Source organism: Apostichopus japonicus, chromosome 17 (genome assembly GCF_037975245.1).
Source record: "Apostichopus japonicus isolate 1M-3 chromosome 17, ASM3797524v1, whole genome shotgun sequence".
Taxonomy (NCBI): domain Eukaryota; kingdom Metazoa; phylum Echinodermata; class Holothuroidea; order Aspidochirotida; family Stichopodidae; genus Apostichopus; species Apostichopus japonicus.
In genome coordinates this window covers 31091651-31232287 of record NC_092577.1, presented here as the reverse complement: position 1 = coordinate 31232287, position 140637 = coordinate 31091651, and the positions used below count along the sequence as shown (strand labels likewise).

Below are 140637 nucleotides of genomic sequence, written 5' to 3'. Positions count from 1 at the left end.
GTTAGAGGGAAAAAAACTGGCGATATATGCCTTAATGAGAAAACCACTGACAGAACAACTTTTAAAAAAAAAAGGCATTAACAAAATGAGTGATAGCAATTTTGTAAAGCTGATATTAACCAAAGTTAATCCTGTTTTCATGCTTCGGTAATTTGACTATACAAATCATACCATGCATCAATGCAAACTCGATGTTTATTAGTCAAAAGACAGTGATGTGGACATCAAACTAGATATTTATATCAAGTTGTTAATGCATGGACGACAACACTATCCCATGCAACAGTAGTATCAACATGAAATGGGTTCAGAGTATGCCTCAACTTAGACTTTAATGTCCCAACCAAACCACGCACCGTTTTGGATTCTTCAAGCGGGGCGTTATACTTTCGACTAATTACATAATATAAGAAGGACAACAATTAGGGTTGCGGCTATACAGTCACGGTCGGAGACGACCAGATGTCCCTTTGTAAAAAAATAATTGTCAGCCAAAATCCGACATTATTTGATTCATAAAAATGACTAAAAGTTACAACAGTTTTTTGCTGTTATTCAATTGAAGGGTTACACCACTTTAGTATATGTGTTATTATAGGAAACGTGGGTTTCTGACATTTTGAAAGCTTTGCGCTGAATCATTATCCAAATTTACAATAATAAGGCTGGCGAGAGTCAATACTCAACAATTTCTTGTTTCCTGGTGGGGTTTATTTATAAAGGTATTAATAGAATATTTAATTTAAGAATGTAATATATATACCATATATATATATACCGTGTATATATATATATATATATATATATATATATATATATCTATATATCTATATCTATATATCTATATGTATATATATATATATATCTATATATCTATATCTATATATCTATATGTATATATATCTATATCTATATATCTCTCTCTCTCTATCTATATATATATCTCTCTCTCTATCTATATATATCTCTCTCTCTCTATATATATATATCTATATATATATCTGTCTATATTTATATATATATAATATATTATAGATAGATAGATAGATAGATAGATCTATATAGATCTATATAGATAGATCTATATGTATATATATCTATATCTATATATCTCTCTCTCTCTATCTATATATATATCTCTCTCTCTATCTATATATATCTCTCTCTCTCTATATATATATATCTATATATATATCTGTCTATATTTATATATATATAATATATTATAGATAGATAGATAGATAGATAGATAGATAGATAGATAGATAGATAGATAGATAGATAGATAGATAGATAGATAGATAGATAGATAGATAGATAGATAGATAGATAGATAGATAGATAGATAGATAGATAGATAGATAGATAGATAGATAGATAGATAGATAGATAGATAGATAGATAGATAGATAGATAGATAGATAGATAGATAGATAGATAGATAGATAGATAGATAGATAGATAGATAGATAGATAGATAGATAGATAGATAGATAGATAGATAGATAGATAGATAGATAGATAGATAGATAGATAGATAGATAGATAGATAGATAGATAGATAGATAGATAGATAGATAGATAGATAGATAGATAGATAGATAGATAGATAGATAGATAGATAGATAGATAGATAGATAGATAGATAGATAGATAGATAGATAGATAGATAGATAGATAGATAGATAGATAGATAGATAGATAGATAGATAGATAGATAGATAGATAGATAGATAGATAGATAGATAGATAGATAGATAGATAGATAGATAGATAGATAGATAGATAGATAGATAGATAGATAGATAGATAGATAGATAGATAGATAGATAGATAGATAGATAGATAGATAGATAGATAGATAGATAGATAGATAGATAGATAGATAGATAGATAGATAGATAGATAGATAGATAGATAGATAGATAGATAGATAGATAGATAGATAGATAGATAGATAGATAGATAGATAGATAGATAGATAGATAGATAGATAGATAGATAGATAGATAGATAGATAGATAGATAGATAGATAGATAGATAGATAGATAGATAGATAGATAGATAGATAGATAGATAGATAGATAGATAGATAGATAGATAGATAGATAGATAGATAGATAGATAGATAGATAGATAGATAGATAGATAGATAGATAGATAGATAGATAGATAGATAGATAGATAGATAGATAGATAGATAGATAGATAGATAGATAGATAGATAGATAGATAGATAGATAGATAGATAGATAGATAGATAGATAGATAGATAGATAGATAGATAGATAGATAGATAGATAGATAGATAGATAGATAGATAGATAGATAGATAGATAGATAGATAGATAGATAGATAGATAGATAGATAGATAGATAGATAGATAGATAGATAGATAGATAGATAGATAGATAGATAGATAGATAGATAGATAGATAGATAGATAGATATTATGTTAATGAAATGTCCAGAGGTTCGAAATCGGTAAGGAAGGTCGTAATTTCACTGTAGGCGTTTGACACCTGTATCGAACAATACTAGTTCTGTTTTTGGTGACATATTTTGCCTTACTCTAGATATCAAACATGATGCTAACCAACTCGAAAATCATTTGTGATTCCTAAAGCCGGACATCGAAATAGATACTTTGAACAGACTTTATGTTAATGAAATGGAGGTAAACGACAAAGGCAAATGTGTCTTTGCAATTACTGATGACCTTAAAAATCGACCTAGATAACTAAATAATTTCTCGCGATACGAGTACTTCGACTGGTATTCAAGAAAAGTTGAAACCCTCCAAACCTTCAACTTGATTAGCTTAGCTCACTAACAATATCCTGTTTGATTATGAACCTTTACAAGTTCTGCGACAACCGTTACCGGTAATGATGGACCGTAACAATAACCAACGATACATCAACGAAATTGGATTATTGTGATAAGCCTGATCAAACTGATACGATTCTTGAACGAAATAAAGATTACGGATTCTAATATCTGACTATATTTGACAATTCTGATGAATTATATCATTCAGCATGAAATGTTAACGTTTGATCAGTAAATTGGAACAGAAAAGAAATCGTTCTTTGCAAGAAAGATCAGACTTTAAGAAGAGGAAGAAAAAGCCGGAAACTAAATCAAATTATCCATCATCTTGTTGTTCAATTTATTAGTTTTGTTTTTTGTTAACATACACCTCCAGTTTCTTTTCTTGTCACTTTTTATCTTTTGGTTTAATTAAGCTGGGGAAGGGATTATTATAAAAACGTGACAAAAAGAGGGAAATTTTTTTTACAACTGGTTATGATTCCGGTATGATTCTCCATTCATATTTTCCTATATACATCCCTATATATCTCGTTAGAAACGACATTAAATCCAAATAAACATCGTAATCGTCCCTGAGTTCATGTTTTCATCCTTCAGTTACTGTTCATTATCTGCATTACGAGAAGAGACAAACCATGAGATGAAAAACATAGTTTCGGTCGCCATCTTAGAAAAATGGTAAAGCAGTTTCACGAAAAGAATAGCCAAGTCAACTGAATACCCGCGCGCATACGCGCAAGTTGGCTTCATCATTAACTGTATACGAACGCGCTGCAAGAAATCATATTGTCAAAAATGTACGTCTGAAGAAGCGCGTATGGAACGCCATGTTAACATTTATTCAATAATTAGAGATATCTTCAATTAATTTTAGATATCTCGAATTAAATTAAAGAAATATCTAATTATTGAAGATACCTTGAATTCAATTTGAGATATCAGAAATTTTCATTTTCGATATATTGAATTTTATTTAAGATATCTTAAATTGAATTTAAAGATATCAAGAAATAAATTAAAGATATCAAAAAAAGGAAACATTATTTAAGATATCTCGAATTGAATTTAGAGATATTCAAAATTGCATTCGAGATATCCAAAATTGAATTCAAGATATCAAGAAAAGAATTCGAGATATCCAAAATTGAATTCAAGATATCAAGAATTCGAATTAGAGATATCTAAATTGAATTAGAGATATCAAGAATTCGAATTAGAGATATCTGGAATACAATAAGAGATATCTGGAATGCAATTAGAGATATCCAAACTTCAAATAGAGATATCAAGACTTCGAATTAGAGATATCCAAAATTGAATTAGAGATATCTAGAAAATGGAATTCCATTATCTTGAATTGAAATATAGAGATATCTGGTAATGAATTGGAGATATCTGGAAATGACTAAGAGATATCTGAAAATGAATTAGAGATATCTGGAAATGAATTAGAGATATCTGTAATTATTGAATAAATGTTAAAATGGCGTTCCATATTCGAATTCGAATTTTTTATATCTCTAATTCATTTTGGATATCTCTTAATGTATTCCAGATATCTCTAATTCAATTTTGGATATCTATGATCGAATTCTCGATATCTCGAATTCAATTTCTGATATCTCAAATATGTTTCAATTAGAGATATCTGGAAATGAATTAGAGATATCTGGAAATGAATTAAAGATATCTGTAATTATTGAATAAATGCAAAAATGGCGTTCCATACGCGCGCATGTTTTAGCTTCACGTACGTTTGCACGTGTAAGACGTATAGGAGTCATCCATGTACCGCCTTTAGCGCTTTACAAATCTTTGGCTTAGGTCAAAGTTACCAAATATTTGTCTCAAACTATGTTTTAAGAAGACAACATCTTAAAAAGACAAGACAAGCCTGTTATCGTTGGAAAAAAAAGTCAGTTCAAAGCTTCACTTCACTTCGAGAAGTTTTACCTCCTGAAAATAATCCCCCATAAATAAGGAAGGAAGGTCACAAGTTGACAATGTAATTAACTTTTTAACTGAAAATATTCTGACATTAAAAAGAAGAAAGTTTGGTTATGGGTGAGCAGGCTTGGTCTTTAGCGGTACCGTATATAAGGGCGGAAGTATATATCTAAAACGTGACTGACATTTCACAGTTTACTTACGAATTTTTCGACTTACGACTTTTTCTCGGTAAAGGTTAGTTTCCGTGGCAACAGCAACGCACACACACATGCGCCCACGCGCGCAAGCAGCACAAATGACTATACATCTGGATAGTTTTCCATAATGTTTAGATATAATAATACATAGTAACGTTAATATTAATCTATTCTTTTTGGAAGAAGGTAAACGGTTTACGCTTCTGTAGCCTGGAGGTTGTAACGAAGGCTGAGTAAAAATCTTCTTTAGAGCGGAAACTATGAGAAGGTTGTAATACCGAAAAGGAGCTAATTCTATGACACATTTCTTGGTTGTGCTATTAATTAGTTTTTCTTCAAGATAGAAATCAACAGAGTTGTTCTGTGCTTTTCTTTGCTTTTCTTTTCTTTATTGTCCCGAAAGTTGTTGCTCCACCTTCGACTATTTTAGATATTGTCCTTCTCCATCCTCTTCCCCTTTTTCTGAACTCCCACTACCATATTCTCCCTCTTCTCGTCCCTGTCCCTCTCGACTGGTCACGCCACGTGGGGGGGGGGGAGGGTAAGGGTGACCAAAATGAGCCCAAATATATAAAGCTTCCTGCGATGAAACGGGGCTGGCAGAATGTTGGTAGAAAAAAGATATCACCAATGATACATTCTACTCGATATGGTTATAGATGTTTTCATACCACAATGTGATCAGATTCTCATTATTTGATAGATGGTGTAATATGGTGACTCGATCCGACGGTGCCAGATAACCAAATCTAGGCTGAAGAGGATATCTAGAAAGTCTCTGCTACCGATATGATTTTCATAGTTAAGAAGATTAATATTAAAGTCACCGCATAAGTACACATCACTTCATTTGTGTCTGTATAAATTTTCAGGCGTATTGGTGAAAACATCTATAGAGGAACCAGGCTGTCTGTATAAAGACAACTATAATGATAATATTATTCTTCATTTCTAAAAAAAAATTCAACTGAAATTCATTCGAGAACATCATTAATTGTAATACATATTTTATCTAGCATTTTGTACTGACTATTTTTGAGAACATTAAGAGCAACTCCATGCCCCTCTTCTTTTGTCACTTCTATCAATATGACAAAATATCATATCCATCAATTTTAATAAAGTGCTAAATTTGAGAAAGAATTTAACCAGGTCTCACTTATTGCTATAACATCGAAATCACTATTTCAAATCCCTCAAATAACTCTCTAGGTGGGAAAAAATTAGCATGAATATACTTGTACAATTAAAATGGATAATGGAAAGTGCTTTTTGAGTTACAATTTTACTTTTAAATCGGTCGTCTGTGTAATAATGACACAATTGAAATGGAGCTATATCCTTTTCATTTTCTTCAACAAACTGATAGTCTGTATACTGGAAAGTCTTAAAGTTAAAGTTGCAAATTTCCCTTTATAAATTGGACAAGTTACCTGTTAAAGTCAAAAATCGGACTTCAATACAAAAAAAAAATCTTCATTAGGGTATATTTGAAAATGGAAATATATCACCCTTTGTAAAAGTGTTTTGATGTCACTGAAAAAAAGAGTATATTCATCAGTTGTGAGTAATGTGTCCAAAAAACTATATGATACCCAATTAGTATATACAATGAAATCTCATAGTTAAAGCAAAATTTCCATGACGGTACAAGTAATGTCTCACAATACAAAACAAAACCAAGCATGACCCAGGCTGAACTACGAGTGGCATTGAAATAACAAATATTTTGAAATAAATACCATTGCTATATTTTCATGAGATCAGAAACAGAGTTGATGGTTATAATTACTTTAATTTCTTGTTGGTCGGCCGTCTTTACCAACACTGTAACTCGTCCATCCAGAGTCCAGCAGTTGATGACTATTGCGTGTCTATGGGTTTGGCATAAAACACCGTGGTTTGCCCAGGTGTGGTCCTCCTTTAATCACAATACCTGTTGACTTCAAATTTCGTCTAGCCTGTATCAACTGTTGTTTTTGTCGTTACGATATGAATTTGACGATGATAGGGCGGCTGGCACCAGGATACGTTTTACCAACACGGTGGCAACGATCTTTATCGCTCTGCTGCAGTTGTAAGGCTAATATTTCTTTTGCCTGCATGTTTAGGATGATGTCAGTGGCATTCTCCCCAATATTTTCTTTTATTCCAAACACCCGAACTTTGTTCCTTCTGGAGTATTGTTTCATACCATTTAGTGATCTCTGGGTCTACTGCTGAGCCTCCTCTATCTTTGTGGTTTGTTGGGTTTAGTTCCAAATTCTCTTTTATGTGACTCATCAAGTTAAGTTTCTAAATCAAAACATCTGGATTCCAGTTTATCAATGAGCTCGCTGATACCTTCAATTGTTTCCTCAATAGCTCACAGCACACATTGTTCAATGGCTCTCAGCACACACTGTTCAATTGTAGATTGGAATTCTTTGCCTGACAAAAATTCAGTGGAGACCATTGAAGCGACTTCTGTCATTGTTTGCTGATTCTGTTCCTGAGATATTGTAGGCATTCTTGAAATACAACTAGAGCAATAGCTATACTATAGGTTGGGTAAGAATAACAGTGGAGGTCTAAATTCTGGTAGGATAGGCTTCAGCATACATAGTAAAATGTGTGTTAGGTTACAAACTGACTCAAGGGTTGAAACTCCAAGAAAGATATGTTCTTATTTCCTCTAACAAAGTAAAGTCTTCATGGCAAATGGAATTTAAATTATGTCTCTGGTGATTGCACACCATCCTTATTAAGTCTCTACAATTCAAACCAAGTGCTGTAAAATGACATTTTCAGAGAAAAAGTTTGTTTTTGCTTCCATTTCGATATCACCAAATGTATATGAAATTTCATTCTGATCAGAAATCAACCGTTATATAGAGCACATTTCATATCCATTTTTTAGATCTGCTGCCAGTTTTCTACACATTTATTACTTACTCCAGTTCGGAATGGGCTTTTCTTATGCCAATCAACTGGAAATGAAGAACTGAACATAATTGTGTGCATAATTAGGCCTAGATCTATCTCACCGAATCTTTATTCCTACTTGTTTTTAATTTGGATTGTTATTTTTTTTATCTCAAATGATGAAAACTGTTGCAAACAAATTATAACGTGAGTAAACTTCGTCCTCCATCTCATACAAATGGATAAAGGGCAGAACGACATATCATCGTTATAGGCACGTACAGTCTACATTCATGACTAAACTTATTTCTCCGAAATAGGATTCTCATCATATCAACTTAAACTAAACAAGAATAATTTCTTTAACGCCAAATATTAGTTTCATTTCTCTGTCAATATTCCTCTTGTAGGAACGTGTTTCGTATAACACGCCATGAATTTCATAAAAATAAAACTTTCAATCTTAAATTCGATTGGTGAAATTGTGCTCTAAGGTGACATCACAGAGTCGAAGTGCCTGATTGATTGGCAATATAAGCAACATTAATTTTGTTGGTGAAACATAATGTATGGGTCACATTCCATACAAAATCAACCAGTGGATTTGGCTCATATTGCATCGTTCGGTAGATATACGTGTGTTAGTTAGGAAATTCTGCATACTTTGAGCGTCCTCAGCTTTCTACGTTTTGACTTACAGCAGTTCAAAGTTGAGTTGCCACGCCCACTTTTGCGCGACAGCGCCTGCCCGTAATCCAAAGTAACTAGAAGGGGTAGAACAAACTGTTCATATCAGTATTCATATTCTTGATAAAATATTCTGCAGTCATGCGCCAAGCTCTGCCGCGCAAAAAGTGGGCGTGGCACCAGTCAGCTTTGAACAGCTGTAACTCAAAAACAGTAGCCTACAACGCCGAGGACGTTCAAAGTTTGCCGACCTTCCTAACTCATTAATATCTATAATAATCAGTAGCAGTTCTATCGAGTGAACCAAATTCAAGAGGTGACCTGCCAAGATGTTCCGAAATTTGTTTGATTTTGTATGGAATGTGACCCTTATGTTAACGTTATTCGTAAATTGATAACAAAAGTCAACTTATTGGTGAATTGGTACTGGATATACAAACTGTTAACTTTCTTCGTGAATTGGTGAGATCTATAACAGTATAGTTTAAGCTCGTCGGTGAAACATGACGCAACGTTCAACTTAGTCGGTGAACTGATGTGCAACGCAATGGAAGTTTAATTTATTTGTAAATTAGTGAGAAACATAACAACGGAAGATTAAGTTTGAGGGTGAATTGGGGTAGAACAGAAAGTAAATCGAGGTTACCGATAACTTGGTGAGGAACCTTTTTCTATGCTAACGTTATCTGTGAATTGATAAAATCAATTATTGGTAAATTTGTATAGTATATAATGTAAGTAAACTACATTGGTGAACGGAAGTTAAACTTCGTTGGGTTATTGGTGAGAAATATAACGCAATTGGACAAACTTTGTTAGTGAATTGGTGAGAAACATAGCGTAAGTTAAACTTTGTTAGGTTGGAATGTGATAGCTATGAGATTATGACATGAGTTCTTGTAGAATAGGCCTAACACATTCAAGGAGCACTATAAGAGTTGAGTGCTACATGGGAGCACGTCACATGACCCTCCACGGTTGCTACGTGTCATTGCGCGTCTCCACGTTGACATATAGTCTGCACTGTCTGCCTAGAAAACTTGTGTCGCTAAGGAACAACGAATCCTGTCGTCTGCTTCTCATGTCTATATACATTTGTGTACAGTCCTGATAAGCTGCGTGCGTTCCAGCTGCAGTTCGGGATTGTTTGAAAGAAAATACTCTAAATGACAAGTTTTGAATTGAAAATTGTGGTAAACATTGGGAAAATGTACCACTTAGCTAGATTAAAATTGTGACATGACATAAGTTGTAGAATACACATTCAAGGAGTCAGTGGCGTAGGAAGGTACTTTTGAGTGGGGGGGGGGGCTGAAGACTGATGGCCGGCCTGGGGGAGGGGTCTAAGGGGAGGGGGTTCCCCTTTTTTTGCATTTTTTTTGCATTTTGCATTTTTTGCATTTCCAGGTGGCCTCAGATGCAATTTGGTGCAATATAGCACACTTCAACACCCACTCCAATTTGTAGACTTAATTTTGTATTTTCACCTGGCCTTAGATGCAATTTGGTGCTCCAAATGAGATTTTTTTTTCTCATTTTAAAATGAAAAAGGGGTTTTCTGACTTGCGAACCGGGGGGGGCGGAATGATACTTCCGCCCCTCCACATTTTTCACTGGGGGGCTGGCGCCCCCAGCCCCCGGTTCCTACGCCCTTGCAAGGAGTACTATGAGAGTTGAGTATTACAAGGGAGCACGTCACATGACCCCGTACGTATTTTCCCCGCGTCTCCTCGTTGATATATAGGGGTCCAGATTAATGTAAACTCCGATTATAGAGGGGGTTAGTTTGGGCGCAGTACAAGAATGTTACCAGTTCTTAAGCCAGGGTATAGGGGAGGGTAGACAGATAAGTGAGGAGGGATGTAAATATAACGAATATTAAAAAAAAATGATGAATTAGTGGGAAACAAAACGGATGTTAAAATTTGCTCGGGAATTGGTTAAAAACATAAAATAAGTTAAGCTTTATATGTAAATTGGTAAGAAAACAGAAGGGTGAATAAGTGAAAACAACGAAAATTTAAGTTGCAACCGACATGAATATGCAGTGGGTATAAGGAGCTTTATTACCCATCATTTATTTATTTTGATGGGGGTGTGGGTGAAGTACAGGCTTTTTAACAGTAAGTGTCACCGTGTGACTGTAATACCAACTAGATGTTGAATTATGTCGGTGAGATATATAAAAATACACCAAAAGAGCTTAAATACATTACTGTGCTCAATTTGCTGGATAAATCAATATTACTTCAGCTGTATATATTTTACTTTCAGAAATAAAAACTCTATCTTATAATAAAAGATTATCATCTTATATAATGTAGTTTTAACTACAAAGTTAAATTAAACATTAAAAGTGTCCGTTCCGGCTTTCGTTCGATAGTTTCATGTATACGTCGTATCCGTTTGCTCATATCGCTCGAGAACGATTCGCACCTGGAGAAGAAACAAAGATAAGGAGAAAAAAAAAACAAGATGAGAAAAAGAAACAAAGATAAGAAAAAACAAAGATGAGAAAGAAACAAAGATGAGAAAAACCAAAGATGAGAAAAAACAAAGATGAGAAAAAACAAAGAGGAGAAAAAACAAAGATAAAAGATAAGAAGACGAGAAGAAAACAAAAGATAAGGAAAAACAAAGATGAGAAAAGACAAAGACAAGAAAAAGACAAAGACAAAGATGAGAAAGAAACAAAGATCAGAAAATCAAAGAAGAGCAAAAACAAAGATGAGAAAAACAAAGATAAAAGAAACAAAGATGAGAAAAAAACAAAAGATAAGGAAAAACAAAGATGAGAAAATTCAAAGATGAGAAAAAACAAAGATCAGAAAAAACAAAGATGGGAAAAAACAAAGATAAGAAAAAAACAAAGATGAGAAACAAAGATAAGAAAAAAACAAAGATAAAAGAAACAAAGATGAGAAGAAAACAAAAGATAAGGAAAAACAAAGATGAGAATAAACGAAGATGAGAAAAAACAAAGATGGGAAAAAAGAAAGATGGGAAAAAACAAAGATGAGAAAAAAACAAAGATGAGAAAAAACAAAGATGAGAAAAAAACAAAGATGACAAGAAACAAAGATGAGAAAAAAACAAAGAGAAAAAAAAACAAAGATGAGAAAAAAAAACAGAGATGAGAAAAAAACAAAGATGAGAAAAAACAAAGATAAGAAATAAAACAAAGATGAGAAAAAAACAAAGAGGAGAAAAAAAAACAAAGAAGAGAAAAAACAAAGATTGAAAAAAAAACAAAGATGAGAAAAAACAAAGATGAGAAAAAAACAAAGATAAGAAAAAACAAAGATTGGAAAAAACAAAGATAAGAATAAAACAAAGATGAGAAAAAACAAAGATGAGACAAAATGAAGATGGCAAATAAAAACAAAGATAAGAAAATACAAAGATGAGAAAAAAAAAGATAAGAAAAAACAAAGATTGGAAAAAACAAAGATGAGAATAAAACAAAGATCAGAAAAACAAAGATGAGAATAAAAACAAAGAGGAGAAAAAACAAAGATAGAAAAAACAGAGATAAGAAAAACAAAGATGAGAATAAAAACAAAGAGGAGAAAAAACAAAGATAGAAAAAACAGAGATAAGAAAATTCAAAGATGAGAACAAAACAAAGAAGAGAAGAAACAAAGATGAGAAAATCAAAGATGAGAAAAAACAAAGATCAAAGAAACAAAGATGAGAAGAAAACAAAAGATAAGGAAAAACAAAGATGAGAAAAAAAAGATGAGAAAAAACAAAGATGAGAAAGAAACAAAGATAAGAAAAAACAAAGATGAGAAGAAACAAAGATAAATGAAACAAAGATGAGAAGAAAACAAAAGATAAAAGAAACAAAGATGAGAAGAAAACAAAAGATAAGGAAAAACAAAGATGAGAAAAACAAAGATGAGAAAAGACAAAGATAAAATAAAACAAAGATGAGAAGAAAACAAAAGACAAGGAAAAACAAAGATGAGAAAAAAACAAAGATAAGAAGAAAAACAAGGAAGAAGAGGAAGGAAAAGATGTTTTTGTTAATTCATATCAATTAAAATTCCTTCTAATCAATAAAACTTCATATTACCCGTTTATGCCTTGACCATTTTTGGCTAAATTGTTGTGATAATGACAAATCGATGACTAGATTGACAATTATATGAACACTCATACTCGATGAAATATACGTCGTTGTTAAATTTTTGTATGTGGTCATATTGCTATTTCAAATATTCATTCCAAGTCATTTTATAAACAATGAATAGGTTGGATTAATTTGTTGGTTTTGACGTCATGTAATGCAAAGCAACGTGTTGGCCAACCTTAAGAATACGCAAAAAGCTGTTCTCAGAATGACTGGTCTTATTCATTGGCGTGAACAAGATTTTCACCGTTGGGGTGGGGTAGTGGGGTGGGGGGCTGGGAGGTCAAATTGTAAATTTCCGCCGACTGATTTAGCTATAGGCGCAATCAATCTTTATGGAAGGGCCAACGATGAAACAGGGTTTTCTATAATGGTTTTCTTTTACTTAGCCTGGGCCGTTGAAGTCGACTCCCATGCATGTACGGTGTTTTCCCGGAACAACAAAACCGGAGAAGTGGTGATAATATTGCCGGAATTGATTGTAACAATTCCAAGATTTAATCATCTGCAGGACAGACGACAGAGGAGATAGCATGAACCCCTACCCCAGACCCACCCCACCCCACCCTCCCCATTTCTTTTAAGGAATGCCAGTAAACAATTACGTGTTGTAACATGTTCAGAAGCGTACTGAAAGTAGACCGTGCTACGACGAAGTCGTGACATAACCAGCGGGGGCGGGGTCAGGGGCGGGGTCAGGAGAAAGGGGCGGGCCTATAGCACTCCATGAGTTGGAAGTCTTCTCCAGCTCGCGCTTATTTCTCCTTCCACATAATTGTTTGGGAAATCCAGAAAAGGATGAAAAATGGGGTTTGTGTGCGTCTGTGTGTGTGTGTTCAAATAACTGAATTGACATATGTCCAGAGTATAGCACAGAGAACAATTTAAATCAAACCAAACTCGTTAATAATTCAACAGTTAAATACTTCAATAATGATTTAAATAGTTTTCCTTTTAAATGGGATAGTCAATTTATTATTTTGGATTGGCTAAAGAGAAACACATTCCTATATTATACTATTAAAACGGAAAACTCCTCAGTATATCCTAGAATGTGGTTTCATATTCATGCATTTAAGGTTTAAAGTTAACTTTGGACTATTTCTTCAAAATAAGAAAAGTTTTGAAAAAAAAAGCAATTAAGAAAACGTGTATAACGAACCTTTTTTCTGACAAACTGGACAGCATTCAGTTTCCACAACAACATAATCCTTGCAGTCCAGAGGAGGACAGCTACGGATTACGCAGTGACTGGTCCCGCCATTACAAATACAGTCGGTGCAGGGATTAAGGGTGAATTTATCTCCATCGTGGTAGGTTTTCCCCCGCCAGAAACAGAAATCCTTTTCGGTAGGTTCTGAGCATTCAAAATTAAAAAAAATTGAAAAAAAACTATAAAAACAGAATTATACATCCGGGTAACTTATAAATATGTAATAAGTAATGAATAATTTACTTGGTATATTAATAATAATATGAATTAAACGTGATTCTATCAAATGTACGCAAAACTCATGTGCGCGCGATTCATTCAAGTGTTAAGAAAACTGAGCACTCAGAAATGATATTGCTTTTATACTGTCGCTTATATATGCTGGTGTAATATAATGTAATATATAGGATGGTATATACCGATTAAACTATGACTCCATGGTGCTAAGAGCACGCATAGTGTTCCATTAACGGAATTGTGATCTCTCTGATTTGCTCTGTGATTTAGGTTATATTTTTCCCCATAGTTTTATCCTCCAACTGTAGTGCATGATTACGTCGATGATTTGATGATCAGATCTCGCCAGAAGTGAGTCAAAAACCTCGAATCCAAGAAAATTCCCAGTCACCGCGCATGCGTTGAAGCAAGTTACTGTATAATTCCGGTATGTAACTTGGGTGAAATTATTCATGAAAATACCTCCCCCCCCCAAAAAAAAGCGATGTTTCCTTTCTTTATACTGAAGCAGTTTTAAACACTCTCCTGTAGGCACTTTTAGATTAAATTTGCGTTTGATAAAGTGGTTACAACTTGACTTCCAACTTATATACTGCAAATTTTACAGCGTTGATCAGTGCGGCTGTAGGCCTACATACACTCAGCCCCATAATTAATGCAGAACGCGCGGTTGAGAAACACGTGGTGTTAACGTACACCACCGTACTGCAGGAGTCAGAACTCTCCAAGCACTGCATGTCATTAACATTATTAAATTATAGGCTTGGCTGAGAGACAGGTGGGAGGAGGAGGATAGGGGGGGGGGGTCTAATAACTTTTACGTACAGAATGGATAAGTACTTACCAACAGGTTTACCGTCACATGTACCACAACACTGATTGCCTTTGGGTGCGGCGTTAGCCTTGCCCTTGCAAATCGGACACGTCTTGAGGGAACAATGACTGCTTCCATTGTTACATTCACAGTTTGCACAAGGTACCGGATCCCACTCTTCTCCGTGAAGGAATAATTCACCCATAAAGACACACGGAAGTCTCTCGAAGATATCGATGGAATAAGAACTATAACTGTAACTAGAACTTTGGGAATCTGCATGGACATATAAAAAGAAAACGACTTATACAAAACATAATTCAACCTGAAAGTAAATCATAGCGGAGTACAACAAGCCGGCAAATACCAAGAAATTGCAAGGTTAAAATGTCTCGCAAGGGGAGGAGGGGGTGTCCCCTTCCCCCTTTGAAAAAAAATGTTGCTTATGGAAGAGGTCCGAGATACAAAATGGTGCTATCATTTCCATCTATTCCAAGTATGTTCATGTTCTATGTTTTCTTTATCTTAAAAAACAAAAACAAGACAAAAAGGTGCGTCACGAATTCTTTGCCATATGTCTTTATAACTCAATTTCGTCAAATGACAGATCCGAATCAAGTCATGTCTTGTAACAAAAACTGTTATAAGTATTCATTTTTTTGCCACGCACGGCTATCGACTGGAACATTTACAGCATAAAATTATACATCTATAAGATCCAATCAGCTTTAAATCTGCTGTACTTAACCAACTTCATCGAGACTATATAGTTTACGCCGCCTGTGCACAGCCATTCCTGTACGCTTGGCTCCAACTTGGGAGCGTTGTATAGTATCCCGAACAGATACAGAACATATTATATGGTGTTCTAGTTATTTATAAAGAAAAACCTTCATTTAGATGTTTCCCTTCATACATTGCCCAATTTGAGGAGAAATGAGACTTAGAGACTTGGCCGGCTTGCTGATCTTTCAAAACACGTTTCCGTCATATTGCTATAAATTATTATATATTTATAAAGAGTAAAAACAACTTTTGGGCTCCAGCAAAACGTGTTCTCGTGCAAACAATAGAATTATCGAACGGGCGGCCAAAGGGGGGGGGGCGCCTGTTGCCGCACACCCCCTGAATCCGCCACTGTAATTGCGAAGTTAAGACCGTTATGCTTTAAAAGCCTACCGTTGTGCATAGGCGTAGGAGCCCAATTTGATTCTTTTTTTGGGGGGTGGGGGGGGGGCTGTAACGACTTGCCCGAAAAATATATATATATAGGCATGCATCGGTTATTACATCGCATGCCAATAACATACAATCATTTGCCGTGTCATTACACATCCATATTGGTTATAACTTTTGTGGGGAAGTCGTTACAATAACAATGATAATAATAATAATAATATAAGTTTAACCATTGAAAACACATTGCAATTTATATTTCTTACATAGGTGCCCGAAAACTTGGTATTGGTTCTTTTGTACAGTGCTCTTGAGCATGTTTTATTTCATGATAACAGCACTTTAATATATGGTATTTTTATTATTATTATTTATTATGTTCATAGTTACCCTGAAGCGTACCGAACGAAGGCCGTGTTACGACGAAGACGTGACGTAACCAGCGGGGGCGGGGTCAGGGGGAAAGGGACGGGGTCAGGAGAAAGGGGCGGCCTAGCACTCCATGAGTTGGAAGTCTTCTCCAGCTCGGGCTTACTTCTCCTTCCACATAATTGTTTGGGAAATCCACAAAAGTATGAAAAATGGGGTTTGTGTGCGTCTGTGTGTGTGTGTGTGTGTTCAAATAACTGAATCGACATATGTCCAGAGTATAGCACAGAGAACAATTTAAATCAAACCAAACTCGTTAATAATTCAACAGTTAAATACTTCAATAATGATTTAAATGGTTTTCCTTTTAAAGGGGATAGTCAATTTATTTATTTTGGATTGGCTATAAAGAGAAACATATTCCTATATTATACTATTAAAACGGAAAACTTCTCAGTATATCCTAGAATATAGTTTCACATTCATACATTTAAGAACAAAGTTAACTTTGGACTATCTAATAAGAAAAGTTAAAAAAAACGCAAAGAAGAACACGTTTAGCCTATAACGAACCTTTTTTCTGACAAACTGGACAGCATTCAGTTTCCACAACAACATAATCCTCGCAGTCCAGAGGAGGACAGCTACGGATTACGCAGTGACTGATTCCGCCATTACAAATACAGTCGGTGCAGGGATTAAGGGTAAATTTATCTCCATCGTGGTAGGTCTTCCCCCGCCAGGAACAGAAATCCTTTTCGGTAGGTGCTGAGCATTCAAAAAATAAAATAAAAAATAAAAATAAAAACAGAATTATACATCCGGGTAACTTATAAATATGTAATAAGTAATGAATAATTTAGTTGGTATATTAATAATAATATGAATTAAACGTGATTCTATAAAATGTACGCAAAACTCATGTGCGCGCGATTCATTCAAGTGTTAAGAAAACTGAGCACTCAGAAATGATAATGCTTTTATACTTTCGCTTATATATGCTGGTGTATTATAATGTAATATATAGGATAGTATATACCGATTAAACTATGACTCCATGGTGCTAAGAGCACGCATAGTGTTCCATTAACGGAATGGTGATCTCTCTGATTTGCTCTGTGATTTAGGTTATTTTTTTCCCATAGTTTTATCCTCCAACTGTTGTGCATGATTACGTCGATGATTTGATGATCAGATCTCGCCAGAAGTGAGTCAAAAACCTCGAATCCAAGAAAATTCCCAGTCACCGCGCATGCGTTGAAGCAAGTTACTGTATAATTCCGGTATGTAACTTGGGTGAAATTATTCATGAAAATACCTCCCCCCCCCCCAAAAAAGCGCGATGTTTCCTTTCTTTATACTAAAGCAGTTTTAAACACTCTCCTGCAGGCACTTTTAGATTAAATTTGCGTTTGATAAAGTGGTTACAATTTGACTTCCAACTTATATACTGCAAATTTTACAGCGTTGATCAGTGCGGCTGTAGGCCTACATACACTCAGCCCCATAATTAACGCAGAACGCGCTGTTGGGAAACACATGGTGTTAACGTACACCACCGTACTGCAGGAGTCAGAACTCTCCAAGCACTGCATGTCATTAACATTATTAAATTAGGCTTGGCTGAGAGACAGGTGGGAGGAGGAGGATAGGGGGGGGGGGTCTAATAACTTTTACGTACAGAATGGATAAGTACTTACCAACAGGTTTACCGTCACATGTACCACAACACTGATAGCCTTTGGGTGCGGCGTTAGCCTTGCCCTGACAAATCGGACAGGTCTTGAAGGAACAATGACTGCTTCCATTGTTACATTCACAGTTTGCACAAGGTCCCGGATCCCACTCTTCTCCGTGAAGGAATAATTCACCCCCAAAGACACACGGACGTCTATCGAAGAGATCGATGATATAAGAACTATAACTGTAACTGTAACTAGAACTTTGGGAATCTGCATGGACATATAAAAGAAAAAGACTTATACAAAAAATAATTCAACCTGAAAGTAAATCATAGCGGAGTACAACAAGCCGGCAAATACCAAGAAATTGCAAGGTTAAAATGTCTCGCAAGGGGAGGGGGTCCCCTCCCCTCCCCTTTGAAAAAAATGTTGCTTATGGAAGAGGTCCGAGATACAAAATGGTGCTATCATTTCCATCAGTTCCAAGTTTGTTCATGTTCTATGTTTTTTTATCTTAAAAAAACAAACACAAGAAAAAAAAGGTGCGTCACGAATTCTTTGCCATATGTCTTTATAACTCAATTTCGTCAAAATGACATACCCGAATCAAGTCATGTCTTGTAACAAGAACTGTTATAAGTTTTCATATTTTTGCCACGCAAGGGCTATCGACTGGAACATTTACCGCATAAAATTATACATCTATAAGATCCAATCAGCTTTAAATCTGCTGTACTTAACCAACTTCATCGAGACTAAATAGTTTACGCCGCCTGTGCACAGCCATTCCTGTACGCTTGGCTCTCCAACTTGGGAGCGTTGTATAGTATCCCGAACACATACAGAACATATTATATGGTGTTCTAGTTATTTATAAAGAAAAACCTTCATATAGATGTTTCCCTTCATATATTGCCCAATTTGAGGAGAAATGAGACTTAGAGACTTGCTGATCTTTCAAAACACGTTTCCGTCATATTGCTATAAATTATTATATATTTATAAAGAGTAAAGACAACTTTTGGGCTCCAGCAAAACGTGTTCTCGTGCAAACAATAGAATTACCGAACACTGCAGTGTTCCACATTTCCCGAAAAATATATTATAGGGCACAATTTTTTTTTTTGGGGGGGGTGTTCTTTTCATTTGGGCGGCCAAAAGGGGGGCCGCGCCTGTTGCCGCCCACCCCCACTGAATCCGTCACTGTAATTGCGAAGTTAAGGCCGTTATGCTTTAAAAGCCTACCGTTGTAAATAGGCGAAGGAGCCCAATTTGATTGGAGGGGGGGGGGGGGCTGTAACGACTTGCCCGAAAAATATAACCCCCAAAACATGTTAATGTGCATATCATATAGGCATGCATCGGTTATTACATCGCATGCCAATTACATACAAACATTTGCCGTGTTATTACCCTTCCACATTGGTTATAACTTTTGGGGAAGTCGTTACAATAATAATGATAATAATAATAATATAAGTTTAACCATTGAAAAACACATTGCAATTTATATTTCTTACATAGGTGCCCGAAAACTTCTCAGCATATTGCCCGAATTTTCACAAAAAAATATTTGGTTGGGGGCTGCAGCCCCCCCCCCCCCCACAGCCCCCCCGCCTCCTATGCCGTTGTGTATAGGTGTACGTATTCCCGTTCGATGGGAAAATCTATTTAACGTAAAAGAAGGGAAAAGAAATAGCCAGGTAAAATTAGACTAACAGCTTACTAGAACTAAGACTAAAAGAGTACTATTGAATTATGAGAAGTTTGACATTTTTTTTTAATAAGACGCTATTTACTTACGAACCTCATTTTATGATCTTAGTCAATTCCTTTCACTATCTATCCCTTTCTTTCCCTGGTGAACGCATGCGCATTTAAATTTGCTTTTCAACTCAGCAGAGCAGCTGAGCAGTTCATAATAAAATGAAATGAATATGACCTCAGGTCAGTGGCGGAGCGTCCATACAGTCAGAGGGGCGGATGCCCCCCCCCCACCCCTGACGGACTCAAATGGACTGCTGGTGCCCTTTTAAGCTTTTTACTACTTTTTACTTATTCGCGATTATTGACTTTTTTATTGCGCTCTCAAATACCTATTGAAATTTGTCACATTTTGTTGGTGTAATTTTCTGACAAAATGGCGATGACACCTATTTATTCTTTGTTTATCTGCAAATTAGCAAATTGGCCTGGAAAGGGTCATTTCCGGCGATCTAGGGAGTATCTTTACTCAAAAAATTTCTGTACGCTCCGCGCCAATCTGTGGTGGCGCTCCGCTTAGATAGTGTCGAAAGCGCCCCTACAGACCATTCTCGCCCCTGACCAATACCCCTAGCTCCGCCACTGCCTTAGGTCGAATATTACAGCTGCATACATGCATTCATAATGATTTTGGTCTATCTGTAATATTCAAGACATTCTAACAAAGAAAAATGTCCTGTGAAAAAAAAAAAAATGTTGGGGAAATAAATTACAAGCTAAAAATCTCACCTTCTTCAGATTCACCAGAGGTCATAGCCACCATGACCATGGCAACCGCGACGAAAAGCACCCGAGTCATGTTGTGGGTGAAATACTCTGTATAATCTCGAATCGAAATACTTTAAATGCTTGGTAGGCTACCTTGGTTTGACGTGTCAAATAGTTATACTGCTCTGAAGGTAACATTTCGGATTCTTCTTATATATACATGGTAATATGCATATTGAGCACGACATTGCTTCGTGTTTAATAACAAATTCAATGTAATTGGGCATTGACATTTTTTGTCTGCTAATGTGCCATATCAATCAAATTTATTTCATTATTTTTAGGCTATAATCAGTAAAGCGTTTACGAAGCCACTGTTAAAGTTATTGCATTTACAGTAATTATACGCGGCCTGGAAATAAGCTTCATTACTAACTTTGAACTCAAAATCTCAAATGTAATCACGAAGTATAAAAAAAATATATAAAACAATAACAGCAAATGACTTTAGCTTATACTATTCTGTTCGTTTCTCTTACGCCATTTTTGTCGACAGATGGATGCGTTGAGAACCAGGTCTGGAAATTTTATCACCGAACCACCGCCCCCCCCCCCCCCATCCCCTTTTGATCTCTTCATTTGTCAAGTAATGGAAAACTGAAAAGAACTATTGTGTTTGTCCTATCATTCCGGGGGCCCCTAAATATGTTCCTTGGGCCTCTACAATGTTTTCTCCTTCCCCTTATTGACCGGGCGGGCCGAGGGGCTGCGGTTCTCCGGAACGCCCCCTCTGTTCATGCATGTTTGTCGGGACTGTCTTTTGCTTGAAGAGGGGAGGGGGGGGGGGTTTACCATGATTTCGGTAACTTTTTCATGATAATAGTAGAAATTCCATCCATATATAATGCAGGTCAGTAGTACCATGACGATTGGCAAATTGAAAGAAGAAAAAAGTGAAGAAAAAGGACCAAAGATGTTAATTATAGTGTTGTTTTATTTGGTTATTGTTCTTTTTGCATGCGATAATCATTAGTATGAAAGGTATCTTGGCACCACTGACACTTCAGAATAAAAGAAATTACTCTGTAATTAACCTGCATGACGGTGCATGGTTGAAGAATATTGAGGAATTTCTATGTTCTTTATTAATTGGAACCTGTTTTAGTTTTGGACTCGGTTTTGGTTGTGTGTAAACGTATCGAGGAGTGCCAGTGATAACAAATTTGTTTTAAACAAGACAACAGAACTGCAGTGTGGTTTCGACAATAATAATCTTATATCAATGTGACACACTAGGCTGTAGAGTATAGCCATGATGAATAACATACTTCAAAGTAGTCCAGTAAAAAGCACCGTTCCCCTCTAATAAATAGTTATTTTAGATTTTAAATGATGCTTTCGCTGTATGTTTTGAAATGCTCCATGAAAGTTGTGAACAATCTCTGCACATGAAAACTTCTCGTACATAATGCACGTGCAGATAGCGAACACTTTTACACATGTAATTCGCATTGAGATCAGTCATTGATATCACTTAAACTAGGCGACAGTTAATTTATAGTAAACGGCGCCTAGCCATTTCCCAACGTAACTATACACCTAAAACGTTTTTATTTGCCACTGAATCTCGACAATTACGAAATACGACGGAAAACTTCAACAACGGAAGCAAATATGTAATACCGATAATTCAGTGATATCGTTCGTTCCAATTGCAACGCTGTATGTACGGAGAGTACACCTTTTTGCACACAATTTGACCAATAGTGACCCCAAATGACCTTTGACCTCCACAAAAAACAATCGGCTTCTTCGATTTAACGTGTCACAACTACATACTAAATACGAGATTGTTCCAAGCTTCCCTTCTTGAAATATCATGTTTACAAAGTTTTCACAATTTGGCCTCTGGTGACTCCATATGACCTACACTAACAAACAAAAAAACAAGAGACTTCTTATAGCTAACGTTTTACAAATACACACTAAATATGACATTGTTCCAAGCTTCCCTACTTTGAGATATTGTGTTTACAAGCTTTACACAATTTGGCCCCTGGTGACCCCAAATGACATCCAAACCAAAAATCGGTTTCCCCTTTGGCAAATATTTTAATACTGATTATTTATATGACATCATAACCAAGATGCAAAAGATGGGTGAATAAATGAAAGTGGGCCATTACCAGACAACAGTCGAGTTTGAGTTTTCAGAAATGGAATTATTTAGTTCTTATTATGAAAGCACCAGATGGATAGCTGAGGAGACTCAAGTTGACTAAGATTCCACGCACCCCCACCCCACCCCCCGTACATTGGATCAGAAGTGTCATTGGATGTGTCTGTGTGCCGTGGGGGGGGGGGGTGAGAGGGGCAAGCCTGATTGAGCCGTGCAGGTTATTTACGATTGGAAGCGTGCTTCTTTTTCTACCTTAATCTCGAAATCTACTTAATTTATTTATGACGTCACTGTTTTGGTGTCAGCTTTCTGGTAGATTATGAATGACCCATCGGTCACAATAGTAGTTGTGAGATAGATTTTGTTTTCATAATTTACTTTCAAGAGTGCAGGCATGGCGCAGAGAAGATACGTTATCCGATGGTGCCATTTCAGAATAGACCCTTACGGACCAACGACGTTGGTTACCGCACGTGGCGTATGTATGCTAATACCAACCATGGAGGGGGGGGTGGTGGGAGTTGTAGGCGTATGTAGTTACACATGTGCCTTCGTCAGACAATTGTTAGCGATAATTTAACTGGTATTTCGACGGAAATCAGGTCAACCCCCTCCCCCCCCCCTTTTTGACTTCCGCACCGACGCAACCTAATCGATCACATACGTGTTTTTTCTTGAGGAGAGGAAGGCAGAGGGAAAACTTGGTCATAGTATCAACATCTCTATAAGGCCAAAGGTGATCCCTAGATTCGTCTCCCACAGTTTGAATAAATTACACTAGAAATCCTAGATATGTAAAGGGGTTAAAATTGCATGTACTGAGACATTTTCCCGCTGTTATAAAATGATATGTTTCGAATAAAGAAAATGATTAAAAAAAAAACACTGAACCGTGCAATAATCAGTAAGAGAAACATAAACTTGTGATGCTGCAATTTATTTTTTAAGATTCGTTGATTCAAAATATCAAACTCTGAAGAAAAGTAACGCAAAGTTTTCCATAACAAAAAACCTGACGTAGTTTAACAGTACAAATTGTACACTTGTAACTTTCTGACATAATATCATGAACCAAACACATCTGACAAGATCGCTTATATCAGAGCTTTTTAATTAAGCGACTTTGCGTAGTAGGTGATAGAACAGTTGATCTCAGCAGTCCAGTTCCCAAGAGCTGTGACTGGATAAACGGTTTATAGGCGTACTCCATGCCAAAGGTAGTCACGTGACACTGTAATAACAGGTCCTCTTTCTAATGAACAAATGAACCGTGTCAGTGTTCGTATCCGTTTCAGCTAAATCAGTCTATCTACCCGTTTAGCAGCTGCAGAGCATAAAAAAATATTACATAACTCAAACAATATATACAACAATTTTAATATAATAATATTTAATTATAATTACATAATATATATATATATATATATATATATATATATATAGGCCATGGACGCTGATTGTATGTCCAGAGGTTCGAAACCGGTAAGGAAGGTGGTAATTTCACTTTAGGCGTTTGACACCTGTATCGAACAATACTAGTTCTGTTTTTGGTGACATATTTTGCCTTAATCTAGAGATCAAACATGATGCTAACCAACTCGAAAGTCATTTGTGATTCCTAAAGCTGGATCTCGAAAGAGATACTTTGAACAGACTATGTTAATGGAATGGAGGTAAACGACAAAGGCAAATGAATATATATAAATGAAAACGTAATGAGAAGGAAAATCCAGAACAGTGAAAAAACTTCCAACCTCCACCGAGATTCGAACCCGGGCCTCCCGCTTTGTATGCGGACACCCTAACCAACTAGGCCATGGACACTGATTGTATGTCCAGAGGTTCAAAACCGGTAAGGAAGGTCGTAATTTCACTGTAGGCGTTTTACACTTGTATCGAACAATACTAGTTCTGTTTTTGGTGACATATTTTGCCTTACTCTAGAGATCAAACATGATGCTAACCAACTCGAAAATCATTTGTGATTCCTAAAGCCGGATTTTATTCCATAATTATTCCATAACGGAGGTGGAAAACCCCATCTCACAATATCTTGTTCCTAAATTTGATTATATTCAAAACCTTATGAACTGTCTGTAGGTAAGATACTTTTTAAGAAAAAGTCGCCCAGGAGAGGACCTGGGCACGAAAACCAAACTACCGAACGACTGATCCACTCCCAACCCCAGTCCCCTTGCATCGGGACTGTGACTGTGTGCTCATCGTCAGGTGTGCATCACCATTCCCCTCGAAAGGGAACAGATATACTACACATGATCTTAGCCAAAAGGCTATGTACATATATTTGTTTGGGTGTACTTACTGTGCTGTTGTGACGTCATCGCTGTCTGACGCAAGTATGGAGTGACTGATGCAACTTACAAAATGACGGTTTATGATATGAACCAACATAAGTCGTAGAAGTACAACCCACCTCATTTTGCGCACGTGTCATATTTTCCTTGAAAATAGATACTGATGTTTTCAGTTGAGCCTAATTAATAATACATCCGTAAAATATTTTGGGAGATATCCTAGTGCCGTTCACTTTCTCTTTGCATGTTTTTCTTGATATATATTGTTTTCAAGATTCAACGTTTTCAGCGTTGACGCTGAATCTACTACCATCATTAGGTCATGATAAAGAGGATTAATATTTTAGACTCAGAATGAACAAACCCCAGTCTCCATGACAGAAAATTATCATTGTGTAAACAAAAAGGAAAAACACAACAAATGAAAGAACACGTGACTCGATGATGTCATACTTAGACTTGATCAAGTCGCCAGTCTTGTTTGTGATGAAATATTAAATCTGTGATATCTCTCAAACGGATACGATATTCACACAGATGTATTATTAATTTCGCACAGATTTGATGATGACGTCACCTCCTCAGTCCAGGACGAATCTCTCAATTTCATTCTCATAATCCGGGCACAGGAAGAACTAAAAAACGACAGTTGTACGTACCAGATATTTATGGTATTTTGAACGTGTCAACAAAAGATTACAATAGTACATTGTTCTTTCTTGTTTTTGCTTGTTATCTTGTTTATATGTGTGTATGTGTTTGCTCTTGTTGTTGTTGTTGTAGTACTGCAGGGAAGACGTCACTGCTTTAGTGATAAGCTAAGTTAGCTACTTAACTGACGATTCTTCACTGCCTAAAATATTAGTTTCTGAAGAGAACATCAAAATGTTATCGAAACACTACTTACAGATTGATATTATTATTTTTTTCGGGAAAATCTCAGAATTATCATAAAAGTATAACCTATATGTATAAAGCTGTACGTTAAGAAAGATATGAGAGATGTTTAGTCACCTTTAGGACAGACTGGGCAGCATTTTCCTTCAACAGCAACGGGATTATCGCACTTGTATGGCGGACAAGATCTAACCACACAAGAGGCTATGCCCCCATCGCAGTAACAGTCAGTACATGGATTGAGAGTGAAACTTTCACCATTGTCGTATCGTATGCCTCTCCAATTACAGAAACCTTTCTCATTCGGTTCTGAAAAACAAAACAACCACACCGAAAAATGGAAAATTCACATGAATGAATGAATGAGATAATATAATAATGAACGGGCGGGTTGGTGGACGGATGAGCGGTTGTGTGTACAGATGGGTGGGTGACACGAAGGACGGACGGGGTAATGGACGGACGCGAATCGGTGGATGCACGGATGGGTGTCGATAGATGTAAGAATGAATGGATGGATAAATAAACGGGTTGACGGATGAATGGGTGTGGACGGATGGACTGCATGTATGGGTGGGGCGATGGTCCATTTATAGGTGGGTGTTCCAGTATATACACGAACAGATGGTCGGGTGAGTGGATGGACTGGTGAATGGATGAAGACGGATAAATGCATGAAATATGGATGGGATTGACGGCTGGATAATGAGTGGGTACATTGAAATAACGTACGGATGGATGGCTGGAAGCTTGTGGGGATATCAAAGGAGGGATAGACAAGTTTCCTTATCGGCTCTTTTATAGCAACCTTCATACACCAGGACCAATGTGTTATTATTGACGCTACAATTTCAACACTAAAATTATTCAGACCCAGTCGACCGCATTTTTAATATGGTATCACTCATGGAAAGTGAGACATTTACCCAGCTTAACAGGCTAACGATACGACCTTAACGGGTGGCGGATGGCATAGTGCAGGAGCTGTGAGGGGAAAGGTTAGAGAGGGGGAGACCCAAGTTAAATAAATGTCAGATACATTTATAGCATATAGACGTTCCCAGGAATACTTACTAACAGCCTTGCCATCGCATTTAGCGCAGCATTGATCAGGGGCTACAGCGGATTCCTGTCCGTCACATGTTGGACATGTTCTTATGGTGCATTCACTGTGTAAATCTGTACAGCTACAATCCGCACATGGGTGTGGGCTCCAAACCTCACCTGGTAAATAGACATCCGCCATATAAAAACATGGTCGCCTTCCTGTTGATAGTAAGAAAAAAATAAACTAATTACGCTTATTTATTACTCTTTTTACTCTCAGTTAACCTTCGTGTCTTCCTCTGTCTCTCTCTGTCCTCCCTCTAGGAATATTATAGGACCAGGAGAGAACCAGGGGAGGACCAGGGGAGGACCAGGAGGGGGGGGGAGGGGTATGTATCAGCTCCTGTTTTTCACCCCTCAACTTCTTTTGTAACCAAGGATGCACTTTACGTATCATTCAGCTGAATGGATATTGTGAATCAACGAAACGAGTATCAGGCAATCAAATGATACGATTCATAATCCCTGAAGTATCTTGGAGATAATACTATTGGATTACTAGTGCACATCCAATAGTCTCAATGTAGTTACCGTGAACGAATGATCAATCTTAACGCTTACATGACCTGTTGCGCACCTTCAGAATAATAATTCTTCTGAAGGAAGGGTAGAGGGAAGGGGGGGGGGGGTGGGGAGGAGAAGGAACAACACACACGCAGCCGATTTTCCCTCCAATCCCCTCCCCGCACTTTTGTTTAGAATCTTTCTACGTGGCATTACGATCAGAACTTTAAAACAAAATTAATGTCTTTCAAACTGACGCAATCAGTAGATAATTAGGACAGCTATTGGAAGACAACAGGCTTTAACCCGAATCGTTATATGTAAATTAGGTTTAAATGAGCTGTTGCGCATCTTCAAAATAATAATTCTTCTGAAAGAGGGGGGAAAGGGGGTAAGGAGAAGGAACAACACATACCCAGCGGATTTTACCCTCCAACCCCCTCCCCGCACTTTTGCAATCAGCAGATAATTAGGACAGTTATGGGAAGAGAACAGACTTTAACCATATAACGAATCGTTATATGTAAATTAGGTTAAGTATAAAATCATATTTTGTTATGCAACTATATTGTAAACATAGAAAAGAAATGTTGGCAAGCGTTTGAAATGTTTTAAACTTTCTGAAAGTGTAAGCGCATCCTTTGTACAACATTAATGCAACTGAAATAATAGTAACTTCTCACTACTTTTTCAATTAGCGAAATTAAATAAGAGCGTTAAAATAACTATGAAAAAGGGAAAGAAATTGGAGATACATTTCGATTATTTTCATTCATAAATTTGTTCTTAAAACTATACAGTTTGTTCACTTAGTCAAAGCTGCCTCTCACTGGTTACATGAGACACGTTTTGCTTTTTTTTATTGGCCATTCATAGCAACTTGAGTTTTTCCGTGTGTATATAACAAATGAGATTTTGATAACAAAAGCTCAGCACAGTTCTCTAAAGGCCTAAATAGTTATAAAGTTGCCTCGATTTTCGCACTACAATTACTTCCATTCATGAACTACAAAATCAACAGTCTATATCATGAAATATATCTGTTTTGAGACATTTTCAGTTTTGATGCAAGAAATTCTGGCCTGATTCTCTACGAAGAAAGGTTTACTCATCTCCGCAAAATAGGAAGAGTCATCGCATATGACGGTACATCGATCATAAAACGGATAAAAAATATTGATACAGGCAATTACGGTATACAAAGTTTCCAATGTTATTTCCCAATTTGCAGATTATGTTTTACCGTTATTTAGTGTTATTGAGCACGGGCGACATTTTAGACAAATATTTAAGAACACTTTAAATATGTTTAAAATTAAAACCTCCCTAACAGAATTTCCGGTGAAAAAAATAAAAAAATGTAACTGTCCAGTTTTACGCAAAGTTATATTATTTTCGGTTAACCGAAACCATGACGACGTCAGATCATATTCAACAACCTACCTACGACCATGTGATTTTACAAATGAGAATCCGCCATATTTCCCCAAAGTTTTTTTTATAGGCGGGGGAGGGGGTGGGGGTTGTACTTATATCTTATCATTGCACTGAGGTTAATGAACTGTACTAAATGGTTGTCATCTCCGAGAAAACGTCCAATGTCACATTAATAACCAAGATAAAAATACGCTAAATGATAAATTGTCGTAAATTAATATCAGCTTTCTTAGAACGTGAAATACTATACTCAAAAACAATTTTAATAGAAAAATTCACTTAAGTTCGTACTTGAAGGAAATTGCCATTGTAGCTGTTGCTAAAGCAATAACAATAATCAATAATAATAACCATCATCTTAATAATAATAATAATCATCATCATAATTATAAAAATAATCATCATATTAATAATCATATTAATAATAATTTTTAATAATAATAATAAATAATAATAAAATTAATCATCATCTTAATAATCATAATAATAATAAAATTATCAAGTAAACTTACTGGCTCCAGACGCAACCCCTATCAGAGAAACAGCACACACGAGCAGCAGTAGGCGAAACATTTTCGATGACAACTTCAAACACAAAACTCAAAAATCTTCTGGAAAAGCAAACTTTTCTGACAAATTTGAATGGAAGGCACTACTATTTATAAGAATAATGGCCGTCACAAGGATAATTGTGACTGCAGGCCGGAGTTATGTGTCATCCTGACACAAGAATACTTCATCTCTAGAGAACACGGTCGACCGAGTACAGCGTTGTCGCTTTATTCTCTTGTCTTTTTGGGGGGACTAACGGACCGTTTAACTCATGATTTAACTTGGCGACAGTCATCGATCATATACTTATAGGGCTAAATAGCGGCCGAAGTTCCTTCATTAAGTTGTTTTAAGCTGACATCTATGAAATGAAAGGTTTTCTCCACTTCTTGTTGACCACTGAACCATCTTTTCTGTGTTCCGTATGGCTTCTTTCTACTAGTTTTCAAACACTGTTTTTTCTTGTTCCTTTTTGGTTCTTTTTTTTTTGGTTCACAGCTCCATTCGAGATCTCTTTCGCAACAAAAGACACATAAAATTTGTCATAACGTTATATATATATATATATATATATATATATATATATATATATATATATATATATATATATATATGTATATGTATATATATATATATATATATATATATATATATATATATATATATATATATATATATATATATAAAAGGTTGAACAGCTAATCTGTAAAATAAACACTAGCCGCCTCCCGCCCCCCCGGCCACATTAACATACTAAGGCAACGAAAGGTTGCAACCCCCTCCCCCACCCCTCCCCCATTATAAAGATTTGCAGACACGACCAAGAAAACAGGAAGTTGGTATGTCTCGTCACCTGACAGTGTTCACAGAGGCCTCTTCAGTTTGGGGTCCTTTAAGCCACTCTCCTCATCTGCCTATTTTATGATCTGGCACCGACCCTTGCCTCCCATTTAGCAGCTCCCAGTTTGTAAATGTATTCATATGATTATTACACGTACTACATACTTAACTTATCCCAGCCTGTCCGGCCTCTTCCTTGCTGAACTTCAACACCTTCAAACCCATAATACAACCAGTTCCTCTTTCCTGGCACCCACACCCCTCCCCACACTCTATTGTCACAGTTTTCAAAGTCTCTCCTAACCCCTCTATCCTACCCCCACTCCCCACCCCTCTCCCCAGCTCCTTCCTTCCTGCCAAACTCAGCCATCTCCACAAATACTCTCTTACATAGTCAGGTCTAGTTGATATAAGGACTAGAACATTCGAAAGTCTTTATACGACTCTTGGGAAACAAGCGTTCACCAACCACCAACCACCATTGATCATCCGTTATTAATGTTACTTTATTTCGACTGTCAAGTTATTTAAACAGTTAAAATACACCCTCTTTCATATCTGCCGCATTTTACAAAGCACAACCAAGACAATATGTTTCTTATTTTCATAGAAGCAGTTCTGCAATTCAGATAAAAAAACAAGGAAAGAAATCCAATAACAAAATACCAAACAATGAAAACACTTTTCTATGAAAAAAAATATCTCATTGCTAATTTATTAATAACGATGACATCGAACAAACTAATCGAACCAACGCACGAAATAACCACCGAAGAAAAAGAATAAACTATCTATCGTTTTATTTTGAAATTTTTGTCATGAAAGAAGCTGATGTACAATGAATAGGAATTGAAAGAGAACGAAGGTGAGAGGTAGGGGGAGGGGTGGGGGTTAATCTCTCGGCCAGGATCTAGGGGGAGGGCAGATGAAATATTGGATAAAGAAGCATTTATTTCTCATTTTTCATAAGACACTGAAGGAAACTTGCAGAGTACAGATGGTGACAGGACTACAGAATTTTTTCGTCAGAGGGCGTGACCTAGCATTGAACACCTCTGAGTTTAGATACCGAAGATAAAACTAATCCTTTCTCTTTTGTTGACACTGCTCAGAGACTTAAAAAGTTGACGACACCTACAGTTTTATTGAACACGGTCTATAAAAGTTATTACAGAGAACGTGCCGAGTGAAAGACGATACGAACATGTGTCAAGGTTTATGTGTTTAGTATTCACAGGTTGAAGTGAACTGCAGGCTTCAGTAATTCCTTACATTATCCATGTCACAATGGCCTCACCACACACACCTGTTTCGGAGTGTTTCCCCTTATTGACCGGGCGGGCCGAGGGGCTGCGGTTCTCCGGAACGCCCCTGTGTTCATGCATGTTCGTCGGACATGTTTTTTTTTTTTTTTGGGGGGGGGGGGGTGTGACACTGATTTCAGTAAGTTTTTAATGATAACAGTAGAAATTCCATATATATATAATGCAGGTCAGTAAGTACCATGGCGATTGTCAAATTTGCTTTCGAAAAATAAAGAAAAAGGACCAAATATGTTAATTATATTGTTATTGTTATTTGATTATTGTTTCTTTTTTCATGCGATAAACATTAATACGAAAGGTCTCTTGGCATCACTGACACTTCAGAATAAAATAAATTACTCTGTAATTAACCTGACGGTGCATGGTTGAAGAAAATTGAGGAATTTCTCTGTTCTTTATTAATTGGAACCTGTTTTAGTTTTGGACTCGGTTTTGGTTTTGTGTAAACGTACCGAGAACTATTACAATCTGCCAGTGATCCCCTTTGGCATATATTTAAATATTGATTACTTGTATGACGTCATAACTAAGATGAGATGAGTGAATAAATGACAAGGCGCCATTACCAGGCAACAGTTGAGTTTGAGATTTCAGAAATGGAATTATTTAGTTCTTATCATGAAAGCACCAGATGGATAGCTGAGGAGACTCAAGTTGACTAAGGTTCCACGCATCCCCACCCCACCCCCCGTACATTGGATCAGAAGGGTCATTGGATGTGTCTGTGTGTCGGGGGGCGGGGCGTAGAGGGGCAAGCCTGATTGAGCCGTGCAGGTTATTTTCGGATTGGAAGCGTTCTTCTTTCTCTACTTTAATCTCGAAATCTACTTATTTTATTTATGACGTCACTGTTTTGGGGTCAGCGTACTGGTAGATTAAGAATGACCCATCGGTCACAATAGTACTATCGTGAGATTTTGTTTTCATAATTTACTTTCAAGAGTGCAGGCATGGCGCAGAGAAGATACGTTATCCGATGGTGCCATTTCAGAATAGACCATTACGGACCAACGACGTTGGTTGCCGAATATGGCGTATGTATGCTAATACAAACCATGGAGGGGGAATGGTGGGAGTTGTAGGCGTATGTAGTTACATTTGTGCCTTCGTCAGACAATTGTTAGCGATAAATTAACAACTGGTAATTCGACGGAAACCAGGTCAACCCCCCCCCCCACCTACCCCTCTTGGCTCCCGCACCGACGCAACCCAATCGATCACATACGTGCTTTTTCTTGAGGAGAGGAAGGCAGAGGGAAAACTTGGTCATGGTATCAACATCTCTAGAAGGCCAAAGGTGATCCCTCGATTCGTCTCCCACAGTTTGAATAAGTTACACTAAAAATCCCCGATATGTAAAGGGGTTAAAATTGCATGTACTGAGACATTTTCCCGCTGTTATAAAATGATATATTTAGAATAAAAAAAAAGATTAAAAAAAAACACTGAACCGTGCAATAATCAGTAAGAGAAACATAAATTTGTGATGCTGCAATTTATTCTATAAGATTCGTTGATTCAAAATATCAAACTTGGAAGAAAAAGTAACGCAAAGTCTTCCATAACAAAAAAACCTGACGTAGTTTAATTAATAGTACAAATTGTACAAATTGTACACTTGTAACTTTCTGACATAATATCATGAGCCAACACATCTGACAGGATCGCTTATATCAGAGCTATTTAATTAAGAGACTTTGCGTAGTAGGTGATAGAACAGTTTGATCTCAGCAGTCCAGTTCCCAAGAGCTGTGACTGGAAAAACGGTTTATAGGCGTACTCCATGCCAAAGGTAGTCACGTGACACTGTAATAACAGGTCCTCTTTCTAATGAACAAATGAACCGTGTCAGTTTTCGTATCCGTCTCAGTTAAATCTTGACCGTTTAGCAGCTGCAGAGCATAAAATTTTTTTTTTTTTTAAATATAACATAACTCAACAATATATACAACAATTTTTATATAATAATAATATTTAATTATAATCATACAATATATATATATATATATATATATATATATATATATATATATATATATATAAGATTACAATAGTCCATTGTTTCTTTCTTGTTTTTGCTTGTTATCTTGCTCATATGTGTGTATGTGTGCTCTTGTTGTTCATGTAGTGCAGAGATGACATCACTGCTTTCGTGATAAACTTAGTAAGCTACTTAACTGACCATTTTTTACTGCATAAAAAATATTAATGTCTGAAGAGAACATCAAAACGTTATCGAAACACAACTTATATTGATATTAGATTTTTATTGTCTCGAAAATCTCAGAATTATCATAAAAGTATAACCTATATATATGAAGCTGTACGTTTAGAAAGATTTGAGTTTAGTCACCTTTAGGACAGACTGGGCAGCATTTTCCTTCAACAGCAACGGGATTATCGCACTTGTATGGCGGGCAAGATCTAACCACACAAGAGGCTAAGCCCCCATCACAGTAACAGTCGGTACAGGGATTGAGAAAGAAACTCTCTCCATTATCGTATCGTTTGCCTCTCCAATTACAGAAACCTTTCTCATTCGGTTCTGAAAAACAAAACAACCACACCAAAAAATGGAAAATTCACATGAATGAATGAGATCATAAAATAATGAACGGGCGGATTGGTGGACGGATGAGCGGATGTGTGAATAGATGGGTGGGTGGCACGAAGGATGGACGGGGTAATGGACGGACGCGAATGGGTGGATGCACCGATGGGTGTCGATAGAAGAAAGAACGGATGGATGGATAAATAAACGGGTTGGATGAATGGACCATGGGCGTGTGGGTAGATGGAATGAGACATATAAAGCGGGAGGCCCGGGTTCGAATCTCGGTGGAGGCTGGAAGTTTTTTTCACTGTTCTTGATGTTCCAAATCATATGTATGTATATATATATATATATGTATATGTATATATATATATATATATATATATATATATATATATATATATATATATATATATATATATATATATATATATATATATATATATATATATATATATATTGTTACGTTGGAATGCGACAGGTCTCGATAACTAATTTTTAACGAGACACAAGCCTGGGTTCGTTTCCGTAAGGAACACAGACAAATTGACGAGTCTAGAGAATTTGAATGAGAACGTAAACTATATTGAACAATGGAATCTGAACCAACAACAACAAACGGTAATTACAAATATACAGAAAATTACTCACAAACTTAACAAGATAGGATACTCTTTAAAACACGCTGGTCTCTTCCAACGGCGATATCCCTCAGCGGCCACGACCTCGATGACGACGATTCTCGGTCCGTTGTACCGCGAAATTCACTGGTCCTCGACGAAGTTTCTCGCGATCCCAGAAACAGCAGTCACCTTCTTTCCGGCGATGCTCCAAAATAGAAGACGGACTTCCAGCCACAATCGAGTGAAGCACAAGTCGAACTTCTCGCCGACTAAATATTACCAGAGTCAGTCCAAATCAGCTTTATAGCCACCAATTCCTGGCGTAACGAACTTCCTTAACGGAGACAGAAATTCTTCACCTTCTCCGAAATAAAGACTGAAAAACTGTATTTTCACAGCAAAGTCCTCTTCAAACTTCTGAATGGAAGTGTAGAATCAATCTTGGTATCGATATCTCAATCCTTCAGAAAGTACTGGCAGTTGAGCACTGACGATATATAGTAGAATGGTATAATCTGTGTCGTCGCTTGTATTCGTTCAGAAACTGAGAAACTCTCCGATCTGGGCGGGTTTTTATACGATTCGCCATGTCAAGAATCATCTAGATCTTTCTCGATACACTTGACCCAGTTTCTCTATTCTTGGAAGTCCTTTGCATATCTCGCGAACGTTCCAGAGAATCCATGAAGATGCCGTGCACAGCTTACACGCGATTCCACGTAAACCGACGTTAACCCGAGACCAGCGTGTCATCATAAGGAATATACCAGAACAATCGTGTATTATAACATTCTGACACGGTAACCCGACCTAATTTCTCAAATACTGATTTATCACGTAGGCAATTTTAAAGACTTTCTATATAATAACATTAGGTTTCTCACTAGCAGTAACTAGCGTTAGGCTGCAATGGGCCCTCGTAACAAAATATATATATATATATATATATATATATATCATAGGCGTATCCAGGATTTTCTAACCCGGGGGCGCGAATGACTATCTAAGCGGAGCGCCACCATCGGTTGGCGCGCAGCGTACAAGAAAATTTCTGGTTTTGATACCACCCTGCGGATCACCGGAAATGGCACTTCTCGGGCTTGAAAATAACCAACCAGATGTACACTTTTTGCCTTAGAACCAAGTATTTCCCAATAGTTTTTTTTTCATCCATAACCTTTTTGAAGATTGTCACCAGTCACAAAACATGTTCGACCTCATTGCATCTCCCGTGGATCATTGCTTTTGTAGGTGATTCTACGTCGCGGCACACAATATCCGTCAGCCCCACTTTTCAAGGTTTTAAGCCCATTATTTGTTCAGAATTTGAAAATTCACGTTTCTCGTGACTAAACTCACCTCAAAACATACCCATAAAGTTGCACAAAATTTCATCTATGAAAAACAATATAGAAAAACCTCCTTTAACCCCTAACAGACCGGTCAAAATTGCACGAGAGTGATGAAGAATGTTGGTCAGAAATTTTCGAAAGTTCAGACACATTATAAAACTTCGTTGAAGGAAATGACAAAAATAGCAGATATTTCCGAAACCGAACACTACACACATAGGCGTAGGAGGGGTGGGGGTCTGCAGCCCCTAATTCGCCATTACTAATGTAAAAGAGAGTTTTGACATAATTGGACCTCCATGCTTTTTCTCCATCTACATAAGACATTTCGTCGTTTACATTAGCATCCCCCGGTATACTGCGCAACTTTCACGGACCGTACGGTACACGATGGCATGCGATATAATAACCGATGCTTAGTATTAGTAGCAGTAAGTTGAGTCTCGTCTATCCGACATGCTCATTGATTAACCTCCGCCACGAATCACGATCTTGCGCAAGGTTTATTGCTTCCTCGAAATTGTTAATATTAATGTCCTTAAATTGCGACTTTAACCGATGCTTGCTTATATTATATTGACATTAACATGTTGAACGCACGCGGAGCGCGCGAAAAGTTTTGGCTATTTTTTTCGGGCAAGTCGGACAATTTTGAGGCTGTTCATCCTGGAACGCCATTTTCATGCTCACTGATATGTGATATCAACTGTTTGTTTTACAAATTCGAACAGGCGCGTAGCGAGGAATTTGCCAAGGGAGGGGCGAAGCCTGTAGGCAAATTATCTAAGCGTAGCGCCACCATAAGTTGGCGCGAAGCGTACAAGAAAATTTGCCCGAAAATGCCTCCCAGATCGCTGGAAATGGCACTACCCAGGACCATTTGTTGGCGCGAAGCGTACAAGCAAATTTTGGCCGAAAATGTCTCCCAGATCGCTGGAAATGACACTTCCCAGGCCTTGTAAGTTGCATCTAAGCACTTTCTATTTTGAAATTACTAGCGATATCATAAAAAATAATGCTGAAGGGGGGGGGGGGGCGGTCGCCCCCTTCCCGAAATGCGTCATGTTCCCCGACGACATATATATATATATATATATTATATTACGATTTTCATTTATATATATTCATTTGCCTTTGTCGTTTACCTCCATTGCATTAACATAAAGTCTGTTCAAAGTATCTCTTTCGAGATCCGGCTTTAGGAATCACAAATGATTTTCGAGTTGGTCAGCATCATGTTTGATCTCTAGAGTAAGGCAAAATATGTCACCAAAAACAGAACTAGTATTGTTCGATACAGGCGACAAACGCCTACAGTGGAATTACGACCTTCCTTACCGGTTTCGAACCTCTAAACATACAATCAGCGTCCATAGCCTAGTGGTTAGGGTGTCCGCGTACAGAGCGGAAGGCCCGTGGTTCGAATCCCGGTGGAGGCTGAAAGTTTTTTCACTGTTCTTGATTTTCCAACTCATTACGATTTTCATTTATATATATATACATATAGATACGACCTTAACGGGTGGCATAGTGCAGTAGCTGCGAGGCGACAGTTAAGAGAGGGGGAGACCCAAGTTAAATAAATGTCAGATACATTTATAGTATATAGACGTTCCCAGGAATACTTACGGACAGCCTTGTCATCGCATTTAGCGCAGCATTGATCAGGGGCTACAGCGGATTCCTGTCCGTCACAGGTTGGGCATGTTCTTATGGTGCATTCACTGTGTAAATCTGCACAGGTACATTTCGCACATGGTGTGGGCTCCAAACCTCACCTGGTAGATAGACATCCTCCATATAAAAACATGGTCGCTTCACTGTTGATAGTAAGAAAAAAATAAACTTATTACGCTTATTTATTACTCTCATTGCTCGCAGTTAACCTTCATGTCTTCCTCTGTCACTCTCTGTTCTTCCTCTAGTAATATTATAGGACCAGGAGAGGACCAGAGGGGAGGGGGGGGGGGTATGTACCAGCTCCTGTTTTTCACCCCTCAACTACTTCTGTAACCAAGGATGCACTTTACGATATATGTTGTATCTTTCAGCTGCATGGATATTGTGCATCAACCAAACGAGTATCGGGCAATCAAATAATCAATTCATAATCTTGAAGTATCTTGTAGAATATACAATTAAAGTTGAGCTATTGGATACTAGTGCACATCCAGTAGTCTCAATGTAGTTACCGTGAACGAATGATCAATTTTAATGCTTAAATGGCCTGTTGCGCATCTTCAAAATAATAATTCTTCTGAAGGAGGGGGAGAGGGTGCAAGGAGAAGGAACAACACATACCCAGACGATTTTCCCTCCAACCCCCTCCCTGCAACTTTTGTTTAGAATCTTTCTACGTGGCATTGTTGGATATCTTTCAATCTGATGCAATCAGTAGATAATTAGGACAGTTATTGGAAGACAACAGGCTTTAACCCGAATCGTTATATGTAAATTAGGTTAAGTATAAAATCACTTATAAACAGGCAAGTACGGGATACAGAGTTCCCAATGTTAATTCCCAATTTGCAGGTTATGTTCTCTCGTTATTTAGTGTTATTCGGCACGGGCGACATTTTAGACAAATATTTAAGAACACTTTAAATGTTTAAAATTAAAACCTCCCTAACAGAATTTCCGGTGAAAAAAGAAATAAAATAACTGGCCAGTTTTTCGCAAAGTAATATTATTTTCGGTTAACCGAAACCATGACGACGTCAGATCATATTCAACAACTTACCTACGACCAAGTGATTTTACAAATGAGAATACGCCGTATTTCCCAAAAGTATTTTTTTTTTTGGAGTGGCGGGATTGAGAGGGGGCGGGGGAGGGGGTGTACTTATATCTTATCCATGCACAGAGGTTAATTAACTGTACTAAAAGGTTGTCATCCCCGAGCAAACGTCCAATGTCACATAAACAACCAAGATAAAAATACGCTAAATGATAAAGAATTGTCGTAAATCAATACAAGCTTTCTTAGAACGTGAAATACTACCTGAACACAATTTCAATAGAAAGTTTCTAAATTGCCATCGTAGCTGTTGCTAAAACAATAATAATAATAAATAGTAATAACCATCATGTTAATAATAATTATCATAAAAAAATTCATCATATTAATAATAACAATAATAATTTTAATAATAAAAAATAATAAAATTAATCACAATCTTAATAATAATAATAGTAATAATAATAATCATATTAATAATAATAAAAATAATAATAATAATAATAATAATAATAATAAAATTATCTAGAAAACTTACTGGCTCCAGAAGCAACCCCTATCAGAGAAACAGCACACACGAGCAGCAGTAGGCGAAACGTTTTCGATGACAACTTCAAACACAAAAATCTTCTGGAAAAGCAAACTTTTCTGACAAATTTGAATGGAAGGCACTACTATTTATAAGAATAATGTCCTTCACAAGGAAAATTGTGACAAGCTGGAGTTATGTGTCATCCTGACTACATGAATACTTCCAGTGGCGTAGGAAGGTACTTTTGAGTGGGGGGGGGGCTGAAGACTGATGGCCGGCCTGGGGGAGGGGTCTAAGGGGAGGGGGTGTCCCCCTCCCCTTTGGAATTTTTTGCATTTCCAGGTAGCCTCAGATGCAATTTGGTGCAATATAGCACACTTCAACACCCACTCCATTTTGTAAACTTAATTTTGTATTTTCACCAGGCCTTAGATGCAATTTGGTGCTCCAAATGAGTTTTTTTTTCTCATTTGGAAATGAAAAAGGGGTTTTCTGACTTGCGAAGTGGGGGGGCGGAATGATACTTCCGCCCCTCCACATTTTTCACTGGGGGGGCTGGCGCCCCCCAGCCCCCCCGGTTCCTACGCCCTTGAATACTTCATCCATAGAGAACTGGGTCGACAGAGTACAGCGTTGTTGGTTTTTCTTTCTCTTGTCTATTTTCGGGGACTAACGAACCTTAAAATCATGTAGTCATCGATCATATACTTATAGGGCTACATAGCAGACGAAGTTCCTTCATTAAGTTGTTTGAAGGTAAGATCTTTTAATTAACAGGTGTTCTACACTTTTTGCCGACCATTGAACCTTACCTTTTCTGTGTTCCGTATGGCTTCTTTCTACTAGTTTTCAAACCACTTTTTTTTTCTTTTGGGGGGGGGGGGTTCACAGCTCCATTCGAGATCTCTTTCGCAACAAAAGACACATACAATTGTCATAACGTTATATAAAACGCTCAGCAGCTTAGCAATAAAAAACCAAAACCCCTCCACTCGCCCCCTCCACTCGGGGGGGTTAATCTCTCGGTCAGGATCAAATAGGGGGGAGGGCAGATGAAATATTGGATAAAGAATCATTTCTTCTCAGAGTGAAAGACGATACGAACATGTGTCAAGGTTTATGTGTTTAGTATTCACAGGTTGAGGTGAACTCCGCCCCCCTGACTGTATGGACGCTCCTCCACTGCTTGGACCAGTTGGTAGAAATTCAGCACCGCCTGGTCAGTTATTACATAATGAATCTTTGTTTTATACTTGCCTACCAAGTCTAAATTAAAACAAACACCTATAGTTTCAGTACATCCACAAAAGTATTACGAACAAAGTTAAAAACCAACGAAAGAGGCATCTCGTAGCCTCTTAACCTTCAACTATCACCGGCAGCTTCACCACACTAGTATACAATGGAACGCAAAAAACAGTAAAAATATAAGAACAGAAAAAAATGAAATGTATATATTCAGTGTATTGGAGGCAAAAGTGTTTGATACAAAAAAGTAGACTTTCAAGATGAATCTCAAAAGACATGAAATGAAAAATAATCTTTTAGTGCCTGATCGGATGTAGGGGGGGGGGGGGTGTGTGATATCAAGGAATATTTTCATCTTTCATCATCATGAATCTTCAACTTTAAAGATTCTTGAAATTCACCGAGGAAGGCTTATTACATGTTTACTACTGGACTGCAGTGTAGTACACACACACTGTCACTTAATAATGTAAGCAGACCATAGCAACATTCTAAAAGAATTGTGTAGGAAGTCACACACAAGCAGAGTTAAAAGCTGAATGATCAGAATATATGTACCATGCACCCTAACTGAATCCATTCCTTGATGTGGTACACCAGCAAATGACAACAATATTTGAGTTTTTCAAAATCATCAATTTTGAACAAACTTTTCCTTTTCAATATTCATCTCTCTACTGCCCCAAACCATAGTAGAAAACCCTTACTGAATTTTCTGTGAACATGGCTGCAATTACTCAAGATTTTCCTGCTAATGTTCACAATATGTATGCAATCTTACTTTCCAAAGAACAGTTGAAAATTCTACTGATGTTTTCTAACTTTATTTTCTTAACAGCTCTTGGGCACATCTTACTATCTTTTTTCTAGTTTATTATTTATTTTTTATTCTTACAGTGAGTTAAATTTCCCACAAACCTTATTTTGCATTTTTATGTGTGTCAGAAGTATTAACATCATAGCTTTTCCTGTATCAACCACACACTTATCATTTCCCTTGTGTCAGTGATACATTCCCTAACTATAGATATCCTACCTTATCTTTCTACAAATCCTCACAGGCACTTATCATTGCCTCATTTGGTTTAAGCTATACCCAAATAAAGGTATAGCTTGAATCAAAGCCTTCACTAATATCACTGACTGATGTCCTGCACTGGCAGAGTCATCACCCTAACAGATTCATCTATGCTGCATCCGATTTTGTGGTAAGAAAGAAACTATAAACAACAATTCTTCCACATTCCACCTTGCCCCACCCTCCCCCCTCTCTTGCCCATTAAACCACCCCGAAGATTTGGAACCTCATCTGTCTACTCGCAAAATCAATCGTCATTAATCTTCCCAGGCAAACACGTTCTTGAAACTTTCCTCATAAAGATAACAACGTTTTCAGCCGAAGTTCCTCAATCCTGCTGGCCCGTCGACTAGCTTCTAACTCCCCTTCGAGTCTTTCGATCCCATCTCGCAAAAGAAAGTCTTCATCGAGAGATCGGTTTGATGGATAACGGCTGCCTTCGTGACCGACGGACGAAGATAACCACAGAGGAGGAGAATGTTGGAGGGCCCTCTTCAGGTACTCATCAAACCTGATGATAAAAAAATAAAAAAATTATCGTAAAAGAATAAATTGCTAGATATGCTATAAACTTGACCGCAAACTTTCACCCAAAAATAAAGATAAAAAAGAAAAAGAATAACTATGACTCACCATTTTTAAGGATTTGAAAAAGGTTTGAAAAAAAAAGCTGTTTTCATGACTTTGTATAAACAACATACATCTTCATAGGGTTTTTAATATGATGCGTCATGGTAACTAGGGCAGCATACACTGAAATATCGATACCATCATCCCATGTTTTTCTTGGATCATTTTACAGTCTCTTTAAGACATTTACACACCAGTGTTGAACACTGTTGACCTTGCTAACTTATGGTATGATTCAAAGGATCATAATGATATGATATATTCCAGCACATCATAATTTTATTTCCCCTCCCTCCCCCCTCCCCCTCCACAAATGATATCGTGGTCTCTGGAATGAAAAGCTGCACCTTTTCCCTCAACCCAACACAATCGAAACACCACGAGCTGTCCCTGCTGCATGCAACTTTTCTACCACTTTGGCCAGATGTCAGTGTCCATAAAATGTGTAATTGGACCTACCTCATTTTCTCTTTCCTAATAATCCATTTTTATCAACCAGTTGGGACAAATTTGTCAATATCATGTCCCGCTTCAGAGCACTCATAGTGTCAGTATGAGCAGTATGAATATCATGTTTCTATCAGATCAAGGTTAGGAACTGTTTGTACTGTCAATACGAGTGCTTTAAAGCTTGGTATGGGAGGTCAGTTTAGAGCTGTATTAGCATTAGGAAATTGTCCCAACTGGCTGATTTTATACAATTCAAAACCATCAAGACCAGTACAAACAAAGTTTATTTAGAGCAAAACTAGAAAAATCCTCATTATTCATATATTTCATGTTTTAGTGACCCAGCAAAACATTTACAATGGTATATAAACACAACTGTATATGTCTTGCAATGAATATCTTAAATAAATACCTCACTTCCGTTGACAAAATGTTTTTGTCCCTTAAAGTACAGAATTTGTCCCTGTTTGACATATCTACACACAATCTCATAAAAGTGATGTTATTCACATACAAAGTGGCCAGTGGTATTTTCATTTGTTGCCTAAACAAGGATAATAAGTTTTAAGGATAAAATTTTCATCATTTCTCAGTTAGCCCCCCCAAACCCCCCCCCTCCCAAATAGTAAGACCTAATTTGACAAGGAATGCTTCACAACCCTCCCACACACTTTCTCCCCCAACCCCCCCACCCACCTGGCACACACACACAAATATGTAAGAAAGACAGAATTTGTCATGTGGCAAAGCTTAATGAGCCTCATGAGCTTCCATCAGCCATAAGTCCCAAGCGGGTAATAAACGCTTCCTAAATCGTTCTGCCAGAGATCTTCATTAAACTTTTATTTCAAAGGAAATGGTTAGATAAAATATTAGCAATAGAAATTCTTCAATTAAGGAATGACCTTCACCATTCTACTTTGGTTACAACTATGCAATCCCACCCCCCCCTCTCCCTGACACCCCTCCTCCCTAATCAGCAGAACCAAAGAAACTAAAGATAAAAGAGAAGGTGAATAGGAACAACAACAAAAATGATTGACAGGTGACATACTGATTGACAATAATGATGGAAATTCTCAAATGGAATTTCTGTCGGGAAAAAGAAACCAACAATCTTCTGACTCAGAGCGTTTCACCATTTGACCGTTACCAAAGATTGATTCGTTGTTTTTTTAATATGAGAACCACAAACCCCTGACATGAGCCAAACTTTCGTGCAATAATTTTTCCTTCTTGATCACGTTATTCGCAATATTTTCGACACGGTCGACCTTGCTCCACCAACAATTTTTCGATCACGATCCGTGACGAACTAAAGTTTTCTTTATATTCGAATAAACATTCGCTTCATGGTCAATGGTTTGCATATTTCACATGCATGTTCCACGGACATGAGCAAAGCGCACATTTTTGCATGCACACTCATGAAAACATGAAACACTCATGTTAACATGAAACATTTACCAACTGATCAAAACTGACGTATATGTTCTTAAATCATATTCTGTTGATTGCAAATATATAAATATCGAAACATTTGATCTTCTCTGAAAAAATTTCATCACATTCAAGGAAAGAAAATAAAAATGAGTCCTCCCTCACAAAATTGATGGAGATTAAAAGGAAAGAAAGGAAAAGAAGAAATATGTAGAGACAAAAATCTGCAACAGGAAACTCCTGAGTGAAGGAAACCAAATCTAGTTTGCATATGAAATGAATATACTAAAGTGGACTGACAAAGTACGTTCTAACCAGGGTTTTCTTTATCGAATGTTGAGCATGTTAGACAATTGGATAATCAGAACTTTTGGATCCAGAAAAAGAACAAGAAGATAATGTACACATGCTCATATATTTAAAACCAGTGATGCAGTCTTCTGATCGACTTGTGTTTCCTGAGGCAACTTTTTAAACAAGTACATAAAGGAAAGGTAGATATGTCTTGAGGAAAGAGAGAAAGTAGATGTTGATTTCATAAATTTCTGGTTGGAAATGAAGGATAAATGCTAAGGGGGGGGGGGGGAGGTGGTGAGCAGGTCATCCCTCTCCCCTAAGGTAACAAATTTGACACCTATTTGACAAAAACATGGACCTTTTCCTACTTATTTCTGTTTAAATTCAGAATTTGGTAGCCTAGTTCCACAACAGATGTTTAATGAACTATATATTATATAATTTTTTTTTTTTTTTTTGGTAATAATTTACAAATTATTTTACAAATTACAACAATTATTACAACTTCACTAAATTAAGTATCCACCATTTTCATAGCCAGTAAATATAAAGCTAGAGTTTGCCATTAACATGTACAGACAATTTTAGGTCACAAAGAGTCTCTTCAATTGAAGTTCTTCATCTAAGGTTCAATTACCAGTTGATACATCCATTTCTTTAAACAAAGATGCAATTCTTCATAACCTGCAATGGAGCGAAACCTACAAACTGCCTCGGTGAACACGGTAGGAATTAAGTATTAGGAAAATTTTGGAAAAAAACCCAGAAAAGTAAGAAAAGAAAAGAAAAAGGTTCAAATGAAAATGTTACTTTTTAGCGATAAAATGCAATTAACTCACCGCTTCTTCAAATTACCACTTATGAATATGAAACTAAAAAAAAAAATGAAGGGTGACCAATAATCCACTTGGTCTGAAAGCTAAAAAAAAATATCATATATTCTTTCATGGTAGCATTACACAACTCACCTGTGCGATTCTTCCTTCTCCGAGAATAGTAAATTCTTCAATCTCTTTTGCGAGATGCTCATTTCTTTATCTCTCATGATATTCTCTGGCAAGTCTGCGAAGGATTTCTCCTCAATGTTGCTGATATCGTAAATGCTCTCTCGTTCTTGTTTATCTGTTTCGATGTTGACTTCATTCTTCCTTTCTTCCACCGAGATCAAGTACGATTCATTTATGCTGGAATGGCAAGAGAATGAATGAATGAATAAATAAATAAACAGATGAATGAATGAATGAATGAATGAATGAATGAATAAATAAACAGATGAATATATGAATGAATAAATGAACAAACAAACGAACAAACCAACAAACGAGCGGACAAACCAACAAACGATGAATAATATGCTGTACATTACTCGGGTATGAGCCTGGGGTAATACAAATCATGGAACTTGCAAAATTTGCGGTATAGGCTCCAGTTTGCGTATGCTACAGTGTGTTAGGATAATAGCTTTTGTCTCCGAGGTAAAAAAGAAATCACGGATATTCCGCGAATTCGCGGAAAAAGCTCATGCCTGTTAACTACAGCAAAATGTAACCCAGAATGAAATGAAATATAAAGAGCATTGCCGACATATCAAAAGGGTTTTTTCTAGTTTATCCTTTTCGATTGCTGTTGTTATTGTAATCTTTAACAAAGAAAACTTAAAGAATCAGAATTGCTTCATAACTTTCATAGTTCTTCAATATTTTCTTTTTATATCAATCTAAAAATCTGTCATTTTTTGTGTTTTTTTTTACCTGTCAGGTCTTGTGACCGATTCTCCCAGGGCGTTGCTCACTGACTGCATCCAGAACGACGGCGCTCGGAAACTATCAAAGTCGGTTTGGAAGTAATAAACCATCCTGTCTCTTGCTTGATCTCCATCTTCAGCAAGATAGAGACAAAGAAACATGTCATAAATTCATATTTTAAGGTGCTTTTGATAATAAAAACACATTTTGAACCATAAACAGAAATAATGCTATAAATGCTTATTGATTAAGCTACTAAAGGGGAACAAGATAAATCCTCACTTTATTATTTAATTTTGTGACGGACACATGAAATACAGACTGGTAACATTTGGTAGTGAAACACAATCTTGGCGAATGTCTGTTATCTCTGGAAACAATATTTCCCAAAAGTTAAAACAGTAATTATAGAAAACTACTTCAGAACTTGTTTCTGATATTTTTGTGACTGGTTAAAAGTAAAGTAGATAGCTAGTGCATATTAAGTTTCCTGAATATTCATTAGCTGAGAGTAGAACACTTATGAGCAGCATCCATAAGATATGTACACCATAAGATGTATCTTAAGATTTATTAACTGCAATCTAATTTACATATCTATCGCCTGAATATTCGTGAATTGTTTTAAGAATAAAAAAATATCTTGCTAGTACTTGAACAAAATGATCATACAAATAGTTATGTCAAATACTAAACAAAACCCAATGTATCAATTTCAATTCAATGTAGTAAATAATAAAGAGATTTTATATTGTTATTTTTTCATTTCTTAAATAATTGATAGATACATAAGCTCTTTGTACTGCCTTCGTACAATCTATTGCCAAGTAAACTTTCCAGCTTGCCACCGAGGAATAATTCTGTTATGAACCTAGTAACCCGAAAGTGGCATGATGGTCCCTAGTAGGGTCCCATAGGGTGATTCCTTAGAGGGGCTTCCTAGCTCTGTTGGAGGAGCACAGTAATTTCAACCCTGATGGTACTTTGGCTTGAAACCTTATCTAACCTGCTCTTTGCTCTCTTCAAATTTGCTTTTCTTCACCTAAAGATATTACTTGTTTCTCTTATTTGTTGCAAACAAAAATGATTAAACTCACCTTCTGTATCTTCGATTCTTGTCTTTAGAAGCGTCACCATGTAATCGATGCAAGCCTCTGCGAGGTTGGTCCAGGGTAGCACATCGTGACTTGGGGTACATCCAGGGACTTGGAAATGGTCGACGCAGACAGCATCAAACTCTCTCTGACATCTCTCTAACAACCACTGAACCCTTTAGAAGATACATGAAGCCCAAGAAATTGTTCACATTTCCAAAATAAAACCTTAGGTTTTTCCTTTTTTTGACGACAACAGAAAATCTTTTATACCAAATGGGATTTTGGAAGTTCTTAATACCTACATATACAACTTTTTTTTCATAAAATAAATCAGCAAATTTGTTTACAGGAATATTTTTTTAGGTTTTCTTTTCATAATCCATTGACAAGATAAAAATGCAAACTGTTCCAATCCATGGCTTTTAAATCGTGAAAATATGTCTTTATAAATGTTCCTCCTTTCGAAATTTTACCTGGCAACATATCCGTTCGTTGACTAATCTTAATCATTTTTAAAAGGGATTTGAAAACACAATTTTTTTTTAATGTTTAATATGAACACTTTATACTTGTAATGTAATGTTATTCCTTTTTATTCTTTGTATTGCAATTTTTAGTTACATGGTGCAATTTTTTGTATTGTTTGATATCTTTTAGGTATTTATTTCTTTGAGATTTTATTGGAAAGCGCTTTATAAATAGCACATATTATTATTATTATTATTATATTCCACAATTCGATTCCCTTGTTGCATTTCTGCACTTTACCGTTATGACAGGATTTTTAATCTTAATCAATTTAAATTTGGGCACTTTAAGAATAAGCAATACTTTCTCAAAGATGTAATTAGTTCTAGTGAGGTCTAATGGAGCGTTTCATGGTACGTTCTGGTAACTCCAAACCTCTGAATTCTTTAAAAACTGACTCCATATATTTTTCAGGGCTACCAAACAAAGTTAACAACTATTTCAAAATTTCATTGGAATAGAAAATTGATGGTATTTTCACACTGAATATTCAGGAGGAGATATTTCCAAACAATTATCCACATCCCCTCTGGCAAATAATCATAGAAAATGTTCTCCTGTTGTGAGGGATATATGCACTGGAAATGGACTCCTTTATTCATGGAAATGCAATCCTTTGTTCATGGAAATGAATTCCTGTGTTCATGGTATTGCATTCCTTTGTTCATGTAAATGCATTCCTTTGTTCATGGAGATGCATTCCTGTGTTCATGGAAATGCATTCCTTTGTTCATGGAAATGCATTCCTTTGTTCATGGAAAAGCATTCCTTTGTTCATGTAAATGCATTCCTTTGTTCATGGCAATGCATTCCTTTGTTCATGGAAAAGCATTCCTTTGTTCATGTAAATGCATTCCTTTGTTCATGGAGATGCATTCCTTTGTTCATGTAAATGCATTCCTTTGTTCATGGAGATACATTCCTGTGTTCATGGAAATGCATTCCTTTGTTCATGGAAATGCATTCCTTTGTTCATGGAGATGCATTCCTTTGTTCATGTGATGCATTCCTTTGTTCATGTGATGCATTCCTTTGTTCATGGCAATGCATTCCTTTGTTCATGGAAAAGCATTCCTTTGTTCATGTAAATGCATTCCTTTGTTCATGGAGATGCATTCCTTTGTTCATGTAAATGCATTCCTTTGTTCATGGAGATGCATTCCTGTGTTCATGGAAATGCATTCCTTTGTTCATGTTAATGCATTCCTTTGTTCATGGAGATGCATTCCTTTGTTCATGGAAATGCATTCCTTTGTTCATGGCAATGCATTCCTTTGTTCATGGAAATGCATTCCTTCGTTCATGGAAATGCATTCCTCTGTTCATGGAAATGCATTCATTTGTTCATGGAATTGCATTTTGTATCGGATATTCCCATACAATTAATCCTAGCAGTGATGATAATGTCTTCCATATAGAAATTTCATTTTTGAAATTTCACATGCGTGGATTTACCTTGAGATAAGTGCTACCTTCTCATGCGGACTTCCTGGTAAGCTTTTAACATACAGCAAACACCTGTGTTTGGTGTCTTCCCAAGAATCTATGGGCATATGAAATATAACAGGAGATTAAATACGGATGGAGAGTTTGGTGAAGTTTCATTTCATTTCATTCAATATCATATCATTGCTTTGTTTCCCACAACACAAATAACATATTGAAGTATTCTTAAAGTATAAAAAAAAATATATATATATATATATATATATATATATATATATATATATTTATAGATAGATTTGTCTGATATATATATGAAAAACAAAATACAATATAGTTTATGAAAGGAAGTGTTCTATGAAGCAAGGAATCAAAGAAGCAACAAGAACCAAAAAACAAACAAAAACAGAAAATGTTCTTCTAAAGCTTAGCCTAATCCTTTTGCAAGTTTGTGGGACTAATTTAAACAGATATATATTATCAAGTACTATATATATATATTCATTTAAGATCCTTGAAAGCAAATGAAATAGGAAAAGAAAAATGGTAAGAAAAACCCACCTGAATCAAATTCTCCCATATCAGGCAGCTGCAAAGATGAGAGAAGTTGGCCAAGGTCAGAGAGAGTTGATGGATCGTTCCATTCAGCTTGGGGTAATTCTGATAAGAGAATTGCATCATATTTTATCATGATGAAAGTCATGCATATGCATACAATAAGCGTAGCAATGTAAAAATGAATATTCATTGTAAAAATTTTTAACATGAAAGTACCTGTTAAGTCACCGTTTAATCCTAGTCTGCCAATAGTTCCTAGAAAACTCATCATAATGTCCGAACTCCCCATAATCCCTAAAATTGCCATAATCCTTAAAGTCACCAGAATACCTAAGCTCATTATAAATCCCGTACCTAACCATAATCCCTTCACTCACCATAACTTCTGAAATCTGGTGGTGGCCAACTCAGTGTCTTTAATTGGCTTCCAGTACAGCAATATACTAGGTGTTGGATAACATCATTATATAGGGAAACCAATGTATCAAAACTCTGTTGAAAAAAGAAAACAAAAAAACATAGCATATTTTACGTAGTGATCCTCATTAAGTACTCTGCCAGAAAGTAGGATGCTGAGGGGGCTGCAGCATCATGCAGCCAGGCTGCATAGGACAAAATATATTGTGCTCCACAGTTTCAACAATACATAGACAATGCAGGTGTTCAGAGTCAATCTCTATTGTTTGTTTTTGATTCATCCTAACTAAGCAGTCACTTGCAGCTGCTGCAGCTTTTCTTTTTGACACAGTGCCTTATTTTCCTTAAATATCCAACACAACCTACATATGGGATGGATCAGGACTTGTGTAACTGACTACCTTTAGTCAATGTTTTTACTTTCACAGGCACCAATGCTGTGGGGGCTGCAGCATCATACAGCCAGGCTGCATAGGACATCATCTATGCTGCTCTACATTTTCACACAATCCATAGGTACTACAGACAATCTCATTTGTTTGATATTGATTCATCTTAGCTAAGCAGGATCTTGCAGCTGCTGCAGCTTTTCTTTTTGACACGGTACCTTCAGGACTGGTGTCACTGACTACCATATTCAATGTTTTTACTTTCACAGCCTAATGCACTGTGTTAAAAAGTAGGATGCTGAGGAAGCTGCCGCATCATGCAGCCAGGCTGCATAGGACATCATCTATGCTGCTCTACAGTTTGACACAATCCATAGATACTACAGATGTTCAAAGACAATCTCTTTTGTTTCATGTTGAATCATCCTAGCTGAGTAGGATCTTGCAGCTGCTGCAGCTTTTCATTGTCTATTGTGCTCTAGTTTTTACACAATAGACAAAGCAGGTGTGTAGAGACAATCCCTATTGTTTGATATTGATTCATCCTAGCAGGATCTTGCAGCTGCTGCAGCTTTTCATTGTCTATTGTGCTCCACAGTTTCACACAATAGACAATGCAGGTGTTAAGAGACAATCCCTATTGTTTGATGTTGATTCATCCTAGCTGAGTAGGATCTTGCAGCTGCTGCAGCTTCTTTTTGTGGACACAGTGTCCAGGAATGTTTGTTAGTCAGAGAGTATGTTTTTGCACATTGATTGCTCCACATTACACAGTGGCACATTGTACTACACTGGATTGCCGCTTAACGAACGTGCCTAACAATTAAACCTGTGGAGAGACGAATTCAAATTATAGTCTCGAGGAAAATTTGGTAAACGCTTACTTCTTCTCTTATTTTGGCTCTCCTTCGTTCCTTTTCGTTTTCTCGGATCTGAAGACTGAAGAAGTTTGTGAGACCGACGTCAAGGTACTCTGTTATTGGAGCAGACTCCAGAGAAGGGACTACAGGACATTTGGAAGCCAACCACTTCAAGTCAGATGTAATCTAAGATATGATACAAAAAGTGTAAAATTAATAAATAAAGTAAAAATGAAACAAAAGAGGATGAAATTGTGCTTTATTTATATATCAACGCTACAGGAAAAATAGAGGGATTTTGATTCTGCCTTCCAATTTAAGTGACCCCCAAAAATTAGCTACCCTTAAATGGGTTAAAGAGTGGTTCCTTGAAGGTACAAATGCTCGATATTTTTAACATGAGGTGTATTCTTAGAAATGACGTATGATCAATGACGTATGATCAATGATGTATGAGCAATGAAGTGTGATCAATGACGTATGATCAATTTCCCTAGTTCACCATGTAATAACAATATTTCAAACAAAATATAACAATACAACAAACTGCATTCAATTTAAAAATTCCCTGCATGACATTGTTTTCCATTGTTATTTATATATTATTCCTTATTCTGTATAAGTAAATTTGTTTGGTTTGTAGAACAAGGGCAGCAAGATACACAGTTACCCAGCAAAAATTTTTTGACACGTTGCATTTTCTTTACAAATACATTTGTATGGACGATAACAATGCACATGCTTGAATGACTTTTTTATAAAAGATGACGTGATGGTTTTTAAGTTTTTTATACTCCTGTGCGTCACTAGGCGGGAATATGTAAAAATACGTTAAATCCTATCTAGTTTGAGTAAAGACAACATACTATCAAATTATTATTATTAGTAATACTGATCTCTCTTGATCGAAGCTAGGCTCTTTTTCTCTTCCTTCAACTGGAATTTAATAATTAAAAGTAATAGACTTGGTTGGAGGTGTAAATCTCCCAAATATTCAGAAAGGCCACTTTGAGCTTGGCGTTAACAGGCTTGTTGAAGTCGGTACACCAAGTGACCATTACTGGACATTCTAGCAGAGACAGAGGCCAAACAATGATTATAAATATTGCAACCATATTTCGGTAACCCATGTATAAGGAACAGCACGCCACATGTGATATATACAAACAATAAGAAAACAAGTTTATCTCTAATGAGAAATGAATAAACACTATATGCCTTTCAGTTGGGTTTATACTTGTGTTTATTCATATCTCATTTGCATATAAACCTGCTTGCTATAGCAGTATCAGGTTTATGCAAATGAGATATGATTAAACAGGTAATAACCCCAACTAAAAGGCCCATCATACTCGTCATAGCAGTATCATAGCATACTCGTCATATCTGGTTTTCCAAAAGTATACTTACCCGTGCTACCATGTCAGCTTGTCGTAAATTGCCGGAGAAAGTACTCAAATGAACCTCTGATACATATCCTTCAGCCTGAAGAGAAGCTACTTTGAGTGAACTTTGACACTGGACGTGCCAAGAGGAGGGTAAGTCCTCTCCAATGGAGTAAACCAGGAGAGGAAGGCCGGGGTTCTTTGGTTTACTGGTAAGTAATCGGAATAGCCTCTTGCTCTGATCTTCCCAGTACGACTGAGTGAAAAAACAAACAGAAACAAACATGATGAATGATATTCTTGGTATGGGCCCTACTAAATATTCATAGACTCATTAGAAAGAAAACCAGAAACAAACATAATCAATGATAATCTAGGTCTACTGAATATTCATAGACTCATTAGAAAGACTAACAGTAACAGACAGAAATGAATGATAACCTAGGATGGGCCCTACTGAATATTCATAAACTCATTAGAACGAAACACAGAAACAATCATAAATCAATGATAATCTAGGTCTATTGAATATTCATAGACTCATTTAGAAAGAAGAACAGTAACAGACAGAAATGAATGATCATCTAGGTATGTGCTCTATTGAATATTCATAAACTCATTAGCAACATGATAGTCTGTGAAAAGACTATTATTCCATAACTGAGGTGGAAAACCCCATCTCACAATATCTTGTTCCTAAATTTGATTATATTCAAAACCTTATGAAATGTCTGTAGGTAAGATACTTTTTAAGAAAAGTCACCCAGGAAAGAACCAAACTACCGAACGACTGATCTGCTCTCAACCCCAGTCCCCTTGCATCGGGACTGTGACTGCAGTGTGATCATCGTTGGGTGTGCATCACCATTCCCCTCGAAAGGGAACAGATACTACACATGATCTTAGCCAAAAGGCCGAGAAGCTGTAGGTAAGATACTTTGATAAGGTACAAGCCATACTCACTCCCAAGATATGAAGCATATGGTATGGTCTGTGAGACATCATGACAAATATTACAAAAGGAATTGCTGCTACAAATGCTCAGCATTTTTTTTACCATTTTTGTGATGGAAACAAAAAAGATGAAAGAGTGCACTTTTGTTATTTCAACCATGAGTCTCTTTGTGGAGGAGTTAACAACAAAAGGACGGCAATTACTAAGTTGCAACATTAACAACAAAATGGTCATTAAAAAGTGTGATTTTGTCGTATTAAAATTATTCAAATACTGGAATTTGTTGTATGGAATGCAAAAAAGGGTCCGTTTCGTCGGGGACGATTTTGAGACAATCTTGCGATTCGCTTCCTTATTATATACAGGGCAGTAACCACACAGAAGTTTACGTTTAAAAGTTTTGGATAACCAAGAAGTGATATTATTTATTTATAGCCAAAATGATCCTCTAAAAGTATGAAGGCAAACATAAACACATGACTAGAATTAAGGAAGCAGGAACTCGGTGATATTTCTGTTTCTGTGTGGACACAATAGACCAGGAAGCAGAAGTATATTTATATAATTACAAAGTAGGAAATCTAATACAGGGGGAGTTATATGAAAGGGGAAATGGATATAAATATAGGGAACCACAGTAACTTAACAGTGCATACCATTATCTTGACAGTCACAATTCTAATATTTACATAAGAAAAAAAAACAAAAAACAACAGAACACTTTAAATATGAAACCACAACTGCTATTACAATGTCCACTTTACAAAGTTCATCAGACTTTAAAATTCAATGACTCAAACAAATTAGTTGGAAGAGTTCAAGGTTTCCTCATCAGGTAGTTGCTTTCTACTTCCTGAACTGAGAATTTGTAAGGTAAACATTATCGTCTTTTGTTTTTATTTCTTAGGGAAACCTCAGGTGTTTCCTTCTCAAAGGATCAATGACTCAAACAAATTAGTTGTAAGAGTTCAAGGTTTCCTCATCAGGTAGTTGCTTTCTACTTCCTGAACTGAGAATTTGTAAGGTAAACATTATTGTCTTTTGTTTTTATTTCTTAGGAAAACCTCAGGTGTTTCCTTCTCAAAGGATGCAGTTTAGCCACATGACTTTAAACGTCAAACATACATCCTGCTCATTCTATTATATGTCAACTTTTGTCTATATATATATATACAAATATATATATATATAGACAAAAGTCTAATAGAATGAGCAGGATGTTTGTTTGACGTACAGTATATCTTTCCAGATCCGGCCTTAGGATTTACAAATGATATCGAGTTGGTTAGCATCATGATTGATCTCTAGAATTAGCATTGTTTGGTACAGGTGACAAAAGCCTACAGTGGAAAATATATATATATATATATATTTTCTAAAACTTACTCCTTATTTGTCAATTATGAGTCATATCTTATTTCTCTGGTTTTCTCTAATATATATATATATATATATATATATATATATATATATATATCAGGGTTCTGCCGCTGCCGGTCGGCGCCGGTCGGGCCCAACCAGCACGCTGAATTACCGACCGCCACAATCTGCCTGAGTGACTTTTCCGACCAGCACTTATTTTCGATAGGAACTCCAAAAAACAGCTCCATAGCCGAACGGTCGAACGTACAGAAACAATCTGTTTGAGACTAGGGGAAATCCAGTTCATAACTGTTCAAAATATCCAACACATCACAGTGTCATACTTAGTAAAAATTACCAGAGTTCCGCATTCCAGACCAATGACTGTTTTCCGTTTCCAACTCCCGATCGTTCTTTTGATAGTTTCATTTATATCTATTTTTATCGCGCAAGACACAGGCACTATCCAGCTAGCTAGTACACATACGGTCGTTAACCTTCGTAGCGGGTGAATTTACATCATATTGCATTAGGCACGAGTGACAAGGGCTGGAAAACCTTGCGAACCGTCCGAACCAGGTTCGCGGGAAATCCGCGATGAAAAAAAAAATCGGACAAAAAAAAAATAAAAATACTGATATCCAGTTATTGCCTGCAGGTGAGTTGCCAGACTATGGCAAAGAAACAGTCACTGCTGCCCATGGCTTCTTCGAAGCTAATGCTGTCTTAGGTACTCTTGATGAGTTGCAACAGGAGTGGTTGTCTCTCAAAAATTACTTCACAAAAGTTCCTGAGATGTCAGACACAGAACTCATTCAGAGGTTGTGTACAATGCAAGCATTGCAGGCTGCATACCCCAACTTCAGTCAACTCTCGAAAATCCTGCGGGTCATCCCAACAAACACAGCTGACCCAGAGATATTATTCTCTCAAATGAAGCTGATTAAAACCAAAGTCAGAAACAGAATTGTGGAGCAGACACTTGATGCTATTCTTAGGGTTGTGATAGAAGGTCCTCCCCTGGATAAATTCCCTGTCAGAAGGGCAGTGCAACTCTGCGTTTGCTGAGTGGTCAGAGTCGGCAGTCACTGCTGTAATTATGTGATATCCTTTCAATGGACCGATTTCATAGGCCCGATGTTGAATAAATGAGAGAGAATACATAATTCATTATGATTCGTCTTTATTTGGGAGTGGACTCTCACTCACTGTCCATCTAAAATTATAATCTCAGCCTGAATGATTTATTTAATAGGCACCACCGGCTGGTCTGTACTCTGGTGCTGCAGATATTTGTCCTAACTTTTTTCATTAATTATGAAAAATTCCAGACATAAGATCTCATTTCAAAGCTGTCCTAACTTTTTTCATTAATTATGAAAAATTCCAGACATAAGATCTCATTTCAAAGCTGTCTACATGCGGCTCAGAATACTCGGGAAGGGCCGTTTCCGGCCATCTGGGGGGTTTCCAAAACCCAAAATTTTCTTGTACGCTCCGCGCCAACCGATGGTGGCGCTCCGCTTAGATAGTCCTGCCGGCACTCAATCCACCCTGGACAGAGCCCTGATGTATATATATATATATATATATATATATATATATATATGTATATATATATATATATATATATATATTTAATAAATATAAAGAATTACTGTTGTCAGATACATTACTGTTACATCAAAACACAACAGTCCACTGATTCTCAACTCATTACTAACTTTCAATGAAGTGGTGGGATTTTACCTTGTGGTTGCCATGGTTGCAACCTTGATTATCAAGAACCAGTACAAGTCCCTGTGTTCCTAGAAGCGTCTCTCTGATGAGCTTGTCTGTGAGATGGTTTCCCGTGGAGCTGGGCGGGGTACCAGAGATGACCTTTGTACAGACGCTGATTACCGTACCGCCCTCGTTACATTTGGAGCTGTACAAACTGCAAGTTTCAACCTTGAGATAAAAGCAATGACAATGGTAGTCATAGAAACAAACACAAAATTGATGTTTATCTCACAAGAAGCAGTTACTAGTATTGATAAGTATTCAGTTGGTTAGATACTTTATCTCACATATTTGTAAGGGATGTTGATGCTGCTAGTAAAGTCTGTACAAAACTCTGTGGGGTTACCATATTCGTAGAATGGAAGATACAAAATTTCACATTGTTTGGTTTAACCTGCATTCACAAAAACAAACATAATCCATAGATTTTCACCTCTACACAAAAGCAATAAATGTAATATCTGATAATATGTTTGGACAAAATGACATCAGAAAAAGCACCCAACCCCCTCCCCACCCACAAATAAAAAAATTAAGCAGTATATCTTCACAAAAATCTCATATTCTTTGAACAATAGACACTGCAGGTGTTAAGAGACAATCCCTATTGTTTTGATATTGATTCATCCTAGCAGGATCTTGCAGCTGCTGCAGCTTTTCATTATCTATTGTGCTCCACAGTTTCACACAATAGACAATGCAGGTGTTAAGAGACAATCCCTATTGTTTGATATTGATTCATCTTAGCAGGATCTTGCAGCTGCTGCAGCTTTTCATTGTCTATTGTGCTCCACAGTTTCACGCAATAGACAATGCAGGTGTTAAGAGACAATCCCTATTGTTTGTTATTGAATCATGCTAGCAGGATCTTGCAGCTGCTGCAGCTTTTCATTATCTATTGTGCTCCACAGTTTCACACAATAGACAATGCAGGTGTTAAGAGACACATCCTAGCAGGATCTTGCAGCTGCTGCAGCTATTCATTATCTATTGTGCTCCACAGTTTCACACAAAAGACAATGCAGGTGTTTTGAGACAATCCATATTGTCTGGTATTGAATCATGCTAGCAGGATCTTGCAGCTGCACGCTGTAACTTCTCGGCTATCTGCAATACATACGATAAACCTCTGAACTATTATTTGGTCTGCTGTCTATGAACTTCAAATGTACCTCTAATCCTTCATCTAGATTGTTTCTCCTCATCTGTTCTGGAATGTAACCCCTCCTTAACTTCGATTTGAACCAGGACGAAAATAGAGCAAACTCTTCCGACCGACTGGAGGAAGGGAGGGACACCATCAGTTTCCAGAAGACGTGGTCAGGTTCACCCTGGACATCTATCAGATGCTGTCCAATCAGGTCAGGCAGATCAAACGGTGACCAGAGTGCCTTACTGGAGAGATATCGGCTTCTGTGATGTTGCATTATAGCGTTAGCTATGTCATGCTGACGATCGTAAATTCTGGAGGGAAGTTACGATGAATGGAAAACAAAATATTTTTGTGTTGAATCATGCAAATTGTGTATTCATATCACCGGGGCCAAATAAACAAGTCCCCCAAATAGAAAACATAATTTATTATTTTAAATAACAACTTCTGCAGGATGTGAAAATCCATAGTTAACGACTCTCACATGCATGGACGGTTCATGTGCTATACAAGGGCAAACAATATTTTTCAAAAAATAGCAAATTCATTCAAGGTCAGCAACTAGTTGCACAATCAAAAAAGTATCCATCCGGGAACTTGTAAATTAGAATTAAGGGTTGAAATTTTGTGGAGCAGTTTTGAACATGTTAATCAATTTCTGATATAAAAAAACTTTGGTTTCTATGTGTACAAAAAATTGTCATCTAACCGTTGGTATTTGTATAGCAATTAGCCAAAACTTTGCTTTGCACTTTGACATGCGATTATCAAATAGATTCATGCCCTGAAAACACACAAGACTTTGAATTTTATATCGTTGAGGTCGGCCTGATAGTAAATTGGAAATTCCATTTCTATATCTGAGTTTTATTCGCAGAACAATGTACCATGACCGTGAGACCAAATGTGTCTTAGAACAATAGAACAAAGTGGTATAGTATAAACAGGACACTACAAAAACAATAGTAGTTTATCAAGCTAGCGACCAAAAACTTAAAAAATAACAATGAAAAAAGGTAACAATTAAGAGAAGAGAAAAATAAACATAAGATAATCAATACTCAGTCAGCTTAGTTTTCAATGAATGCAAACATTTATTGCATCAGTTCACACACACCACCCTCCCCATTTCGTAATTCAGGTGATATTTAATACACCCTGATGACAATGTGAAGCTGATGGTGAAAGGGTTATACATTATACTTGGTAATAGTCTGGCAACAGTCGGTGGTGTCATATTTTGTGTTTCAAAGTTCTGGTTCACTTCTGGTTTGATATATATTTTTGCAATATCTGCAAGCGAGGGGAGGTAACCATTATACTCAGTTTTAGAATCAACAAAATGGAATATAAGCAGGCACGAACACTAAACATGTACTACAGTATTAGTTAGTGACTACATATCGACCGGACAAATAATTTTAGACATTTCCCATAAATACAACCAAACTGTGACCTTCTTGGTCATATTTAAACAACAAAAAAATATGTTAAGCAAACACATCCTTTCAATAATTCGAATGATGCAATTATTTAAAAACGATAGCCCAACGGGCATTATGGTTCGCTTGGTGGAGTATTTTAAAGGTGCGTCCGAAAATTGATGACAGTATTCAGAGCTCACCCGGCTAAGTTCAATGAAGTTGACTGTTTTTAAACATGAAGTCCAAGCTAACTTTCATGCCTATCAGGCATCAATTCTGAGGGGTGGGGGGGGGTTCTGATGGGTCTTATTTTTCTCGGCATGGAAGATCACTTGTCGTGCAGCCAAAATGTCGTACATACATACCTTTGCGCAGAACCACTTAGTCCACAATTTGACTTTCCAAGGCTAGAAAACTCTCTTAGCTGGTCTGCGGTGTCATTCATCGCCGGGCCAGCTGGGAACGTTTCTATGGTGTCCTTCAGACGCAACTTTTTAGCTAGTATTTTTCTCCAGCTGAAATTTAAATTACATAAGATTTTCTTCAAGTTCAGTAGGGTAAGACAGGCTATGATGGGTTTAGACTAGATTACAGAAAATTAACATCCACTGATTAAAAGGGGGGTTCTTTAAGATCTAAGCTATACTGATAATTTGCATATAAGCTTCAGGGCTATAGCAACTATGGACTAGTACCGCCAATGAGACACTTTTCTTCCTTTTCATTTTTGGAAATACCTCACAGCATAAATTTGGTGGGAAGCGGAATGACGGTTCTGATAGGTCAGTAATGAAACGTAACTTTAGAGAAATTATTTGCACGACCTACATTTTTAAGAATCTCGCTTTTTGAAGTTGATGCACCATCCTCTCTATTTCGGCCAGGGCCTCGTCTCTGATTCTCAATTCCTCCTCAAAGACTTCTCGACTTATCTGCTCGCTGAAAGTTGTCACCGCAGCATCCAGGTAATCTTGGCTGAGATCTCTTGCAATTCTTGCAATTCTGTCTAGTTGCTCGGCTCTCTGGTCTTCTTCGTAGAGTCTAGTAAAGTGACAATCAGACATCAAGATCCGAGATATCATCGTTTTAAACTTGTAAACATTTCGTTGTCTCAAGACAGCTCTTCATTTCTTTGAACATTCCTCTACTTCTCTTATGCAATCGCTTAACCCTCTTCTCTCCTTCATCCATCCCTCTCCATCCCCAATATACTTATAATATATTACAAAATGACTTTAGACTCATAAACATTTTGAGGAAAAGAGTACAGTTAAGCCCCCCCCCCTCTTCCCCAGTCTCTGCTCCACACCCAATATAACCGATAGGCCACATCTAGCCTCTTCTAGAGAAACCTTGCAAAAGGCATTTATCATCAAATAAAATTTTAGTGGTCTGAATTTAGTCTGAGAAGTATTTTAAGGAAAAGAGCAGTTAATTAAGTCCCTTCTCCCCAGCCCCGCCCCACTCCCAATATAACGGATGGACCACACAAGGCTACGTTCAAACCTCTTCTAGACAAACGTTGCGAAGCATTTATCATCAAACAAACTTTTTGTAGTCTGACTTTTAATCTGAGAAATATTTGAAGGACAATTGCAGTTAGTTACCCCCCCCCCCTCTTCCACAGCACCCACCCCACACATCTCAATTTACTTCTTACGACCGAGAAAGAAGCAGCAGCAGGGAAGAAGATAATTTCTTCACTATTGTCAAGTAACTCTTCAAATATCTGAAGGGTCAGAAACTTTGAAACAGTAACATCTGAAACTTTTAACAAATATTTCATAGTCAAATTTGAGGGCAAAATATAGACTGAGTGAACATGAGATTGAACATGTTTTTACTCATTTTTTTTTGGGGGGGGGGTGGGGGGTGGAGGGGTTGTATTTGGCATTGAATGGATTTTTAAGTTTACATTCAGGGTATCATGAAATTTGAAACATTCATCTGGCCTGCAAAAAGCTCACAACTTTAAGGTTTCTACCTTAAAGTTGGATCCCATAAATCTTTGGATCCCATAAAACACGAGACAGTTGTATGAACGCAGCAAGACAGGACCGAGGGCGTTGGAATAATACAAAGCATTGTGATAAATCGGTTCAACAGGTCTGCAAGTATTTTTCTACCACATTCTTGAACAACGGGGCTGGATCGGTTCCAGAACCCTCGAGTAATTACCTTGAAAGTGAGGTTGGAGGGGGGGGGTAAGGGGGCTATGGGGGCTATGGGGGAAGGAGGGGCAAAATACATCCTTACCTTTTCTCTGTAGAAACTAAATCACTTATTTCTGATTGAAGTACTTCCTCTATGGTACAGCTGAGGATATCTTCGGAGATTTCATCGGTTATTCTTTTCCTCTCTGCTACAATCTGCTCTCTTTGCAACCTTAAAAGGAAGGAAAATACCTTTGTGAGATGAAAATACATTTTCTAAATTTTTTTTTTAGCCACACAGACAGCATAGAGATGCTTGGAGTGGGCAATTCTCTCAAATGTTTATTAAATAATATTGTATTCTGTTTCATTTTATTAGAGATGAATCTCATTTCTGATATTCCACCATCTACATAAAAAGAAAAGAAGACTGAGCATGTGAACTTGTGAACTTGAGTTGAACTTGTGAACTTCATGTGAACTTGAGTTCACATGAAGACTAGCCCTGGCATATTATTTCTTTTGCTTGCCATTGCAAAATAATTTGAAACACTATTCAAGCCAAATACATATGATGTCAGGGATTTTCCCAAAAATATCCCACACAATTGATCATTTCAAAGCAATTTAGAAAAAAAAACAGCACCACAACAATGCAATTCATAACGTCACGAAAACAAGTTTTCATCAAAATATATTAAGGAAATACCAAAGTTGTGACATTTTTCTTGCAACTTGGTTTATATATAGTTAGGTTCTTTTTTCAATTGTTATTAGCCAGGTAGGTTTTAAAAAGCAGGTTTATACACAGATATTTGTAATGCTTCATAATGATACATAATACTCATTCTATGTAGTGAAATGCTACGTAATGCAACATCAAATTGCTTTTGCCTGCATATCAGTGACACCAATGTACATTATTTACTACTTTATTGTTATATACATAGGTGTATTTAAGTCGTGTGGCTACATGTACATTACATCAATATCACATATACACCATGCTAAGTAGGAAACCCCAGGGATGAATTTATCCAGTATCACATCGCAGGGAAAGCAACGTCGTGATAGGACTTCTAATGGTTCCCCTTCCCCGCCGAATATTTTCCTCATCCAAAATCATTTTCGTTGCATATGGCTAAAAAATTCACGCCATGACTTTCCAAGTTTTATGCCCAATTTTTTTTTTTATCATAATTTGAATTAACCCTTGCCAGAGTCTAATTTTATTATTCGACTTGCCTTTGGAAAAACTTATGAAAACCAAACCTGAAAATTGGCATAAGAGAGTAAAGCACTGACTTAAAATACAGATCTACTCTATGTTTCAATGTGCTTTGGAATGACAAGCAATCCCCATCTTCAGGCCTAATGAATCTGCTATGACACCTTAAATTCCTCTTGCAAATATCTGACCCCCTCTGCCTTTGCCATTTCACAACCCCATACCTACCCCCCACCCCTACCCCCACTCTACCCTGAGACCTTGAGGCATATGGTAGTAGGCATGATGTGAAGGTCACAAACCCCTGACATTTTGGCTAATTGGTATATACAGAGATGCCAACCTCTTGACACAAAATAACAGACTGAATATCCTAAAAAAAAAATCATTTTTCATCGATTTTCACTAAAACTCAACACTACCACCGGCCCCTTGGCCCCGGGCCAGTTAAATGTCAGAAAAATGTTTTACTGGTAATACTGGCAAGTAAATTTTTTGCTTTTTCATTATAAACATTTAATGAGAAAATTGTAAAGCTGCCGATTCCGCGTGTTTCCCGCCCATGTAGGCTCGTTGTTCAACGTGTTTGTCGGGGTTTGGGGGGTTACTTGTACATGTTTCTATGCAATTCCACTTCCTTTTTTTTTTTTTTTGAAAGATGAAAACTTGTATTTTCAAGAGGCAATATCGTATTATCGTATTTCACTTGTTTCAACGTACTAAATACGATAAAATCGTACTGGTTGGCATCTCTGTATATATCACCTTTCATATTCAGATCTTCGGACATCGTCTTCTCTGGCTTCCTGTAGGTATCCCTCGCTGACTTCTACCACCATCCGACCTGCTGTCTCCTCAATGATTTCTTCAGCTAGTTCATCGGAGGTTGCAGAGATGAGGACCTCGTTCGAGACGGAGAGAGCAAGCTCCTTGATGACTTCATTTGTGACGTCAATACCCTGTGTTATAATTTCAGACACAATCAACTACCAATTTAGAAGACAAAATTCATGGTTCCACGTGGGTTATATGCACAGCTGCTGCATATTGGTTAGATTGCTGACCCATCCCACTAACTGTACCGACACCACCATATCCTCATCAAAACCCCCGAAACATGTCAACAATGACATAACAGGTAAGTCCAGCCTAATAAGGGAACAGCTCTGACATGCTGTTTTGACATTATTGTATCATGAGGAGAGGGTGGTGGGCGGGGGTCGAGGGGGGGTGGGTTGAGGTTGGAAGAGGGGTGAAACAAAATGCAGCCTATGAATGCCCCAAAACACTCCCATTTAAGTAGCTTCCTTAGATCTAAGTGTACTAAGTTTACAGTTAATGCCAAAAAGGACAGATCAATCTATGCCAAATGTAGTAACACAGGTAATTACTGGGTTACTCGAAGTTTAGTTTATGAGTCAAACCATGACGTAACACAGGAAAACTTCAGTACGGCCAAGACGAGCGAAGTAAAAATGTCATGTTGGTTGAAGAATAGGCACTTAATAATAGTATGATCATATAATAATAATAATTATAATAATAATAATCATAATAATAACAATAATACTAATAATAATAATAATAATACTAATAATCATAATAATAATAATAATAATAATAATAAATGAGATGTAGCGCCAAATCAGCAGAAGACAAAAGTCACAGGGGATGGAGGGGAGGGGAGGGGAGGGGAGGGAGGGGGGAATTTAGTTGCAATGCAGTCTGAATTTGATGTCAAAAGACTATTGGCCGTCCGCCAGACGACATAAAAAGCTGACTTTGGTTCATGTCCGGACAGACATTTGTCATTTCAGATGAATGGGAGGAAGGCCAGTCAAGACTGTGCCAGGGCTGTAAATGATCAATATGACTCATTATGTCTGCAACTCATTAATGAATCATCAACAAGACATGATTAAAAACCAGAGTCGGTTCAACAGTTTGAAATTTAATCATCTCATTTGCTCTTTGATCTCTACAAGATCAATGCGTTTTTAATTTTCTTATTTAAAAATTTTATTTTTAGCATCTGGATGATTAGAAGGAGGAGCCGTATTACAAATTTTAGCTGATCTTTTGAAAATGAGTTGATTTTATTTGCAAGTAAAATCATCATTATCATCAAAAAAAATATAAATAAAAAATACACACAAACTCCTAAATTTGCAAAATCACATCCGGGAAATATAGCATTGCAGTATCACTCTCAATTTCCTTAAACTTGATATGGTGAACCGTGACATGACTTTAAAAAGTTTGGAGTCCTGTCACAAATTTCAGCTGATCTTTTGAAAATTAGTTGATTACATTTGCAAGTAAAATCATCATTATCATCAAAAAAAAAATAAATAAAAACTACACACTAATGCCTAAAATTGCAAAATCAGATCAGAGAAAATAGAGCATTGCAAAATCACTCTCAATTTGTTAAACTTGATATGGTGAACTGTGACATGACTGTAAAAATTTGCATCATCTCAAACTTGTAAAGGAACTAAAGCGTGTAATAGTGGGGGTAATTTTCCCTTTCTTTATTGACAGTTTCAAAAATAATATTATTCTTACTGTTCTCATGATTAGTTCCGGGTCTGGTAAATGGACTTCGGTTGCTATCTGTTTGTGCAATGGCCCGATGGCGTCAGCTTTTCCCATGTCCTCGACATCACACCGTTCTTTTGTAGATCCTAGAGAGGATGGAAAGGAAACATATACAAGAAAACAAAACGACTAATTGTTGCATTCATCTGCTTAATAACCCCCCGACCTTATCGTGGGCTTTTAAAAATAAATGAAGAGAGGTTTTGATAGGCTATCCAACAATCACCGACAATTTGGATGATTTAAAAAAACAATGACCTTTTTATTGCCCATATCTGCAAACCTCTGGAATATTGAGAAACAATTCACACAATGCACCAATTCTGCCTACTGTATTTAAAAATAGTACCCAAATTGTCTAAATTGTTTTCCCCAATGCCACTGGGTTAGCCACTGACAGTGAAAAGATATTCTACATTTCAGGCTATAATTGGAGCAAAACAGATCCATTGTCTACAAATGTTAGAAAAGATTAACTTTGTTCCCCCTGTGCCCCCCTATGCCCCCCAAAAGAAATATTTGGATATGATTTTCATCTTTAATGTTTATGTTATAAAATCTTATTAGGGAGGAGGTGGCAGATAACAGATATTGAAAGTTAGGTTTGAAGCATAAAAAAATTAATTTTGATTTGTTGTAATAGATTTTAATCAACCTCCCCCTCCTCTCCCCTTCCCCTCCCTCCCCCCCCCAGATATTGGTTCAAGTTAAGTTTCTTTAGCACTTTTTCAATATTTGAGTTATGATCTTTTATACACTGAAATTCATCAATTAAAGTGATTGGACAAATTTGTAGTCGAACGTCATCCAAGGGTACTCTTTTTCTTTAAGAACAATGTTTTTGGTTCAAAATTTATGCAAAACTTTATAAAATTATGGATGGACATTTCTACAGGTACTAATTGAGTGTTCAAAATTTTGTGTAGCAGGTTCGCAGAAGCTGTGAATTATGTTTCTTATAAAATACAGTGGTTTAAATTCTGCACACAGAAAACTTTTATACATCTGGACATTGGTATTTTCAAACTGTGAGCGATTTTGACTCTGTTGGTAAAGTTAGCATCTTTTGCGTTACAATAACGTATTTGCTATTCCCTGCATAACGTAAGACAGGGCCTGCACTGATTAGAAAGCCAACATTCAACCCAACAATTTAGCATATTTTAAAGGTAAAATATCATTAAAACTGGAATTAAGCTATATATAGGAACATTATGAACACACATTGTTTCAAAAAAAAAATTGTTTTGGCTCTGTTCTAATGACATATATCTATATGTACACTAATGGCATGCTTTAGAATTTTTACTTTTTAAAAATTTGTTTTATTTACAGAGCAGCCCCTTTTTGTAAACTGGTAAAGACAGCTTCTTAGATCCTTTGTTGTAGCTTTTTGATAATTTTGATAACTTTTGTAACGCTTTTTATGTTTCATTATTAACTTAGTCTGATAAACTTTTATATGTCCTAACCTGTATTTTTTATGTTCTGTATATTGTTATATTTTTATCCTATTTATAAATTTCTCTGTAATTTTGTTATACTGAAATAAAGAAATGAAAAAATGAAACGAAGTGAACTATGTGTATATTGAGGCACATTTCCGTTTCCTCTTTCAGTTTTCCTATAGACTTAGGCTTTGACGTAACTTTGGGGGAACCATCAGGGACATGACCAAAGCAGTTTGTGCTGTATGAGTAGTAGTTCTATTTATAGAACAAAAAAATCCCAACTACTGTACATATACATATAGTTCCATGGTTGTATGTCCACCACCACTAAAATACTATTTCTGTACACTAACCAAGTGATCTTGGAAGGAATAAATTTAATAATTACTGCAATCATTCCCGAAGGAGATATACAACAAAACATATTGTTTTGATAGATTACCTTGACAACTGGTAAGTAATATGTTTCAACATTATTTATAAAAAAAATAAAAAAATTGTAAATTGTAAATATTTCTAAAAATGTAGAGTAATATATAAAAAATAGTTAAATTTTATGATCTAATTAAGATGCCCTTAACGAGGCGGATACAGATTGCAAGATCGTTAGGGAACGATTTGTCTTTAATTCGTAACCACCCTTGTCGTCTGCCATGCCCATCATCTATGACTCATCCAGGAAAAATCCAGATATGTTCCGTATCTTAAGGGTTAAAAACCACATCCGTTATCGGATATTGTATGGTAGAGATACGCCTTTTTATTTCTTCCAAATTTGGCGACATTTTGGGAATATGTTGTTTTTTTTTTTTAATGAGTTGGATTGCTACAGGGTTTTCACAATAGAAAACACACATTTAGCACAGTTTGTAAACAGGTGTTTACAGATTTTTCACACATTTCTGTCATCTTTCAGACAATTTTGTGAAACGACATGATGAAAGCAAGTTGTTTTACCTGAATATCGCTTTAATTAATATCTTCATTAATATCAAAAGTAAAAATATCTCTGGCTTTTAGACTACATCGATGGCTCAATGGGTATGACACACTGTGAGTGATAAAGTATAACACACCTTGAATGACAAACACACAATGAATTGATAAAAACAAACAAAATACATATAGCATATAGTACAGAAGACCACCCACCCGCCCAAATGTGTATTTATGTGAGAGGTGGGGCCATTTCAAATGATTAATCTCTTCTACCATGAAATTGACTATACTTGACTCAGCAAACAGTACAATGTTGTCTAATCTTTGATCAAATATTTAAGTTAAAAATAGTCATCCAATTTATAGTTAGCAGTGAAAAATGGGAGTTGTATAACAATTCAACTTTACTGGCATTATTCACCATATGGATTATTCTACGGGTTGGACAACGCCTCGTTTTGTTGCTGAATAAAGCAATGATATTAAAAGACAAAATAAAAAACATACACATACACATACACACGCACACACACATCAAATAAGTCGACATGACCGCATGTTCTTATAAATTACGTCAAAACAAGGAAAATAGTAGTAAATACTAAGGGTCAAACACTTATGTCTACGACTGTCGTCGCACTTTTCATTTTATTGATTCGGCTGCAAAAGTGTGGATTACCCAAATCTGGACTATCCAATCGATCCAAAACTGTCTAAAGTCCAAAAGGTTGACGTAATCTGAGAAAATTCCAGATCGTAGTAGGCCCGATCGTAAGGCAGGCCTCGGAAATGAGTATAAGATGCCACCGATTTTCGAGAGAATTCTTTTTAACACACGTCTACTCTTTCGATGGTAAGGTCTGTATAACACACCGTTGGAGTTGTTCCCCATATCTATACCTCAAAGTATTGTCGTCTCATATGAGGATACTTCAAAGATACAACTATCGATTGTGCAAAACTACATAACTATGTTTCCCTATAAAATATGTATAGTTTGTCCGTATCGTGATAGATTTCCTTGTGTGATACTGTCAAAATGCCATGTCTTTTTTATTACGAGATTTCTAGAGTTTCATTCTTTCCACCATCACACAAATTTCCCCCCATTTCGGGTACTGACGAATGTTTAAAAAACAATATACATCTCGGTCCAGATCATTTCACTGAATTGCAACTGAATTTTTTATCACAAATAATATCTTTTCAAGCAGTCTCCTTGCTTTCAGTTACAGACAACAAATTATACTTTATTGCCGTTCTTAATTTAATGGATAGAGAACAAGTTTAAAGTGCGTGTAGATGCTTCAACACCGTGCGTCACTACATAAAACAAAATGAAATAATATGCATATTCGTCAGTTCGCGAAACAAGGGACGATCTGTCTAAAGGTGCGATATCTTTATAATTATGGGACAACAAAAGAATACTACAAACAAACAAATTTTGTACTCCTCCTCCCCTGTACATACCCCACACCAAGCCCTACCCTCCACCACCCCTTCCCCCCGCCACCCCCTTCAAGGTTCAACCTTATTCTGCCACCCATTGTCCCGATAACCCAGATCTGATGGCAATGAGAACACACTGTTTGCCCGGATGTTTCGGGTCAATAAATGACTCGTTTCTTTCGTATGGCACTCAGTGAGTAATGAGTATAAATGAGTATTGAGTGTAAATGAGTAATGAGCCATTGTTTGGTCTAACTCGACCGACTCACCATTTTCCGAGCTTCTGATCTTGCTCAGAGTGAATCTGCCCTTTCCATCGAAACTTGAAGCGGGGAGATGACGTAGGTTCGGCGGCAGGGGTCCTCCGTTAACCACCTGTTTGAAAGAATGGCAGGGGAAAACAGAACATGGCATCGTGCATTTCAAAATAAAGACCAAAATACTCCCATTTTTTTTCCCTTTCAAATTTTTGTGTATTTTTATATGTCGAACTGACCACCCAGTGAGACAGCTTCAGGCGAAATTTTACGGGTAAAAAAAAAAAAAAAAAAAATGGATACGAATAAACAAATTTTGGTGTGATAATCTTACCTCACCAATCAGTGATCTGTTCTTCTCTTCTATGATCGAGATCGACCTAGCCAACGGTATCACATAATCAGGCTGGAAAAATTCACTTCTGCTCAATTGAACATACCCATTGAGAACATTCAAGCCATGGGCACTACAAAACTCCATGGTCTGCAAACAAAAAGAGAGAAGAAAAAAATGGGAAAATCGCTTCATTTTAGACGAGCACTATCTTTGGTCAGTATCCAAATCTACTTTTACCATAAAATTGGACGATTTGGGAAAGCGAATTGTCTCCAATCACAGATCACATCCAAATTTACCCTGTTTTTTTTCTCGCAGCCCGAACAACTAAACGTTGATAACCTTTTATACCAATGAAGGTGCTCTGTCCTTTTCGACCTTTCTATCCACCCCCCCACCCCACCTACCACACCCCAGGCCCCCTCCTCAAAATGCGGGCTATTTAGGGCTCAGGCTAAATGCCGGTGGAGTTTGCCATTTGCCAGTAGACAGTGCAAAGAAATCAAACAAATGGTGTAAAGTTGGTTAAAAATCGTCGGTCGGAGAATTGCCATGATTTCCGTACCAAACCTACTATTAGTGCTTATACAGTGAGTATTGTACTAGCAGGCTGCAGCTCTCAGAATCCTCTACAATTAACTAACAAGTGTTGTAATCCAGGATAATACAATGGAAAGATTTATTTTAGCCAGAAGATTTTCTAAGCGCTGGCATTAATTTTGTTTTTTGTGCATGTGGCTAAAAATGTGAGCTTCTAGTCCTTTGGCCTCTTCCCCTTAATCTCCCCTCTCCTTCCCCTTTATCCCCTCCCCCTTCATCCCCTCACCCCCTCATCCCCTTACCCCTTTATCCTGACATCAGGCCTTCTAATTTTTACATAGTTACCTGCACAGGATTCTACGTAGATAAACAGTTTACTAAACAGTTTCTTTTTATCCCCTGCAAGATGATAATAGAGCAATTCGTTACCGCACTACGTCTAAAATTTACGCATTAGTACCTTAAAATTGTCAACATTCTCCTTAAGTATGTATTTTATTGTATTTGTGTGTATTTGAGATCCTCCTGCAACTTGCAGGAACTCGCCAAGAAGCCATCATTTGGCTTAATATCGAAGTCGCAAATTGACCGAAGTCAGTCTCTTACATTCATATTTTTACGTTCATGTAATATGAATAGTCAATTGTCAATGACTCTGTAACTGGATGACATACATTAATCTTGGAGTGACTCGAACCAGGGACCTTATGGTTGAAAGGCACCGGCGTTGACCACTGAGCTAACACTCCCTAACATTCTCATTGAGTGCAGCATGCTGCATGATCTAACGCTGACGATCTGACGACGAGGCTATACTGTACACAAATATCACGACGACGTAGGCAATGACGAACTGTTAATTTTCATGCATATCAAATGAGTTGTTCGTGCAAGCCAATCTAATTTACCTGTTCTTGGGTCTCAAACGCCAGTAACCTCATGACCTCCGACAGTGGATAAGGGGACCCCCTGTTGGTACTGAAGGCTTTGTTGATAATCTCTAAGGCGATGTTGCGTACCTGAGTGAAATACCGATGCATGATGCATCCATTCAGGTAGGAGGCAGACCTGGAGAAAATGAATTAATTGGTGACTCACTGTCGTAAGAATTAATGCATCTTCAGTCAGGGTAGAGGCCATTTGACATGGGGAGCGGATAGAGAGGGAATGGGGGGTGGGGGGGGGTTGGTGGGGTGAAGGGTAAGGGGGCTAAGAGGGACAATGCATGATGCATCCATTTAGGTAGGAGGCAGACCTGGGGAAAATGAATTCATTGGTGACTCACTGTAGTAAGAATTAATGCATCTTCAGTCAGGGTAGAGGCCATTTGAGATGGGGAGGGGATAGGATTGGGGGATTGGGGGTGGTGGGGTGAGGGGTAAAGGGGCTAAGAGGGACAATGCATGATGCATCCATTTAGGTAGGATGCAGACCTGGGAAAATGAATTCATTGGTGACTCACTGTAGTAAGAATTAATGCATCTTCAGTCAGGGTAGAGGCCATTTGAGATGGGAAGGGGATTAAAGAGGGAATGGGGGGTTAGGGGGGATGGTGGGGTGAGGGGTAAGGGGGCTTAGAGGGACAATGCATGATGCATCCATTCAGGTAGGAGGCAGACCTGGGGAAAATGAATTCATTGGTGACTCACTGTAGTAAGAAAAAATGCATCTTCAGTCAGGGTAGAGGCCATTTGACATGGGAAGGGCATAGAGAGGGAATGGGGGGTTGGGGGGGTTGGTGGGGTGAGGGGTAAGGGGGATAAGAGGGACAGGAGTAAAGAGTAGGGACAGGGAAGAAGAATAAGGAAGATGGTGAGTGGAGAGGAGAGGAGCAGAGGGGAGAGGAGTGGAATTGGCAGAGCAAGGGTAAGGGTAAAGAAACAGGGGTGTGGTAAAGATCTTTGCACACTGACAAACAACCAACATATTAACTATATGGAAGATGCTAGACTACAAAATTAATCATTTGTTTTGAATAGTTCTGGATCTTATTTCTTCCAATACAAATGAGAACTGTTCCATCAGACAATGAAATATCACTATGACATTAGAACCTTAAGAAATATCATCTGTACTGGCCAACAAATTTAACCAATGTTTTCAAAAGTACTTTACTGACCCTGTGATTTCTGCATCTTCAGCTTAACTCCAGACCTTGACTGACCCAATTTTAACTTGTGTAAAAGTAAGTTGGCCTGACGTTTCGATCCTAGCAGGATCTTCTTCAGAGGCTAAAAATTTTTAGCCTCTGAAGAAGATCCTGCTAGGATCGAAACGTCAGGCCAACTTACTTTTACACATTCTATTACACAGGCTCTCTAGTGGATAAGCAGTTTGCTAACAGTTTTATTTTATTTTTATTTTTATTTTTATTTTTATTCCAATTTTAACTTATACAATGAAAAGTTCAAGTGAAGACAAATAAACAAAACCAGACACTTTGAGCATGCATGGGTTGGTATTAAAATGTATAATCGTACAAATTTCTAGCATGAACCTTAAAAAATATCATCTGTACTGGCCAACAAATTTAACCAATGTTTTCAAAAGTACTTTACTGACCCAGTGATTTCTGCATCTTCAGCTTAACTCCAGACCTTGACTGACCCAATTTTAACTTATACAATGAAACGTTCAAGTGAAGACAAATAAACAAAACACACACTTTGAGCCTGTATGGGTTGGTATTAAAATGTATAATCGTACAAATTTCTAGCATGGGTGGCCATTATTTTATATTTTCAAGCATATTTAGGGGGCAAAGACAGTGCTGATGACCTTTAAGGGTTGTTTCTAAATTGCAAACGTGTTTCTTGCAAATTTTGAGATCTATATTTCATACACTTAAGTATATATACTGTACACTACAGTAAGCAAAATCATTAAACAACTGATAATTATTAAGTCTTCACAAATTGTCTTGAAATTGCTAATCAAGGATAAAACAATGCACAAAATGATTGTCATGGTGCATTTTCAAATGCAATTAAAGAGTAGTAATTACACCCCCCCCAGTGGCGGAGCGTCCATACAGTCAGGGGGGTGGATGCCCCCCTGACGGACTCAAATGGACTGCTGGCACCCTTTTCAGCTTTGTACCACTTTTTACTTATTCGCGATTATTTACTTTTTTTATTGCGCTCTCATCTACCTATTGACATTTGTCACATTTTGTTGGTGATGACACCTATTTATTCTTCGTTTATCTGCAAATTAGCAAGGCCAGGAAAGGGTTATTTCCGGCGATCCAGGAAGCATCTTTACTCCCAAAATTTCTGTACGCTCCGCGCCAACCTGTGGTGGCGCTCTGCTTAGAGTCGAAAGCGCCCCTACAGACCATTCACGCCCTCCTTGATCAATACCCCTAGCTTCGCCACTGCACACACCCCTCCCCCCTCCCTCAACCAAAAAAAAATGTATACTCACTTGACGAGCTTAAAGAACTTAACATAGTTCTGGCTGCTGATGGACGACACACACTGGACAGAGAAGAGAATTGCCTCTGAATTTCTAACTCCATCGTGGTAGGTTTGAACTTGTCTGCGGATCGAAGGAAAATAACAGAAACAGTGATATTAATGTTAATTTGTAACAATAAACGACTACCAAATTATACGCAAATTTGATCGACAGATGAATGAATTACTCCTTTAATAATTTGCTCTGGATCACAGATAAATTTATTCGAGCATAGATTCAATTTTAGTATGTTGCTATGGAAAGAGGCATGCATGAGAATACAATGTCCATTGAGATAATATAGCAAATTCTTTAATGCAGTCAACCAGAATGAATTTTTTATTTCCAAGTCTCACCAATAAATGTACTGTATTTTCAAAATATCCTGCTTATAAATTCCAATCAATTTTGATTCCAGTTACTGAAGTGATAGGACTCGGAGAAGATTATGTTTTATTTCGGGCTTGATCTTCATTGAATATGGGTAATGGGATAAGACTTTTATAAACACAAACATTCTTACAATAATTACACATTAATTGCAGAACCTTTCTACATTAAAATACATTTAAAGATACATTAAGATACATTGAAATGATGCAAAACGCTATTACAGACAGCATCAAGACATTACAACTTGTGTATCTACTTCACATGGTGTATTAAACTGTATGCTGAATTACATGTCATACTATCCACTATTTAAGATATTAATTTAATGGAACAATACACAAGTCCATATGATATAACATTAATGTATCACAAGTAAATGGCTCATTTCAACAAATCTGGATATGTCCTCATGTAACATGAAAGATATCCCCAAATGCAGGTGTATCCCAAATTGAAGGTGTATCTATTACTTGAGGGTTAACTGTAAAGTTCTGATATTACAAATGGGGAATCCCCCTAACCAGAGCCGCTCGCAGCTAGATGCGATGCTGTGTGCAGCCAAGCATTCACAAGGAAGTTGGAATAGCCAAAGGTACAACAGAAATCTGTGTGTTACCTTCTAAGAGTGGAGAAAAGGACTGTATGTACAACTGTTTGGAGACCCTAAAATGAAGGTAAGGTTACAAGAATATTAATTTTAGGTCTTAGTGATAACTATATATCCAAATTATTCCACAAAAGCTATGATTTTATCAAATGCAGATTATGAAATATTTACCATAGAGTGCACTGTACTGTATATAGCCTATGATAACCATACACACATTTATATATATATATATAGTGTAGGTAATATGCCTGTGTAGGATGCACAGTAGGTGACACGTACACATATACACCAATCAAGATCAACAACAAAGGGTGGTATATAACCAGTAACGTCGCTGGCAAGAGGTTTTGGAGGGAAATGTTTGCTGCTGGATTAAAAGGGCTGGGAATTGTGCTGATATTTGCAAGCAAAGTTTAGCAACCTAAAGAATAAAAAAAGTATGACCAAAAAAATTAAAAAATTAAAACCTAAAGAAGCATTCAGGCTATTATAGTGTACATATTAAACTTAGATTTAATACCATTATAAGGTCTGTGTATATTTGACTCCTGAATGGAGTTTTGGTGACTGTAGGGAGAAATGCCACCGATCGTACCTACTGTAGGGTAACACATTCTGACACAACAATAACGGTAACACCTGTAACTGTAACTGTGGTTGAATTGATATCAGTAAATAAGTCAATAAGTATGTATCCAATATATTCATATATACCCATATATAGTATACAGAATATATTTATATAGATATATATGTTCACTTCCCAAATGAATAAAAATTATGAAGGCTCAGTTAATCCAAATATTCCTTCTTATATATCAACTACACTAATCATGCCATGGGTCATATACTATATGAAATATCTATATGATTTAAGAAGTAAATTAAGGAAAAAGAAAAGAAGAAACACTAGCTTAAAAATTCATAATTTTGGGTGGGTAAACTTTTACAACTTGCAAGTGCTTTCTGTTCATGATTCCGTCAAGTGTTTCAAATAATTATGACTTAATTCATACTGAGTTTAGCTGGGGGATTCTTTAAGGAAGTTTGAAAAGCTGTAACTTCCCACTAAAGTTTCGGTATCACTTTAAGTTCCTGATAGGATCTGGTCATGCGTGATGCACCTTATAACAGAAACAAACAACTACCCTGGGAAAATTCAAACAATTGTTTGTGACAAACAGTTAACTGCAAAGGTCATTCAAATTCAAACACTTGTTTGGGCCTAGGGAATATTTCAACCAATAAGATTTTATGCTTATTCATTTATTGAACTTCAGTTTAAGTGGTAACTCAGTCAGCCCATGGAGCTATAAACAGATTCCCAGGCACCTCTCAAAAAAAATCCTGTTTATAAACACACTGCGAATGGGGTTCATTGTAAGCTTTACTCTTAGAGTTCTCATGTTTACAAGGACTGTAGAGTTCAGAACTTGACATTTATTGACCTCACATGACTTTTGAACTCCCCCCTGTAAGGAAACAACTTACTAAATGGCACTGACATACCAACATGAGATTGATAAGAAAAATATAAAAAAAATTGATTAAAAAAAAAAGACTTGGAGGCCCAACAGGTAAAATTTAAAACTATTTAGGAGACCTCCTTTGTATCTGTGGATATTCCAAGGACAGTATATTACATCCAGGAACAAATATCGAGGACATGCACTGTTCATCCGGGGACAATGCATTCCGGGGACTGTCCACGGAAATTCAGGAGGACATCCTTGTTACTTTAGGGGTGCATAAATTTGGTAGCGCCATCTAGTAAATCTCTGAGATCTCACTTTTATGATCTTTATCCGGCGTATTGGATCAGCTCTTATCGTTTTTTTTTCCCCACTTATTTCTTTACAGCAACTGTTACAACCTGCCGCAATGCAGACCTTTCATCTCAACTCCGTCGTTCTTCCATTTCTCCTGTTTTCTTGGTTAGTCACGCTGGTAGCGGCAGCGGGCGACAGCCCCGGGTCTCTGCCGAGTTGTAGCCAGATCTGTGACTACATCGAGACCGACTTGGATGCGTACTGTGGGAGGCGCAACCTCACGTCGGTACCCTACTCGTGCAACGGTAGCGTCTACCTCGATATGAGAGCAAACAACCTGCGGGACCTCCGACAGGGGGACTTTGGGGCCTTCCATCATCTCAAGTTCCTCGACTTGTCTCAGAACTCCATCGAGAGTCTCCGTCCCCGGATATTCGTCGGGGCCACCCACCTGGAGCACGTCTACATCTCTAGCAACCATCTCATGAATGTCGGCCACGACGCCTTCGCCGGTGCGGGTAACATCAGGTCCATCTATCTCAGCAGGAATGACATCCAGGCTCTGTCCTCCACTGTCTTCAGGGACCTTCCGAACCTGAAAGTGCTCTACCTATCCAACAACAGGCTCAGCTATGTGAATCGCCACATGTTCCGACACAACACCAACCTGACCCATTTGAGTTTCGCCCATAACCAACTGGAGGTCCTCCTCGCCGAGACCTTCATGGACCTCACAAAACTCGAGTTCGTCGACTTCAGTTTCAACGCCTTGCACGATCTGCCGGCTCCCGCTTTCGTGGGCTTCTCCTACCTGCAGACCTTCAGAGCTAATAACAACACCCTCACGTCTAGCGTCATTACCCCCGAACTCTTCCTCGGCTCTCCCAGGCTCGAAATCGTAGATCTGAGCGGTAACCAGATCGTGACCATCCCTAGCGATATCGAAGAGTCGCATCTCCCCAAATTGCGCCTGAGTGGCAACCCGCTGGTCTGCGACTGCTCCCTTCGACCTCTCCAGAATCTGTACCTTGACCTTCGTTCGGATGAAGACTGGGTCGAGCAGGTCACGTGTTCTTCTGGGGAGCTTGTGATTTCGGCAACTATAGAATGTCCCACCAGTCCCCCCAATATGGACATCACCCAACAGCTTGGAGACGTAGCAGACGAGGAAGCCAACCATCAGAGTGGCAGCAATGCCACCGAGGAGGATGACTATCGTGGCGGCAATTCCAGGATCATCCACTTCATGATAATTATCGTAATAACAGTGTTTGTGGTGTGTTGTTGTATTTGTCTGTACATTACTGTCAAGTGGGTGATATCATGCCAAAATTACGATCCCGAAAATTACGACAAAGTGTCAGAATGCTTGAGTACTCCCACTGGTTGCCTCTCGGAAGGAAAACCAAAACACAAAATGCAATTTTTACAGGTACACGTTTGAAGCTCTGAAATTAGTACATCGAGGCCCGGTGACAGTTGTTAGAAAAGCCTTTGCCGAGAAACGGATGCTCGAATTGTTGAACCCAAAATATTGTAATTACATAATCTGAGTTCAAAACCATTTGGGAGGGAGATCTAAAGTTGGATCTGTCATACTGTTTATCACAATTTCATTTTTTTTTAAATAATTATTAAAAATTTAATGTAACCAGGTGGCCCAGGCTTTTCAGCTATTATGAATGACAAACATTTTTCTTCTTCTTGAATACAGACTGGGGAAATTACTGTTTCAGGAATAGTGACCAAGCCATTTGGCCAAATTTTCATTTTAATTATCATGCTTTATTTTTTTGGGGGGGGGGGGATGGAGGTGATTTTATAAAGAGATGAATTAGTCTTCTTTACTGCATACTCTCTTTGTTTCTCTTATATTTTGGGGTCAGAGCTAAGCATTCCAAAATTATTGTACTTAATTGTAGTGGTTTGACATATACAATTAATTTTCTATATACTGTACCAGGGCATGAAAATGAATTGAGTTATGATGACACTGTCCAATGACCTAAAATATTACAATCCTAAACAAATTATGAATTCTTCAATGTTAAACTTAAATCTCTTTCTAGTTTTTAATTTTTTTTTTTTTTTATAATTTGTACATACTGTACAGTAACTATAATTTCTGTTGTCTTTAAGATATAATTTAGACCCTTGAAAAATTTACTGGTGAATGAGATTTAAGTTTAATATAAAGGTCTGACTAAATTGTCATGATTGGCAGTCATTTGTCAACTTTTATGCTTTTGAAAGTATTAAAAAGTACTTTATTATAATTCCATAAAACTACTACAACAGCTACAGTAGGTCATCAGTATGTATAATATAAAGAATAAGCTGTCAATCACAACATCATTCAATAAGACGTGGTGTGTGCTGAAAGTAACAACAGAGGCTGCCAAACAGCCGAAGAGAAAGGGGGGTCATGATGGGAACTAACAAGAGAACTGTCATTTCCATTATACTGTATACTGTACATTTGAAAAATGGAGGATTTAAAAGTTATGACCCTGTGGTACATTTGTCAGTGGGACCAGACAGTGACTCTCATAACACTGAGTACCTACTGTCCGAAAAGTATATACAGTATGTGAAAGATGAAAAGAAAATAAAAAGTGAAAAAAACCATCACGAATGGTGTTTTGGCAAAAGAAATATAGTCTCTAAATGTGCACATCTTTACACAGTAAGAATCCAGCTCAGCAGAACAGTACAGAACTACTATGTAGAATAACATACAGAACATGAATAATACAGAACAGTACAGAACTACTATGTAGAATAACATACAGAACATGAATAATACAGAACAGTAGAGAAGAATATTAATATAGAACTACTATGTAGAATAACATACAGAACTAGCGTGAAGAAAAATAATACAGAACAGTACAGAATAATATTGTAAAATAGTACAGAAGAATATTGTGAAACAGTACAGAAGAATATGTAGAACTACTATGTAGAATAACATACAGAACTACAGTACAGAAAAATAATACAGAACTACAGTACAGAATAATAATATAGAACTAGTATGTAGAATAAAAATACAAAACAGTACAGAAGAATAATACAGAATAGTACAGAAGAATAATACAGAATAGTACAGAAGAATAATGTAGAATTAATACAGAAAAACAATAATTTACAGAACAGTCAAGAAGAAGAATACAGAACAGTACAGAAGAATAATATAGAACTAGTATGTAGAATAACGTACAGAACTACAGTACAGAAAAATAATACAGAACAGTACAGTACAGAAGAATATTGTAGAACAGTACAGAAGAATAATAATTTACAGAACAGTAAATTAGAATAATACAGAAGAGTAAAGAAGAATAATACAGAATAGTACAGAAGAATAATACAGAATAGTACAGAAGAATAATGTAGAACTAATACAGAAAAAAAATAATTTACAGAACAGTCAAGAAGAAGAATACAGAACAGTACAGAAGAATAATATAGAACTAGTATGACGAATAACGTACAGAACTACAGTACAGAAGAATAATACAGAACAGTACAGTACAGAAGAATATTGTAGAACAGTACAGAAGAATAATAATTTACAGAACAGTAAATTAGAATAATACAGAAGAGTAAAGATGAATAATAGGGAACAGTAAAGAAGAATAACAGGCAGCAGTAAAGAAGAATAACAGGGAACAGGAAAAAGAATATAGAACAGTACAGTACAGCAGAAGAATTCTGCACAGAGGAATACTTATTTACAGAATCGTATTAACAATAATACAATACAGAAGAATACTGAACAGTACAGAAGAATAATTCAGGAGAGTACAGAAGAATATTACTAATTTACTGAATTGTATGAAGAATAATACAGAATAGTAGGCTACAGAAGAATTCTTATTTACAGAATTGTGTGAAGAATAATACAGAATAGAACAGAAGAATACTTATTTACAGAATCGTATTAACAATAATACAATACAGAAGAATACAGAACAGTACAGAAGAATAATTCAGAAGAGTACAGGAGAATACTAATTTACTGAATTGTATGAAGAATAATAGAGAATAGTAGGCTAAAGAAAAATTCTTATTTACAGAATTGTGTGAAGAATAATACAGAATAGAACAGAAGAATACTAATTTACAGAATCGTTTTAACAATAATACAATACAGAAGAATACAGAACAGTACAGAAGAATAATTCAGAAGAGTACAGAAGACTGAATTGTATGAAGAATAATAAAGAATAGTAGGCTATAGAAGAATTCTAATTTACTGAATTGTATGAAGAATAATACAGAATAGTACAGAAGAATACTATTTACTGAATTGTACATGAAGAATAATACAGAAGAGTACAGAAGAATACTAATTGACTGAATTGTGTGAAAAATAATACAGAACAGTACAGAATAATACAGAACAGAACAGAAGAATTTTGTAGAACAGTACAGAAGAAGAATGTACATAATAGTACAGAAGGTGTGTATTTACTCAGTTTACTTACATTCTTGCTAATATTCATGAAATTTGAAATACCTTGATGTACATATATCCATGGAATAAATTTATAAATGAATACTATTTTTAATGAATTATATCTTTTTTGAAGGTCATCAAAAGATTTAAAAACATACAGAGCTTGGGACACATACCAACTTCCAGCTCTTTACTGTAGCAAACTTTGCATTATTGAGATTTAAAACATATTTCAGTTTAGTCACTGTTAATTGTTTTTTTTTTTTTTGGGGGGGGTTTTTTGGGGGGGGGTGGTATGTACAGTACTCAATGCCATATATACACCACATATGAATTTCATTAGGGAGGTTTATGTTTAAAACTTACAATGTTGCCTCATATGTGTTATTCTATCTTTCTGAGCACAAACCTTGCCAACACTGCATTGCTCATTAACTGTAGATCCATCTAACATTGTCTCCAAAAGTAGCCCTGGAAATATCCCTATATTTCAACATCACAGTTGTGATGTTATTGGTAATCAATTTGTTCATTAGTTCATTGTGAAATGTGTACTGAAGATAAATAGTTAATGGCCTCACATAAGTTAAGGTGGACTTACCCCTATATTTCTCATTCTGCTGCACATGGAAATCCCCTATGACAGTAATAGAGCTAATATTACAGTGCAAGCCATTTGAATTTGATATTCAACCAATGAGAGCATGCAGTACACCTAGCTATGTAAATGATTTACAGCTAGCTGTGCTGAGCTGAAAACTTCAAAGATGCCAACTGTACAATAATCCAGGGTCTGTTTACATGTACTGTACAGGCAACAGAGCCAATGTAGTCAACCGGCACAGCGAAAGTCCTATTGAGCTGCTGTAAGGAGTGATGGATTTGAGCTTCGAAAAAATCTTATTATTTCCCCTTCTCTGAGGAAGGGAGGGGGAAACTAAGGAGGGGGACATATTCTCTGATATGACTCTTTATTCCTGCTTGATATCCAGCTATATTTACAAAATACAGTAGATGCATTTGCTTTGTCAGGTAGGCTACAAACTTTCATCATTCTCTCTGTTCTGTTGTGGTTACATGGGTGGAAAAAAAAAATTGTTCACCATAAGGGAGGGAAGCTGTGATTCTCAACTTAACTGCTAGGCAGCTCATTTCAGCAGTTTTGCATGCTAGGGAAGTTGTTTCCTTGTACGCACTTTGTGCTTGCAGGAATCATGCAGTGCATGATTGACATGCACACAGCTGTCGATCACCGTTGCAAAGTTCTTGCAACATGTTCACCATTGCACAGTTCTTGTTGCAACATGTTTATGCAAATTAAGAATTGAATATATGGCTTAAAGATATTTATAAGAACAACATAAAGGATGTATAGTAATCTCTATTGGCTTTATATAGGTTATTATGGATAGGCAATAAACAAACTATAGAAATATATTAAATCATCAAATTTTAAAATATATATAATATTCTCTTCATTTTAGTACTCTGTAATTTCAAACACTAAATTATATTTATATTTTATAATTTATATTTGGTCAACTATTTAGTTTGACAAGAACATTAAATTAATTAGGTACATACACATTAAGGATAGTATCATATTCCTATTTTGAATACCTTGTCTTTGTTATATCAAGTTTCATTGTTGTAGCTTTTTTTTTTTTTTTTTTGTAGCCTTTTGTCCAAATCTATGAAGTCCTGTAAGAACTTGTAGCAATGCAGTCAATTTAATTTTCTCTATATTTTTGTAGCTTTTTTATTTGGCCAAAAAATATTAATTACAAAAGTATAAAGGTTGTAACCTCTAATGGCTATATAGGTTATTATGGATATGCAAAAAACATACTATAGAAATATATTAAATCATCACATTTTAAAATATATATTTTTTCTCTTCATTTTAGTACCCCAAAATGTATTTATATTTTATAATTTATATTTGGTCAACTATTTAGTTTGACAAGAACATTAAATTAATTAGGTACATACACATTAAGGATAGTTTCATATTCCTATTTTGAATACCTTGTTTTTGTTACATATAAATTGTTGTTATCCCTTCCCCAGTTTTTTTATATGTGTTTTAATTTTTTTTTTTTAAATTTTACTTTAGCCTTTTGTTGAAATTTTATATCAAGTCCTCCTAGAATTTGGATGTAAAATTTAATTGATTTCTAAAACAGCTGTCACTTTGAATGTTGAATACAAAACTGTCAATACATGTAGAGAATATATTATCTAGCTTGTATGGATTTTGTATTGTTACTCAGGGCAAGGGCATTATTGGAATCTATTGTCTATATACTAGTGCATGCTAATTATTAGTGCACTACTGTATGTACTTGCCATTAAGAGTATTTTACTCTCACTCACAACCTTGCACTCATCTCTCGTTAGTGCCATTAAAGTATAAATTATTGATTTGTCAAATGTTTCTTATCAAATGTACCACAATTACTGCAATCAAAGCTCCTCCCCCCCCCCCCCCCCCTAGAGAAACCTCAGAAACCGCCATGCAGTAAAGATATATGCTGTTAAAAGGTTTAGTCAATGTACATTACTTAGTGCACACGTTTCCTATCAAGAAATCTTCAAATTTATACCAAGTCATTAAAATATTTCAGCTGTTCTGCATCCATCTTTACCTTTGTTACCCTCAAATGATGTCTGTCTTGTTTTAATCAGCGAGGAGAGGGTCTTCTCCTCCGCAACTCTCTGCTTTAATAGTCTCCCAGTCTAAACAGCAGTTGAACCACCAGGGTACTAAATACTCCCTGGCTGAACTTTTTATTATCACCAGGATAATACTTGAATATAGACACAGCTAGGTGAACTGTGAAGGACAAAGGCAGTTGTTTACCACAGAGCTACAGTTTATCGCTTGGCGGAAAATCAAGCCATTGTTGTTGTTTCTGCATAGCAACAGGCCAACCAATCAAAACGTTATATTGAGAAGGTTGCAAGGCCAAGTACAGTAGTGAGTTCATAGGTTATAAAAACTGTTTATAAAAACTGGGTTTACCGATCCCTGGATATATAGATTTAATGTGCTTGTTTACTAACTGTTAACAGCTGGAAGCTGAATCAAGATTAAGACTTGTATGCTATATATTCCTGCTCTGTATTATATATAAGCAAGAGTGAAGAAAAATAACTAACAACAGCTGCAAAAATCCTGCTCTGGACATGGTGAATTAAAGGGTGTGAAGACTCGCACACAAAGAATCTTCTCATGCAGGTCATCTGACCTAGTTTCAAATGAGGTGCAACAGAAGTGTTAGACACCACCATTGATCCCAGAAAATACACACACAACTTGCTACCGGTCGGTAATTAGACACTAGTGCACAGTCAGTACATACAGCTACAGTCAATACCCACAACACAGTGTACATAGCAGCGATGGACATCTCATGTCCAGCTAAAGATAACAAGGTATCACGTTTCATTACTGTCTGCATTTTGTAGCTACACAAACAGCTAAAGATAACTAGGTATCACGTTTCATTACTGTCTGCATTTTGAAGCTACACAAACAAAACATCACTCGCAAGCAATGGAAAGTTACCTTTTCCAGATGGCCGCACGCGGTTTGGGGCGAGTCTTCAATGCCTTTAAATACTAAACATTAGGGATTTTTACTGCTGAGTGCAGACAGACTGTGTGATTCTACTATGTGAACTTATGAAAGCACAACAGATGTGTCTTGAGCAGCTTGCCATGGGTGCACTCCCCAAGGCCTCAGCAGTGATCCTTTCAGACATATGGTACCTGACAGGGACTGAGAGATTCTTGGGCTGTTTAAAGATCTCAATTTTAGAGTGTGATTGACGTTCGAGAAATTTAATTTATAGTCAACTGGCATATTTTTTTTTTATAAATAACTGAAAAATCAAAACTAAGAATGAAAGGATAGATAGTTACGAAAAGCGGAATATTTGTTACAAGAGCTGAAAAAATTGTTCTTGGTCCATGTCCCCCCCTCCCCCATTCACCCCTCTCTGTGAATCAGAATGGAATTCAAATAAATAGGGGTTAAAATCACATGCCTCACCTACCCAAGTGATAAATTATTTAAAAACTTTTAAGGTCCTAGGATTTGCCCAGGGAATACTAGAAACTTGAATGTCAAATAATGGCCACTAGTTCTTACTTTACAAACTTCAAAATAGCAAATTTCACAGCTAATTTAAAACTCAAGAAACATTTCCCTGCACTGAGATATTTAATTCTCTATAAACAATTGAGCACCCCACAAATGTCTGGGAGCCAATCTCGAAAGAGAGTATTTTTTCCGGAAGGTAAACTTGTATAATTGTTTGATCTTTTGAGATCATTCAGATGATATTTATGATATTCAAAGCCTTGATAAATATAAGACTAAATCACACCACCTTTCAAACTGCTTTTAAACCTCTTTTAAACCTTTCAAACTGCTAATATAATTCATTAGTGCACTTTACTATCAGTCAATGAGATCCAATTGATTTGTCACCAAGCTATCTGTGGTATAAAATATATTTCCAATTTTTGTCAATCCTGATGATAATCTGTTTTTTTTTTTTTTTCTCCTTCCTTTATAGATGTACAAAACTGAATCTCGACCATGTTATGTTGGGCCCTTGTTTGCTGCTATGTGTATGCATGTTTATTCATAGCGTGCGAGGTAGTTGCCGAGGAGTGTCTGGAAACCTGCACGTACACTGCTTATGCCAAGGACGCTGACTGTACCGACAGGGGGCTAAGCGTCATCCCGGCTGCATGTCCACAGGCGCACACCCTCGATGTCAGCTCCAACAGCCTGGTTACCCTGAGCGCACCTAGTCTGCAGGGTTATTACCAACTGAGGTACCTCCATCTCGAGAGGAACCAACTCTCACATATATCCCCAGGGGCATTCGATGCTGTGAAAAGGAAGCTACAGCTGGTTAACATCAGTAGTAACCGCCTATCTATCATACAACCGGACACATTTGTTAACATGACTCTCAAGTACCTTCTGCTCTTCAACAACGAGATATCCGAAATAAAGCCCGGGGCATTTAAGGGTATGAAGTGGCTGGCTAAAATTTACTTGCAAGACAACCAACTCACTAGTTTGGAATACTCCATGTTTGACGACATGCCGAGATTGCGAGAGATCCAGCTTCAGAATAACTTGATCTCGTCCCTTGACGTCACCTTCATCCCGGCCGTTGTTCTCTTACAGAAGATCTTCCTTCAGAACAATGCCATCTCCGTGGTGAACGGCAGCGTGGAGACCGAGCAGTCGTCTCTGATACTGATCAATCTGGCCGACAATCGAGTTCGCTCCCTCAGCTGCTCGCTGATCCACAATCTCGTAAGCCTCAATGACTTTTATCTCGCTAATAATTCCCTGGAGACCCTAGACGGGTGCAGAAGGGATCAAATACCAGTCTTCAAGATAAGCGATAATCCCTTCAACTGCGACTGTGAGTTAAGACCTCTGATCGACTGGTTCCGGGAAAACCCGGATGATCCAAGCCCTCTCTGTTCGAGCCCCGTAAGTCTAAGAGGAACGCCACTGCGGGATGCGCAGCTGGATTGCGCAGGCCAAAATGACTCCTCGACGACTTCGACCCCAACTCCATCTTACTGGATGGCAAAGCACTCTACGACCGATGATCGAAGCAATATCGTTCATTCGAGTTCTTCGGTAGTGCATGAAATATCGCCAGATCCGTTAAGTGATGTTCCCAACTTCGTCCCCTCAAGTAGAACTAACGACATCTTTAGTAATTATAGGACCGATAAGTTGATCCATTCTTTCGATCGAAATTTACATCAATTTGTCACGAACAGCTCCAAAGACCTGTCTCAAATACCTACCATTCTTGCTTCAATTTTAATCGCCATTTTCATCCTGATTATAATCATTCTGGTTCTCCTTGTTCTTTGCTTAAAACATTACTGCTCCGAAGTTCCGCACGAAGAGGAGGGGAAGAAGAAGAGAAATTATGACAGAGTCCCTTCAGTTGCCCCACTGGGAGAGATAGAACGGGCGGAAGATGCTTCTGTCCACTCGACCTCTGACCACAAGTACGAGAGCATCAGAGGAGGAAACGACACCGGAAAAAGGAGGACGCCACCGCCTCCCCCGATGAGACACTTCAGTGTTGATTCGCAAGGATCACATGTTCAGATGATACTGGGGCTACAGTGCGGGGAGAATCACCGTCACCCGAGCAACGGACTCTGCAACCCCGGGATGCTAACTACGCATCACCGCTGCTCGTGCGAGTGTCACGAGGATCGATCCGATATCAGTGGGAGCTGGGCGAGCACCCAGGGCTCCTACAGCGACATATCCTACGAAACGGAGAACAACTTCAATGAGATCTCAGAGGGTCGTCCGCCGTGCCAAAACCATGGGTTAAATTGTAGCGCCACCATGCCTGTCAATTGCGGTAGTGGAGGAAAGATGTTTTGTTACCCTTTAAATACTGGATACTCATCTTCGGGATTTACCGCATCCTTCAAACATCCATCACCTCCACCTTTACCACCAAAATATACCGAGAATGACCATTATATTCAACACAATCGGTTACAGCCGTTTGTACTGGAAAAAACTGCATGAACGATAAACACATACAGTAGACGTATTGGTGATGTAGATAAGAACACTTGAACTGAAATATTTTAAAAAGCAGCTGATACTTTTATTTACCTTCAAGAATGATATAGATCTATATACTTTCAATACAATCGGGAACAACGCATTGCATTAGAAATAATGAATGATTGATAAACGAACAGTAGACAGTACAATTGGTGATGCTGATATCAAGATTTAAACTGAAATATATGAATTGATCTATAAATATGCTTCTAAGTACAGTAGGTCCCATGTCCGTTTCACTGTCGTTATGGAAGTACAGATTTAAAGTTTCTTAAAGTTGTGGATGTACTTAAATAAAATTAATATAAACATTCCAACCAGATATTAATTTTCAAATACTATTTATAGAAATGAACATTGAACATGATATCAAAAACTTACATAAACAATAAAAGAGAAAGGAAAAGATACCCCTTACTACTGGCTTTGCTACAGGGGATCAAATAATCCCCCGCATAACTGTTATTCATACCCTAATTTACAGCAGATATTTTCCTGGGGGGGGGGGGGTGGGTAATAAAACAAATTTGCATCTCCTGTTAGCCATAATTCTTCTTGATGCCACAAATCCATTCCTTGTGAAGTTGGCAGTTACCAAACAAAAAGTTATTAAATTACTGCAGTAAAATTTTATAACTCAACAATAAATGTTCTACTGTAAGCAGTAAACACTTGTATAATGCAGTGGTATTGAATAATGACTGTCCATACACATTTCTGAATAGAGTGTAACAAAGTAACTGGGTATTTGACAATAAAAGACACATTTAAGATGCTCAAACATTTGTTCACATCTTTTAGGTTTTCTATTTCGAAGAGGCATGTTCCAATTAGGTTTGCTTAGCTTATAAATTGTATAAAACTGTCTATTTTTATCATCTACTGTAACCTAAATGTATGAGCTAACTTTAAGCAATATTGCACATGCCTAATATACAGTATAATTGTATTCATGCATCTTATTATTATTATTTAGGCCAGGGGGATAACAAACTTGGGCATGACAATGACAATGTTTATATATGAATATATTTTGGGTGTAAATGCTGCATGTACATGTATACTAAAGGACACCGGTTTTAAAGGGAACCATACAATTACTGATTACTTCATGCTACTAGTAGAATAGAATATAGCAGTTATTTGGGGTCAACGTGCATCTAGGTCAAACTCTGAAAACCTTGTAAACACATATATATCAAGCAGGAAAAACATGTCTGCATCTAACATCTGCCCAAATTGCTGATTTAAGACCGTGTTTAACGTGACATACATCAATCCACTTAACCGTCTATTATTAAAATTATTAATTTTTATATGACCTGTGGTGAGTATATGGTCAATTCCATGATAAGGTCAACATCATACCAAAAAATTTAAAATCATTGTACATTAAAATTGTATAAGTTTCCAATAAATAGAATACTTGTAGTTACTAAAAATAATTTTTTCACCCCCGAAACGTCATTTGTTTGATTATGGGGTCGGTAATAACAAGTGGTTCCCGTAGAAACTAAATTATGAAAAATACAGTGAAATTTCATTTTGTGCAGATTTGTACATAGTAATCATAGGTATCATCAGTTTTTTGGACTAATTATATTTGCTATAGCATACTGTAGTGCTCACTTAACAGCTTCAATTTTTTTCGACATCAAGGCATTAGACAATAGTGGTGAATTGAAAACACCCTCGATTTACTGTCACGCGAGTCACAAAATTTACTGTTTTTGTTTTTTTTCTCCTTGCCTGTACAATAGTTTTACTCCAAATAATGAATATCAAGTCTTCACATACTGTAGATACCAAAAGGATTACTGAATTTTCCTTTCCAGAAGATATTCAAATTTTGCGGAAAATCACCCTTTACGAATGTCACGCGAGTCACGTCACGCGAGTCACGTCAATTCAAGATAGTGTTTCTACCTATTAACTGTGTGTTTGACTAATTATATTTGCTATATAGTATAGTGCTCACTTAATAGCTTCAAGTTTACTTTGACATCAAGGCTTTAAACAACAGTGGTAAATTGAAAACAGTAAACACCCTCGATTTACTGTCACGTGAGTCAAAAAATTGACTGTTTTTGTTTTTTTCTCCTTGCCTGCACAAAAGTTTTACTCCAAATAATGAATATCAAGTCTTCACATAGACACCAAAAGGATAACTGAATTTTCCTTTTCAGGAGATATTCAAATTTTGCGGAAAATTACCCTTTACGAATGTCATGCGAGTCACGTCACGCGAGTCACGTCAAATCAAGATAGTGTTTCTACCTATTTACTGAGTGAAAATTACAGGGATGTTATAGTTTGATGAATGAATCACTGATTAAAGATATCATATATGCATTCCCCTTTAGTTAGGCAACTTGGATAATATGGGCACACATAATTAAACTAATTATAATAATTTCATTTGAAATATCAGAATTTAAAATCTGAATATTTATTTGCAATATAATGCCTATTTTATCACCACATTTGGAATGTTAGCACCTGTCATTGATTTTTTAGTAATATACAAAAACATAATCTATATTTGTATCTGGCAATGCCATGTGCTATGACTTGACAACTTTAAGCTTTTAACTGCTCAATCATTCCCAAAATCCTATGAGCAACTGCATCTTCTCAAATATTACACTTTTGGTTTATTCAAATACGACAAATGAGATCTTATAGGTAATTTGAATCACATTTTGATAGATCTGTTTCTTCTATAACTTTCAAATGAGTGACTTCAACAGACTAAATATTGTTATAAATACTAATTGACAAGATATATTGCCTGAACAACTGTACTACCTGTACAGTATATTACCTACTGTCTGCAGTCATGAAGGTAACTCAGGACATTAATACTGTATCATCTGGACATTCCCAAGGGAAGTACCTCTAGGACACTTTCTAGACCAATGAATGTTATATTTCACTATGCAAGATCTATTCCTTCGATTCACTACTGCATTTGGTCTAGAACTATCCGAAAAGTGAACTTGTCACGCGAGTCACGTTTTCTTGTCACGCGAGTCACAATACATCTTCATCGTTATTTTCATGCGTTACTACATTTTTTCAAAGTTGCATAGCAATTGAGGTAGAGGTGTTTTTCAACTTGGTTATGATTATAAAAAGTTATTGGAAACATTTTAATAAGACATAAGAAATCCAACATTTGTGTGTGCATTCTGATTTTTGCTAATAGTAACTGTCAAGCGAGTCACGTTTAGTTTTTTGCCAATTTCACCCCCAATACTTGAGGTATAAATATTTTTTCTCTACTGTTGTAAGCATCAAGGCTACCTTCACTGACTACATGAATGCTGTTCTCCCAGGTAATTTCTTTATTTGTTTAATGATATCAAATAGAGAGAGATTTTAGTAAAAATGTCACGCGAGTCACCATGGAATTGACCATATAACAACCCCCAATCAAAAATGGTGGAGATCAGCTCAGGTCAATTACTGTGGAAGCCTAATCGTAAAAAATGATTTCTCAGTCTAGGTAACACTCTGATAACTCATACAGGCTGTGATTCATAGTTCACAAAAATGTCCATCAATTGCCCATGGAATCCTAAACATTCTATACCTAAGTCAAGGAAGGGTGGTGACCGGAGGAGCCGGTGGTAGAGGGTGCACAGTGTTAAAAGGTTACCAGGACATTCTAGGCACGGTAGAATGAGGGTGCTGAGGTTGTGGGGAGACAGGTAAGCAAGGAACGAAGTTAATACATGAAAACTTAAATTTGAAACTATCATACATTCTTATTTCCTATTTATAGCAAAGAATCATTAAGAATCACCAAACGACATAGTCAACTATTCCTCCTGTATTGCCTGCTGTAAAGCACAGTGTCAGAAGTGGGATGCTGCGAGGGCTGCAGCCAGGCTGCATAGGGCATAATCTATTGTTACTCCGGTTTCACACAATAGGCACCGTGCAGGTGTTCACCTGGGGACAATCTCTATTGTTTGCTGTTGCTTTATCATAGCCGAACAGGATTTTTGACAAGGTGCCTACATGAAACATCCAATATTTCTTTAAGACAACCCTGTCTTAGAAACTCAAACACAGAGTGGTAGGATGGGGCATGTGAGGGGGGGGGGGGGTGGTGGATGGAGTATGTGAGGTGGGGATGGACATAAAGATAAATCCAAAGAAACAGAAAATGTTATTGAATCATGAAAAAAAAAAAAAAAATTAAAAATTTAAATTAAATTAATTTGAAATTTAAAAAAAATATATATATATATATTTTTTAATTTTTTTTTATTTAATTACTTTAAATACTGAATTATAAATACTTTATAATTTACTGGTGATATTTTGTAAATCTGCATCTGGCAACATCAGAATAGAATGATGTCATCAGGGCACTTCAGCTGAATATGTCCTTGTTGTTTATTTTGTCAACCACTCAACAGCAGAAAAGAACATTTTCTACAAGGAAAACAAGTTACATTTTTGATGAAATTTTATGTACGTAAACAAAGAGCTTTGACAGCTATGCAAAACATTGCAAATTATGTGTCACTGGTTTCAAGGATAAACCAACATTCGACAGGAACATTATAACAGCTTTTAAAGTAAAGCTCTTGGAGAGCAACTTCACAGATGATGTCACAAACCCCCTACACACCATGATCCAACTTTCCTGGAGTAGTTGAAGGTATACAGCCGAAAGTCCAAATAAGCTTTACGTACATTGTCAATCGACGACGAAAATGACTTAGGGGCAAGGTGACGCTATCTTCAATTGCTGGCAGTTTTACAGTGGCCTGAACTCTATTTCTCACCAATATAATTTTCAAATTGTTTTGTCACCAGAAAATCTCTGATATTAGTCGCACACTTTTACGATGTGCATGAACAATGTACAGTATGGCTTATACATCAATCTGCGTTTTCAAAATATACACAGAGTTGAACGACGGATGCAGATCGAATCCCAATGGCCTAATTTCATCTCCACTGGTCTTATTGGGTTTCCTACGATCACATTAATCACCTAATTATTTCCACAGGAACGGGCCATTTGACAGAGTAATGTGCAGTCATTATTGTGTTGTTTTGTTTTTCGTTATCAACATCTCTGCATGGACAAAGGCTGATCTATTATTAGATCATTGATGCATATGGGAATGTAGATATACGGAAGTATGTAATTTAGCAATTAATTTTAGCAACGTGACAACAGGAACCTTGGTTGATTCAATTACTGTAAGTTGACTATTCAGCAGTTTCATTGCAGATATGATATGTTGTAAACATATCCTTTCATGCTTAAATTCTACCACAAGCGTAACAAGAGCCCGACAGGCACAACGGTTCCTTGCTTGAAGGACTGCTAAAGTACTGTATTTCATCACACAATATCATAATATTTATGCCCACATGTACCAGGTTATTAACCAAATACTGTATTCCAAGTTTATATATAATCTGATTTAAGGTTGTGGAGTTATTGCAATTTTAAAATATTGGTCCCTAAATGGTCCCGAAAATAACAGGTCCAAACAAAGTGGCTCAAAAATTTATTTGCACCCCAAAAAGTGAACCCCAAAAATGTGGGCCCAAAATGGTCCCAAAAATATTGGGGCCCTCAATTTTGGGCCCAAAGAATGCAACCCAAAATGCACTTGAGGTGGAAATAAAATTTGGGCCCACCCAACCCAAAAATGGGCCCAGAATGTTTTGCAGCCCAAAGGTTGGTGTGCCCTTTGGGGGGGTGGGTCCATTATCTGCTATATTATTTATATATACTTACGAAATTAGGTCAAACTCACACATTTCTGTTACAATATATGCCGATGATACTGCTGTATCATGCACAAGTCCTGAGCTCTGTTGAAACTGACCAACAAATTATCAGTCTTCTGCAAAATGACAGTTCCAACATGTGTTCTCTCAAGACTTAATTGCGTATGTCATCTTAACATTTTTTCCACTTTTATATTAGTGATTCTTGGACTGTTTGTTGTAGTCTGTTTGTTACATCGTTTTATGTATTAACTTTTGTATGTGAAGATGTAGTTTATATGATATCCTATCATCTTAACATTTTTTCCACGTTTATATTAGTTATTCTTCTTCTTGAGGTATTATATGACTCATCTCTATAACTTAAAATTATATGTTTACTGGAAGGAAATAAAAAAAAGGAACAACATACTATAGTACAACTTGGAAACACTTGAACAATGGCACAGTTGCTTCCTTCTTTAAATCTGGGGATTCACACGAGGTTGGGTTGGATGTTATGAATGTGCCTGTGAGCGTAACAAAAATTTCACATTCCGTTTTAGTTTCATCTTAAAATTTTTTCCACTTTTATATTAGTCATGGACTGTTTGTTGTAGTTTGTTTGTTACATCGTTTTATGTATTAACTTTTGTATGTGAAGATGTAGTTTATATGATATCCTATCATCTTAACATTTTTTCCACGTTTATATTAGTTATTCTTCTTCTTGAGGTGTTATATGACTCATCTCTATAACTTAAAATTATATGTTTACTGGAAGGAAATAAAAAAAAAGGAACAACATACTATAGTACAACTTGGAAACACTTGAACAATGGCACAGTTGCTTCCTTCTTTAAATCTGGGGATTCACACGAGGTTGGGTTGGATGTTATGAATGTGCCTGTGAGCGTAACAAAAATTTCACATTCCGTTTTAAGGGGATAGTTTATTGCAAAAGCTTCCAAAACATTTGAAGGATACTTAGAAACTATTGTCAGAGACATTTCACGTAATACACTGACTTGAAAATGAAGAATTGCACACAATTTTCCGTAGTCTGTGTGCTTCGTAAGAGTTCAGACATAACAGATTACGCCACTGGAACTATTATTATCGCAACTGCATGTGTTCAAATTTCATCAAATCCCTTGTCTATTTTATACATTGTAGAAAATGGTGGGGATTCTTTTTAAAAAAAAAAAAGGACCAATATATCACCCTGTCAGCAGCCGGCTCTCCTTGCCCTTCCTACCCTAACATCCCCCTATCCGACGCCATCCATGTCACCCAAGAAAAACATACTAAAACAAATATCCGCCCATTACCCATACAAATTCCGTGTCTATTTAATACATTGCAACAAAACATGGACGCTCTTTTTATAATTAATAAGACCAATATACCACCCCTTTCAACAGCCAGCTCTCCTTGCCCTCTTTACCACCTCGCCTCACCCTATCTGACCTCATCCATGCCACTCAAGAAAAACATATTAAAACACGTACAGTATGTTGATACTGTACCTGCGTATAACCCATATGCAAATTCCTTGTCTATTTGATACCTTATAATTAACCATGGACGTTCTTTTTAAAAATCAATCAGACCAATGTAGCACCCCTTCGATTATTTTCTTCTATCCTAAGGTTAGTCCACCTAACCCCCCCCCCCAAGTTTGGCTACGATCAGACTTATGGTTGCAGAGTTATTGCAATGTAAAGAAAATGTGGGCCCAAATGGTCCCACAAATATTAGGACCCACAAACTACAACCCCAAAAATTTGTCTCAAAACACATTTGACAACTTTGGGCCCAAATGTTCCACAAAAAAATAGGCCTAAATGTACCAGCTGTTTAAAGATCAACTGTTTGGTTACAATCTGACTTGAGGTTGCAGGGTTATTGCAATGTAAAGATTTTTATCGCTGACCCAATGACCTCATTAATATTCATGAGGTCAGCACCCAAAACTATATATACGGCACACATTCTCACTATAGTACATCTACATACATGTAGCAAGTATCCATCACTGACGTCGCAGACGAAAGAATTGTCACAGAAGCACACACGCCAACCTGATTACATAGGTTCCTTCCTTTGGGCAAGGAACCCAAAAATGACCTCTGGGGTGCCCCTATATGGCTGGTTAAGATGAAAATTGAGGTAAACAAGCAGAAAAGATGGAATACAAGCTAGTTATATTATGATGACCTAGCTGCTTCGATTGCTGCAACATGCTTTTTAATAAGAAAGTGAATATTTGAGGCACAATAGAGAAATGCCAAATGTTGTCGTCACCCCATCCTCAACCACCCCCCCCCCATCATAGACATACCCTCCCATCCACACACCCCCTCCCATGCCACCTACCCAGCTTCCATATATTCTCCACAACAAATGAATGCAAACATAGTGTTTGACATGTCAATATATAGTATATAAAAAAAAATGTATTTTATAATTGGTACTGAATATAATGGAGGAGAAATGATTGTTCTTCCTGAGTGAAACTTATATTGTGAAAGGACATGGGTAATAAAACCTTACTTTCTGAAAATCAGTTTTCCTTTTAGTTTAGATGCAAGTTAGAACAACCGAGTAATACCATAGATATACAATACATACAATATCTGTATACACTGGAAATCACCCACTTCTAAAAATACTCTATTATTGTCTGGCTGTATGATATTACTGTACTTACAGGAACCAGAGATCCTGCCTGACCTATGCTTACACCCCTGGCTAGCCTGCTAAAGTACCACTGTCCACAGTATACTGTAGCTAGTACTGTACATACATATATACTGTAATAGCACTCAGGAAGGTAGTTGTACAGGCATGCAGGCCAGCTGGCTTTCAGTGTATCCAGTTCTACATTATTGGTATTACAAAAGCATGGTAAATTTTTAACCATGTGAGAAGCTCTTCCTTGTTGCCAATTGTTCTTCCAAGGCAGGCTACAGTTGGCCCACCAATAGACGGTAGGACTATTTGGTACCTTCAAAAGGCCATAAAATCATCACAATTTTACCTGAGCAGCTATAACCTTCGTTTATGAAGATTTTTACTCAGTTCTGGAGGTTGAACCAAAGCGATTTGCTAAAACATGGAGGAGCTTTACGGTTATGCAATTATCCCAATATGGACACCACTCTATAGTACCGAGATGAATCAAGACTTACGTACTGTATAGCACACAGGTCTGATCCAGGACTGACCCAGAACCTATCCAGATCTATCAAGCCTACCAATGCCCATCTCTCATAATCACTGCGTTTATTCTGAAGTGTGTCTTAGACAGGTATGTTTTAAATATTTAAATTCATTGATTGAAATGAACATATGGCATAAAGTTTAAATTATAACCTCTCAAATATTGTTGTTAAAACTGATATTTAGTGTAACCAGTACTTACATCTCTCCCTCTGAGGTCTTATGCTTGTGGACTTATTGGGCACCATAGGCAGTACTGAATTAATCCATTCTGAGGTCCTACAGCACCATATGTTTTCCTCCCCTCCCCCCCCCCCTCACCCAATTCCCCATCTTCTTATAAATGCTTTACTGGCTCAATTACCAGCAAATATGAAGTAAATCTGTCTCGCTGAGCAGCGTCCCTACACCTTAGGAGGTCGGCTCCCTTTACCCTTGGGAATGGCATCATTAAATCAACACACTTTTCACCCACATAATTGTATACCTTACCTGATAACTGACCAGTGATTAACACATACATGTAAATTAAGTCCTACAACAACTACTGCTGCCTACCCACTGAACAACCATGCAACACACCTGCAGTTCCACAGTCCTGCATATGACTCTCCCCTGCAGGCAGCTGGAATCAAAGCTGTGTCATGATACCTCCCACGACAGCTTACTCTAATTTACCCAGTGCACAATGCATCCATGAAATGAACTCTCACCAAAAGTCCCTAAAAAATGCGCCCTGCATACAGGCTGGATAAAAACTTGGTCATGAATCCTGCTTTCAGCAAAGGTAGACAGACGTTGCCTAGATTTGTGCCCCCCACCCCTCCCCCTCCCTTACAGATACTGACACACCATTTAAAATCAAACAAGAATTGTAAGTGTACAAAATCGCTAGACCCAAAAGTTTGCGTTCGTCCATTTCTTGGCTACTAAATTGGTACTGTAGATCTTCATTTTTAAACCAATGAAGAACAACCGACGCCATGAACACCGTGCTACCCATGCTCCGTCCCAAATGAGCTATTCTGTAAACTCTACCATTTACATAACAGTAACCTGGTAAATACGACAGCACCCAGGCAAGTCACTAGTTACATACATACTCTGCAGTAAATATTTGCCCCAGCTGTTCTGTAATGGCTGTACTGGCTTCCTGTTTACGAGTATAGTTCTATACCACCTACTGTATGTATGAGCCCTAGAAGCTAACCTCAGCTAAAAACAGATCAGATGACACAGATAACATGATAAAAACCAACTATTTCGACTTCAACAACAGACTAAAATGAGATACTGTAACCTTAACAAGATGAAGGAAGTTGTTAAGGCTTGTTTCACATCACTTTCATAACCAAACATATATCCTTACAATATGCCAATAAACATTGTGCAAGAATGTTGTTCAAAATTTAAAAAAACTAGTGCTTGCATATATAACTCCTAGCAATATCTATATACTTCACAATTCCTCTTTGAGTGAATTCATTTTCATCTCTAACTTAAATGGCCCAACATAAAAAAATGTATGGTAATGTGCTTAGAGCTACACTGGGCTTGTGACAGCCCCACAATATATATATGCCACATCTCGACAGCTGAATTCTCTCACCCCCACTGCCAGTTCGGTCAATAATAAAGGAATACTTAAGAATTTACCATCCGAGCAACTTATTGACAGAGTAGGCTATAAGCTTACTAAATCAAATTCTAGTTCAAATTTTATGCTGAATGGTGTGGGGGTATCTGTGAATTACGATAAATACGCATTCTTCTTCTTCTTACATCATACAGTAAGTACAATGCTGGCTGCCAGTAAACTGAGGTATCTCACACTCGCCGTAGTCTGCTTAACCTTACTCCCGGTGACCATAGCAACGGAATGTGAAAGCCTATGTAATTACGCTCCCGGCGACGATGAGGCCGACTGTTTCGGGAGGGGACTGACCGCCATACCATCCGGATGTGAAGATGCTCTCGACTTACAAGCCGCGGGAAATCACATCGCCGGAATCGACCAGGACACTTTCCGGGGATTCCATCGTCTTGAGTATCTGTACATCGGTAACAGCAGAGTAGCCAGGCTAGGAGCTCAAGCCTTCCAACCTGTCGCCAGCACGCTCCAGATATTGGACTTGAGTATAAACAGGTTGACTGAACTTGAGAGCAATACCTTCATGAGTATGCTCGAGCTTCGGAAATTAGACCTGCAGAAGAATCAAATTGCGAGAATAGCGTCGCACGCTTTCGAGGATTTGCCCGTCCTGACCGTGATCTTTCTCTCGGATAACGCTCTCAGCGATCTCTCCCCTTCCTCGTTCCGTGGGTTACCGCGACTGAACAAATTATTTCTCAAGAACAACCGATTGTTGCAGCTTGACTCTCGGCTGTTGCTTAGCCTCTACCATCTGACTACAGTCGTTCTCACCAACAACAGTATCGCTGCTCTGACGGGCGGTGTTCACACGTCGGCTTCTCCGCGGATTGTCGACCTCTCTTACAATAACATTGCTTCGTTCGACTGCGACTGGATCAGTCACATGGCTAACCTAACCCTGTTCAACCTGTCGCACAATGTGGTTGAAACCATCGTGGGCTGCCAGTCACGGTTACAAATTCTCTCTTTGGATCACAACCGTTTCGACTGTGGCTGCCAAACCCACGAGTTGGCACAGGTTTACAAAAAGAACCCGCTCTTGACAGCTCCTACCTGTTACACCCCTCTCGTCAACCGAAATACAGGCTTAGATCAAGTCAACTTCTCACACTGTTACCTCACCGGGCCAGAGAATTCAACGCCGACACCCTCCCCTCGAGAGAGCACCCCGACGAGTCCCACCGATCAAATTATCAGTTCCGTCTCAACAAAATTTTGGGATGACAGACCGGCTGACAAGCGGACAACTTCGGAACAAACGGTGTTAGACAGAGCAAACTCGGGGCTGGCGGCTAATAATCAAGCGCAATTGTTTGACAGTAAAGAGATTTTGTACGGCTTGATAGCTGCCATATGTATACTCCTGCTCATAGTAATTTTCCTGACTCTAGTGTTTGTTCGCTGTCGTAAGAGGAAACAATCTCCACCTATTCCAACATCAGGGAGACACTCGCAGCTGTCCAGTCGTCCTCCATCGAGCCATCACTATCAGGAAATACCGGGCTCGGGTCAAACAATGGATGGAAACTCAAATATCTTGCCTCATCCGCGGCTGTGCAGCTGCGGCCACCAGCAAGACTTTACCGGACAACCGTTGGCACCGTTCCCCCGCCATCGATCTGACAGTCAAGATTCTGGGCTTGCCGATCATACGAGGAACAGCGTGAGCGACTGGATACTGAACAACGTTCAATACATACCCGTGACGGAGGATACCTCATTTACACATTGTGACATAGTGGAAATGAACATGATCCACCCACATCCACCATACCATTCCGAGCACCAACAACTAGCACATGAAATGGACATACCACACCACGCCCAGTCGGTACACCGGCAGCCTCCACACCACCCACAATCACCACACCTCCCACAATCTCCACCACCACACCATCCACAATCACCACACCATACACAATCACTGCATCACTCACAACCGTCACAGCATTTGCAATCACCACAGCCTTCACATCCACAACACCAGTTACAACCACCACTGCACCATTTGCCACCGCCACACCATAACTCACAACTGCCGGACCACCACCCATCATCGACAACACACCCACATTCAACGCACCATTTTGCACAGGAAGCTTCACCTCAGAGAACCTACGTTAGTAGAACCTCGGAAAAACGTGCTGCACTGAGACGTTGCTCTTCGTGTAGTTGCCATAGGAACCGACCGAGAGAATGCAAAAACCCAGTCATTCCTCAGTCTGAAACATTGCTTCATAGTTCTGGCCAGAGGGTTGTCGATGCTCCCTGCACGTCCGGCTACGTCTCGCATCAATTGATATCATGAAACACGTTGGTTTGATACGACAGATGATTATCTGTCAGTGCTCGGGAGACTGAATTCATTGTGATGCAATGTTCAATGGTTGATGCCCTCCATCTTGCAGAATGAGATCACCTTAGGACTGTGTCTTTACACGTAAGGTTTTACTCTTACTCAAAAATTAGATATCCCTTGTCTACTAATCCCCTTACATCTATCTCTTTGTGTTCACCTCGCTTATTAACCTGTCTGTATTTTGTACGTGGTTTTGTCCCTTCTGTTACTGTTACTTGTCATTTACCCTTTGAAGAAGATCCTGCTAGGATCGAAACGTCAGGCCAACTTACTTTAACACATTCAAAAATAAGATGACAGATGAAATGAAGACTTCCAGCTGTCCAGATGTGTTTTAAACCGAAAAGCAGGATTATTACAAATAGACAAATAATCTACTTTCAAAGACACTTCGGAAGGTATGATGTCAGCATGAGAATGAAGGCAGGTCGATCCGCAAAGGCGGACAGGCTTGTATGTGTTACCATAGACATAGTAGAGTGAGTGTGAGGTTGTCGTGAGGAGACAGGGTGGACAGCAAAACCAATTAAAAATTGGTCAACTAAGTTAAGATTTTAGCTAACAATGTTCTATTTCCTCAGATCCACTTAAATTACCTGTGAAAATGTGGCGTACAAACCGTAAGATTTTTTTCTGTCTAATGAAAAAGATGTACTGTATATATATACCTGCGGGTGAAACTGGTCTTACACAATAACATGATCTAGACGTTATATCTTCAGTCATGATTCATCTTGTATACATGTAGGCTATGTCTGGTATATATATAGTGTGTTAGGTCTTGGTTGACTGTATACTGTATAGTAAAGCTACATATCCTCATCTCTAAAGGACTCAGTCAGGTTGTGCAAACAAGGTACGGTAAATGTTTTACAAGCTAGTGGACACTGATAACTGTAGTTAACTATTTATGATCCCTTATGAAATGCTGCAAACTTGAAAAAAATTTGTGAGAATTTTACTGTACACAGTAAACTTGAGTATTCTGCACAAAAAAAAAACAGGTGCCCAGGGAGCAAGGGCACATTTTTAAAATGTTCCAATGTGTAGATGGGAAAGTGCAGATCTATGTGGAGTGGGAGACAGGTAAGAGAGGAGCGAAGTAAATTAAAAGTTTCCAACGCGGGGAAGAGTTTTTCAGAAACATTGTGTTGCATCATTTCGATGAATATCGTACATACTGTAAATCATAATACTGTACGTTAAACTATGACTTGTTCCGCATTTTGCAAATTTCCGGGTGGTTTCAGGATATTCCACATTTGGTAAAGATTGCAACTGAGCCCTAAACAATTGTTCAGCAACATGGATTTATTATTATGACTAATCCAAAACATTAAGTACTGAATATTCAAATATATATTACTATTAACTTTGCAATAATTTATGTCATATCATCATACCATTAAAGTAACCAAACTTTCTTTTTTATGTAAATTATGTACATTATGAATATTTTATATCTAGTTTACTCTATATGTTTGTTTCATTTTCTCATATCATGACATTTGTTTATAATCTTTGCTCTTGAAAATAAAGGAAATAACCCCTTCTGAGGTTATAGGTTATATAGAAACTGGACAGCAAAACTGGGATCATTCCTTGATATGCACACACAAAGGTGTAGCAAAACTGTGTTGTACAGTGTTGGTCACTTTATGTAACAACATTTTTGTCTTCAAAAATTACATTTTCACAAAGTTATGAAAATGACAATGAAATATTTCAGTACTGCAAAACCCTTTTTTTTTTTTTCTTTTTTATAATTCTCTTAATTCTTGCCACTTAAACATCTAGCCGTTAACTATTAGGATATATTTATGTCAAGTCCTTATACTTGGCAGGGCTATACAGAACTAACAAACAGGTCATGAATATGGAGGTAACTATGTGTGCTGTATACACACTGGGCCTTGTAATACAAGTACAACAGCATGAGTATGAGTACACCAGCTGAGTATGAGTCCAACAGCATGAGTACAAATACAACAGCATGAGTACAACAGCATGAGTACTAGAACAACAGCATGAGTACGAGTACAACAGCATGAGTACGAGTACAACAGCATGAGTACAAGTACAACAGTATGACTATGAGTACAACAGTATGAGTACAAATACAACAGCATGAGTATGAGTACAACAGCATGAGTACTAGAACAACAGCATGAGTACAAGTACAACAGTATGAGTACAAGTACAACAGCATGAGTACAAGTACAACAGCATGAGTACTAGAACAACAGCATGAGTACAAGAACAACAGCATGAGTACTAGAACAACAGCATGAGTACAAGTACAGTACAACAGCATGAGTATGAGTACAACAGAATGAGTACTAGAACAACAGCATGAGTACAAGTACAACAGTATGAGTACTACTGTAGAACAGCATGAGTACAAGTACAACAGCATGAGTACTAGAACAACAGCATGAGTACAAATACAACAGCATGAGTATGAGTACAACAGCATGAGTACTAGAACAACAGCATGAGTACAAGTACAACAACATGTGTACTAGAACAACAGCATGAGTACAAGTACAGTACAACAGCATGAGTATGAGTACAACAGTAAGAGTACCAGAACAACAGCATGACTATGAGAACAAATAGAATTTCCATTGGTATGAGTATATGAGTCCGAATACAAATACACATACTCCAAGAATAAGGTTGACAAATGAACACACATATACATACAGTGAATTGAATCAATCAGATCCAATCCAAACCTTAAATAGTGAAATCAAAGTCAGAATACCTTTGATCTGACAGATTGGGAGGGGACGTGGATGTAGAGAGGAAGGCGAATGACGAAGAGGAGGTGGAGATGTACAGAAGGAGGGCATGAGATGGAGGGACAGGGGTAGTGGGAGGGAAATATGAAGGACAGAGGCAACATATACCACAATATAGTGGACCAAGTTGATCTATTTTGTGCAACAACCCGACAAAGTTACAAAAAAAAAAATTCAACATGATTTAGAAAAAAATTAATTATTATGTTGTTATGAATTCAATCAAAATGTTTTCAGCATATTTATTGAGCAATTGGCATCAAAGATCATACATTATATGGTACTTATGCAAGGTTGGTTTACTGCAGATAGCTCCACTTCTAATTACAGTATATATATATATAGATACATTTGAGTGTCTAATTTGTATCCATGTCCTTTGTAATTTATTTTGACACAAATGTTTGATGATGGAATGTTAATTAATTTTCATTAAAATAAGCATATATGCATTGGAAGTATTAATATGCAGTTTGAAAAGTCACGTAAGCTGATGTTATTCGTCTTTATCTCTTCATTCTAGAAACAATAACCGTATAAATTTTTTGTTATATATCGAGTTGTAAATAAATTACCAAATTTTGTAATACAAATGTTTTTTTGTGTGTTTTTGTTAAATAAAACTGAATTTACACTATACAGAAACGGAAAAGGAACAAAAATCACAGGAAAAACCAGAGAAGGAGATTTGTTAGTTAACATATTTACTAATTAATTATACCTGAGTCTATACCTCACCATTACCATGGATACATCAGAAAATCTGTCCATCTTAATTCGAAAAATTACAAAACTTTGGTTTTCATATATTTTTACGTTTATGAGTTTTTAACAATTTTCTAAATAGGCTTTTGGTACATTTGCTGAAACACATACAGTTTGACCAATTGATGCAAATTGAAAAAGGCCGAAAATTTAACTGCTGTCAAGCATCCAACCAAATTCTGTGCACATTTAAATACCGCTAAAGTTGCTGTACTAATGAATTTTAAGCAGCAGACAGGCTACAAGTTTATAGGGGTTTTTTTTGTATCGTAATCCATTAATTCATATCATACATTACATTCCATATGTCAATTAAATCTAGTCAAGGCTAGCTCTGTTTTTTGTCTTGCTCTTGCATGCTGTGAAGGAATGTCAATTGATCTATAACTTTATAGTTAATCTTCAGTAGACAAGCCTGGATGGAATCTTGTCTGGAATACCGAAAACATACTACATACAGTAGGCTATGTGTATACTGGACCTAGTTTGTGGTATATCTACAATATATAAATATATATATATATATATATATATATATATATATATATATATATATATATATATATATATATATATATATATATATATATATATATATACATATATACAATATATATACAGTATACTGTATATACATATATACATATATATATATATATAAATACAATATATATTATATATATATATATATATATATATATAATTGAAATCGTAGTGAGTTGGAAAATCCAGAACAATGAAAAGCTTCCAGCCTCCACTGGGATTCGAACCTGGGCCTCCCGCTTAATATGCAGACACCCTAACCACTAGGCTATGGATTGTATGTCCAGAGGTTTGAAACCGGTAAGGAAGGTCGTAATTCCACTGTAGGCGTTTGTCACCTGTATCGAACAATACTAGTTCTGTTTTGGTGACATATTTGCCTTCTAAACTCTAACTTCAAACATGATGCTAACTAACACAAAATCATTGTGATTCCTAAGGCTGGATCTCGAAAGAGATACTTTGAACAGAATTTTTGAATGAAATGAAGGTAAACGACAAAGGCAAATGAATTACTATATTATTGAAATCGTAGTGAGGTGGAAAATCCAGAACAGTGAAAAAACTTCCAGCCTCCACCGGGAAATATATGTATATATTTACATACATATGTATACATATCTATATAAACTGTGTGTCTTGATGTTTGCTGTAAATAGCGACAGATTACTCCAATGTCAGATTAGAAACATGTGCGGAATTGTATGTTTAATGAAACAAGCTAGAAACTATAGTATCGGTAATATACAGTACTTGATGATGATAACAAATTACAAATACAAATGCAACCTTTCTTGCTTTAATTGCACTTTTAGTTTGCTTAAATTGCTTGAAGCAATATATCTGAAATCCTTGCAACCAAACTGGCATGCATTGTTTTAATCAGACGTAATCCTGAATTCTAAAAGAAAAATCTGAAAGTGTATGGCAGAGTTAGTGCTTGTGCAATGAGCTGTCAAGTCTAGGCCTGCCCGCATGTTGCGTACAAATACTGTATCAACTAGACCAAATACATGATGTACAATGCATTAGATACAACCATACCAGGGCTGCATGCCCTACAAACTTCGTCTTTTGTGCAGGTTTTTACTAGTTGCACGAATGTTCCTTTTGGGAGTGGGCAGGCATATTTTTATATGTACGAATATTTATGTCGTGAAATTCTCGGTACAGTGATATACCGAAACTGTGTTGAATGTATGTAAAATGACAACCGGTACTGAAACAGCACTGAACATATTCTCACTGAGGTTCTCTCCCAAATAGGGGAAACACTGTTTTATGCTTTTTTTTTGTTTTTTTGACACAGATGTGGGAAAATTGTTGGAAGTCTGAAAAATATCAAAAGCCACGGAAATGTAAAAGGAAATTATTGCGGAGGTGATATACACCCTGCGTTTCCGCAGAAAAAGTTTGTATCTGTTTAAATTAAAAAAATTCCTGAAATTTTGAAGTGAAGGTTTACCCTCATTACCGAGCTTATCAACCATATAAAACACCCTTGATGGTAGGATGAGAAGGAGGGCGGTAGACTACGGAATACCCGGTCTCTGATGAAGGTGAAGTACTAAAGGTTTTAAGTGTCCCTGTCATATTTTAAAACTTGTCCTATTGCAACTAGTTTCATCATCACAACCACACTAAGTCAGCAAATGCATGCCCACGTTCTATGCATGAGAAACTTTAAGCATTTATGTGCTTAAAGAGTTCAAACAAAATGAAACAGTAACTTCATTCTAAGAAAAGGATAGTTAACAGGTTTAATTACCTGTAGTTAATTAGAGCTGACATGCTCTAATGTCAATAGTGTAATGAAAAATTAAAAACTTGAAAACAAATATTACGAAACTGAAAACAGAGCTAGAAATAGCATCTCCTTCAGTTTAAGTTGCATAATGCTATATTTAGGCTAGATGATACATTGTCATTTAAAATGTTCAACTTTCATTATCTATTGGTTGATCGCCTACTACCCTAGCGATTGTTATAGTCTTTGGAAAAGACGTAAGTATTATGTGTTGTTTCGCTTTTCATATTTCAGGACACTATAATTCCCTATTCGAAATAGCTTACGACATTATGAATATTCAAAGGGACTGAGGGCAAACTGCAACTCAAGTTATTATGTATTTCCACATACAGTGGGCAAGACAAATACAAACAGTCTGATGGCAAGACTGTAATTGATCAAACTAAGAGACATCCCCTCAAGTGCTTTCACTATGTTCAAAGTTGATTATCTACACTTCATTGTCCAGTTCCTGCACTTCATATAGTCTGTATTTTACCACAGGCACTCAGAGCCCTACAGAGCTACTCAGCCATAAGTACTCAGCCATTGGTACTCAGAGCTCTACAGAGCTAAATCAGCCATAGGTACTCAGCCATAGGTACTCAGCCATAGGTACTCAGCCATAGGTACTCAGAGCTCTACAGAGATACTCAGCCATAGGTACTCAGCCATAGGCACTCTGCCATTAGTACTCAGAGCTCTACAGAGCTAACTCAGCCATAGGTACTCAGCCATGGATACTCAGAGCTCTACAGAGATACTCAGCCATAGGTGCTCAGCTACAAACCTCCTAAGCCACAGCTATGGTTCAGCTATAGTCTTACTCAGCTACAAAGCTACCCATGTAGATCTAATCAGCTAACAGATTCAGCTATAGTCCTTCTCAGCTACAAAGTTACTCGGCTACAGAGCTACTCAGCTGCAGTTCAGCTATGTACTATGTACTATTTACAGCTGCAGTCCTACTCATGGCTGCGGTCCTACTCATGGCTGCGGTCCTACTCATGGCCACGGTCCTTCTCATGGCGATGGTCCTACTCATGGCCACGGTCCTTCTCATGGCTACGGTCCTACTCATGGCTACGGTCCTACTCATGGCTACCGTCCAACTCATGGCTACGGCCCTACTCATGGCCACGGTCCTTCTCATGGCTAAGGTCCTAATCATGGCTACCGTCCTACTCATGGCTACGGTCCTACTCATGGCCACGGTCCTTCTCATGGCTACGGTCCTAATCATGGCTACCGTCCTACTCATGGCTACCGTCCTACTCATGGCTACCGTCATACTCATGGCTACCGTCCTACTCAGCTCAGACTGTTAACTGCCACAGTGTCTTGTCCAGGTTTCATTGAGTCACAAAGATTAGTTTAACATACATGTACTGCAATCGCATCGAAACTATCCTTACAAAGCTTTCTTGTCAGTGTTCATCAAACCAAAACAAATGAACCATTCTACATAATAAGTTGCTTATTACCCTAGAGTTGAAAGGATAACTTTAACTTCCTAGTTTGGAGTTCCTACTACCCATGGTTGAAGGAGATAATAGTAAGTATTCTTTAACACCCGGATACGTTTTCAAAACAAAGAAAGAATGAATGAATGAATGATGGCATTAAAGTGACCACCGTCATACATAAAGAGTCCGCTTCCCCTTATTACTACTTACGTAGTAACCACATACGTATAAGGATGCAAGAGATAATGGAAGGGTTGTAAGTTACTTGGAAAGATAAATATTGGTTCAACGACGACAATATAGTTTCCTTTCCCATCCACTATTGCCAATAGCACTTCCTCATACTTTGTTACTTTAGACCCCTTCACACAATACACACACGTAGTATTAATGAGTAAAGCAACCCTTAAATACAAAGCTGGAAATCCCCATCATTTTCCAATACATACTTAAAGGGGGGCAATCACCATGTTACCAAATATGCTAGAATTTCATCAATGAAAATACTGTTTTTCAACTTCTTATTGTTCATCCACTACCAAGTATGCTGTAGAGTACCTGATCAAGACGGCACATGGAAGACATACTATACCTGTGTATAAATACTGTACATCTAAGGGGTTACTATATTTCAAGTTTAAATAGTACAAAAACAGGGATTCCTTGGGACGTACGAAACACACAGCCTCGGGGCCATGACGCCACAGTTCAGATCATGACATAATGTAGGCCAGGGGTTCCCTAACTGGGGTGCATGAACCCCCAGGGGGTACGTGAGTCCATCCCAGGGGGTTTGTGAGACGTTTCTTGAAGTCAAAACTAGAGTAATTTTCGTTGAACTACAATCTGATATATCATATAATTTAGTCATGTACAAAAGTCGTACCTAGGGACAAACTCTTTTCGCGTACCATACGCATATGTTGCCGTAGTAGTACCGTACCGTGCATGTGATACTTGATCTTTTACGAAGCACTGTTATGCGTATTATAGTATAATAATGACTCAGATCGTGTCTCGAATAGTTGGGGGTTCGTGGACAACTCTAACATCCACAGGGGGCTCGTGGGGGGATAAAGAAAGTTAGGGAAACCCTGCTGTAAGCTCTAGGTTCGGTTGGTATTACCTCCCCTTTAATTCTCTCAGAACTGTATGGATCTGTATGTGATTACAATCGGTCTAGATTTGTTAATTGGGTTCAAGGGTCGCCAGAATTATAAACCAAAGATATGCTAAAAATTTGATCGTGGTCAAACATGCTCAAAACTTCTTCTGACACGGAGTCATGAAAACTTGTCTAAGTTTGTCACTCTTTGCTGTCTCAAAAATAATATAGAGGATCAGAATTCCAACACGGGGGGGGGGGGGTGGGAGGGGGAAAACTGTAATTTTGTGTGCAGCGTGCTTCAAGTTTGGGACAAAAAGGTACTGACGGCCAGCAGTCTTCAAAGCATCGAACAATCCAGTGCCTATTTTTCTTCTAATTTGGGTAAGGAGAGATGAATTTCCTAAGCTTAACAATCCTCTCCACAATTTCAATAAACCCCAATACACTAACAGAAGCATGCGAAAGCATGACAAATTCATGCAGATGAAGATCTTGTTTTTCTTCCCTTTTTTTTCATCATATGACTCCAAAATTCACCATCTAGATGCCACTTGAAACAATCGTGATGATTTTCTTTATAAATTTGTTTATGGATACTGTGACAATCATCACCAAGCACCCTGTTGACCTGTTTTAAAATGTTGAACTTAAAGGGTCAGAGATTGCATTATGAATTGCATTTCTTAAGTTCCCCCTATTTTTGTTTCGTTTCAGGATTACACAACCATGAAGTTCCACCCTAAGTGAACCAGGATTCAAGTATTGTAACACTCCATTGGGCAATTCATAGTGCTTATTAGAGCAGTCCAAACTTTACTGCTGTTTTTCAACTTTCTTTCAAATTGTGCAACACACCATGAAACTATTGAGAAAATACGGTAATTAGCTTTAGCTATATAGCTACAAAGCACAATTTGAAAACAATATTAGATACTTTGTTATAGAGTACACACCATTAACAAACGACTTGCTACACCTTCCAGATATAATGGTAAAGTTTATATTTGTTAGAACTGTTTATCACGAGTACATGTATACACAATATGTTAATATTTCACCCGGCGCTTGTAATGGAAACATGTCCCTTGCATGCATTATATATATACAAAAAAAACTTCTGATGCACCAAGATCCATGATTAAAATAGTAGAGCAGAAAGGTTGTATTGATAGTATCTGATTTGAAGAACTCTTCCGTTGGTTTATCCAAATTATTCAAAATAGATATTTCTCAAAACTTCTGTATGTATGCTTATTATGAATGAGTATCCCCTTAGTCTCCTACCTCTCCCTCATCTCCATCCTTTCCCCACCCCCCCTCACCCCCCCTCCCACCCCTGGCATCCATGATGCATACCTCAATTACCATCACTTTCAACCTTAAACTTATCATAATAATATTTGATTTATATAGCGCATTATACCAAAGATAGGTCTGAAAGTGCTTTTACAGACGATACATTACCTCTGGTCGATGAAAACCTGTCCAGAGACAATACCTCCAGTCGGCAGCAGTTATATACTGCGCCCAACGACAAGTTACCTCACAGATACCCGCTTAACCCCCTGGGTGGAGAGAGGCAAATTGAGATAAAGCATCTTGTCCAAGGACACAACGTATTAAATGAACTAGGCAGGGATCGAACCGGCAATCGTTGGATCATGAGTCGGAGGACGCCTAAGGGCCAATATTGGCCTTCACTTACCTCGATATGTCCCCCTGATTGAGATTCAGCAGTACATCGTAGGCCCTAAACTCTGCCTCATTCTGACAAGCCACACCCTTCTCTGTGAGATCGTCATAAAGGTGCTTCAAACTTTGCAGACACTTTGTCAGGTTTTCAGAGTTGATTTTGGGGTCAAACGTCCCAAGATCTTCCTCGCACAGATGATGGGCACAAAAAATGTGGAACCTTGTGAGAGACGGAAGAAAAGAAATCTGGTTAAATTTTGCAGGAATTGTCATCTTTTTTTTGGTCCATGAATGTTTTAAAAACTCACAGGCCAGAATGGCCGCGGCCGAGTTACCGTGATCGAGACTGTGAGAGAAATATTGGTTGGTGGACGGTGTTAAAAAAATACTCTCCTCGGTGTTTAAAATACTCTCCTCGGTGTCATAAATACTCTCCTTGGTGTTTAAAATACTCTCCTCGGTGTCATAAATACTCTCCTTGGTGTTTAAAATACTCTCCTCGGTGTCATAAATACTCTCCTTGGTGTTTAAAATACTCTCTTCGGTGTCATAAATACTCTCCTTGGTGTTTAAAATACTCTCCTCGGTGTCATAAATACTCTCCTTGGTGTTTAAAATACTCTCCTCGGTGTCATAAATACTCTCCTTGGTGTTAAAATACTCTCTTCGGTGTCATAAATACTCTCCTTGGTGTTTAAAATACTCTCCTCGGTGTTAAAAATACTCTCCTCGGTGTTAAAAATACTCTCCTTGGTGTTAAAAATACTCTCCTTGGTGTCATAAATACTCTCCTTGGTGTTTAAAATACTCTTCTTAGTGTTAAAAATTATTTTCCTTGGTGTTTAAAATACTCTCCTTGGTGTTTAAAATACTCTCCTCAGTGTTAGAAATATTCTCCTTGGTGTTTAAAATACTCTTCTTAGTATTAAAAATTATTTTCCTTGGTGTTTAAAATACTCTCCTTGGTGTTTGAAATACTCTCCTCGGTGTTTAAAATACTCTCCTTGGTGTTTAAAATACTCTCCTTGGTGTCATAAATACTCTCCTTGGTGTTTAAAATACTCTTCTTAGTGTTAAAAATTATTTTCCTTGGTGTTTAAAATACTCTCCTTGGTGTTTAAAATACTCTCCTCGGTGTTAAAAATATTCTCCTTGGTGTTTAAAATACTCTTCTTAGTATTAAAAATTATTTTCCTTGGTGTTTAAAATACTCTCCGTGGTGTTATAAATACTCTCCTTGGTGTTTGAAATACTCTCCTCGGTGTTTAAAATACTCTCCTTGGTGTTTAAAATACTCTCCTCGGTGTTAAAAATATTCTCCTTGGCTCCTCTTCAGCAAACATGAATGTCCAGATTCTTATTAAATTGAAACTTGGGGATAGTAAACAGAAAACAGGGCCATTCGTGAGTCTTCGCAGCAGATCCACATGCTAGTATACAATACTATTTTACTGAGGTATTGACAAAATATGAACAGTATCATTGAACATCATAATATATCATTGTAACCATGTAATACTATATTCAACATTATTATTGTGGATGTTTTATATTATATTATTATGATACAATATTATTGTATAATACCGTGAATCAGGTGGTTTTCGGGAGATTTTGACTGTAATTCAAGGGTAAGCAGCAGGCATTTATGACCAGATCAACTCAAATATGTTTCTTCTCTTTCAATTGCTGATCAACATAACCCGAATGTGAGTAAAGTGGACATTTGTGATGCAGAATGAGTCAATTTTACTAAAAATTTGGTGAATCTTTGGAAAAGGCTTCTTTTTTTGGTCGGGGGGGGGGGGGAAGGAATTGGAAATACCACTCAAGGGGGCATTTATGACCAGATCAACTAAAATATGTTTCTTCTCTTTCAATTGCTGATCAACATAACCCGAATGTGAGTAAAGTGGATGTTTGTGATGCAGAATGAGTCAATTTTACTAAAAATTTGGTGAATCTTTGGAAAAGGCTTCTTTTTTTGGTCGGGGGGGGGGGGGAAGGAATTGGAAATACCACTCAAGGGGGCATTTATGACCAGATCAACAAAAATATGTTTCTTCTCTTTCAATTGCTGATCAACATAACCCGAATGTGAGTAAAGTGGATGTTTGTGATGCAGAATGAGTCAATTTTACTAAAAATTTGGTGAATCTTTGGAAAAGGCTTCTTTTTTTGGTCGGGGGGGGGGGAAGGAATTGGAAATACCACTCAAGGGGGCATTTATGACCAGATCAACAAAAATATGTTTCTTCTCTTTCAATTGCTGATCAACATAACCCGAATGTGAGTAAAGTGGATGTTTGTGATGCAGAATGAGTCAAATTTACTAAAAATTTGGTGAATCTTTGGAAAAGGCTTCTTTTTTTGGTTGGGGGGGGGAAGGAATTGGAAATACCACTCAAGGGGGCATTTATGACCAGATCAACTAAAATATGTTTCTTCTCTTTCAATTGCTGATCAACATAACCCGAATGTGAGTAAAGTGGATGTTTGTGATGCAGAATGAGTCAATTTTACTAAAAATTTGGTGAATCTTTGGAAAAGGCTTCTTTTTTTGGTCGGGGGGGGGGAAGGAATTGGAAATACCACTCAAGGGGGCATTTATGACCAGATCAACAAAAATATGTTTCTTCTCTTTCAATTGCTGATCAACATAACCCGAATGTGAGTAAAGTGGATGTTTGTGATGCAGAATGAGTCAATTTTACTAAAAATTTGGTGAATCTTTGGAAAAGGCTTCTTTTTTTGGTTGGGGGGGGGGAAGGAATTGGAAATACCACTCAAGGGGGCATTTATGACCAGATCAACTAAAATATGTTTCTTCTCTTTCAATTGCTGATCAACATAACCCGAATGTGAGTAAAGTGGATCTTTGTGAAGCGGAATGAGTCAATTTTTAATCAAGTTTGGTGATTCTTTGGAAAAGGTTTTTTTTGGGGGGAGGGGGGAGAGGGATTTTGGATATCCTGTTTGTGATATTGAAGTTTATTTGTATGCGTGTACAGAGAGGGACAATATTTGTCTTCTAGTGCAGTGCTAACTTGTTTACTACCAATCTGTAGACCAAGTTTAACCATACAGAGGAAACAGGCCTGTAAGATGTGTATCCCATCTGGAATGTATTGCTCGGTGAGCGTGCTTAAAATCCATCATTTCCCTCAATATTTATCAAAAAAAGCAACCTTGCAGCCCTCTAAAAACACTTTTTTTGGTTTTTGTTTTTCTTTGGTCTCTAATGATTTATAACCAGAAGCCTGGATGAGGTTAAAGGATTAACCATGAACTATGGGTACATAACCAGACCAAATACAATTCTAAGCTTATAGAGGTACTTTCCATAACTTCCCAAACGACTGACAGATATGCATTTTTCTTCCGGATACTTTCAAAACTATCAGAAACCGTGTAACAATTTTTCTTGTGTTTTTTCCCCCATTAATTTCTTGATTCCATCAGCATGCTCAATTCTGATCTAACTTTGATCATGTACCCGGTATATTTGTGATATTGTTGCATCAGTGTTCGAGAGAAAGAAAACAAATAAATGTAATTGTCCGCACCATTTCGGCACCCTGTCGGAAAGATCTTGTCATTTCGACAAAAAGACGTTTCGAGGAAAAGCGTGCCTTGCTTTTGGTACTATTGAGGGTCTGCTGGATAGGCTAATACTGTGCTTGTTCATTGGCAGATGAAAGCTATATATATCCGGTTGAAACGAAGGCAGACTAGCTACTTTACCAATCCGGAAGTAAACAAACCAATTTCGCTCCACACAGAAAAGAATTAAAAAACTTAAGTATGACCTCAATTGTATTGTCTTTTTTTTGGGCATATTTGCTTTTGGACATAAATTCAAATTCAAGTTTATTTGTCTCTCACAAATATAGAATGATTCCAGGTAAAGGTATACAAATGCTACCATGAATTTTCCCATTCACCCGGAATACAGCAGAGTCTGTTTATTTGCTTGGAAATTGAACTGACGATATTTGAAGAAAAATGATCTCAAATTTCTATATTTAGACTACGGAATTCATATGAAAAGACTGAAAGGAAGTTCATATTACGTAAATCAGAGATCAATTGGGCTTTGTTTTCTTGCTGTCGCTCATAAATGTATGGAACAATATTCGACCATTGTTGTTTATGACTATACTTTCGTGTCTCCAATAAGATATTTTACATTTCATTTCATTATATATTTGGGGGTGAAATTTATCACAGGTTTGGTATATATCTACCCTTTACAGGTTTATTACACAATCAGTAAAGAGAGTCTCACCTTAGTACAGTGGCGGCGGAACCGGGGGGGCTTGGGGGGGCTCAGCCCCCCAATGAAAAAGTTGAGGGGGCAAATGCATGATAAGCCCCCCCAATATTTACCAAGGCTCCGAAACGTGCATCTGCCCATTTTTCAATACATACTTGTCGATCTGTCCGATGCACACGTATACTATATGTGTAATAATTTTAGTAATTGCTGGGGGACCCTCGGCCCGTCCCCTAGCTATAGACCACATTGTCACCCCAACCGCGTCTTCACGCCCCGTGAAAAGTGGAAGCAGTGAGTGTGAGTACCGGTAAGCGTAACACAACTTCGTCTTAGGCCAATGACTTGCCTCATTTCAGCCAGTTCTCCAGCATGCCCTTACTTAGTGGCGGAGCGTCCATATATACAGTCAGGGGGCGGATGCCCCCCCCCTGACGGACTCAAATGGACTGCTGGCGCCCTTTTCAGTTTTTCACTACTTTTTACTTATTCGCGATTATTGACTATTTTATTGCACTCTCATATACCTATTGAGATTTGTCATATTCTGTTGGTGTAATTTTCCGACAAAATGGCGACGACACCTATTTATTCTCCGTTTATCTGCAAATTAGCAAGGCCCGGAAAGGGTCATTTCCTGCAATCTAGGGAGTATCTTTACTCAAAAATTTTCTGTAAGCTCCGCGCCAACCTGTGGTGGCGCTCCACTTAGATAGTGTCGAAAGCGCCCCTATAGACCATTCTGGCCCCCCCCTGACCAATACCCCTAGCTCCGCCACTGCCCTTACTACACTCAAAAACGCCTTTGCGAGTACACTACGAGTAATAGCAACTCTCTTAAAACACCATCGAATATACAAATTACGATGTTTTTACAGACTTTAACGTGCAATCTGAGAAATTGCAGACTTGAGACCCATATTTTAGGGCTAGGTATTCGCAGCATAAAACACTCGGGAAGTGCCGTTTCCGGCCATCTGGGGGTTTGAAAAAACCCAAAATTTTCTTGTACGCTCCGCGCCAACCGATGGTGGCGCTCCGCTTAGATAGTCTCCACACATTAGCCCCCCCAATAATTTTTCCGTTCCGTCGCGCCTGCCTTAGTATCATCTTTTACTAAGTGATAAAAAGCACCATAAAAAGAAATGAAGTTTCTAAATCTTGTCCAAAGAAGTGTCACTTGATCAGCTTCAGTGATTTCTTTCCCAGCCACTCTCACCGACGGGAAATTTAATGGACCTTGTTGCTAACGTATGCTGCACGTAAAAAAAAGAGGAATTCAGAGCTTGGGAAAAGCATCGGAAGACATTCATTCGTCTCTTGGATTAGAAAGAATTTAATTCTTTCAACTTTCAGCTTTGCGTGAGACACTCGACTGATACACTTCACTGACTCTGACGTGACTGAAGGGGGTTGACGTTGTTTGCTGACGTCAAACTGGTATTACAGCACTGTGTTACCTTGGAAACAGATTATTCTTAATTGTCTAGTTGTCTGCACAAAATCGATTGTTCAAATCAAAGTTACCTGTTTCATCTCAAAGTTCGCTAAAAATAAAAGGTTCAAAATTATTTGCGAGGACACTAGAGCAAAAAAATGTGTTTAAAAGTCCTGGGTATTGGCCATCAAATTTAAGCATGCTAATAAAGAATTTCCTTTAAAATTTCAAAAAGGACCTTTCTAGAGGTACAGTAATGAGTCTCCAAATTACTTCCCTGACATTTGAGGAGTAATTTATAGACAATTGCATATCTCCTCAACGATGGAAATAAATCAAATAGTACAACAGGTCAGCAGTAAAATGACTTGTAGGAGTTGGATTTTCTTTGCCTTTCTAGCATATTTGATGACCCTTTGATCGCTTACTCTGCAGGAAACTTCATATATAATATTTTAAATAGTACTCGCCCAAACTTCATATATCTGCTTGCTTTATGGCATTCTACTGCCTCAAGACAAGGACATCTTTTCTGCTATATCTAAAATCATGATAATAGAGGGACTTGTTTAATATATTTAGCCTTCGAGACACATCTAACCAAGGTGTTTCAGTTTAGTTTCAGAAGTTTAAAGATATGGTTTAGGTGAAGGACGACTTAAGGCACAAAACTAATTATGCTATGTTGTAGACTGCTATTGAAAACAACTCTGCTATGAGTCATAGTTTATTATCTCTATATAACCCTTTTTAAAGTTTTAGCCGAGGGTTCACCAGTTAAAGCGACTGGACTATGAAGTCTAACACTACAGACCATTGAACTCAATGCCAAAAAAAACACATTTTTTTTAAACTTTTATGACATCATATGACATGTATTCACATTGTCTACCAAACTTGCCAAGGAGGAAATGGTGTTGAGTGTCCTCCCAGGGTGCTATGTTGTTTCTATATGAACTTAAAGGAATATGATGCAAATGGTTGATTTTATTAGATTTTAAAAAACAATGGATTGACATTAACATTATTAGTCCTGCAGTGAAGAGCAGACGTCATCAACGATTTATCCTTAAAGGAACATTCCAGAGATTTTGCATATAGTTAAAGGTGAATGTCTTGAAAACTGGAATAGCTAGATACAAACATTATCAACACCTCTTGTTTTTTTCTCTCTTATATTGAGCTATAAATATATCAAGACTAAAATTGTGACTAAAATCATCCTTTCACTCTATTGTATTCCCAAGACTTTCCAAGCCTTTCCAAGTCTTACCAAGCCATCCTGAGCTTCTACAAGCCTTCCTTTGCCTTTCCAAGCCTTCACAAACCTTCCTATGCCTTCCCAGCCTTACCAAGCCTTCCCAATCCTTCCCAATACTTCCCAAGCCTTCCTATTCCTTTCCATGCCTTCCTATGCCTTTCCAAGCCTTCCTATGCCTTCCCAAGCCTCTACATGCCTTTCCAAGCCTTTCCAAGTTTTTCCAAACCTTCCCAAACCTTCCTATGCCTTTCCAAGCCCTTGCAAGCCTCCCTATGCCTTCCCAAGCCTTTGCAAGCCTTCTTGAGCCTTCCCAAGTGTAACAAAGCCAACAGAAGCTCATTGGAAACAACTATCTGTGTGATTATCTTGGAGGAACACCTGCTTATACTTAAAGCTAAATCCTTATCTTTTATCTTTACGACTTTATTTTCACATCCACAGCCAACCAAGGGATGTGTACCTCGCCATCTGTTCACTTTCTCGACAAGTGAAAGAAGTGATAGCATCCCACTCATTATCACTGCAGTGCAGTCATGGTGAACAGTGTTGTTTCAACGAACCCATTTCCCAAATTCCCAAATAACAAAAACACAAATTTAAAGGCATTGAAGACTCGCCCCAAACTGCGTGGGACCATCTGAAAAAGTTAACTTTCTGTTGCTTGCAAGTGACGTTTTGTTTGTGTCACTACAAAATGCAGACAGTAATGAAACGTGATACCTTAAATCTTCAGCTGGACCTGAGATGTCCATCGCTGTATCGCTTGTATACTGTGCTGTGGGTATTGACCACAGCTGTATTTACTGACTGTACACTAGTGTCTAATTACTGACGGTAGCAAGCTGTGTGTGTATTTACTGGGATCGATGGTGGTGTCTAACACTTCTGTTACACCTCATTCTAAATTAGGTCAAATTACCGGCATAAGACGTTTCTTTTTGCGCGAGTCTTCACACCCTTTAAGACTCTACTCAACAAGACTGCATGTCAGCCATTTTGAATACTTGTCAGTCAAGAATGTTCTGCAATCTGACGAGATTTTGAAAAATTTGAACCCAGTAACAGATAGGTTACGGGGCAGACACTGTAACCACAGTAACAGCAGCAGACCTTCACATAATGAACTAAAACATAAACTATTTTAGTTGCAAATCCCCTCAGCAAATTAAAAAAAAAACCTAAATAGAGCTTACAGTACATCAGGAGTTAAATTAATGCTACTTTAACATTACCAAAGCAAAGGTTTTACTGGTCATCCAAGACAACTGAACATACTTCATTTCTAATTGGACAACGAACCTCAGCTTTTGGTGCCTGTTCAGTGGAAGACTACTTGTTTGCATTCAAATTCAAATAGCTCGGTAACTAAGTACCCCCAAATAGGTTCAGTGTTACATCCCTATCCGTCAACATGGAGATACAGAAATAAAAACAAAACATAGTTGTAGGCCTATGGATCCACCTGCAGAGGAGTCTTGAATGGCCTAAGCTGGTGTCCTATTCACCATGCCTACACATATCCGTTACAGTGCATTTATTAGGTTTAATAATTTGCTACATTTCTTCCGACAACCATATTTTACTGTCCACTGTCCGGAACAGGATTCAAATCCGTCACTAGAATAAGACTATGTGTAAAAGTCAGAGGGCCTGACGTTTCAATCCTAGCAGGATCTTGTTCAGAGGCTGAATGACAAGTTACAATTTAACAGAAGGGACAAATACATACATAGAATACAGACAGGTTAATGAGCATGGTGAACACAAAAGAGAAAGATGTAAGAGGATTAGTAGACAAGGGATGGAGAGAAGATAGAAACGAACAGATTCTTTAGTGGATAAGCAGTTTGCTAACAGTTTTGTTTTATATAGACTAAGACTACTTGTGTATATTTTTATTTTTATTTTATTTTCTACATTAGACCTTTAAGGGATCAACTTTGCAGCTGTTCAATGTTTAAATTGGCAGCAACCAGTAAAAATAGGACAGGTGAACAAACAATATTATCTGCACGCTCCACAAACCCAAGGAGTCTTTGCTTTCTGTGCTCTATGTACCTTACACACAGATAATGCAATCATTTAAATACAGGGAGGGGGGCTAAACTAGTCAAAATAGGCTACATTTAGTCCTTCATACCACTCGTTAGCATCGACATATCAGGGTTTTCTACTACACAGTGTGCAGGGATGTGCCCAGGATTTCCTGAGTGCCGGGTATACTAATCGCCATCCTGGTGGAGGGGTCTAAGGGGGGGTGTCCCCCCTCCCTTTGAGAATTTTTTCAATTTTGGAAGGTGCTCAGATGCCAAATGCTGGCACTTGTGTAGCTTTTTAAGCACATACACAAGTACTAGTTTTGCCAACAATTTACATTTTAACAAATTTAGTGCTGGGCGGGATTCACGATTTTTGAGACAGTGCTGGGCGGTAATTGTTAGTGCTGGGCGGTAATTGTTAGTGCTGGGCGGGGCCGCCCAGTACCGCCCGGCATTGGCACATCCCTGAGTGTGGTATATATTATTTTTCTCAGACTCGATGTTAGTGGTATGTTAGTCTGCCATAGGAATATTAACTTTAAGGATGTTAGACAAAGCAGAACAGAAATATGTGTTTGTAATTGCACTTGTTGACGTTGTACTTTATGACATTGCACTGTGAGAACTCTGGAAACTTATGTTTTTCTAATTATCAGGCCCTGCCAATAACAAACATGCAAGGCACGCAAATAGTTTGCTTACCTATTGTTACACTCTGTCAGATAAGAATGGGTACTGGAGCCCCTGGGAACACTTATTTAGTTTCAGCTGCTATAACTCCATTGCAATTGTTGTGAATTGACAATCAATTCACAACAGTCTACATTTTCTTTTAACCCTTTTCAACTTTCATTCGAGCTCCTTTATATATAGGTGGCATTGAAAGACTAGCCGCCATCTATCCAAATTAAACACATTTGAAAACAAGACTCCACAATATCAATTATTGTATTCAAGACTGGTGTCAAAAATAGGGCGCGAGTTTTTAAGCGGCAAAATAGTTCATGTGACTGGTAGACCTTGGATATGAACAGTCCCGTGAACTCTATTTCAAAACAGTCAATACATGATCTCAACTGAAAAGGACAACATTTTATTTTTCATTTAGATCTTACCAGAGACCATTTTTTTTCAATTGTAAAACAAATTCTGTTTATCGTTAATAACTTAACAGTGAAAATCGATTGATCCACATTTAGTTACTGGGAGTAAAAATCTCTGTCTGGCCTATGGGATGATGTTACGTAGCATGTTTTTAATGTTGTTGCTTTAATACTTGTTCTCACGATATTTCGACCTGGTAGATATTCCACCCATGATAAGAAAAATCGTACTATGCAGAATGTTTCTGACTCAGTTGCATTTGTGTTGTAGTAATTTCAATATTATGTAAAGAAAGAAACGCTCGACGTGTGCTGGAACGTCCACGGTGAACAATGAACAGCCATTTATTTCCACGGTGACCAATGAGCAGCCAGTTATTTCCACAGTGACCAATGAGCAGCCAGTTATTTCCACGGTGACCAATGAGCAGCCAGTTATTTCCACAGTGACCAATGAGCAGCCATTTATTTCCACGGTGACCAATGAGCAGCCAGTTATTTCCACAGTGACCAATGAGCAGCCAGTTATTTCCACGGTGACCAATGAGCAGCCAGTACATTTCCACGGTGACCAATGAGCAGCCAGTTATAGATTAATTGATTGCTACATCTGGGCTAATCATTAGTGTCAGCCTTGTTACCACCACGCCATGTCAGTTCGTTGTTATCATCAACTAGTGTTTACCTTTAATTTTGATGATTGATGTGTCTAAAACGTTGAACAACTAAACCAACATATGAAGTACAGACTACAGGCTGCTTAATTGAACAGAGTATCCCACTATGAAGCATCTGTTTGCTATTAAATGCCACTAAAAAAGGACCAAAATGACTAATACACAAACTAAAAAGTGGTAACAAACTAACCAACCTGTGTTTGCCCTATAACACCACTTTAATATCGAGCAAATTTGGTTTCTTTAAAATGCCATCAAAACTAAACGAGAATAACAACAAATGCTGTACTACTGTAAAACTGCCCAATCTGTGCATCCCTCTATGCGTACAGTCGAGTTCAAACGCAGTAGAGATAACAAGAGTATGAAGAGGCACCGTAAAAGTATGCTTATTTACATAAACCAAAGTATCTTATGAAACAGAAACTAGACAGTCGTTACGTGCTTTACATGATGTACGAAAATAAACTGACACACTGTGGAAAAATAATTAAACCTATGGTAATTCTTGCTATGAAAGGAAGTATCGATTCGAATCGGAACTAAGTCTGAGGTCGTTCAGGGGATGGAATGTTTCACAGACAATGGGAACGGTTTTTTGTATGCTGTATAATTATTCAAATTTCAGAAAGACCAAAACATCATCATCGTCATTATCAGCAAGCAGAATCAGGTAGAGACGCTAATGCACATCACATCATCGACTGCCTTTTAATGTTGATTTCTACTCACTATCCAGCATCCTCTTAGACAGACATTAATGTAAACGCTCAGCGACATTATCAAATTCAAAGTACTCCGTCACTAGGTTACTAATTAACCACATACCCGCCCTAACGACATGATAAGATAAAGGTTTCTTTTCTATTTATTAACCCTCAGTTTGTATTTGATGACGCATACACACATGTTAATCAGTCTGAAAATCGTATAAATTATTAAACTACAATACATTAAACATGACGTTGTATCTTTTTAACATTTAAATTTTTAAGATTACTGTTGTATATCGTGGCAGCACTGTTTCGATGTGGATGAAGGAAGTCCAAAGCATCATAAAGAGAGGAAATTTTGTTTCAAGGGTTCTTCAGGATTCTGTGTTAGATTAACATTATTTTTATTTATTTATTCTTTGACAAATACATCCAGCAGTATCTCTACATGTCTTTAATGATAGAATAGCAGATGTATCTTTTGGTCCTCACATTTCTGTCTCTGTTGACATCGTACTTGTTGTGCAAGGGTTCCCTAACTGGGGTGCATGAACCCCCAGGGGGTGCGTGAGTCTATCCCAGGGGGTTCGTGAGACGTTTCTGAAAGTCAAAACTAGAGTACTTTTTTGTTGAACTAAAATCTGATATATCATATTATTTAGTAATGTACAAAAGTCGTACCTATCGACAAACTCTTTTCCTTTTCCATACACAGATGTTGCCATTTGAGTACCGTACCGTGCATGTGATAAATAACTGAATTATGAAACAGACACAAGCAGCATGTCTCGAAAAGTTGGGGGTTCGTGGACAACTCTGACATCAGGGGTTCGTGGGGGGATAAAGTTAGGGAAAGCCCTGTTGTAGTGAGTTTGCACTCTTACTGGAGTTCTAAGAATATTTAGCTACGATCGTACTCGTCTGCTTAGATCTCTGCTCATATTCTGGGACTTAATTAGTTTTAGTATATACAGGGTTTACCCTGCTGTTCACTTTGTGAGGTGCCTGCCTCTCTGTTTCAAGGGTTTATAATGCCAATGTTTAAATATCTTGTCATGGTGTGTTTGTCGGCCTATTCTTTTAAATGAGGGCATTTCTTGTGAGTCGGCTCTGTCCTCGCGACCAAAACAGTCTCGAAATAGGTTTTTTTGCATTTTCATTACTCTCCGAAAAATTAAGTGAAAATTAACAATGCCATTTGAAATTGTCTATTACTCATTGTGGGGATGATGTAACCATTTGTAAGACCAACTTTGGGCTGAAATAGTTGCCTTCATATCCTATGGAAATCGTTTCGGTAGATGACGTACAGAGTGGGTTTATAAGCGGTAAGAACTTGCATTTTTTAAACGATTTTGAGTCCTTTGAACTTTTTGCCATCCTAACACATGTAGACAGTACAGTACAGAGTTTTCCTCTGGTATTCACTTTGTGAGGTCACCGCCTCAATGTTTTAGAGAAGGAAACAATAATGCAATTGATTGCAATCCAACTTTGTTTTTGAACCCATGCCATCATCTGACATTGAAATATTGGCTGTGAACACTAAATTATTGCAACAAATATAAGTTATTCTGCCTATTTAGCACAGCATTTTTATCTTATTTATTGTTAGGATGATTGATATTGGGATGTCTGACAAAATTTTACGGTTGACCATGCCCCTGGTATGCTCAGGTCCTCCAGAGTCACAAACCAGTTATCGCCTCTCACATGAGAAATCCCAGGGAAAATCCTGATATATATATATAGATATATATAGATAGATAAATAGATATAAAGATAGATAGATATATATCTATATAGTGCAGGATTAAGTAAACATACTTGAACATGATTTTGATTGAGCCTTGGACTCGCACACACATATGAAAATCGGCCCTTTAGTAAGACTGCCCACTTCTTCACCTTTCTAGGTAATTAGTCTGGAACATTAGCATGCTTGTTAAGCCTAGCAAAGGAAACAAGCATGGAAAAGTTACTTTCTCAGCTCAAATTTCCAGCTATCTACCCAGAGGGCCAATTAAAATGCCCGAGGCAGAGAAACTGTTATGGCAGTGGTATTAAAGGGAGCACTTTCAAATGCACCGAGGTGAATTCTACTTGTACGTGATACTCATGCTGTTAGGACTTGTACTACAAGACAAGATATATAAACATTGGCATTATATATGTAACCCTTGGCAAATTTCCCAACCGATTCAAGATAAGTTGTGAACAACCATAGAAATACATTACACCAAATCCTGCCAATTTTTGTTTTTGCCACGTTTTCCTACTCTGCAAAATTAAAAACTGAAAAAATAATGTTTTCGTTATCAACGTGCAAAGAATCCGTGTTTACGCAGGTGGTTTCTGTAAATATAAAATAAACAATAACTGCAGAAAAAATTTCCATGTCAGAGGTGAAAGCAGCAATTAAGATATACATTTTGGTTGTTTATACAGCTTGCCAAACATTGGTTTAATGTCTGAGTATAATCGCATTTGAATCCCTGTCCAGCACCACCTATCTTTACTTGCAAAATATTCTTTAAATACCATTATCAGATGAACTTCCAAGAGCAACAGCAAAGAAATCAAATAAATTCGCCAAAACTTTACAATCTGTCCGCAGACCAACCACATGATCACGACAACAACAAATTATGCTGAAATTTCATAAGCACACTTATAGCCCAAGCAGACAAACATGTGTTCGAGTCATATGGACAGACCATATACAGCCGAACTAGATGTTGACATGACATAAAGAACCACAGATTTCAGAGTCAAATAAACCATTAAACAGCAGAGACTCTGACTATGTGTAAAAAAAGTGATTTTATCCAAAATGTTAACGTTCTGTCTTGACTACATCTTACCTGGTACACTTTTCCAGCAGGTCCACGGCTGTTGTGTTGCATAGTTGTTGTTGAGTGATATCCTTCCTTATGCTCCTAAGCCTATCCCACAAGAAGTTATACCACTCCCCCCACGAGAAACCCTCCTCCTTCAGATCTTTGTCCATGATATTATTCATCAGGTAGTTCATCGTCATGTCCAGGACTGGAGGGGGTCGAAGGTCCGAAGGTAACGGTAATTCCTGGGGGGAGAAAAAAAACGGGCATTACGGGAAGAAAGATTAATACGCTGCATAAAATGGATCCAAAACTCGATGATTAATCGATTAAGAACTCTAGGATTCCAAGTTACTGGAACCGAGAGTACGGTGGCTAAGTGGTGACAGGTTAGTAAGGCTCGATTAAGATAAACAGACAGCGGAGAAATAATTACCTGATCCGCAGACGAACGACTGTATTCCTTGACTGTGGCTGAATGGCAAACTTTCTGTTCCCTGGCACCCTGAAAATAAAATTTGATGGCATGAAAAACCATTCACAACAAATAATACGACCGAATCTCAATCATTTACATATCGAATCAATACCAAAGTACCAACTATGACTCAACAAATTTTAAAGAAAGGAGTTCTACTTTACAAGTATACCTGTCAGCACAGGCTTTAAAATAAAATGGGTGTTACTAAGTTTTTGCAAAATTTGTTTGAAAAGGGAGAACGAATTTCCTTGTTCCCTGAAAATTTATTCGATTTTCAATTTCTGTCACAGAACAACGGAATGCGTTTTCGTTATTCAAACAAATTTTGCAAGAAATCCTAATAAAGCTCATTCCATTTACAATAAAATAACAATAAACTAATAATCAATTGTTTCCATTGTGTGAATTTTACTCATCTGTGCTATAAAATCACTTAGGTAAACTTTTTGTTTGGATACTAGTTACATTCTAGGTAGGTTTCTGGTTACGCATAGGTACTAACCATACTAAATTTCCTTCCAGTTAATGGTTTTATACATGAACCCCTTCCTCCACTGTCCCCCCCCCCCTCCATCCACACATACCCATATATATATATATATATATATATATATATATATATATATACACAACCAATAATTAATAGATTGTTTGTGTAGACCACAAAGAACAAATATACATGATAAATTGTAAAATGTTGAAGAAGCCAAAGGGCCTTATATAAGTGCAAGCAAGTTTTTCAATATTGAATTTTCAATATTGATTCCAACATGATGAAATTCCTGACAAGGTTGTACAACCAGCAACTTTGTAAGACCCAATAATAACTTAAAGTTTACATATTTAGGACGGTAGTTCAAGTTAATTACATCCTGTTATGAAAAGATGACGGTACTTTCTGTATTGTTGGGGTAAGATGAAGAATAAATTCACAAGGCGAGAGTTCAATTTTCTAATTTTTTCAACTTTTGCAAATATTGAACTACGCTCAGGTTGGCAAATATTGACTGAAACTTTAGCATTTTGAAGAATTGCTGGAAGTCTTTCAAAAAATATTTGTCTCGGTGGAAGAAGGAGGATTTATAGTCGGGCTACGAACCACGTTCTCCACTTCGTAAATGCTCAGTCTGCGTTGAAATTGCCTCATGTAACGTTCTCTCTCCGGGCACATGTCTTCGCAGTCCGCACGCAACACTGGAACTACTCCTTGTTTCATGCTTCTCTCTGAAAAGAAACATTTTTTTTTAAACATACGGAAAAAACATTCAGTGGCAAAAATTAACATCATATTTTATATTTTTTGGTCCCAGCTCTACAAAGACTCAACAAATTTTTCTACCATAGTTGCAATCAAATTTGACATTTTCAGCTCAACAACTACCCTGATGACATCATTAATGCTGCTGTTGTTACCATGGAGATATGCTTTACCAAATATGACCAAAAAACGCTATGAGGATATCGTTTTTAACCTTCGAGCTACTGGATGATGATTCCATCAATTTTTTAACTAAAAAAGAGGGTCTGGCATTGTGTTTTTGGAGATGGTGTTACCATGACAGCACAAACAGCTCAGACTGTAAATAAAACATGTCAAAAAATTACGGGATTTTTTAGAGTTATGAGTATATTAAACTAACCTTCCCTTATCAGTCTGTCTCTCTCTTCCATAATCTCCCAACGCTCACTGGCTGTTTGGCATATTCGGCCTTCCAGAGCTCCGAGAGAAGCTAAAAATGATTTAAAACAGGAAAGAATGACATTTCGGTAAAAAATAGAACCATTGTTAAAGATATCACTAACTAGAGTATAAGTTTATAGCAACCGATGAGAATTTTCTTTTTGGGAGCCCCAACCATATCATCCAATGTTTTTATTTTGTTTTATATTCCAAATGGGTTACTTGCAGTGCAGACTTGTGACTGATCGATCGATTGATAGATTGATTCAATTATTGGTTGTTTGAATGATATAGTTTGATATCAACTTTTGTTTTTTATTCGTAAAAGGATAAATATCTGTAATGAATCGGGACTAGCACTGGTATTCTAGAATAGTTGCAATGTACTCTAACTTGCCCCGTATGGATTTGTACTCATTCTTGTACAGGTACTAGTGTAAGACCTTAGTATGTGTACTCATGCCTAAAGCATCATACTTGTACTAATAACCTGGGAAATTCTACTAGTACTCATACTAGTAACAAGGAGAAATCTACTAGTACTCATAACCAGGAGAATTCTACTAGTACTCATACTAGTAACAAGGAGAAAGCTACTAGTACTCATAACCAGGGGAATTCTACTAGTACTCGTACTAGTAACAAGGAGAAAGCTACTAGTACTCATAACCTGGGAAATTCTACTAGTACTCATACTAGTAACAAGGAGAAATCTACTAGTACTCATAACCAGGGGAATTATATTTGTACTCATACTAGTAACAAGGAGAAATCTACTAGTACTCATAACCAGGGCAATTCTATTTGTACTCATACTAGTAACAAGGAGAAATCTACTAGTACTCATAACCAGGGGAATTCTACTTGTACTCATACTAGTAACAAGGAGAAATCTACTAGTACTCATAACCAGGGCAATTCTACTAGTACTCATACTAGTAACAAGGAGAAAGCTACTAGTACTCAAAACCTGGGAAATTCTACTAGTAACTCATACTAGTAACAAGGAGAAATCTACTAGTACTCATAACCAGGGGAATTCTATTTGTACTCATACTAGTAACAAGGAGAAATCTACTAGTACTCATAACCAGGGGAATTCTACTTGTACTCATACTAGTAACAAGGAGAAATCTACTAGTACTCATAACCTGGGGAATTCTATTTGTACTCATACTAGTAACAAGGAGAAATCTACTAGTACTCATAACCAGGGGAATTCTACTTGTACTCATACTAGTAACAAGGAGAAATCTACTAGTACTCATAACCTGGGAAATTCTACTAGTACTCATACTAGTAACAAGGAGAAATCTACTAGTACTCATAACCAGGGGAATTCTACTAGTACTCATACTAGTAACAAGGAGAAATCTACTAGTACTCATTACCTGGGAAATTCTACTAGTACTCATACTAGTAACAAGGAGAAATCTACTAGTACTCATAACCAGGGGAATTCTACTAGTACTCATACTAGTAACAAGGAGAAATCTACTAGTACTCATAACCAGGGGAATTCTACTTGTACTCATACTAGTAACAAGGAGAAATCTACTAGTACTCATAACCTGGGAAATTCTACTAGTACTCATACTAGTAACAAGGAGAAATCTACTAGTACTCATAACCAGGGGAATTCTTCTAGTACTCATATTAGTAACAAGGAAAAATCTAATAGTACTCATAACCAGGAAAATTCTATTTGTACTCATAGTTATGCTGTTTTAATCATACTGCAGTTCAGTTACTGGGTTTGGGCATACAACATCCACCAATCAACTAGCATATTTCTGTTATTAAATACCATGTTATAATTAAATATCAAACGAACATGACAAATATCAAGAATTCATGTTGTTCAAGGAGGTCGGTCTTGGAGTCAGACGTCGAGGTCAATCGTGAAGGTCAGAACTGGCACTGTAAACAGATGCTTATGTCTGACTGAAAATGGCTGGAAAAATTTAATGGATAACTAAAGGTCAAAATGTCTGGGAAATATTAATGGATATTTTGAGAGTCAATATTTGCCAATTACTAATCCCATATTTACTCATTTATCCAATCATGAAAGGAGAACGTCCAGAATTATATATTAAGGCAGAGTTCTGCTTTGACGATCTGTCTGGCTTTCAGTAAAGTCCTCACATCAAAGTTCATACCGTTTAAAGTCCGTAATGAGTTTCCAGTAGGCACTCGTCAGAAGAGATTTGATCAGTACATAGCCATGTCATCCCACATTAATGTACATGTTGTATACCACCTATATCAAGGTTCAGGTTGGGTTGATACAGGTGGTCGCATTTTGCCAGTTAGCAAGAAATTACGTGATCTCGTAAGAGTACCGTAATGCGTAGGTGTCATATGTCATATTTTAGTACTGAAAAGCGTACAAACATTTGCCACTCTATGAACTGTTTTATGCCTGACATATTGGCTGATCAGAGTAGATAAAATGTCCAAGGCAAAACTGAAATTCATATCTGCAGAACAGCATCAGATATTTGGACTATTTTACATTTTCGAATAGTGTCTTTTCATCATACAATTTCCTTAAAAAAGAGCTTTTCCTTATTAAAAAACTTCAGTCTCGTTACTAAAACCAGCTATAAATGGCAAATTTCAGTCCACTGAAAAAAATGCAAAAAATAATTGCATTAAAAGAGCCACACTTCCTAAACCAGGGAGCAAACTTCACCAACTGTCGCCAAAAAAACGAAGCAATGGCTTTACCGGAGGTTTTTCTTGAAGTCTCCGGCTGAGATGAGGATGTAGCTAGCTCTTCTCTCCTCACAAGGGATCGTTTAGAGGGCGACACAGAGGTCCTCTCCTTGGTCACTTCCGAGCGCACCGCTGACCTAACAGCAATGTTAGTAGTCTTGGGTTTGACTAGATAAAAAGAAAGAAAGATGGAAAACACTGTATTGGCTTCTGTGACACTATACTGACAGTTTATATACTGTTTCATCAAAGAAATTATCTGGAAAAGTCAGTTTGAAGACCTTTCTCTATAATTATGCAATCAAATCTTTTCAGAAGGACCAATATTTGCATCTTTAGTGCGATTACTGTACCTATCAGTTCTGAAGCAATGATTTGGATCGACTTGGGTGATTTAACAGCTTCATAGAATATGGTTTTGATAACCTCTGTGTGGAAGTGATGAATATTCACGCATATATTTGAATGATGTGTCCTCAGTACCTTTTTCCGGAGTAGAGCCCTTCGATTGCGGGCTGGCCCAATATATCGAAACAGGCGGAGTTCCCCTCTTTATGTATTTGACTTTCCGTTTCGCCCTCGATGCAGAAGACTTCAAAGAGAAGAAGGGGAATAAATCGTTGTGAAAGTCACATCTTGAATACGGAAATTGCATACATACAGTAGGTATACTAGCATGATTATTTAATAAAAGTGCGATAGTAAAGGTTGCTTGAATATATCCAAATTATGAATACAATACAAGCAATGAACTACACAAATTGTACCTAGAGATCCACTAGCAATGTAATGGAAGAGTCCAGGTTCATAGCACTTTCTGTCCTTTTTTTTGTCCCAATGCCAGCAAAAGATACAATTACATTAGATGGAAAGGTAGCATGAACCCGTCGTCGTACCAGTCACTCTTACATCGTGGAAATTTGAGAAGACACACACCCATTTAACACAAAGGATTGAATTGTGATTCAGTCAGATGTTATCAAGGTTTATTTTTGGTGACTCAACCTGGTGTACAGTGATCTAAAGATGGATGCCTTTTATTGATATGTATATATAGAGGGCAGTATTTAAGTTTACAATATACTCAGAACACAGCTTCACATATTTGGTTCCTGTTGATGTATGGTGATATAATCAAAGACAATTACACCATTAACATCAGTGTCATTCAAGCAAATATAGAATGGTTGACCACGAATACATAGAAACTATTTTGTATTTGAACGATTGGACACATTCTCTGGAACTAATTGCCACAGGAAATTAAACATTACAGCACTGTTTCATCTTTCAGATGAGAATTTAGACATAATTATTTGAGAAATTACTCACTATTACCACATCTCCCTATATTGCATTGCTTTTGTTATATATTGCTTTGTTATTTTTGTTGTTTTGCCATTATTATAAATATTTTTTGTCCACATGTATTAGTTTAACTGTGTCATATGAAATAAATAAATAAATGAATTAAATTAAATGAATCCACATTTAACACTCACATGATCTGTGAAATAAATAATAGCCGACGCACTGTCTGGATGGCAGGAAACTTTCACCACTTCCCCGTACTCTTGAAATATATCCACCAGGAGACCACGGAGGTTGAGCCCCGGAGGTATGTCCTTACACACGATGCTGGTAATTCTCTTGATCTCGTCCGGAGAGGCCGTCCGTTGACGGTCGGTGATGGACACTCTATGTCTCTTGGCTGGAATATAAAAAATGACAAATAAATAGAGACAGTAAACAAAGAAAACAACCCAATATTTTACTTTAAATTTGAAAACGGTTTGAAAAATCTATTTTTCATTGTGAAGCATAAGGTAGCTGCTCAAAAACTGACAATATGAAACCATCGCCAAGGAATGCAAAACCTAATATAGGAGCATGACAGGTCAGGATGTTTGACTTATTTCATGTGTAACTGTTTTCCATCCTGGTGGGCTTCTTCTTCTCACCAGATAAATTCGGTTGCCATGGAATACTTCTATGATTTCTAACCCACCAATCAGGAGTTTTTCAAAAGCTACATTCAACCGACAGTAGTCAAACTGTTTTAAACAATAATTTAAAAAGCATATTAAGGAAAACAAGAAAAAAACGAAGTTTTATTTTTTTTTATTATTTGTCTCAACAGGTTAGCCCTGGGTTGCAGATTACTTGAAGGTTTTCAAAATACTCAGTGGGTGGCATTCTGATCTCCAACTTTCATATTCTCAGACATTGCCAGGGTGAAAATTTTGAAAGTAAATTTTTATGTATTAAATTCACGTCAGTGCCGCTGAAAGATTTCTAAACGTTTGGACATAAGTGAAGATAAGTACAATTTCATATGTAGCATAGTTGTCTTGTGGAGTATACTGAGGACCTTGAATAAAGGTTATTGCAACGTCCCTCAAAGTGTTAATCACTATGTTAGGAACATTGCAACCAAGGCCGCACTGGACGGAGAGAAGAAAGAAGTATTTTTTTGTCCCTGGCTTTGTTTTAAGGGGGAACTTTTTCCTGCAAACACATATTTACACTTTGTTACATTCATGTCGGTTTAGCTACCGTTCCTAATATAGATGCAACAGGGACAGGGTCTACAACACGTACAAGGCTAGTCGACTTTTCATATGAAGCTACGTAATGTTAGTATATAATCTATATAATCCAGTGGGCCACTAACAGCTGGTAGCACCATTTTGGGCAAAAAAGAGCTTAGGGCTTAGTAAAAAAAAGTTTAAAAAAAAGAAGTAATGTATTAACGAATTAGTATCATTAACTACATGTCAATATGATATTTTTTACCCATGTCTTACACCCTGGAAAAAGTAAAATGGATTGTTCACAAATAGGTTTAAGCAACTTCCAAAACAACACAGTAAATTGTTCATAGATTAACAGTGACAATCTGCACCAGGGGTTCAGTACCTCTCCTTATCCTTGTATATATCTTATTCATTGAACATGAAGCTCAATGAGCCAATCTGTTCGAAAAGTGGACAAGGAGCTATTTTCATGTTTAGTCATGAAAAATTCAGTCGTCTAATTCAAACCTATCGTTAATATTTGATCTTACATATCTCGTACAAGAGCGACAGATTCAAGCAACCGACCTTCTTCATTTTGCTCTTCCGATCTTCTTTTTTTCTTTCCTTGGACTCCTTCCAGAGCTTTACCGAACAGACCTTTCCTCCAGATGACCGTTTTCTTCGATTCCTCTTCTGTCTCTCGGTCGGTTCTACGGCGGGCACCAAACGTCTCGAGATCGGAGAGATCCTTCTCCCTTCCACCTTCTTCCTCTTCCATCTCAATCAACGGACGCTTGCTTCCAAATCCCTTCTCCTTGCTGTCTGCTTTTCTAGACCATGGTGCATGATCAGTCTTATCTAATTTTCCAAAGAGTCCTCCTTTGATTAAAGGCTGACCCTTAGCTTCATCTGCCAAGATGGCCGATGCGGCAATCGGTTTTCCGAATAATGCTTTCGTTTCGGAAACAGGGTGGCTCGCAGGGCGATTAGGTTCCGATCCACCAAACGTGGCCGAAGATGGAACCGTCTCCTGAGCGGTGCTAGTAGTCGAACTGGGCTCGGCCGCAGGAATTGGCTTTCCAAACAGAGTTTTTACACCCGAGACGGAATCCTGGTCCGAACTGTCGACGCTTGCGATTCCAAAACCTGATCCACGCTGACTCTCTCCAAACGAAGGTACTCCAGTCTGGAGACCAAGATCGCCTGCAGGTTGTGGTCGACTGCCGCTGCTACTCGGATCTACAGATGGAGTAGCAGATGCGGGACTTTTGCCAAAGAGACCCAACGAAACGGTCGTCGAAGAGGTACTGGGCTTTCCAAAGAGACCAGCGGAAGAAGATGCTGTGGATCTGCTGCCAAAGACGTTCGGAGATGAAGAACTGCCCTGTACTTCACTCCTCTCGAGACGAGAGGCAGAGCTACGTGGTACTTTCCTTCGTACATCATGATCTGAGATATTGGATTGGAAAAATAATATTAGAAAAGTTTATAAAAAGAAAGAGCAATGTTTCAGGTAACAATTAATGAGACATTTACCACTGTAGTTATGAGACTTTTGTGGCTGTAGTTATGAGACTTTTGTGGCAAGTGCCTTATTGTATGATCATGAAAACAATTTCTTTTTCCCTGTGGTCGAACAAAAACAAATGGTTGCACACCAGGGAAATATGTCACATTATATGGAAGCTGGACCGGCTAAGAGGTAGCGCCCTCTCTAATCCTCTGGTTCCCGGGTGGTTCTTATCCCGCCAGAAGCTGAACAAAGATGGGAATCCCATGTAGAAATCCACACGCACTTGTTCCGTCTAGATAACTTCACTTTCCGAGCAGGATTTTCTAACAAAATTTAACCTGTCATTCATACAGATCCAGTTTGAATCCATGTTTCTCACTTGATCATCAGCAATGACAGATTGGTACTCTGCACTGCTGTAAAAACATCGGGTAATACTCAATTACCCCCCCCCACCCCCGGGGGAATAAAAGAGCAATTATGAGAAACCCTTGTTCTTACCAGTGAAAGATCGTTGATGCAATGTCCTTCTCATTGCCTTCAATTCCTGAGCAGCACCATCTTGGTTGCCGGACCTTTTCTGAGAAAGTCTCTGCAGGGCCTCTCTTTTCTGTAAATTTTAGAAACCATGTATACAGTAAGTTCATCATGTTTCAGTCAACATGAACATGCTGCTCGTGAAAAAGAAGAGCAAAGTCGATATAACCCGAAAATTAATTGTTGAATTTATACTTACACATGCAGGTACACTTCTTTAGGCCTAACATTGGCCATAGGTCAGCCTAACAACCCCTGTTATTGTCAGGAACACTGACAGCCTGGTTACAGTAGATGGTGCAGTACTGTAGGCTACACACTACATGGCACGCATTTTCACAGACCCTATGTAAGTGAGTTGAGTATCATACAGTAGTCTGCATTGCATGCCGTCCAGGCCTGCATCTATGGTAACTAGGCAAAATTTCCCGCTTTGGAAGTTTCACAGTCATTTTGCTGACATTGTAATATTAGTTAAAGGTTTCATCATTTGATTTTTATTTCTGTAAATAATATAGACCTATCACTATACGCTTCCATTGCACACAAACCAATGTTTTGTCAGGTGTCATTATTCTTGAGTATCAACTGTAACTGAGAGAGTGTAGCGCTGTACAAGGTTCCTCTTGCTCTTCCTTGTAATTTCATCTTTTAATCTTTTTGTCGTGCCTTGATATTATTGTGGGCTGAATTAATGGGTGATTATGTGAGTAATTGCTCTGGATCATGATGATACCTTTATATTTGATTTTTTGGGCCCGGTTTTGTGGTTATTTTGATGGTTTTGTTATCTCCTCATGGTTTTTTATTTGTTCATATCGGCCATACGACACCATCCATAGTGATGGTCAAATTTGTCACTATTATCATGGCCGGCTAGATCTATTGTCAGCTTATGTACAATGTCAGCAGAAGGATTTCCTGCCCATTCATACATATATATATTCCAGGCTTTATTCGTAGTCCATCCCATCTACATTTTAATGAATATGGGCTTTCAAGTGACAAGTGTACGTACAGAAATTAGCATCCTAAAGACTACTACGTTATCCTTGTACACAGCATCAAACTAAGTCATATTAACAGCATTTAACAGCCGCACACTCAAGAGTAAACCATGGAGGCGTCGTGGTAAACCTGGAGGTAAGAGACATTCTAGGAGTCGCAAACAGATTGCCGTAATCATTTCTAACTGCCGTACAAATATTTTGCGATCCCCGCAAAACGGTAGTAATCGATGAAATCGAACTTCGTTACCTAGAGTAAAAACGTTCTTGAAACTGAGTGTTCACACATGGAATGCACGTTCTATATGTAGCAAAAGGGCAGGTCCAAGCTATTGTATCCCTAGAAGCCAAATTTCAAACTTTACTGAAGCTCCCTAAATGTGGTGTCATGTTAAAGCTGAATTACTGAAGTTTCAGATTTTCATAATTTTTTTTAATTGTTTTGCCTATTCGAACAATTACAGCCGGCTAATTTGCATAAATTCAAATTGCAGCGTGACGTACGGGACATTTGGAATTCTATTTCCCTGCCAGCAATATGAACTTATTGAATATAACTTATGTGGGACATGATACACCCTTCCTTCCAATAATGTTGACATATTATGTTTGGGGGTTCATCAATTAAATATGCTAATTAGCTAGTGTCCAAATACTGATGTCCCGTACGTCACAATTTTCAGCACTTTTTTTCAAGTTTTGATATGGACGAACAATTTTTTATTTGGTGATATTCTGTAAAGTTCTAATTAAGAACATTGTTCAACAAAATCCATCCAAAAAAAATTGAAAAAATATTCACAGCAAATCTAATTATCAAAATTAAAAATGTGACGTATGGGACAAAATGTGACGTACGGGACATAGTGTGGGGGGAAACCCTGTATTTATACATAATAAACATGCATGGGCTCCAATGGGGACCTCTACTGGAAACCTTTCAATGCTTGCAAATCTATTTTGTTGAAAGATGTTAGTTGCAACTTATAATCCCTGCATGCCTGAAGAGCACAACATGGCTTCAAAATGACTGATGACCACCAACAGCCCAGGTGTTGTTCAATATACTATCGGGAAGTCAATTGTGTGTGTGTGTGGGATACAGAATCATCTACAATGCTATTCAACATTGACATTGAATGAGGACAACTTCAAGAATGTTGAGTTTGCATTTCAACATTTCGTAGGCCTATTGTGAAGTGTGACTATCATGACTGTGCAACAATGTTCTTGTGTCCTGAACTTAGATAGTAGACATTGAGATTTTTAGTTACAAGTGTAGAGTTTTGCTCGCCCAATTTTTGCAGAGGACAAACACTCATGAGTTTGTTCAATAATCAGTATTAGATCTATAGAGTTTTCTTTATTGTACTAGTTTCATAGATGGACATTACATTGACGTTACTGTGGACATTTTGATATGTTTTGAATGGGATGGATCATATTTCAACTTGAGGGTCAATAGTGGGGAGTATGATACAGTGCTGTACAGTATACACTGGAAACAGTTTTGCACCAAAACTTGCATCTTGAATCATTTGTGGTCTAACAAAGCTAGAATTGATGTTATGAGTATTTGGTCTGGTAACCAGTATCAGGTCTATAGAGTTTTCTTTGTTGTACTAGTTTCATAGATGGACATTATGTGGACGTTACTGTGGACATTTTGGTAGAATATGATGGATCATATTTCAACTTCAGGGTCAATAGTGGGGAGTATGATACAGTGCTGTACAGTATACACCGGAAACAGTTTTGCACCAAAACTTGCATCTTGAATCATTTGTGGTCTAACAAAGCTAGAATTGATGTTATGAGTATTTGGTCTGGTAACCAGTATCAGGTCTATAGAGTTTTCTTTGTTGTACTAGTTTCATAGATGGACATTATGTGGACGTTACTGTGGACATTTTGGTAGAATATGATGGATCATATTTCAACTTCAGGGTCAATAGTGGGGAGTATGATACAGTGCTGTACAGTTTATATACCGAAACAGTTTTGCATCAAAACTTTGCATCTTGAATCATTTGTGTTCTAACAAAGCTAGAATTGATGTTATGAGCATTTGGTCTGGTAACCATTATTAGGTGTATAGAGTTTTCTTTGTTGTACTAGTTTCATAGATGGACATTATGTGGATGTTACTGTGGACATTTTGGTATGTTTTGAATGGGATGGATCATATTTCAACTTCAGGGTCAATAGTGGGGAGTATGATACAGTGTTGTACAGTATATACCGAGACAGTTTTGCACCAAAACTTGCATCTTGGATCATTTGTGGTCTAACAAAGCTAAAATTGATGATATGAGTATTTGATGAATGTTTAGAGTAGATTTATACTTTACGCATTCCATGTTTTATGTAGTGGAATGATCTCACAAGTACAGTCACTGCTCTTTTCGATCCCCGAAAGAAGGAAATATGGCATTAAATTACAAATGACATTGTTCTGACATATCCAAATTAATGTTTTTATGTAGAAATCAGCTTGTTATGGTATATTCAGGAATAAAAATATGAGTTTTCATAGTCAATTTTTATTTGGACAAATTGTCCCGTACGTCACATGTCCCGTACGTCACATGTCCCGTACGTCACAGGACAATTTTCATTTGTGTAATCACTGAACTGGAATGGCTTCATATTTTTTTCTAATATGTTACAGCTTAGCCCTTGGAAGGTTAGGCTATTCACTAGTTATAACAGCTTGATCACTGCCCTCCTAATTTCACAGTGATTTCAGCTTTGCTCTTTAGCAAAAAAAACACAAAATTCTCTGGTCCCGTACGTCACACTGTACATTAATTAAGATGAGACCTAATTAAAGCAAGTGTAGGAAATCTTCATAAGTTTGTAATAAAGTAGCAGCAATAACAAATATGAAAACCTGAAAAAGTTTCTGGAAAATAGATTTTTTATAACTTTTAGACACATTTAAGTCTCTGAAATGTCCCGTACATCACAGTGCAAATAGCTTGGACCTGCCCAAAACTGTAACACTTGTTGAATATGTGTTGGAGCATGATGCTGACAGTATGTGCATTAATGAGACATGGCTTACTGACAAACACACTGTAATTGTTGGAGAGTGTACCCCACCTGGTGAAAATTTCTTAAATATATCACGTGGTAGTTCTAAAGGTGGTGGCATTGGTATTTTATATAAGAGACCTTTATAGTTAATTGTATCCTCTACTGGTTTTCAATCTGCTACTTTTGAGTATGTTTGTGTGACTGATAAGTCAAAGTCTGTTCAATTTGTGGCCGTGTACCGACCTCCACCCTCTGCGGCGTATGGTTTGAAAATGTCTGTATTACTGACTGATTTTGAGCTGTTTCTAGAGGAACTATGTGTTATTCCTGGGCAGTTAATAAATTGACTTTAATATTCACATAGACTGCCATGATAAATGGGACACTAAACAGTTCCTATAAATTCTCTTGAACCTTGGTTTTCGTCAACACATTGCTGGTGCAACTCACAGATATGGTCATACTCTTGATTTGGTACAGTAATAACCCGGTTTGATGATGACATAATACAATATTATCATATACACCCCCCACTATTGGTGTTCATAAATGTACACCCATCCCATTGGTGATATCATCAGGCAGTATAAATTATTGTTCAGTTTCATCTATATGCTGATGACACTGCTTTCAGTCAGTAGATCCATGCTGGATTATTGCAGTTGCATCAGAAACTAGGCTTATCATAATGTGGTTCGTTGCACGTTAGGGAGACTAGTAGAACGAACATTTAATTGAGCTAGCCTAACTGCGTGATATTGTAAGCCTAATGAGTAACGTTAGTTCTTGTCCTAGGCCTATACTTGTGTTCGCGAAACTAGCTCTCGTGTACAGTGTTCAACGTTAATGCGAGTGAGCAGAGTAGATTACGTTTCGTTTCATAGACCTTCTTCAGAGCATTTGACACGAAAGCTATATGTTGACACAACAGAAGAAAGATGAAATAATAAGTTAAGTTGATGATATCACCTTTCTTTGATTATAGGAACTCATGGTTTTGCTGTATACATGGCAAATATGATCGCAATCGAGACTCTTCAAATCCTGCCCTGCTCGTCCGTCGAATTTACGAATTGAGGGTGCACTTGAGTAACAACTGTATCAGTAAGAGTCATAAGACGTGGAAGATGATAATAAAAATAATAATAATGTTGATAATAATAATAGTAGTAACATTAAGAATAAGTAAGTTTTACGATGCTTAAGCGACCAAAATTGTGAGAAAAACCCATAAAGGCTTATGGATTACTACTTACACGCCAGGTGGCTTCCAATTCAACATTTTAACTCAAAGTTGGAATCTTTTCAATATAGAAAGTCATGTCATATGGGAAAACCGTAGATTGCTCTTGGATGAAAAACCCACCTTACTCCCGATTGCTAACCCTCATTGCTTAAAATGCCACCGCCATTATCCACTCGGCCATAGTACCAGTTTAAAAACGAAAAGAAGTCAGCATCAAGGGGTCTATGT

The 140637-nt window shown here is 37.3% G+C and overlaps 7 protein-coding genes and 1 pseudogene across 8 annotated transcripts; 4 read left to right on the top strand and 4 right to left on the bottom strand.

Moving 5' to 3' along the window:
* Positions 1-10618: 10618 nt before the first annotated feature.
* LOC139984197 (cysteine-rich motor neuron 1 protein-like) lies at positions 10619-20874 on the bottom strand. The gene is made up of 6 exons (XM_071997990.1): positions 20695-20874; positions 18220-18471; positions 17093-17287; positions 15005-15250; positions 13873-14067; positions 10619-11011 (listed from the first exon to the last, which is right to left on the bottom strand). Exons 1-6 carry the CDS (start codon positions 20762-20764, stop codon positions 10986-10988), a joined length of 984 nt encoding a protein of 327 aa, XP_071854091.1. The 5' UTR covers positions 20765-20874; the 3' UTR covers positions 10619-10985.
* A 2899-nt stretch (positions 20875-23773) lies between these two features.
* LOC139984199 (cysteine-rich motor neuron 1 protein-like) lies at positions 23774-40926 on the bottom strand. 2 transcript variants are annotated; one of them, XM_071997993.1, is made up of 4 exons: positions 39634-40926; positions 27139-27330; positions 26182-26373; positions 23774-24176 (listed from the first exon to the last, which is right to left on the bottom strand). In XM_071997993.1, the coding sequence occupies exons 2-4, from the start codon at positions 27308-27310 to the stop codon at positions 24148-24150; spliced, it is 393 nt and encodes a 130-aa protein (XP_071854094.1). In that variant the 5' UTR covers positions 27311-27330; positions 39634-40926; the 3' UTR covers positions 23774-24147. The 2 variants fall into 2 exon arrangements, with proteins under 2 accessions (XP_071854094.1, XP_071854093.1); XM_071997992.1 differs by lacking the exon at positions 39634-40926 and adding an exon at positions 29625-29960.
* A 145-nt stretch (positions 40927-41071) lies between these two features.
* Positions 41072-140273, bottom strand: LOC139984179 (germinal-center associated nuclear protein-like). Its single transcript, XM_071997955.1, has 31 exons — positions 140133-140273; positions 135082-135190; positions 133653-134516; positions 132051-132259; positions 131032-131140; positions 130561-130716; positions 127787-127876; positions 127246-127370; positions 126102-126170; positions 125690-125910; positions 111332-111538; positions 74253-74366; positions 71735-71894; positions 70284-70433; positions 69962-70067; positions 65818-65936; positions 64015-64208; positions 62125-62253; positions 60697-60909; positions 60234-60383; positions 58464-58755; positions 57259-57459; positions 53218-53448; positions 51832-51993; positions 50519-50633; positions 50145-50243; positions 49596-49683; positions 47613-47785; positions 46522-46648; positions 45739-45954; positions 41072-42464 (listed from the first exon to the last, which is right to left on the bottom strand). The coding sequence occupies exons 1-31, from the start codon at positions 140154-140156 to the stop codon at positions 42248-42250; spliced, it is 5439 nt and encodes a 1812-aa protein (XP_071854056.1). The 5' UTR covers positions 140157-140273; the 3' UTR covers positions 41072-42247.
* On the bottom strand, positions 54042-54118 carry LOC139957841 (U2 spliceosomal RNA; annotated as a pseudogene).
* Positions 75196-79712, top strand: LOC139984194 (uncharacterized). The gene is made up of 2 exons (XM_071997984.1): positions 75196-75352; positions 77149-79712. The coding sequence occupies exons 1-2, from the start codon at positions 75347-75349 to the stop codon at positions 78499-78501; spliced, it is 1359 nt and encodes a 452-aa protein (XP_071854085.1). The 5' UTR covers positions 75196-75346; the 3' UTR covers positions 78502-79712.
* Positions 82178-89117, top strand: LOC139984184 (uncharacterized). The gene is made up of 2 exons (XM_071997964.1): positions 82178-82554; positions 86109-89117. The coding sequence occupies exon 2, from the start codon at positions 86132-86134 to the stop codon at positions 88124-88126; it is 1995 nt and encodes a 664-aa protein (XP_071854065.1). The 5' UTR covers positions 82178-82554; positions 86109-86131; the 3' UTR covers positions 88127-89117.
* LOC139984182 (uncharacterized) lies at positions 96503-103417 on the top strand. The gene is made up of 2 exons (XM_071997960.1): positions 96503-97226; positions 98930-103417. Exon 2 carries the CDS (start codon positions 98938-98940, stop codon positions 101098-101100), a length of 2163 nt encoding a protein of 720 aa, XP_071854061.1. The 5' UTR covers positions 96503-97226; positions 98930-98937; the 3' UTR covers positions 101101-103417.
* LOC139984201 (uncharacterized) lies at positions 105423-109782 on the top strand. The gene is made up of 2 exons (XM_071997995.1): positions 105423-107653; positions 107730-109782. Exon 2 carries the CDS (start codon positions 107988-107990, stop codon positions 108378-108380), a length of 393 nt encoding a protein of 130 aa, XP_071854096.1. The 5' UTR covers positions 105423-107653; positions 107730-107987; the 3' UTR covers positions 108381-109782.
* Positions 140274-140637: the final 364 nt, after the last annotated feature.

What these genes read in the sequence shown, in the direction of transcription:
- LOC139984182 (XM_071997960.1), top strand. Translation starts at nt 98,938, where the DNA reads ATGCTGGCTGCCAGTAAACTGAGGTATCTCACACTCGCCGTAGTCTGC.
- LOC139984179 (XM_071997955.1), bottom strand. Translation starts at nt 140,156, where the DNA reads ATGAGTTCCTATAATCAAAGAAAG. An exon ending in AAAGCGAGATTCTTAAAAAT is followed by an intron (nt 60,384 to 60,696) that starts GTAGGTCGTGCA and finishes TTTAAATTTCAG; the next exon opens with CTGGAGAAAAATACTAGCTA. An exon ending in AAGGTAGCACTTATCTCAAG is followed by an intron (nt 47,786 to 49,595) that starts GTAAATCCACGC and finishes TATCTTCTAAAG; the next exon opens with GGTTCAGTGGTTGTTAGAGA.
- LOC139984199 (XM_071997992.1), bottom strand. Translation starts at nt 29,685, where the DNA reads ATGTTTCGCCTACTGCTGCTCGTGTGTGCTGTTTCTCTGATAGGGGTT. An exon ending in AGGGGTTGCGTCTGGAGCCA is followed by an intron (nt 27,331 to 29,624) that starts GTAAGTTTACTT and finishes TACTATCAACAG; the next exon opens with GAAGGCGACCATGTTTTTAT. An exon ending in CTGCCCAGTCTGTCCTAAAG is followed by an intron (nt 24,177 to 26,181) that starts GTGACTAAACAT and finishes TATGCTCTGCAG; the next exon opens with CTGCTAAACGGGTAGATAGA.
- LOC139984197 (XM_071997990.1), bottom strand. Translation starts at nt 20,764, where the DNA reads ATGACTCGGGTGCTTTTCGTCGCGGTTGCCATGGTCATGGTGGCTATG. An exon ending in ATGTGACGGTAAACCTGTTG is followed by an intron (nt 17,288 to 18,219) that starts GTAAGTACTTAT and finishes TTGAATGCTCAG; the next exon opens with CACCTACCGAAAAGGATTTC. An exon ending in TCCAGTTTGTCAGAAAAAAG is followed by an intron (nt 11,012 to 13,872) that starts GTTCGTTATACA and finishes TTTCTTCTCCAG; the next exon opens with GTGCGAATCGTTCTCGAGCG.
- LOC139984184 (XM_071997964.1), top strand. Translation starts at nt 86,132, where the DNA reads ATGTTATGTTGGGCCCTTGTTTGCTGCTATGTGTATGCATGTTTATTC.
- LOC139984201 (XM_071997995.1), top strand. Translation starts at nt 107,988, where the DNA reads ATGTACTATGTACTATTTACAGCTGCAGTCCTACTCATGGCTGCGGTC.